Source organism: Antechinus flavipes, chromosome 3 (assembly GCF_016432865.1).
Source record: "Antechinus flavipes isolate AdamAnt ecotype Samford, QLD, Australia chromosome 3, AdamAnt_v2, whole genome shotgun sequence".
Lineage (NCBI taxonomy): Eukaryota > Metazoa > Chordata > Mammalia > Dasyuromorphia > Dasyuridae > Antechinus > Antechinus flavipes.
The window spans coordinates 552,882,586-553,004,481 of NC_067400.1; the positions used below are offsets into that span (position 1 = coordinate 552,882,586).

The window sequence follows — 121,896 nt, forward strand, 5'->3', positions numbered from 1 at the left end:
GGCCTATCCAAGAGCACTTAATATTTTTCCAATTATTTAAGTCTGACTTTATTTGTGTGAAAACTTTTTTGTAATTTTGCTCATATAATTCCTGACTTTCCTTTGGTAGGTAGATTCCCAAATATTTTATGCTATCAACAGTTATTTTGAATGGAATTTCTCTTTGTATCTCTTGCTCTTGGATTTTGTTGGTGGTGTATAAGAATGCTGAGGATTTATGGGGATTTATTTTGTATCCGAGCAGAAAGATTTTCAAAAAAAAAGTGGTTATCAGGAAATTGGAACAAAAGTAAATGGAAATGTGTTCAGAGAGCAACCCATTAATCTCAAAGAGTTCAAGTCACTAAGCCTTGGGCAAATTTCATCCAAAAGAAGAGGCAGATGTGATTGCAGATGTGATTCACTGTGAACTTTGAAAAAGACACTAGACTGGAGATTGGTCAAAGAATTGCTTTTTAAAGAATAAAAAAAAAGGAAAAAGAATAGATTCTTCAGACTATAGAGTAATCATTTTAACCTCCATTCTTGGCAAAATTTCTTCTTTCTTTTTTAAATAATTGTTATGGGCCGGAACTTGAAACAAGTTAAGTCAGTGGAATTGATAGAGACAATGGCTATTTAACATGGTGCTTAGCAGTTCTCTAGTTCAGTACATGTACTTAGTTCTTACTATAGTTCTACAGGATACACACCTTTGATAATAGACCATATAAGCTCAGACAAACTCAGCCAGAATGAAAACTAGGGAAGACAGAGAAATGGGGGGAGGCTGTTCTCCTTCGCTTCTCCACTGAAACCAAGATCCAGAAGGCCTTCAGAAAAACTAGCTGAGCCCCAAGTGAAGGAGACAATAAAAGATTTGGACTATAACCCCTGGCTACTGGTATGGTGATTACTTAACTGAAACAAAGGCTGCCTCCAGAAACCCCAAGAAAATCTCAAAAGAGAATATTACATTTTAGAGAGAATATTACATTTTGACATCTGAACATGGGACAGACACAATTCTGATTTTAGTGGAAAAGTCTCTGATCCAAATTTAGAAAACAGCCTTTTTTTCCAAATCAAGGAAAATGTGTAGAGAGCATTGTCAGACTTATGAAAAGCCAAGGTCTGATTAACAGATCACTGAACTTTTAGAAACAGTATAGTATACATCTCCTTGGTTCTCTAAGGAAAAAGAATTGGATCTAGTGAAGTGGAAATTAGTAGGAGAGCAACTATGTCAATTCTACAATGGAAATAGACCTGACCCAATTTCCAAAGATACACTTTATACATATAATTTAATACAAGTGGCTTTAGGAAATTATATAAGTTATAGAATAAGGAAAAAGAAGAAAGAGCAGGAGAGGGAGGATCCAAATAAACTAAGTGAAAAGGATGAAGAATCAGATCAGAATGGAGGTAAGTACAATTCTGAGTGTGGTCCTTCACAGCAGAAGCCATTAGGGCATTTGCTATTCCCCGACCTACTTCCCTCAATTAACTCTTCATGGATGGAGGGAGAAGGAAGAGAGGGAGAGGCAGTAACACAATCAGCACCACCAATGAAGCAGCCTATGACAAGAATACAAAAAGCACTGATTAAGGCAAAAAAATGAAGGACAGGATTTATCTGATTTAATAAATACATACCCTGTGATTGAAGAGCTTGACTCTTCAGATCAACAAAGGAGAAGATACATTCTTTTTGATCTGGAAAAAAAATAAGGATTTGAAAAAGGATTGAACTCTTTATGGGGCTACATTGTCTTAGGTTAAAACGTTACTAGAGAGTTTGGCTTATGAAATCCTAACCCCTAGTGATTGGAGATCATAGCAAGGACAAGACAACAAAACTTGTTGTGGCTTTTGGAGTATCATGAATTATGTAGGATTCAAGCCCAATACAATAAGCAAATTGGAGTTAATGTGAACCAACTAGCAGGTGAAGGTCAGTATGCAGAGAATTCAGCACAGATTAATTACCCCATATGAGCATATGAACAAATTACTACTGCTGCTATAAAAGCTTGGGGTACCCTCCCAGAAAAAGATGGAGGGGAAGCCTTCACAAAAATAGAGCAAGGACCCAATGAACTCGTTGTGAATTTTGTGGGATGTTTGCAAACAGCTGTCACAAGAACCACTGGAGAAAATTCAGCTACAAGAATTATGATCAGACAACTGGCTAAGGAAAATGCCAATGAGGTTTACAAAAGAATTATAGGGAGACTACACACAAAGATGCTCCTTTAAAGGAGATCATAAGACACTGTGCCACAGTGGGCACAAATGCTTATTATACCCAGATTATGATGAACATGGGAAGACAGGGTCCCTCTTGGCAAGGGACTTCTAGAGAGAGTTGCTGATGTTTTCAATATGGAAAAATAGGACATCTTAGAACTCAGTGTAGGTATAGAGATAGAGTAAAAAAACAGAATGAGAGAAGATCCCAAACTCTATGTCCAAAATGCAACCAAGGTTTCCACTGGGCCTCAGAATGTAGATTGACCCAGGGAAATGTGAGGCAGGGCCCACCTTCAGACCCCAACTGGGGCATGATGGCAGCTGAGGTTACACCCAGAGAGTCTTTAGAAATTCAATATTAAGACATGATCAATGAGCCAAAAAGCAATCAGAGGGGAAAAAGGGATTGCAAATAGGGAAAATAGAGTTGTACACAGTAGGGACTACTGAGATATACCCTGGAGAGGTGAAATCTATTCCTCTCCAGCCTATGGATCCCTTGCCTCCAGGCACAGTAGGCTTGACCATTTCACCTCCTGAAAGTACTTACAAAACAGTGTTCATCCATACACTGATGTGGGAAACTGGGGACTGTGTAGATAATATCCCAGTCACTAACACAGGTAGACAATGTGTGACTTATCACCCAGGAGAAGTAGTAGCATTAGGTTTACTGATACAGACTCCTAATAAGCAGTCTGGTGATAGTTGCCCAGATTCTGATTCCAAGCCACAAAATCCAGGAATATACTGGACAGCAACTGTGATAGATGACCAACCTATGCTCACTATCCATATAAATGGCATATCATTAGAAGGATTGGTAGACATTGTGCATATCGTACAGTCATTAGAGGTGCCAACTGGCCCAGTCACTGGCCAAAGATTAAAACAGACACCTATATGTGTGGCGTAGGAGGATCAATAGCAGCTGAAGTTAGTGCTACCCCTTTGAGATGGACATTTGAAGGTGAAACAGGAGTTTTTACTCCTTTTATAGTTGAAAAAATCCCCATCAATCTGTGGGGAAGAGACATTTTACAACAGTTAGGATTACAAATGAGTACTTTGGTTTTTTTGGCAGGGCTGCTGTTGAAGGTCTGTCTGTACTCTCATCTGTTCCTTTTCAATGGAAAACTGATACACCAGTGTGGCTAGAGCAGTGGCCCTTAGCTAGTGATAAAATTCAGGCCTTATTAGAAATAATACTGGAGCAACTTGACCAAAGAACTTGTATCCTTCTCTGAGTCGTTGGAATTCCCCAGTATTTGTTATAAGAAAGAAATCTGGAAAATGGAGGATGCTCACTGATTTAAGAAAAGTAAATGAACAGATGGAAACTATGGGAAGTCTTCAGCCTGGGCTTCCATCTCCTACTTAATTGCCTAGAGAATGGCCTCTTTGGGTTATAGACATTAAGGATTGTTTCTATTCTATCCTTCTAGATAAGGAGGATATGAAAAGATTTGCCTTTTCAGTGCCCAGCGTTAACTTATCTGAGCCTTATAAAAGATATGAATGGACAGTTTTGCCACAGGGAATGAAAAACAGCCCTACTATGTGTCAAATGTATGTTGCTGCTACTCTTGCTCCAGTAAGAAAAGGATTTCCAAAAGTTATGTTATTACATTACATAGATGATATATTAGGATGTGCACCTGAGGAACAAATGTTAGAAGCATGTCTACAAAAGACCATAGAAACACTAAGGAACTACACATTGTACATAGCTCCAAAAAAAATTCAAAGAAATGCTCCTTTTCAATTATTTAGGATATGAAGTATATCCTAAGGTGCTTACAGTACAAAAACTTCTCTTTAAGAACAGAGAAGTTGAATATCTTAAATGACTTCCCAAAATTAGTAGGAGATATCCAATGGATGCATCCAGTGTTAGGCTTAACTACTAGTCAATTGCAACCTTTATATGACATTTTAAGGGGAGACAATGCTTTAAAGTCACCATGCCAGCTTACAAAAGAAGTGCAAGAGGCTTTGAGAGAAGTTGAACTGGCTTTATCCAATGTGGTTGAGAAAGTCACTCAAACCCTTGGAAATATCAGTTTTTGCTACAAAAGTGGCACCCATAGCAGTCCTTCATCAAGGCGACAGTGTGATAGAGTGGGTGAACCTCCCAGCACAACCAGAACAAAGCCTTACTCCTTACCCAGTGCTTATAGCTAGAATTTTATTAAAGGCCATTAAGCAAGCAATACAGTTATCTGGGATAAGATCTGACAAGATATACACTTTTTATATTAATGCACAAATTAATGTATGCTGTGAAACCATCCTAGAGTGGCAAATTTTATTGGCCACGGCTCCAAATTTTACACATGGGTCTCCATTAAAGATAACCATACTAGTATATAGTTGGTGATGGATTTTTGAAGAAAAGTTTTCTAAGCTTCCTCTTTTTTTTTTTTAAATTTAATTTTATTTAATAATAACTTTGTATTGACAGAATCCATGCCAGGATAATTTTTACACAGCATTATCCCTTGCAATCACTTATGTTTCGTTTTTTCCCCTCCCTCCCTCCTCCCCCCGCCCAAGATGGCAAGCAGTCCTATATATGTTAAATATGTTGCAGTATATCCTAGATACAATACATATTTGCAGAACCGAACAGTTCTCCCACTGCACAGGGAGAATTGGATTCAGAAGGTAAAAATAACTCAGGAAGAAAATCAAAAATCAAATAGTTCACATTCATTTCCCAGTATTCCTTCTTTGGGTGTAGCTGTTTCTGTCCATCATTTATCCAATGAAACTCAGTTAAGTCTCTTTGTCAGAGAAATCCACTTCCATCAGAATACATCCTCATACAATATCGTTGTCGAAGTGTATAATGATCTCCTGGTTCTGCTCATCTCACTGAGCATCAGTCCATGTAGGTCTCTCCAAGCCTCTCTGTATTCATCCTGCTGGTCATTCCTTACAGAGCAATAATATTCCATAACATTCATATACCACAATTTACCCAGCCATTCTCCAATTGATGGGCATCCATTCATTTTCCAGTTTCTAGCCACTACAAACAGGGCTGCTACAAACATTTTGGCACATACAGGTCCCTTTCCCTTTTTTAGTATCTCTTTGGGGTATAAGCCCAATAGAAACACTGCTGGATCATAGGGTATGCACAGTTTGATAACTTTTTGGGCATAATTCCAGATTGCTCTCCAGAATGGCTGGATTCGTTCACAACTCCACCAACAATGCATCAGTGTCCCCGTTTTCCCGCATCCCCTCCAACATTCATCGTTATTTTTTCCTGTCATCTTAGCCAATCTGACAGGTGTGTAGTGATATCTCAGAGTTGTCTTAATTTGCATTTCTCTGATCAATAGTGATTTGGAACACTCTTTCATGTGAGTGGTAATAGTTTCAATTTCTTCATCTGAAAATTGTCTGTTCATATCCTTTGACCATTTATCAATTGGAGAATGGCTTGATTTTTTATAAATTTGAGTCAGTTCTCTATATATTTTGGAAATGAGGCCTTTATCAGAACCTTTAATTGTAAAGATGTTTTCCCAGTTTGTTGCTTCCCTACTAATCTTGTTTGCATTCGTTCTGTTTGTACAAAGGCTTTTTAATTTGATATAATCAAAATTTTCTATTTTGTGATCGGTAATGGTCTCTAGTTCATCTTTGGTTACAAATTTCTTTCTCCTCCACAAGTCTGAGAGATAAACTATCCTATGTTCCTCTAATTTATTTATAATCTCGTTCTTTATGCCTAGGTCATGGACCCATTTTGATCTTATCTTGGTATGTGGTGTTAAGTGTGGGTCCTTGCCTAATTTCTGCCATACTAATTTCCAGTTATCCCAGCAGTTTTTATCGAATAATGAAATCTTATCCCAAAATTTAGAATCTTTGGGTTTGTCAAACACTAGATTGCTATAGTTGACTATTCTGTCTTGTGAACCTAACCTTTTCCACTGATCAACTAATCTATTTCTAAGCCAATACCAAATGGTTTTGGTGACTGCTGCTTTATAATATAATTTTAGATCAGGTACAGCTAGGCCACCTTCATTTGATTTTTTTTTCATTAATTCCCTTGAGATTCTCGACTTTTTATTGTTCCATATGAATTTTGTTGTTATTTTTTCTAAATCATTAAAATATTTTCTTGGAAGTCTGATTGGTATAGCACTAAATAAATAGATTAGTGTAGGGAGTATTGTCATCTTTATTATATTCGCTCGGCCTATCCAAGAGCACTTAATATTTTTCCAATTATTTAAGTCTGACTTTATTTGTGTGAAAACTTTTTTGTAATTTTGCTCATATAATTCCTGACTTTCCTTTGGTAGGTAGATTCCCAAATATTTTATGCTATCAACAGTTATTTTGAATGGAATTTCTCTTTGTATCTCTTGCTCTTGGATTTTGTTGGTGGTGTATAAGAATTCTAAGCTTCCTCTTAAAGGACCACCTATCTTTATAGATGCATCCAAACATAATATTTGCGCTGTATACTCTTGTGACTTAACTATAAAGAGAGTAGTCAGAACTCCTTTTCAGTCCACTCAGCAGAATGAATTGTATGCGATCATGCTAGCTCTCACTTATTACCCAGGAGACATAAATATAATATCTGATTCAGCCTATTCAGTGAGTATGGTACAAAGAATTACCACAGCCCAAATAAAATTTGCAGCTTCCAATATAGATCAGCTCTTTAAGGAACTACAAAAGCAAGTGAGAAAGCATCCAGCTAGGATTTATATCTTGCATGTCCACTCACATAGTGGAATTTCAGGTCCTATTTTTCATGGTAATGCAAAGGCAGATAGCCTTCTAAGCATGTTGGCCAATACTCCTTTATTTCAGGCAACCCAAGAATTTCATTCTAAATATCATCAAGCTGCTTGAACTTTACATTTTCAATTTGGAATAACAAGATAGGAAGCTAAAAGTACAGTAAAAAGCCATACAGTTTGCCTTCCTTTCCACATTCCTACACTTCCTCCAGGGAAGAACACTCGTGATTTGAGACCCAGTGAAATTTGGCAAATGGATGTGACCCATTATAAATCTTTTGGTCATCTGTCTTTTATCCACGTTGTGGTAGACACCTTTTAAGGATTCACTTTTGCCATACCCCAGCAAAAGAGACAGCCTGAGTGGTCACTGAATTCCTCACACAAGCATTTGCAATTATAGATGTGCCACAAGCAATAAAAACAAATAATGGACCTGCATATACTTCCAAACATTTTGCACACTTTTGTGCACAGTATAAGATTTACACACCACTGGCATACCTTTTAATCCTCAAGGACAGGCAATAGTAGAGAGGAGAAACAGAGACATTAAGATGCTCCTCCTGAAACAAAACTTCTAAATTTAGCTCTTTATACCATTAATTTTTAAATTTTTGATAAAGATGCACTGGCTCCAGCAGACAAGTTTTATAACCCAACAGAAGGGCAGTGTCCAGTGCAAGCAGCTCCCCTATCTTTAGATAATCGCCAGGTGATATGGAGAGATCCAGAAAGTGGTGATTGGAAGGACCAGATAGGTTAACTGCTTGGGGCAGAGGTTATGGTTGTATCTCTACAGATGGAGAAGGAATCAGATGAGTGCCAATGAGCCGTATTCACCTTGTCCATCAGAGAAAGACAGAAAAAAGAGAAAAACCTCGAAACAAAGGAGAAGACCTAAGAATAAAATCTGCAGGAATCACTGGATTCTCTGACACATGATGAGACTATTGCAGAACTTCAAAACTTGTAGGAATTATTGGATTCCTGGCACAGGAACTAATGGACAATAGATTTCTTTTGGACTATTTCTAGGACTTATGGACATGTATAAATCTTCATGTTGATTCATATTATTTGTTACATCACTACTAGGCTGTGTTACTATGTGCTTACATAATTTATGTAATTATGTGTGATACCTCCCATATTGATGGATTTATGCACACCTATGTTAAGTGAGCCCCTTCAGAAACCTGCTAATCTGATTTTATTTCCCATTTCCTTTGGTGTTTTCATCTCCCTTCCTGAGAAATCAGGGAGGGTGTGATCACCTCCTTTTATGGTATTTTCACCCCTTTTTTGAGCAGTAAGGGAAGACATGATCACCTTCTTTTTGGGTTCTCACCTCCTTGAATAGTCAGGGAGGTCATGATCACCTATGTCCTAAAAACAAAAGTAATGGGGAGATGTTATGGACCAGAACTTGAAACAACTTGCTAAGTCAGTGGAATTGATAGAGACAATAGTTATCTAATTTAGCATGGTGCTTAGTAACAGTTTTCTAGTTCAGTACATGTACTTAATACTTACTATAGTTCTACAAAATTCATACCTTTGATAGGACAGCATATAAGCTTAGAAGACAGAGAAGTAGAAGCAGGCTGTCCTCCTTGATTCTCCACTGAAACAAGATCCGCAAGGCCTCCAGAAAAACTAGCTGAGCCCCAAGTGAAGGAGACAAGACTTTGAAGGAGACAATAAAGGATTTGGACTTTAACCCCTGGCTGTTCATGTGGTGATTACTAAACTGAAATGAAGACTGCCTCCAGAGACCCCAAGAAACCCTCAACAGAGAATATTACATTTTAGAGAGAATATTGCAAATAATATTTTTTTATTTTCAAAATACTTGCAAAGATAATTTTCAACATTCACCCCTGCAAAACCCTGTGTTCCCAATTTTTCTCCATTTTTCCTCTCCACCCCCTCCCTAAGACAGCAAGTATACATATTTCCATATTTACCATGCTGCATAAGAAAAATCAGATCAAAAAAGAAAAAAAATTTGAAAAACGCAAGAAAACAACAATAAAAATGGTGAGAGTATTATGTTGTGATCCATACTCAGTCCTCATAGGACTCTCTCTGGGTGCAGATGGCTCTCTCCATCCCAAGACTATTGGAACTGACCTAAATCACCTTATTGTTGAAAAAAGCCACATCCATCAGAATGGATCGCTTCTGTATAATTTTGTTGTTGCTGTATACAATGCTCTCTTAGTTCTACTCACTTCACTGAGCATCAGTTCATGTCTCTCCAGACTTCTCTAAAATCCTCCTGATGATCATTTCTTACAGAGCAATAATATTCCATAACATTCATATACCATCTCTCATTCAGCCATTCCCCAACTGATGGGCGTCCACTCAGTTTCTAGTTCCTTATGTTTGAGGCAATTGCACCTTCCCAAACGGACTACTTAGGAGTCACTCCAAATGATGTACAGAAAGAATTTATTAGAATCTCGAGAAGCGGACTGTCCTGGCTTGTGGGTCTGAAAGGACAGCAAGGATACCCACAGGAGGAGAGTCATTCACTTGAAGATGCTTACAACTTTTATACATTTCAAACAAAGAACCCCCAAAATCCCACCCTTTATAGGTTGTGGTTGGTTACATAAACCTTTATCTCCCTATTTGGTTAGTGGAATGCAGTGAAAAATGTGATATACAGCTTGGGCCACTTAATTCCTTCTTTGGACAATGGAATGCAGTCCAGGTCTCATCTAAAATCACGTGACTGGGGCCTATAAGCCTGACCTACTTTAATTAACAGTCTCTGATCAATATGTGCTTAATCTGTAAGTTCTTCACCTTTCTACACACTTGCCATTACAAAAAGATCTGCCACAAACATTATTGCACACATGTGTCCCTTTCCCTCCTTTAAGATTTCTTTGGAATACATACCCCCCAGTAATACACATCTGGGTCCAAGGGTGTGCACAGTTGGATAGCCCTTTGGTCACAGTTCCATCATTGCTCTCAGAATGGTCGGATCAGTTCACAACTCTATCAACAATATGTTTGCCTTCCGGTTTTCCCATATTTCCCCCAACATTCATCATTACCTTTTCCTGTCATTTTAGTCTTGGCAAAATTTTTGAAGAGATTACTGAAGGAATTATTTGTGAATATTTAAGGAGGGAGTGAATTACAAATTAGAAAATCATCTCAATGCAATAGACCAGACATGGAAAAATCAGAAATAACAACTTGGTGACCTAATGTTCAATAAACCCAGAAATTGAAATTATTGAGGAAAGAATTCCTTGTCTAACAAGAATGTTTAGGGGAAAATGGAGAGCATTCTGGCAGAAATTAGGCTTAGGCCAGGGGTACTTAATCTTTTTTTGTTTCACGGATCCCTTTGGCAGTTTGGCGAAGCCTGGTTCTGTTCCTGACTGCTCTAACTTGCCCCTGTGACCATTCACATAACTCGTGACTGGATTTGAATTCAGGTCCTTCAGAATCCAGGGCCAGCACTCTATCCATTGCACCATCTAGCTGCCTTTCCTTTTAAATGATGTCTTCCCCCATTGGGATGTAAGCTCCAAGGATCAGGACTGTCTTTCTTTTTGCTTAATGTTGCCATTACTCTCTACAATGTTCTCACTTCACTTAGCATCAGTTCATTTACTTAAGAATTTCTAAGTTTTTCAATCTGTTTTCAAATCTGCCTGCTCATCCTTTCTTATAGCACAAAAGCATTCCTCTACATTCATATATTGAATTGCTTATACTTGCATTGGTATTATATTTACATATTTGCACTTAGCCAATCAACAAATATTTTTTAAGCACCTACTATGTCCTGGGGATTATATTAAACACATTTCCTGGCATATAATAAGCACTTAATAAGTTATCTATTGTCTCCTCCCCTCACTCTTTTTTTCCTCCTCCCCTATACTATTGTGATATGCAAGGAAATGAATGCTAAATTTTAACTAGAGGTTAATGAAAAACCTCTAATGAAAAGAAAAATGCATTTTTTTCCTATTCCACTTCACAGACCACCTGAAATCTATACACGTGAACTCCTGATCAGGAACTCCTGGTTTCGACCAATACCTCATGCTATATACCATGTATATACATGGTATATGTATAAATTCAAATATTGGTACATGGCCTAAATATTAAAGGTAATAATATAAAAAAATTAGAAGAGAACTGGGATCAGGTACTTTCACAGCTATGATTGGAGGAAGAAGGGATGAATTCTTAATTAATTAAGGGATAGTGTTACAAAAGATTAAATTCAATCACATAAAATTGAAAAGGCTTTTGCATGAATAAAATTAATCTAGTCAAGATAAGAAGGGAAGTATTTGCCTGGGAAATAAAAAATAATTCTATCAAACATCCTTAATAACAGTCATATCCAAGACAGATAATTATCAAAAGTATTTCAGATTAAAAACAACTGTTCTCCAATACAGAAATTCCCAAGGGACATCAATAAGCAGTTTTCAAAGGAGTACCAAACTATTAACAATCCTGTGAAAGAATGTTTCAAATGACTCTCCCCCAGCACCCCACTTAATAGTGTTTTCTTTTTTTTTTTTTTTCTAATTACTTGTAAAGGTAGTTTTCAGCATAAGTTTTTTTCTCCCTCCTTCCTCTTCCCTCTACTCAAGCTAGCAAGCAATCTGATATAGATTGTACTTGTACAATCATATTATACTTATTTCCACAATAGTCTTGTTGTGAAAGAAGCAGAACAAAAGGGAAAAACCATGAGAGAGAAAAAAGTGAAAATAGTATGCTCTAAGCTGCTTTCAGACTCTGGATATGGACAGCATTTTCTATCATGAGTCTTTTGGAATTGTCTTGGATCATTGTATTGCTGAGAAGAGCTAAGTTTATCAAAGTTAAATGTTGTTACTGTGTACAATATTCTCTTGTTTTTTCTAGGTTTTTCAATCTATTTTCAAATCTGCGTGTTCATCCTTTCTATAGCAAATAGTATTCTACTACATTCATATACTACAACTTATTCAGCCATTTTCCAACTGATGGACATCCTCTCAATTTCCAATTCTTTGCCACCACAAAAAAGTTTTTGCACAAAGCCAATGCAACCAAGATTAAAAGTAATGCAGAAAGATGGGAAACAATTTTTACAGCCAGTGTTTCTGAGAAAGGCCTCATTTCTCAATATATAGAGAACTGATTCAAATTTATAAGAATACAAGCCACTCCCCAATTGATAAATGATTGAAGGATATAAAAAGGTAATTTTCTGAATCACTGTTTATTAAAGAAATGTAAATTAAAACTGCTTTGAGGTACTACATCCCACCTATCAGATTGGCTAATATGACAGAAAAGAAAAATGATAATGTTGGAGATGTGGGAAAATTGGGACACTAAGGCATTGTTGGTGAAGTTGGGAACTGATCTAAACTTTCTGGAGAGCACTTTGGAACTATGTCCTAAGAGCCATGAAACTCTGTGTTCCTTTTGATTCAGCAACATCACTACTGAAGAGATCATAAAAAAGGAAAAAAGACTCACATGTACAAAAATATTTAGAGTGACTCTTTTGTAATTCCAAATCACTCCTTTTTTTTTTTTATTAAAGTCTTTTTTATTTAAAACTCATGCATGAGTAATTTTTCAACATTGACCCTTGCAAAACTTTCTGTTCCCAATTTTTCCCTCCTTCCCCCCATCCCCTCCTCTGGATGGCAGATAGTCCAATATATGTTAAATATGTTAAAGTATATGTTAAATACAATATATGTATACATATTTATACAGTTATCTTGCTGCACAAGAAAAATTGGATCAAGAAGGAAGAAAAAATGAGAAAGAAAACAATATGCAACCAAACAACAACAGAAAGAGTGAGAATGCTATATTGGGGTCCACACTCAGTTCCCATGGTTCTCTCTCTGGGTGTAGCTGATTCTCTTCATCACTGAACAACTGGAACTGATCTGAATCAGCTCATTGTTGAAGAGAGCCATGTTCATCAGAGTTGATCATTGTATAGTCTTCTTGTTGCCGTGTATAATGATCTCCTGATTCTGTCCATTTCACTCAGCATCAATTCATGTAAGTCTCTCCAGGCCTCTTTGAAATCATCCTGTTCATCATTTCTTACAGAACAATAATATTCCATAATATTCACATACCATAACTTACCCAGCCATTCTCCAATTGATGGACACCTGTAGAGGGCTGAAACTTGAGTCATTGCACTGAGGTCGGTTCAAGCACTTAGAGCAAATTACTGATGGGACAATACTCTACGGACATGTGCTTGGAAAATGGTCCTTCCCACTATTCTGTGCTGGCTCAATGACTGGTATATACAGAGGATTGTAGGTGGGCCTAGGGGGTGGGGTAAGACTAGCCAGAGTGACTCTTGTGGTAGACGAGGAAGAAGGCGGTTGCAAAGATCCATACTGTTCACTCCTGCATCTAAAGACCAAGAATAAAGACTAAGGACTTTTGTTTATCCTGACTGGCTGATTCTGAGGTGTCTTGGGTGCTAGCATGGCCACCACAGGCATCCACTCAATTTCCAGTTTCTAGCCACTATGAAAGGATTGCCACAAACATTCTTGCACATATAGGTCCCTTTCCCTTCTTTAGTATTTCTTTGGGATATAAGCCCAGTAGAAACACTGCTGGATCAAAGGATATTCGTAGTTTGATAACTTTTTGAGCTTAGTTCCCAATCGCTCTCCAGAATAGTTGGATCCATTCACAACTCCATCAACAATGCATCAGTGTCCCAGTTTTCCCACATCCCCTCCAACATTTGCCATTATCTTTTCCTGTCATCCTAGCCAATCTGAGAGGTGTGTAATTTGTATTTCTCTTATCAATAATGATTTGGAGCACCTTTTCATGTGACTACAAAAAAGTTTTAATTTCTTCATCTGAAAATTGTCTGTTCATGTCCTTTGATCATTTATTAATTGGAGAATGGCTTGATTTCCTATAAATTTGAGTTAATTCTCTATATATTTTAGAAATGAAGCTTTTATCAGAATCTTTAACTGAAAAAATGTTTTCCTAGTTTGTTCTCTTCTAATCTTGTCTGTATTAGTCTTGTTTGTACAAAAACTTTTTAACTTAATATGATCAAAACTTTCTATTTTGTGATCAATAATGATCTCTATTCCTTCTTTGGTCACAAATTCCTTCCTCCTCCATAGGTCTGGGAGGTGAACTCTCCGATGTTCTTCTAATTTATTTATAATCTTATTCTTTATGTCTAGATCATGAACTCATTTCGATCTTATCTTGGTGTACTGTGTCAATGTCTAGTTTCTGCCATACTAATTTCCAGTTTTCCTAGCAGTTTTTGTCAGATAATGAATTTTTATCCCAAAAGTTGTGGTCTTTGCAGTTGTCAAACACTAGATTATTATAGTCATTGACTATTTTGTTCTGTGAACCACTGATCAACTAGTCTATTGTTGATCAAATAAAATGAAGTTTTGATGGTTTTGATGCCCTCTGCTTCATAATATAGTTTTAGATCTGGTACAACTAGACTGCTTTCATTTGCTTTTTTTTTTCCCCCATTAATTACCTTGAAATTCTTAACCTTTTGTTCTTCCAGATGAATTGTTATTTTTTAAAAAAGTTTCTTGGGAAAACTCCCAAATGATTGTTATAGCACTAAGTAAATAGATTAGTTTAGGTTGTATTGTCTTCATTATATCCCCTTGACCTATTCAAGAGCACTCGATATTTTTCCAATTGCTTAGATCTGACTTTGTGTGCAAAGTGTTTTGTAGTTTTGCTCATATAGTTCCTAACTTTCCCTTAGCAGATAGATTCCCAAATATTTTATATTATCCATGGTTATTTTAAATGGAATTTCTCTTTGTATCTCTTGCTGTTGGATTTTGTTAATGATGTATAAAAATGCTGATGATTTTTGTGTGTCAAATCATTCTTAAGAAAATACAAATCAAAATACTTCTGAGGTTTCACCTCCCTCCCAGTAAATTGGCAAAGATGAAACACAGAAGTAATCACTTTTAGAGGCATTGTAGAAAGATAGGCACAGTAAAAGTATTGTTGGTAGAGTAGTAAAATTGGTCAAATTATACTGAAGAGAAATTTTAAATTATGTGAAGGTAACTAGATACCCATATTCTTTGGCCAAGAGATTTCATAGTCAAGTATCTATTCTGAGGATGTAAAACAAAAATAAATGCTACATCTATCAAAATATTTTAGCAGCATTTTTTTGTAGCACTTAGTACAATGCCTGGCACATAGAAGGCACTTTAAAGTTTATTGATTCTTCAGTTACTGATTTTCTAGCAAAAAACTGGAAATAAAGGAGATGTTCATCCTTTGGGGAGTGGCGAAACATGTTATGGTATATTAATGTTACATTAATATATAATGGAAAATTATTGTAAGAAATGATTATGCAGAGAAACATGATAAAAATTTATATTGCTGCGTGAAGTAGAGCAAAGTGAAATACAAGATTTAGGAAAATAATGTATGATGATTACTATGACGACTGCGCTAGTACCCAGGATACATCAGAATCCGCCGGAGTCAGGATAAGCAAAAGTCCTTAGTCTTTAATCTTCGTCCTTTAGACGCAGGATTGAACAGGATGGAAAAAGAATCTCCCCAACCGCCTTCTCCCTCATGTACTGCCCACATGTGTGTCCCTCGCTAGTATTACTCCACCTCCTAGTCCCTCCTACAATCCTCTATACCACAATCATTGAGCCAGTACAGATAGTGGAAAGGACCATTTTCCAAGCATATGCCCATATAGTACTGTCCAATCAGTAGTTAACCTCAAGCGCTCAGCAGTCCCAACCTCAGTGCATCAACCCAATAATTTCAGCCCTCTATAAATTATAACAATGTAAAAGGGAAAAAAAAAACTAAATAATTAGAACTGAATGCTGGAAAACTATGACAAAACTTGACCCAAAAGAAGCAAAATGAGAATACATCTCTCCCAGATTCTTTGAAGAAGTGGGAGACTAAGGTTGTGGAACACTGTATATAACTGCACATTTTTGAGATGTTGGTTAGTTTCACTGAGTTGTTTTTTTTTTCCTCTTAAAATGTTTTATTATAAGGAATATTATAAGGGAGAGGAATCTGCACTAAGAAATCAAAGTGATATAAAAATAGAAGATACCAGTTTATTTTCTAAAAATTTTTTAATAGCTTTTTATTTTCAAAATACATGCAAAGATAGTTTTCAACATTCACCCTTTAGAACCTTGTGTTCCAAATTTTTCTCCCTCCCTTCTTCCCAACCCCTCCTTTAGACAACAATCTAATATATGCTAATCTTGTGCAATTCTTCTAATACATATTTCCACATTCGTCATGCTGCACGAGAAAAATCAGATCAAAAAGGAGAAAAAAATGCAAGCAAATAACAAAAAAGGTGAAAATGTTATGTTGTTTACACTCAATTCCACAAACCTCTTTCCGGATGCAAATAGAGCTCTTTATCACAAGTCTATTGGAATTGGCCTGAATCATTTCATTGTTGAGAAGAGCCACGTCCATCAGAATTAATCATTGTGTGATCTTCTTGTTGCCATTTACAATGATCTCCTGGTTCTGCTCATTTCACTCAGCATCAGTTCATGTAATATCTCCAGGCCTCTCTGAAATCATCCTGCTGGTTGTTTCTTAAAAAACAATACTATTCCATAGCATTTATATACCACAATTTATTCATCCATTCTCCAATTGATGGGCATCCACTTAGTTTCCAGTTTCTTGCCCCTACAAAAAGGGCTGCCACAGTTTTATACATGTGAGTCTCTTTCCCTTCTTTAAATTCTCTTTGGGGTATAAGCATAGTAGAAACACTGCTGGATCAAAGAGTATGTACAGTTTGACAGCCCTTTGGGCAGTTCCAAGATGATGCCAGTTTTTCTAAAAAGGGAAAGTTATCATTCAGAATCATTATAGGTTCATTAACATCATTCCAAACCAATCTTATTTCCTTTTTTGACAGGGTCACTAGGTTATGAGGTGAATGTCAGAGGCATAATATATTTCAATTTCAGCAAAATATTTGACAAAGTCTGTCATGCTGTGTAGACAGAACTGCGATAGACTGATGTCAACTTTTATGGCTATTAATAGATAATAGTGTTCCCATGCTTTGCCTTCTGACCTCCATATTCAACATTTTTATTAGAGATTGAGATGAAGGCACAGATGATATATACTTACCAAAATTTGCAAGTAACACTGAACTAATATGGATAATTAATACAATGGAGAACAATTAGCCTTAAAAGAGAGGATGAAATTACTAACAGGGAGTTAAATACAACATATATTTCTATACTTTGGATAAAACAAACAAACAAACAAAAAAACAATTGCAACCCCACAGGATTAGGGAATATAACCTAAACAAGAATTAATTGTAACAGCTCCGGGAAGAGCTAATGTGATTTTAGACTGCTATTTAAAATAAACATGCTTTAAAATGATGGAGGGGTGATAAGTCTTACTGTCCTCTGCCCTAGTCAAATCCCGTAGCAAAGTTGTTCAGTTCTGGGATGATAGTTTAGGGAAAACACTAACAAAATTCAGCATGTCTAGAAAAAAGAATTAGTGGGACTGATGATATTACCCAGAGGGAGAGAAATTTTAGAACTGAACTTTCTTGAAAGACTGCCCCAAGGAAGGAGAATTATAGTTGTCATTACCTCTCAATGGCAGTCATTAACTATGGGTGGGATTTGCGTAAATACAGAACTCAGTTTAATAGAAAGTAGATTACTCATCTAAAAGTGGGACAGGCTGCCTTAGTAAACAATTTTTTTTTATTTTTTAAACTCTGGAGCACTTTAAGCAAAGGTTAAATAATTGTGCTTATTCAGGAGTATATTTGCCTATATGACTTTCAATTCAGTTTACACATGAGTAATATCATTAATGGTCTCTATAGATTTCTAAGCTTACTTTTCTCTTAAAACTATACACCCATTCCCCCTCCCCACCACCACTCCGCCCCCCCCCCCCCCCCTTTTTAATGGGAAAACTGAAGTTGGGTGAAGTTGTCACTTGACAAAAACATACTTGGATTTGAATTGACACCAACTACGAGATTGCATGCAGATCTTAACATCCAGGCCTTTGAGGGAGTGTACTTTTGGAGAGTACTCCCGAGGATTCAGAGATGGTCTGGGTAGAACTTCCTGTCCTTTCCTAAGAAAACCTGAATTGAGGATCCCACGAAAAACTGTTTGGGTTGTGATTTCTTTTTCTAGGGATTGGTAGCAGTGCTCCCAGAAGGTTTGAAGGCCTTAAGGTAACTGGCAGAGAAGGGACAGCAGTCACATTCTGGCCGCAGTGACTGAAATCCCTAGAACAGTTGCAAGGATGGAGAGAAGTGATACTGGTAGCTGATTAAAGCCTTGGATGGGAGAAAGCTAGTTTTCCACTTGTCATTTCTTTGGAGTCCCCTTTGATTTGCTACTTAAGATTCATCAGGAAAGCCTGGTATTTCCTACTTTATCATGATTTCCTCCCTGGCTGGACCATTCTTGCTTCTAAAACCTTTGGTTCCAATGAGCAGACTAATGGACAACAATAGCAGATTCCACGAAATGTGCAGCAAACAAGAAATGATTAAGAATCATTTGCTGGTAGAGATGCCTCTTCACATAGAAAACTAAAATTTACTTCAGGAGTGTAATTCTTTTGCTGAAGTTGCCAGGATCAGACAGGTCTATAAACCTTTCCTTTATGTACATAATTGTGACTTTTTTTTTTACTACTTCCTGGACCAGACTTACATGAAATCATTTCAAAATTCATTGGTATGGCCAAGTTAAATCTCAAACAAAAAATGATGCATTTGACTCAGAATGATGCATCTTGAGCAAGTCTCTAATGTTACACATTCTATAGTATTACATAAGCACATTTTTGCTTTCTCTAACTTCTGATTAGCTCCTTATTTTTTAATATTTTATTTTTTCTCTATTATGTGTAAAATCAATTTTTAACACTTAAAAAAAAATTGAGTTCCAAATTCTTTCTCCTCCCCAAGTAAACAATTTGATACAGGATATACATGTGCAATCAGTTAAAGCGTTTTCCATATTAATCATATTGTAAAAGACACAACTCCCTGCCCCCCAAGAAAAAAAGAAATGGAAAAATAGTATGCTTTGATCTGCATTCTAACTCCACCAGTTCTTAGAAGACCAATAGCATTTTTTTCATGAGTTCTTTGGTGTTCTCTTGAATCATAGTATTTATTCATCATTCATTATTGCTGTTATGTACTGTTTTCCTGGTTCTGCTCACTTCACTGTGAGTCAGTTCATGTCTTTCCATGTAAATCTTTCTTGCACATTTTTTTCTCTGAAATCATCTTGCACATTTCTTTCTTCCCCCTGCTTTATTTGTACTTTATTTGGGGGGAGGAATTGTGGTAATAATAGAGCTGATAAAAGATTGAGTCAGGCAAATGACCTTATTTTTTAAAGACAGAAAATTAAAAATCCATTACATTAATTTGATTTCAGAAAAAATAAAATTCTACGTAATTTTTATAGTGGCAAGAGAATATTATACTTTTCCTCCATTACATGTCAAGAAAATTTTTACAACTCATTTTTATAAGATTTTGAATTCCAAAGTTTTCTTTTTTCCCTCCCTCCCATAGGCAGTTTGATATAGGCAGTTGTGAAAGAAAAAAATATAGCAGAAGGAAAAAAACCCACAAAAATAAAGTAAAAGAAAATATGCTTCGATCTGCATTCAGAGTCGAATGGTTATCTGAATGTAGATAGCATTCTCCTTTGTGAGTCCTTGGTACTTGTCCTGAATTGTTGTGTTGCTGAAAACTTGTTACTCATAGTGAATCATCACACAATATTTCTAATATTTTGGACAATGTTTTCCTGGTTCTGCTCATTTCACTTTCCAAATTTGTACAAGTCTTTCTGGGTTTTTCTGCCTATTCATCATTTTTTAATACGCAATAGTATTTATTTTATTACATTCAAATAACACTTAATTCAGACATTCCCCAATTTATGGGCATTCCAATATTATTCCCAAATTATGGGCATTTCCAACATTTTACCAAAACAAAAAGCATTGCTATAAATATTTTTGCATATGTAGGTTCTTTTCCTTTTTATGATCTGTTTGGGATACATGCCTAGTAGTGGTATTCTCCCCCCCCCCCCCCCCAATAATACTTTATTTTTCCAAATACATGTAAAGATAATTTTTCAGTATTCATTTTTGTAATACTTTTGTTTTCCATTTTTTCCTCCCTTCCTCCCTTACCTTCACCCTCCCCAAGAGTAATCTGATGTTACACATGTGCAATCCTTTTAAACGTATTTCCATATTTGTCATGTTGTGCAAGGAAAATTCTACTAAAAGGGGAAAAACCAAGAGAAAAACAAACAAAACAAAAAAAGATGAAAGTACAATACTATGTATGCTTTGATACACAGTCAATTCTCTCTCTAGATTTCATTCCAAGTCCTCGTAGTGGTATTGCTGATTCAAAGGATTTCATCATTTCTTAGGCCAAACTTCCTATTACTTCATATACCACAAAGTGTTCAGCCATTCCCCAACTGATGGTCATCCTTTCAATTTCCCATTCTTTTTGTTTCCTTGAGAATTTAAGATGAGAGGCTCCACATATGTTCTCACTTGTGAAGTGCCTTTGAATGTATCCTCATCATCCATCCTTAAACATTTATCTAACATGTTATATGCTATGTGCTGGTTGTACAAAAACAAGCAGAATACAGTCCATGTCCTCAAGGATTTTACAATCTAATGATAACTATAAAATATTCGTAACATATGACAATAATTGCCTGTGAAAGAGACTCCTTTAGACTAATTTTTATTGCCATTATTCAAGATTAACTGGAGTTTTTAGTGAACTCTTTTAAAATACTATCTCAATTCATTCTATATCTTTAGAATGTGAATAGTAATTTAAGAGATACAGTCCATTTTGTGATAGGAAATTAAGGATTAAATTCCCTACCAAAAGAATAGTGGTGGTCTGGGAGTAAGTTACCTAATCTGCTTCTAAAAAGTTGGTTCCTTGGATAGAAACCAATTTTTGCCACTTCTGATGAGAAGATTGGTTAGCATTAAGTTATTTGTTCCTATTGAGTATCAAGAATATCCACAGATTCACTGAAAGGGGTTCTATGACTTAGTTAGTGGTCTGGATATTTTTCTATTCTCCCTCACCATCCACTCCCTACAAAATTCTCCACATAGCTATTTATAAAAATCCAGTAATTTCTTCTAAATTGAAATCAGATATATCATTGTCAGTCATGCTCATTTCCTCACATTTAAAACAGGATAACTGATATTTAGAAAATTATTGAGCAGGCTGCCTTATAGTACAGTGTCAAAACAAAGGTCTGCTATTATAAGTGATTAATTAAATCTGTTCTGAGAGAAGGGGGAAAAGAGAGACTTATGAGTAGATGAACCCATTAAATGAAAACTCTGCAAACATAGTTATGGCCAGGAACATTATGACCCTTAACTCTAAGGTCTACCAGTAAAGGACCAGATGTGTACATTTAAATATCAAACTTCACTTTGGTAGATAACAGATCTTAAGAGTAAATCAAATTTTTCAGTTAAGACTGGTCAAATTCAGTCTCACTCACTGGAGCGTGTGACCATGGGTAACTCACTTAACACCCTGTTTGCCTCAGTTTCCTCATCTATAAAATGAGCTGAGGAGGAAATGGCAAACCACTAGTAGCTTTGCCAAGAAAATTCCAAATGGGGACTCAAAAAGTCATATTTAATTGAAACAATTATAACAAAGTTTTCTCTTCTTTAGAAGAAATCTTAAAACCACTCTTCTAGTCTGGTTTAAATTCACTCAAAAATGCAAAGGCAAAACTAGCTCCAGGAATGTGATAAACATTTTATTTATTTTTTTTAAGAAAGTAGCTTCAGAAAAACAGACAGGAAAATAATCTAGATCATTTATTTATATATATATATGTTTTAATAAAAACCTTTACATAATCCTCATGCATAAAGACCCTGGGTAAAGCTGCTATTCACAGCAGTACCTGACACCAGATACCCCAGTCTGTTATTTGGGATTTCCCATGGGCCAGCAGCTGTCTGACAGGGGCCTCCTCTCCTCCCCTAAGGGTACGGCACATACAGTCTTCATTTGACTTCAGATGCTACTAGATGGAGGGACCAGTCTACATGTACATGGGAGAGGCAGTCAGTCACAAGTTGGTCGGACGTGTGTGTGAGTGTGTGTGGGTGCATGTGGGGAGGATAGTGGGAAAGTCTCTGGTTTCCAGGCTCCCCCACCTTCTAATGACTCCCTGCTTTGGCAAGAGGTCCAGCAGACATATTACACGTTGATACATTCAGCAAGTGGGGAGGATGAATAGGGGTGAAGGCCACCTGACAAGCTTCTAAAGTGTATGAGAAAACAAGAGTGGCTGACTGGTTTATAAGGACCTGCTAGGGATAGAGACAGTTAGGGGTGAATGAGAGAGAATTACCCCAGAACTGTCAAGGATTATGACTGGCAATCTGAACCTCTAGGCAACAGGGGTGGGACTCCATTCCCAGACTGGTGACAAAATAGCCCACGCCCAAGGATCCACTACAGGACTTAGCCCCTGCACTATGCTGAGGTCAGAGAGGATTCATGTTAAATTCCTTCACTCAACCTGTTCTAGCCCACAAGCGCGAAAATCTCAGTGTTTAAAAAGAAACAACCTCAAGATGGTTCCCAAGCTACAGGAGGTCAGCAATGCATGGGATGTGGTGGAATGAGAGACAGGGCAAATGATTCCTTGGAGAGCAAGGTTTCCCCATCCCTAAAGGACATAGGACCCATAGCGAATGGAAATGAAAGCTTGGAGTTGGAGGGGCCCCCTGCTTGTTGAGGGGAGTCTGCTCAAGGTGCTTTATTGACCATTTAAAAACCCAACACAACAAAACAACAGCAACTGTGACTTCACTGGAGATTTGAACTCCCACCTGGGGCTCTAAAAACCCCACTGCTGCTCCCTATCCCCAGAAAATGGCCCTGGCGGGCCCTGGAGGACATTGTGTACAGTAGGGGGATGAGAAGTGGGGGCAGTATCACCTCTCCCTTTCCCAGACCAGGAGAATGGCAAATGAATGAATTATCCAAATAGAACACGCACCAGCGTTTGCACAAGAAGCGGATGGGGTGGGGTGGGGCGGAGGCCCGGGGGCTCACTGGCTCCCCACAGTCAGTTCTCGGAGGTAGGACTGTGTGAGGCTACGCAGCTCCTCTAAGGCATAGTCCTCAGGCATGGGGAGCCGGCCAATGTGGGGAGCCAGCAACCGCAGCGGGACACGCTGCAGGTCTGCAGGTGAATCCAGGGCTCCTTCTGGGGCCTGCTGAAGGCTCAAAACAACCCGAAGGATATTGGCCACACGTTTGGCCATATCTGGAAGATAGAAATAAAACTGTTAAGAGTGCCCTTCTGCCCCTAACACAAAAATCAGAGACAAGAGCTTAATATAGAACCTGGCTGGCTGGATGGACACACAAAAGAAAATTTACCTGACTGGGCCAATCGGTCCTTGGCGTTGGAGCAATGAATCTGTTCTATCCGGTTACAAAGTGAGGTCACTTTGGTATGCAATTTCTCTAATTCATAGCCTGGACAATCGAGCTGACAAGAGGAAAGGGTCAATATCTCAGGAGGCTCATGCCCACAGACACCCTCCTCCCCAAGATAGACAACTCCCAGAATCAGAAGACCTGGATTCTAATCCAGGCTCTAACCTCAACACGCTGCATTATCCTGACTAAGTCATGTCATCTTTCTGAGCTTCTGTGCCCTCTGCTAAGAGCAATCAAATGATTCTTATAAAAAAAGTTCATCCTTTATGAAAAGGACTCTTATGTGGCCAAAGTTCAGCCAGAGAGTCAAGGATGAGAGTTTGGGAGCCTGGACATGGTGAGAACAAAAGATCAGAAGCAAAAGCCTTATGTCCTCCCTACAAAATTGCTTCTTGCTATGCTTAGTTATTTCCTCCTTATGGACTACTCTGCCCTGAGATTACTTCCTCATATCTAAAACATATTTAATGTGGTCACTCTCACCCTAAAACAACATCTGAGCAGAACATCTACCTTGAACACCAAAGCAACACTGGGGGGAAGGGAGGAGAGGCCGCAGGAAGGGAGAGAAGGGAAGAGAGATCTCAAGATCTTGCTAGTCTTGTTCATTATGTGAACTCAGATATGCTGACTCACTGCCTTCCAATTTGTGTATTCTGCAGGCCCTCTCATTTCATACCAATATAATTGCTATTGCTCTCATCATTCAAGCTACACCTCTTCAAGGAAGTTTCTTGATTATATGTGGATGAGGTACAGATGGAAATATGAACCTGACACCCCTCCACCACTTTTCCTGCTTTCATTTCTTTAGTTAATTATCATAATTTCTTGTTAAGACTTAAAAAACTTGACAAGTACTTCCACTAATATGTTTACTGATTCATTCTGTCTCATCACAACTAGACTATAATCATCTAGAATGGGAAAAAGTTCTTTGCTATACACAAGAGTGGCCACAGAAAGGCTTTTGTGAACTGAGCTTTTGTGAACCTTTTGGCATCAGCTAGCTTACTTGCTGAATTTGGCTGAGCATTTCAATGACCCGAATGTAATCCAGATAAACTAGTCCAGCTGTTTCCCAGTCCTGAATAAGGCTGCTGCGCTCTGGGGGGGATAAGTCTTCCAGGAATCCTTTTAGGTAGCTATAGTTTTCATTAATAATGGCATCTGAGGAAAACAAGAATAAAACATGCCAGTCACACATTCAAGATGAAGAAAAAAATTAAAGGGGAACATCCAAAGAAGGAATAAAGAAGTTAGTCACAATTTCATTTCTTGAAATTCTACAAATGACACATAAGGAACAGTGGTTTCATGTAGATAAGACAAAGTCTTAGGTGTAATTATGTTACTACCAAGAAGAAACATTGCTGGAAAACTAAGTCAGCCTTACCACTTCGTATTTCTTACTCTTATCCCAAAATTTTCTTCCATCCACACAGAGCCAAGCTTACTTTCAAAATGGGGTGACCTGAGAAAAAATCCCATCTGCTGGTCTCTATCAGAGCTCTTCTAGCTTGGTACCAATTGAGGCCAAAAAACTCCAACTCACCAGAGGCCAAATGCCTGATCACAAGTTTGTGGCAGTGGTTCCAGTGTCCAGCCTTAAATAGGTAGAGGGCCTCCAGGTGCTGGTCACATTCCATGTGCGCACGCACAGCCTTGGCCTCATGGATCCACTCAGCAGGCACACATAGCTTTTGGGTTAAGAAGGACTCCTTGGCCCAGGATTCAGGGGTTTCTGACAGCCTGCAGTGCCGAGTGAGTAGCTCCCTTACTGCCTTCTCACGCATACTGGAAATGGAGAATAGAGAGATAAGGATGAGATGCTTTCCCCAAGACAGCATGATCCTATCCTGTCCCAAACTGAATTTTTAGCATTGCTTCCTTAGGATTAATTTTCCATAATTATCACATAGAAGATAAAAAGATTAGACGGAGGGTTGGGGGAGCCTTTTCTAAGATGAAACTCTAGACATTCAAAATACGCTCTTTTTCAGATAAAGGAGTCTTTTCTAAGTCTGAAAGCAGAGCATGGTCAACAAAATGAACAAGAAAGAAATTCAGAACCCTGGGCTCCCCATGTTTCCAGCCTAGACAATAGTAAACTGTAGCAGTTTATATTTCTATGATGCTTTTCTACTTTCAAATTATTTTTTTCACATCCACCCTGTGAGTTAGGTAATTTAAGTTTCATCCCTATTTTACAGATGAGGGAACAGATTTAGAGAATAACTCAGTCACCTTAGGCCACATAGCCAATATATTTTTAAATAATATAGCTCAAATATATTCTTAGTACACCTAATAATAAATCTATTGTTTTTCCCAATAAATACTTCAAGGAACTATGATTTTGTTGATAGGCTCTTTCTGCTGGTGCAGACCCCAATTCTTTCACTCCTTCAGAGACTATCTACGTACATGCTAATGTGGCTAAGGAAATTCACTGCCTTAAGACCAATCTAGTGATGAGTTTCTCAAAGGCTATTTACTCCTTTTTTTTTTAGCATTTAAAAAGAATTTATAATAACTTTTTATTGACAGAACCCATGCCAGGGTAATTTTTTTACAACATTATCCCTTGCACTTGCTTCTGTTCTGATTTTTCCCCTCCCTCTTTCCACCTCCTCCCCTAGATAATGCTATTTACTCCATGAGATATTCCTTGAGGGCAATTTGTTTATAGACCTTTCATTTATTTTCCACATTGATATTTTTGTGTCTCATCCTCATGAGATTATCAAGTCCATGAAAACAAAAATTGAGTCTTTGTAACTTCTGCTATAACTAATGGTGGTTCTTTTATGTATTTAGGGGCTGTTCTTCCTCCTCGTTTTCTTTACTCAGTATGTCTCAGTCCCTTTCCAGTGTTATTCTGGGCTTTCTTTTCTATCCCTAGGCAATCTTATGAGTAAAACTATAATCTATACACTATTTATGTAATCCACACAATCTCTTAAATTTATATATCCAGCCATTACCTTACTCTTGAATTCCAGCCCTCTATTACTAGCTGTTTATTGGACATTCCTACTTGATTCCCATAGGTACCTCAAAACATCCAAAATAGGATTCATTAACTGCCTTTCTCCCTTCCTCAAGTACAACATTTCCAGTCACCCAGGTCTAAAATCTCAGTCATTTTCCACTTCTCATTCTCTAACATCCACTCAATTATTAAGTCCTGTCAACTTCTTCTTCACAGTATCTACTACATCCATCAGAGTCTCTCTACTCAGTTGTAAAATGATCCAAACATTCTGGAGAACAATTTAGAACTATGCCTAAAAGGTTATCCAAATGTGCACACCTTTGATCCACTAATGCCAGTACTGGGTCTGTATCCCAAAGAAACCATAAAAGAAGGAAAAAGACACACACATGCAAAAATATTTCTAATAACTCTTTTTATGGGGGAAAAGAATTGGAAAATGAGTAGATACCCATCAACTGGGGAGTAGCTGAATAAGTTATGGTACATGAAAGTAATAGATTATTGTTCTATTAAAAAAAAAAAATAAGGAGGGCAGCTAGGTGGTGCATTGGATAGATCATTGGATAGATCACCAGCCCTGAAACTAGGAGGACCTGAGTTTAAATTTGGCCTCAGACACTTCCTAGCTGTGTGACAAGTCACTTAACCCCAATTGACTCAGGGAGAAAAATGATGAACAGCCCCCTCAGGGGGAAAAAAATGAACAAACTGATTTTAGAAAGGCCTAAAAAGATTTGCATGAACTGATGCTGAGCAAAAAAACCAAAACTAAACAAAACCAGAACCAGGAAAACACTGTACATAGCTGTAGCAAAATTGTGCAATGATCAACTATGACAAACTCGGTTCTTCTTAGCAGTTCAGTGATTCCAGGCAATTCCTATAAACTTTGGAGGGAAAATGCCGTCCATATTCAAAAAGAGAACTATTCAGATTGAATCCAAATCAATACATGCTATGTTGTTCACTTTTCCCCCCTTTTTTCTTGTTTTTTTTCTCTCTCATGATTTTTCTCTTTTGTCCCAATTTTTTGATTCCTGAGGAAATATGTTTTAAAAAACAAACAAACAAAATTGTTTTTATGAGTAACTGATTTTTCTCTGCCAACATTTTCCATAAGGAAATATATTTTTAAAAATATATATGTATAACTTTTAAAAATGGATTTTTTAGAAGTGGGAAAAATTAAAAAAAAAAAAAGATTCTCTCTCAAAAAATTCTCATCATCTAATGATGCATTATGCATTATGGCAAAAGCCTAAATGGTTTCTCTATCATAAGTCTATCCCTTCTCCTTCATGCCTTGAATGCCTTTCTGTTTCAAAAACTTCCACCTTAGAGAATGAGATTCCTTAAAGTCAGTTTCTTCCTGGAATCCTATTCTGATTCTCCCAGTTGCTAACATGCTCCTCCCTGCCATCCCTCACCCTGAAATTATCAGCCCAGATCCACCAATAAAATAAAAATTCTGTTAAGAGTAGAGATAGTTTTATTTTTGTCTTTGATTTTCCAGTTTCTAGCTCAAGACCTAGTACTTAATAATTGCCTTTTTAATATTTCAAAAATGTCATTTAATTTCATTAGAGTGATCCTCATTTACAAGCTCACAATCCCTATCATTGGGCTTGAAGGTAGAACCTTCTAAATCTTGTATTCCATTGATATTATATTCAAGGATCCAAGATTTAATAAGACATCTGAGAAAGGTTTTAATGGAAGCACTGTACAACATTCTGCTGCAGATAAGAGTGAATTCTATCAACTACAATCAATCTACTGCACTATAAAATCCCTGACAGCAGCAATTTCCAAGAATGCCTACAAAGGGCCTGATTGTTTACAAAGTGTTTAAGATACATTTTCTGAATTAAAACTGAAGGTAATGAAAATTATCTTATTTCCTGAATATTACTTTTTGACATCTGAAGCAGACCATAGGGGTTGCCTTTCACTCACTTTGTATTGGTGATATGCAGTAGGACAAAGATAGCCCATTCCCACAGTCCTTCACTCTCAAGCTGAGCAGCATAGCTGGCATGCAGTACACCTTCACACTGCTCTGACAGGTGGGTATAATTCAGGGATTGCAGAACTTCCCAGAGGTGCCAGCTCAAGCGATAGTCCAAAGGATCAGAGGTTATACTCCGGGGATCCAACAGTTGATTCAGATCATAATGTCTACAAGAGAAAGTAAAGAGAAAGAGTAGGTGAAGAATGGGTGTATGGGGGGAGGGGGGGAGAAATGTGGGGAGGAGATAAGAAATAAGATATGAACCATTAAGTATTCCACGAATTTCTTACTTTGTGCTGCCTTAGAAGCCATGCAAAAAGATAATCTAAACACAGAAAGCAAATTAAAGTTTCATAGGCTTAGACAAATAACTATTTCTCCCCAAAGTTCTATGTCACATAAAAAGATATTTTCCCAGTCACAGATATTCATGATCAACACTATAATTATACTAAGTAAGTTGTTTAAGTTGTCTATTACATAATAAGAGTTTAGCGGTTTTGGTTACGTCTTTATATCCACATTAAAAAAACAACAACAAAAAGTTTTTTTGTTCTATGGATCTGCAACCAGAATTCTTCTGACATCTGATTTTAAGTTTTATAGTGTTCTTAAAAAAACAGACAAAAAAAATTGTTGATTACATGCCTAAGCACAAACCTACTTCTGTCTTTAAAAAGATTATAAAATTATCTAAAATGGCAAAATGTAATGTATTAGGTACAAATACAGCTAGCTCAACATCATTTGTGGTCCTATGATAAAGATAAACAATAAAAACACATGTTACAAAGTGTTTCCCATCAATTATTCTCTTGATCTTTATAATAATTATGCTGTACATTATATAAGTAATAGGCTGATATCTGGAGTTTTTACATCTATCTCCCTTGGAAATTAAAAACAAAAATAATCCTCTACAAATGTCTAAGACATAATAGCATTGGGACCTGGCTCTCTTTTAAAAGAGAACATTCCATATCAATCAATAAATAAAAATTTATTAAGTGCCTACTACAGTCAGACAATGTGTAAAATGCTGAAAATAAAAAGAAAGGAAAAGGTAATCCTTGCTCTCAAGGAGTTCACAATCTAATAAGGGAGATGTGAACAACTATATACAAGTGTGATATGTACAAGTTAATTTAGAGATAATAGTGGGATGATACATATACACAATACAAGAGGATTCCACATGAAACTGTATTATCTTCATTTCATATTGCTTGCTTAAAAAAAAAAAGCTATTGAATGAGGCATCTACCTTCCAAGGTAGTTGTGAGGATTCAATGAAATATTTGTTAGGTGCTGCATTAGATATTTAATAAATGGTTGTTTCCTGATTTTGACAATACATGGGACAGTTCAAACTACTCAAGATTCCCTGTTACTGTCTTTTTTCTTATGATGAAATAACATTCTATTAATTCAAATATATACATTCAGTCACTTTTCTATCATCCCTGTGGCTGCTTGCTTCCCTTTTCAGTCTGATGTCATTCCATACCATATTCTGTGTGCATGTATACAATATTCAATCATCCTATGTTTGTTTCCAGTAAGGGGTAGGTTCTCCTGATGTCTACTCATCCCATTCCTTCTTCTCCATGCTTTCTCCTCTTTTCATATACCACAACTGTGAGAAATAGTAAGGTCTACCTCCTAAATCTTCTTTTCTATGTTAATAGAATCTTTTTTTTTTTTTTAAACACCTTTCCTTCTTTTCTGTTTCCAACCCCCTGAAGCAAGCCAACAGATCCTCAGTTCTTCTGTTGCTTTTATTTAGCTTTCTCAATACCATTTCAAGATATTAAAGTTTCTGATGCTCAGTAAGACTCAGGAGAACATTGTACACAGCAGTAGCAAGATTATACGATGATTAATTCTGATGGATGTGGTTCTTTTAAACTGCAAGGTGATTCAGGCCAGTTTCAATGGTCTTGTGATGAAGAAAGACATCTGCACCCAGAAAAAGGACTGACTGTAGGGACTGAGTGTGAAATAAACAATATATTATTTTCACTTTTTTTGTTTGTTTTTTGTTTTCTTTCTCATTTTTTTCCCTTTTTGACCTTGATTTTTTTTGTGAAGCATGATAATTGCACATTTAACATATATTGGATTGCTTGCTGTGTAGGGAAGGGGTAGGGGGAAGAAAAGGAAAATTTTGGAACACAAGTTTTGTAAGGATGAATGTTGAAAATTAAGCATATTTTTAAAAAAATTTTTAATTGAAGCCTTTTATTTTTCAAAACATATGTGTAGACAATTCTTCAACATTAGCCCTTCCAAACCTTGTCTTCCAATTTTCCCCTCTTTCCCCTACGCCCTCCTCTAGGTGGCAAGTAATCCAATATATGTTAAACATGGTAGAAATATATGTTAAATATTAACATATGCATATTTATACAATTATTGTGCTACACAAGAAAAATCAAATCAAATCACAAAAAAAAGAGAGAGAAGCTAACAAAATGCAAGAAAACAACAACAAAAAAAGTGAAAATGCTATGTTGTGAACCACACTCAGTTCCCACAGGCCTCTCTCTCTGGGTGTAGATGGCTCTCATCATCACTGAACAACTGGAACTGGTTTGAATTATCTCATTCTTGAAAAGAGAAATGTCTATCAGAATTTATCATCATATAGTCTTGTTGCCGTGTATAATGATTTCTTGGTTCTGCTCATTTAACTTAGCATCAGTTCATGTAGGTCTCTCCAGGCTTTTCTGAAATCATCCTCCTAATCATTTTTTACAGAACATTAATATTCCATAGCATTCATTTGCCATATTTTATTCTGCCATTCTCCAATTGATGGGCATTCATCAATTTCCAGTTTCTTTCCACTACAAAAAGGGCTGCCACAAACATTTTACACATGTGAGTCCCTCTCCTCCTTCCTTTAAGATCTCTTTGGGATATAAGCCCAGTAGAAATCAAAGGATCAAAGGATATGCACATTTTAATAGACCTCTGGGCATAGTTCTAAATTATTCTCCAGAATGGTTGGAGTTGTTCACAATTCCACTAACAATTTATCAGTGTCCCAGTTTTCCCACATCCCCTCCAACATTTGTCATTATCTTTTCCTGTTATCTCAGCCAATCTGACAGGTATGTAATGGTGTCTCAGAGTTGTCTTAATTTGCATTTCTCTGATCAATAGTGATTTGGAGCATCTTTTCATATGAATAGAAATAGTTTCAATTTCTTCAATTGAAAATTGTCTGTTCATATCCTTTGACCATTTATCAATTGGAGAATGGCTTGAATTTTTATACATTTGAGTCAATTCTCTATATATTTTTAGAAATGAGACCTTTATCAGATCCTTTGAATGTAAAAATTTTTTTCGAATTTATTGCTTCCCTTCTAATCTTGCCTGCATTAGTTTGTACAAAAACTTGGAAATAATAATTTAATATAATCAGAATTATCTATATCAATATTATCTATATCAAAATTATTTATTTTGTGATTAATAATGATTTCCAGTTCTTCACAAATTCCTTCCTTCTCCATAGACCTAAGAGGTAAACAATCCTATGTTTTTCTAATTTTTTTTTATAATATCATTCTTTACGTCTAGATCATGAACCTATTTCGACCTTATCTTGGTATATGGTGTAAGGTGTAGGTCAATGCCTAGTTTGTGCCATGCTAGTTTCCAATTTTCCCAACAGTTTTTGTCAAACAAAAAATTCTTATCCTAAAATCTGGGGTCTTTGGGTTTGTCAAACACTAAATTACTATAGTCATTGATAATTTTGTCCTGTGAATTTAACCTATTCCATTGATCAACTTCTCTATTTCTTAGCCAATACCAAATGGTTTGGTTGACCATTGCTTTATAATATAGTGTTAGACCACTGGCACAGCTAGACCACCTTCATTTCAATTTTTTTTCATTGTTTCCCTTTAAATTCTTGACTTTTTGTTCTTCCAGATGAATTTTGTTATTTTTTTCTAGGTCAGTAAAATAGTTTCTTGGGAGTTTAATTGGTATAGCACTAAATAAATAGATTAGTTTAGGTAGTATTATGATCTTTATTATATTCGCTTGACCTATCCAAGAGCACTTGATATTTTTCCAATTGTTTAGATCTGACTTTGTGTGTAAAAGTGTTTTAGTTTTTCTCATATAGTTCCTGACTTTCTCTTGGCAGATTCCCAAATATTTTATACTATCGACAGTTATTTTAAATGGAATTTCTCTTTGTATCTCTTGCTGTTGGATTATGTTAGTGCTGTATAAAAATTACATGTTTTGAAAATAAAAATCTTTAATTTAAAAAATTAAATGATATTAAAGTTCTGAAGGGACATTTATTTCTCTTCCTATTAGAATATCAACACTACATTACCACAAATTACCTTTTAACTGCTCCAAAAAATTTACCATAACTTCTGTTAAGTATTTCAAAATTTCTACTCTTAAGTCTGGTCTTTTCATCAGGAATGCATGAAACTCCTCTATTCCATTAAACATCTATTCCTCCCTCTCCCCTCTTTGCAGGATTATACTCAGTTCTGCAGGACAAGTTATCCTTCATGGTAAGCTTATATTTTTGATTTTTGGAATACTGTATTATAAGATCTCCTCTTGCTTATATTAGAAGAAACTGCTGCCAGGTCTTATATAATCTTTGGTACTTCAATTTCTTCAGGGATGCTATAACTTTTTTTGGTTGAGCTTTGGAATTCGGCTATAACATTTCTGGAGACTTTACTTTTGGAATTCCTTTAAGGAAATATGAAAATATTTAAAAATTCAAACTCCGTTTTTTCAATTAAAAAATATCAATTCTCTCGTCACTACTTTCCTTCACTGAAAAATCAACAAAAAGCCCCCAAATTCTTGTAACAAATATGAATGGCCAAATAAAACAAATTCCCACTTTGGCCTTATCCAAAAAATATACATTTCATTCAAAGCACCTTGAATCCACTGCCTCTCAGTTATTGTTCAGTCCTTAGAATTATGGTTGATTATTTCACTAATCAGAATCCTAAGTCTTTCAATGTCTAATCAGTTTCTCCAATTCATGTTTCAAAAAAGCAAATTTTTTCAATGGAACTGACCTCTGAGGTAACATTTTAAGCATACCTTGCATTTTCACCTTGATTCTGTGCAGTTTCTCATGAGAAGTCACTTGCAGAAAGCTGCACCACCTCACAGAAATTCCTGGCCCTTCTAGGGCCAATTCCCAGAAGCCTCTACCACATCTTTGTCAGAGTAGGAGTCATATACCGAGAAAGGCTAGTCCATACCACCCTATCTCCTTTTCCCACGGCTCAGAATTATAAGTGTAAACAATTATAATTTTTATCCCATTCCTTAACACTTTAAACAAGTATATAACCATGCCCCCACTTTTATCAAGTTTTAATGTCATAGATGAAAATTTTAAGCACATACCTAATCTCATTTTTCTATAACCTTGTGGCTTTTATTGAGTGATTTTGCAGCACAGATGGAGCAATAGTATCTCTGAGTCAAGGGGTTATTTAATGGATTCCACTTTTCCATAAGGTTCTAAAATATCTGGGTAGTTTTCCTTTATGATTTATTGAAATATGGTGTTCAAACATTTCATAATTTTTCAGGGAGTGTTATGGTTCTTAAATTATCTCTTTGACCTGTTTTATTACTTTGTTTCTGATTATCAGATGCTTTACATTTTCTTCTACTTTTTTCAATCTTTGGATTTTATTCTATTATTTCTTGCTGCTTCATGAAATCATTAATATCTGTCTGATCTAAGCCCATGTTTTTAGAGTCTGTTACACCTCAAAAAGATTTATCAGTTTCTCTTCTAAGACTGGTTCTTCCAGTTCTTTATTCCAAAGCTTTTCTTTTATCTTCATTTTTGTCTAGATATCCATGTAGTCCTTGTAGAAAATTCACGTTTTCTTCAAGTTTCTATTTGTACTTATTACAGATTTTTACTTATTACAGAATTAACCCCTTCTTTTTGGGAGAACTTCTAGATTTAAAATAATTTTTTAATTTAAGTTAATCACTGTCTATCTAACTCTATTCTTGAATTCTAGCCTGGTTGCCTAGAACAATAGCTTTGATGGTAGATATGTTTCCTATTGTCAATGGGCTGCTAGCTGGCTTAGGGTGCAATTCAGGATTTATTGATCATTATTTGACTGGGTATGAAATTTAGGCTTTATAAAAGTAGGATTGGTCTTGCTTTTTGTCCATGAAGTTAGAAATCTCCCTAGCTTTTTATCTTTTTCAAAAAATAAATTTTTATTGATCTTTTGTTTTCTTTACTTCACTGGAATTTCTTCCTGTATCTCTAACCCTGTACGCTTCCCAAAAAAATATTGGTGTTTATGAAGACTTTTACCTTATCATTAACTTCCTTGGGATCTTGCTAAGTAGTAGAATTTCTGGGTCAAAGGATATGAACACTTTAGTCACTTTATTTGCATAATTCTAAACTGTATTCCAAAATACTTGTACTGTTCCACAGCTACACCAACAACATAGTAATATGCCCGTCTTCCTTATATATATATTTGTCAGTGTACTAGATGTGAGGTGAATTCTTAGGATTGTTTTGATTTACATTTTTCTTATTATTGATAATTTGGCAAAAACTGAACAAATCTAATAGCTCCTAATACACCAGTTTTTCATACTTGATGAAAAGTATCAATCCATAGTGAAGACAGCTGAAAAAATCTTACAGATATTTAATAAGTCAACTCATTTTCACAGCAACTCCTTTTACAGCCCAAGAAGAGATCTTGCCCAAAATCACTCAAAGAAGAATACTTGATTTGAACTCATGTTCTCTTAGTCTAGTAGAATATAATTATTTTATCTTCTTGATGCCCAAACATTTGGGTATCAAATCACCTAATGTATGTGAAATTACCATATAAATGTCAACTGTTATTATTTAATCATAGCTTTCTTTAGCTTTCAACTGTTAAGTAGAATTCACAAGAGCAAAGTAGCAGCAGCAAGGCTAGGAGGAGATCTTCCAGGGCAAAATAAATTATACTCACCTATCACTGTAGAGCTTGAGCAGGTGAAAGCACACATCTCTGAGAGGTCTCCTAGTATCATCATCTTCCAAGACACAGCCAGAGTCTTCAAGGTATGAAGGCAGGGGACTACAAGCATATTTTTCACTTTCAGAGGTATTCTGCAGAGAAAGAATATCAAGATTATGGACACCTGCTTTCATCCATTCTCCAGGTAGAAACTAGTCCCATTTTGATTTTTAAGGTAAAGGCAGGATAGGAACATAAAGGACTATAAAATATTCTTAAGATTTCAGAAAGTTATGTTAGAGTCATGCTCTTTAAAAATGGGCATCCTATGAATACAGAGAGGCTTGGAGAGACCTACATGGACTGATGCTAAGTGAGATGAGCAGAACCAGGAGATCATTATACACTTCGACAACGATATTGTATGAGGATGTATTCTGATGGAAGTGGATTTCTCTGACAAAGAGACTTAACTGAGTTTCATTGGAGAAATGATGGACAGAAACAGCTACACCCAAAGAAGGAATACTGGGAAATGAATGTGAACTATTTGCATTTTTGATTTTCTTCCCGAGTTATTTTTACCTTCTGAATCCAATTCTCCCTGTGCAGCGGGAGAACTGTTCGGTTCTGCAAATATGTATTGTATCTAGGATATACTGCAACATATTTAACATATATAGGACTGCTTGCCATCTTGGGGGGAGGGGGGGAGGAGGAAGGGAGGGGAAAAAACGAAACATAAGTGATTGCAAGGGATAATGTCGTGTAAAAATTATCCTGGCATGGATTCTGTCAATACAAAGTTATTATTAAATAAAATAAAATTAAAAAAAAAAAAAGGGCATCCTAGCTTTAATGGAATAGATATAGAAGACTCAGATCTTTCAAACAACTTCCCTGACCTGTCATTTTTGTTATTTTCCTGGCTCCATGGCTCTACTGTCCCTGACAATTAAATATTTTTTAATAACAAAGGGACTATGGCTCACACCAAGAATAGAGTTGTGACAAGGTTACAATCAAGAAATGTCAACATTCACATTAGCAAAAATAATATCCTAACTTGAATAAGGATTAAGATAAAAATAAGTGGAACATTTATGAATGTCTGGATCCCCCTTCCATAACAGGGTCCCAGATCTGGATATCACTAAGGAACATTCCTAAATAAAGCCAGATTTGAGAAATTCTAGTCAGATAATAGCAATATAAGGACAATATGGAGATTTATTTTATGTTTCTGGAAGGGTTTCAGCCCAACTTGTCCAGAGGCAAAGGACTGGATTATAGAAACAAGATCATCCCTCACACTTGCCCATTCTGACTCTTTAATCTTTTTTTCTGCTTGAGTCTATTTGATACTCCTTACCTGGAATGCTTCCTCATACATGCTAAGAGCCTGGGAAATGGAAGCAGTAGGAGGAAGGAGATACCAAAAATGGATTGCAATTGAGCGCTTCCAATCCAGCTGGGAACATACGTTGATACTCTTCTGTTCTGAGAGTCGCCACACCTGTCGGGGCAACAAATATGAATGGCAGAGCTTGTACATGACCTTATATTAATCTTTAGTTTTTCACTTTTTCTCCATCAAGATTTATTTCAGCTGAAAGGATTTACAAAGAGATTTGCGATGTATAATCAGTTAATCAGCAAGGATGTTAAGCTCTGACTTTGTTTCAGACATTGTGTTTTAAATATGGATGATTCAAAGGCAAAAATAAAAGTCCTTGCTTTCAAAGAGCTTATACTAATCAGCACACATAAGTATATAAGTAAAAATACACATGGTACTTTTTTTTTTTTTTTTTTTTGCAGGGGTAGGGGTAAACAATGGAGATGAGGAGTAAGAAGACTTGACATGAAATAGAACCTGACTCGAATTTTAAAAGAAAATGAGTATTCTAAATGATGAAGATAAAAGAGAACATTCCAAACACAAAACATAATATGTGAAAAGACACAAAAACAGGAGATGGACACTGTATGTAAGACACAACTAGAATGTCAGTTTAGTTGGACCAAAGAAAATATGTAGGAGAATAACCTATTAAGTATGCTGAAGCCAGATTATGAAGGAATTTAAATGCTCAATGTGATTTAAACAGGGTGAGAAATCTTGTTTTGCATTATTTTAGGATAAGGAGGCAGATAAAATAAGGATTTAAGACATATTACTAATCATGCTAGATATGACAAAGATGATATAATATATCTGAATTGGAATGGTCAGAAAAAGTACTATGTCAATAGGACTCGCAACTTGGCATGTCATCCCTCATCAATGCGCCTTTTCCTTATTGCTGATGACCTCCCATTCCCAGATCTCCTATAACTATGTCTTGTTCTCCCTCTCAAGAGGTTATCAGTTAACTACTGCAAATTATTTCTGTATATGAGTAGAAGATGCTGAATTTCATTAAACTAAAAAAGCCATTTAAAAATGCCGAGTCTTTAAAGATCCAGAAGATTGAAGACATGATGAGGACCTTTTGGGATGATCAGCTCCAAGTACCTTAGTATACATAGATATGATCTCTGAAAGGTCACCAATCTGTTTCAGAAGACTACTCAAATTGTTTTCTGACTGACAAATATTTATATAACACCTATGTACAAGATGTTCAACATTAGAAAGTCATTTTAGAGATAAACATTCTTATTGTCAAAACTTCTGGTTAACATTTAATTCAAGCATGGGAAGTTTTAACTATCTGAAAAATTGGGAGGAAAGAACATACTGGTTTTCCAGCTAAAAGAGTAAAAATGCGTAGTCGATCCTCTTGGATGAAGCAATCTGCCTGGAGCCGGTGCCAATCTACAAGCTGCATGGTGAGCAGCTCCCGTACTGGCTGGCTGCCCCCAAGCTGGGACAGAAGAAGGGCAAGTCGGTGATCACCTAAAAGAAAAAGGCAATTATTATTAGTTCCACAAGTCCATCTCAGGTAATCAGTAAGATTTGGGGCTACATGAAACCTAACATTCTTCGAGCTCTTAAAAGTTTACAAGTCATTTTTACTGCAACAACCCTGTTAGGTAGGCAGTGCTATACTTATTATCCCTGTTTTAGACAGAAGGAAACTAGTTAGTATCTTTTATACCACACTAAGCTGTCTATTCTCTTTGAAGTACTCTCATCCTTTTCTTTAACCTTTAAGAGAAATTTCCTATGTAAACACTCAGGTCTCCTTACTCTTCTATGTTGCATCAGGGACATATGTAGGTTTCACAATAAAAAGTGTGTTGGGATTTGAATATAGAAGACTTGGGCTCAAATACCATAATCTTGAACAAATTACTTAATCTGCCTAATTTTCCTGCAACATCAAGGGATTGGACTAAAATGAGTTCCTTCCAGTTCTAAATCTGAACTCTTATGGTTTAATCCCAACCCTAAATAAATAAATAAATAAATGAAGTCAAGATTCATGAAAATAAATACAGGTAGACAGCTGGTACAGTGTAGGGAATGGTGGACCCAGAGTCAAGAAGATCAGTGTCAGACACTCAATAACTGTGACTCTGGGCAAGTTACTTAATCTCCATTTTCAATTCTATAACATGAGAATACCAATTAACAGCATACCTCCCAAAAATTGCTGTAAGGACAAAAAGAAATATCTATAAAGTACTCTGCAAACTTTAAAGTGCTAGCTGCATAACTATTAAAGAATGTATATTCTTCATTATCTACCATCATACCCAAGCAAAATCTTACATAGTCCTGTAAATTCCAAGACAAATAGATCACCAACTAGCCTGACAATAGAACCTCTATTTCGAAATGTCAGGTATTCTTCAGAAGATAGTTTGTACCAAAGGAAACAGTTATAATTTTTCAATATAGAAGTCACATACATTACAATTCTGGTTAATGGATATTGGTTAAAAGAACTTTTAGGAAAAGGTTCTCATTTCCTACTGCCATTCTCAAAAAGTCTGCAATACTTTCCTGTTTTGTGATTATAATTTGACTATTGATATTTCACTCTGATGACAGTTTTTGAGTTTTTCTTCTTTCAAGCAGAAGACACAGATGGTGCTGGAGATCAGGCTGAACAAGTACTGGTCCTAATATATATGCTTTATTATAAGCTATATGGCTTTATTATAAGCTATGACTTTTAAAATTTTTAAATTATTATTATTAACTTGCTATCCATAATTATTATACAAAGAACAGAAAAAAGGGTTAAATATGAGACTGTGAATCATTATACATAGCTTGTTTTTTTAGAGTGGATTATTAATTTTATTATGACAATTCTAATACTATCCAGTATCCCTAATACTATGACAGTAATACTATCTATCTCTTTTAGAAATCACTTCTGTTCTCTTCTCTGAACATCTTTTTATAATGTTTCATTGGCACTCCTTCCTTTTCTTTTTAAAAAATAATTATTACTACTTAATATTCTCTTTAAAAAATAAAGTTAAACAAAACAAATCAATTGGCTATTTCCTTCTTTGATCTCTTTGCCTAACAGTGGTAATGAAAGGATGACAAAAACAACTTGAATGACTTTTGGGGTACAATTCCAAATTGCTTTCTAGAATGTTTAGATCAATTCGTAGTCCTATTAGCAATTCATTTATAAGCCTGTCCTCCTAAAGTCATTCTAACAATTGTTTTGGTCATCTTTGCTAATTTGATCATATAAAACAAAACTGTAGTTGTTTTAATTTGCCTCTCATTAATACTGTTTGGAGATATTTTTCATATTATTGTTGCTAGCTTGAATTTCTTCCCTTTTGAAAACGACCTATTCATGTTCTCTGAATATTTTATCTATTAAGAAATGATACTTGTTTCTATAAATGTGAAAATATTATATATATATATATCTTTGAAATCCATCAGACTGATGGATTTATGTAAAACCTTTTTAGCTGTATGTAATCAAAACTTTTCTGTACCTATTAATATAATCATGTGATTTTCTTTTGGATTTACTACATAGAAACAAAATTGAAACAACCTTGGATTCCCCATAAAAATCCAATTTGGCCATAACATATAACCTTTTAAATACGTTGTTATAGCATCTTTGATAGTCAAAGATATTGATCTATGCCTTTCCTTGGTCCATGTTTATCTTATTGAAGTAGTTTACTAGGATTTCTCCTTTTCTTATTTTTGAAAAAAAAAATTCAATGTAAATTAATGATTGCATGTTTGATAGAAATTATATGTAATCTATCTGTTTCTGGCTATTCCCCTCCCTTTGAGAGTTCCTTTATGGAAAATTTCTTTTTATAACTAGAAAATTATTGAACTAGACATTTTATATTTTTTATAAATATCTGTTCACCAGACAATTTTCAGATGATGAAATTGAAACTATTACCACTCACATGAAAGAGTGTTCCAAATCACTATTGATCAGAGAAATGCAAATTAAGACAACTCTGAGATATCACTACACACCTGTCAGATTGCCTAAGATGACAGGAAAAAATAATGATGAATGTTGGAGGGGATGCGGGAAAACGGGGACACTGATGCATTGTTGGTGGAGTTGTGAACGAATCCAACCATTCTGGAGAGCAATCTGGAATTATGCCCAAAAAATTATCAAAATGTGCATATCCTTTGATCCAGCAGTGTTTCTATTGGGCTTATATCCCAAAGAAATACTAAAGAAGGGAAAGGGACCTGTATGTGCCAAAATGTTTGTAGCAGCCCTGTTTGTAGTGGCTAGAAACTGGAAAATGAATGGATGCCCATCAATTGGAGAATGGCTGGGTAAATTGTGGTATATGAATGTTATGGAATATTATTGCTCTGTAAGGAATGACCAGCAGGATGAATACAGAGAGGCTTGGAGAGACCTATATGGACTGATGCTAAGTGAGATGAGCAGAACCAGGAGATTATTATACACTTCGACAACAATATTGTATGAGGATGTATTCTGATGGAAGTGGATTTCTATGACAAAGAGACCTAACTGAGTTTCAATGGATAAATGATGGACAGAAACAGCTACACCCAAAGAAAGAACACTGGGAAACGAATGTGAACTATTTGCATTTTTGATTTTCTTCCCGAGTTATTTTTACCTTCTAAATCCAATTCTCCCCGTGCAACAGGAGAACTGTTCGGTTCTGCAAATATGTATTGTATCTAGGATATACTGCAACATATTTAACATATATAGGACTGCTTGCCATCTTGGGGGGGGGGGGGTGGAGGGAGGGAGGGGAAAAAAAACATAAGCGAGTGCAAGGGATAATGTTGTAAAAAATTACCCTGGCATGGATTCTGTCAATACAAAGTTATTATTAAATAAAATAAAATTTAAATTAAAAATAAATAAATAAATAAATACCTGTTCACTTGACTTAACATTGCAACTGAAAACAAATATTTTGAAAATATAAGGAATAAGCTTGGCCCCAAAGAGATATGAAAAGACACCTCTTCCCCCCAAAACCCAGCTCTTTAGCAGAGAAGTGGTAAGACTGAGTAGATGGATATGGAACACTGTATAATAATGTAAGCTTTTTTTTTTTTGGTGATGCATTCATTAATTTTGCTAATTCTTCCCAACACTTCCCAAGAAAATACTTATAAAGGAAGGCTTTCTAGCAGAAATAGGGGAAATATAGGTGATATCAAATAAACAGATATCATTAAAAAACTATTATTTTAAAAGTTTTCAGTTTTGTTGGCAAATGGTTTTTAACTATTTCTTCTAAAGTCTGGGTTAGTTCCCTGGAGGGGTCAGGAACAGCCAGAGTCAGGATAAGTAAAAGTCCGTGGTCTTTAGAGGAAGAAGTGAAGGAGATGGACAAACCACCAAAAGGCTCCCCACCAACTTCTCTTCTCCTAGTTCTGCCAAAGTGAAGCACCAAACAGTGAGATGAGCCATTTTTCCAAACACATGCTAATAGAGTCACTGTCGAATAGGGAATTAGCCTTAAGTACTCAGGTGTCTGATTCATACTGACAATTTGGTTTTCTTTTTTTCTTTTGATCAGTTTATCAATAGCTTACCTATTTTATTAAGGGGAGGGGAAAGGAAGCATTTTCAATTTTTGTCATTTCAATATTTCAACTTTTATCTTCTTTGATTTTCAAATTTTCTATTTTTCATTAGTTGCCTTTAAAAATATTTTTCTTAAATTATGCTTTTAATTTCTTGAACTGTCCTCTCTTTTGCTGATGAAAGTGTAGAGCTTAAATTTTGCCTAAGTATGGCTTTTGTTGTATTACAAAAGATCTGTTTGGTGCTTCAATTTCTTTTGAGATTATCTATTAATTTTATGACTGGTTCTTTGACCCACGAATTCTTTAAGACTAAGTAATTAGCTGTGATTTAAATTTTAATCTTTTAAAAATTCTTTTATTTAACTATTTCTAATTTTCATTACTATGTTCAATAAAGTCATATTTAATAATCTTGCTTTTCTCTATTTGTTTATGAATTTTTAAAAAATACCCTAGCCTATGTTCAATTTTTGTAAAGGTGACAGAATAGCTGAGAAAATGCCTATTCTTTCATATTTTTATTTAGCAATTGCCAAAAATTTTTAAATTTTTTCCTTTAATTTTTTTTCAAGTAATGAAAATCTATGTTCTTTCTCTTACCTTTCCCTATCCTTTTAAAAAGAAAAACAAAACCATCGTATGGATGAGTTTTCACCTCTCTATCAAGAGGTAGCATGCTTCATTTTGAATCTTTTGGAACCATGGTTTATCATTGCATTGATCTGACTTCCTAAGTTCTTCCAAGCTATTTATCTTTATAATATTGTTGTTATTGTATAAAGTGTTCTCCTGGTTCTGCTCACTTCACTCTGTCAATTCATATAAGTCTTCCCAGGTTTCTCTGAAATTATTCACTTCATTATTTCTTACAATAGTATTCCATCACACTTAGTTAGAATCTGTTTTGTTTAAGACTAAATCATCTTTTAATAAGCCCTGCCCCTTACTCCTCCTTACCAACTTGGGGTCAGAGCCATGGAGCTGTAATTCGCTTCTAGATTTGGCTTCTCACTTAATATACAACCTAAGGATCATGAATGATCCTCATCCTGAACTGTTACTTCTAGGAATGGATTGACTCCTCAGCCCATCATTGAGGTATGAGCCAGTCATAGCAATAGAGTTATTAATTGGCACCTATTCCTACTCCTTTATACAAGGAACAGGTTATTCTGCGTGGGTCTGAGATCTCTTTTGCCTTGGTTCAGTGCTTCTTTTGTTTCCCTGACGAATGAGAGGTACTTCTGCAATTAATTGTGAGTATTCTTACCCTCCTGTGAGCAAACTGAGATAAAGATATTAAAGGACACCCAATCCTCTTTATCTGTAGTTTTCTATTATGTATCCCCCAAATACATGATAATCTCCCCTCTTCCAGTGTATTCCTTTCCTTTTTTCCCCTTTTTTAAGATCAACAAAACCACTCCCAGACCTCTATGAACCACTGGACAATGATAACGTCCGATGAAGACACATATATCATCTCATATTAGAATATAAACAGTTCACAATGTTGGCTGTTCTATTTTTTAATCCTGATTGGCTTCTTGGGACTTAAATTCATTTTTCCAGGCTGCTTGTGGTTTTTGTTTGTTGTTGTTGTTGCTGCTGTTTTTTGATGTGGAGGCTTTGGATTTTAGGTAGAAGGTTGCTGAGAATTTTGAAATAGCAGTTTCTTTCAGGAGGTAACTGGTGCTTTCTAGTTTTACTTTGCTATGTGGTTCTAAGAAATTTGAAAATTTTTCTTTTATGATTTCTTGAAATTTGGTGTCCATGGTCTTTTTTATGGTCATGACTATTAAGTAGTCCAGTGATTTTTAAATTATCTCTCCTTGATCTGTTTTAGAAGGTCAATTACTTTTTAATGAGATAATCTATTTTCCCCCTGTCTTTTGATTTTATTTTAATATATCTTCTTGTCTTATGGAAATCATTAATTTCCATATGGTGCATTCTCTCTCTCTTTTTTTATTTACAACTTTTTATTTTCAAAATATATACATGGATAATTTTCAACATTCACCTCTACAAAACCCTATGTTCTAATTTTTTCCCCTCCCTTCTCCCTATCCCCTCCAGTTGGCAAGTGATCCAATTTATGTTAAATATGTGCAATTCCTCTATACATATTTCCACAAATATTATGCTGCAAAAGAAAAATCAGATTAAAAAGGAAAAAAAATGAGAAAGAAAACAAAACGCAAGCAAACAACAAAAGGAGTGAAAAATATTATGTTGTGATCCACATTCATTTTCCACTATACTCTCTCTGGATGCAGATGGTTCTCTTCATCACAAGACCATTGGAACTGATCTAAATCACCTAATTGTTAACGAGAGCCATGTTCAACATGAATTGATGATCATACATTCTTGCTATTGCCATATCTAATGATCTCCTGGTTCTGCTCATTTCACTTAGCATCAGTTCATATAAGTCTCTCCAGGCTTCTTTAGAAATCATCTTGCTGTGAATACAGAAAGGCTTGGAGAGACTTACATGAACTGACGCTAAGTGAAATGAGCAGAACCAGGAGATCATTATACACTTCAACAACGATACTGTATGAGGATGTATTCTGATGAAAGTGGATTTCTTTGACAAAGAGACCTAACTCCATTTTAATTGATAAATGATGGACAGAAGCAGCTATACCCAAAGAAAGAACACTTAGAAATGAATGTAAACTATTTGCATTTTTGTTTTTCTTCCCAGGTTATTTTTATCTTCTGAATCCAATTCTCCCTGTGCAATAAGAGAACTATTCGGTTTTGCAAACATATATTATATCTAGGATATACTGCAACACATTTAACATATATAGGACTGCTTGCCATCTGGGGGAGGGGAAAAATCGGAACAGAAGCGAGTGCAAGGGATAATGTTGTAAAAAAAATTACCCTGGCATGGGTTCTGTCAATAAAAAGTTATTATTAAAAAAAAATCATCCTGCTGATCATTATTTATAGAACAATAATATTCCATAACATTCATATACAATAACTTGTTCAGCTATTCTCCAATTGATGGGCATCCACTCAGTTTCCAGTTTCTTGCCACTATGAAAAGGGCTGCCACAAACACTTTTGTACATTTGAGTCCTTTTACCTCCTTTATGATCTATTTAGGATACAAGCTCAGTAGAAACACTGCTAGATCAAAGGGTATTATGCACAGTCTGATAACCCTTTGGGCATAATTCCAAAATGATCTCCAGAATGTTTGGATCAGTTCACAACTACATGTATCACTGTCCCAGTTTCCCCACATTCCCTCCAACATTTGTCATCATCTTTTCTGTCATTTTAGCCAATCTGACAGGTATGTAGTGGTACGTCAGAGTCGTGTTAATGTGCATTTTTCTGATTAATAATGATTTAGAACACCTTTTCATATGACCCACTAGGAATGGTTTTAATTTCTTTATTTGAAAATTGCCTATTCATATCCTTTAACATATGGTCCATTTTAAAAGAGTAAGGTTTCACTCTTGTGTTGGTTATTAATTCCTTTTCTGATTCTTCCTAATCTTCTCATTTCTTTTTCCAATTCCTTTTAGTACCCCAGTTACATCTTTTAATGTTATTCCTTTCTTCCCTATTATGTTCCTTTTTCTTTCCTTCCTTAAAACAAACAAAACAAACTCAATCCCTATGTGTTATTTAACTTCCTCTGTGTCCCTGCCTACTAGAATATAAGCTTTTTGTTACGGTTTAGCTTCTTCCAACTGATTAAATGTATTCATCTTGACTCCTGTGTTTGCATTTTTTAAAACTTCTACTCCGTTCTACTCTTTTCACCAGGACTGTTAAGAAGTTCTCTTTTCTAATAAAGTTATATTCAGTATGGGCAGGCGAAGTTTGCTTTTTGGAATATATGCCAGGATTTTCCCTTTATATTTTCAGAATGATTTTACGTCAAACTAAATGTTTATCTCCACTACTTGAAGCTACTTGCAATTTTTTTTGTTTTGTTTTTTTGGATTTTCTTTTTGGATATCTGAGATTTGAGATATGACATTCTTGTATGTTTCAGTTTGTGATTTCTTTTCAGAGGTGAACAGTACTTTCTAACCATACCTTACTATTCCATTCTAAGATCATCATGAAACTGATATAAAGCCCAGATTTATGTATGTAAAACCTCAGAGACTATCCTTCTTTTTATTATCATATAATTATTATGGACAGAACATAACTCTTTGGGAAATTTTTCTGAGACATCTGCCTAACTAAACATTATGCTCATATCCAAGACACTATGAGGTGACAAATACTGCCTTCTGGAAACTTAAAGACTCAGTAGGAAGATTAGAGAAAACAATCAGAGAACCCAGAGATCACAAGAAATATACAAGAAAAGACACTCTGTAATTATAATAAAATTATTGATACAGTCCCTAATTGCTGAAGTGGACTCTGGGTCTCTTACCTGTCTGCTGAGCCAAGCGACAAGCCTCACTGATTCTCCTGCCGGTGAGGTAGCTGAAGACTGCCTCAATGGGACTGTCTTGTCGGGACAGGGCTACTTCCTCTTCAATGCGATCAGCCGCCGTCTGTGACAGCCAGCGGGAGAAAGCCCTTCGGCGTTCCAGGCTCTGCACATACTCGCTGGGTTCATCCAGCTGATCCTCTAGTTCTTTCAGGTGACCCCAGATGGCTTCACACAGTGTCCATGCCAGGCTCCAGTGCTTTACTACAGCTAATGGAAAGGCACCAAAATCTTAAGTACAGAAACGTATCCTAGGATTGGCTTGCCTAAAATAAGCCAAGGCAGCTCATCCTCCTTCTACCTAAACACATAAAAGTCCTACTTCCTCACTGAGGAAATTATTCATAACTTCTGATCATTTTGTTTTCAAATCAGAATCCAATGCTACAATCACTGCATGTCCCAACAATATTCCTATTGGGTCTATACTTTATACTTTTTTTACATGCTCTAATTGTCTTCACTGTACATTTCATTAAGTTGTACTGATCACTACAAGTTCTCTCAATTCAGGAAATCTGATAAGATAATGTGTGTGGTGGTGATATCTACATTTGCATATTCCCATTTAATTTAAAAATCTTCCCTGCCTCTGTCCAGCTGGAAGATTACATTTTTTAGTCCAATCCTTGCTTTGCTTAATGTCACATGTGCCTTCTCAATGAAGGACTCAAAAACTGAAAAATTGTTTTACATGTTAACTGGAAAAATATAAAAAAAAATTATAGAAAGGTCAAGGCGGTATTGATAGAGTCGGGCACTTTCAATGTTCATTTTTTCACTTATGTCAAATCTCCTCATGACAGACACTAAGCTTAATGAAGGCAGGGAGATTATTTATCCTCAGGTTTTCCCCATTGCTGAACAAAAGGACCCAGACAAAACAGATACTTAAATTTAGTTCTTTTAGAAGATAAATTCTCTGAGGACAGAAACCATAAAAATTCTTCTAAGTCAACAAAAAATAACTGAAGATGTTTTGAAAAGGACTATACAAATCATTACTCATAGCACTTGTACAAATTGTGGAGAAATGATCACATAATTCCTAGAACTGTGATAAAAACTATTAAGGCAATACAAGAAGAGATAATATAATCAAATGTCTAAAGTGTAACATAAAGAAAATAGATACTATGGTAATCTAGGAAGGGAAGAGATCTAGCACTGTCAGAAAAACAGTAAACTGTATAGAAAAAGCTATATTTGAGTTCAGCCTTTGAGAATAGAAATACTATCAAAAAAGGCAAAGGAAAGAATTAAAAGTCAAAAACTTTACGACTTAGTGAACTTCCTATCACTAACAGCCTTCTTAAATTAGATGACCACTTGTCAATGACACTGTATAAAGGATATGGCGCAGGAAATTCATAATTTTTCAGGTCCTTCCTAATTTAAATATTTCATGACTGGGTCCTTCACCAGAAAGCTGCTATTTTTGGTGAGTGGCAGGAAACATTTATAAAAATGTAATACTGCTTTTTTAGAAAGCGCTAGATTTTGAGGTTGTAAGATATAGGTTTTTGATAGAATTCCAGATTATCATTATAAGAGTTCAAATTTCCATGGAAACACCTATTACTCATTTGACTGTTCTTTCACCCAGCTTTTTTTTAAATTAAGTAATGATTCATACCACAACAATTGTGGGTGTTTTCCAACACTCTCTCCTGGCCCCATTTTCTGTATATTCTCATTTAGTGAGTTTATCAATTCTCCCTCCCCAACTATGATTCCTAAATAGACAAATATCACTCACTGCAGACATCCCATCAGTTGCCAAATCTTACCACTTCCTACTTCTGTTAAGATCTCTTGAATATAACCTCTTTCTCTCTATTCACATGGAATCATCTTAGTTCATGCCCTCATTATCTCTTTTTTGTTCTATTCCAATGATTTAAATGCTTTCTTCTCAACAAATGCCATATGGCTCCTATTTTCACTAGGGCAGTGAAAAACTACTTAGAGTAAAACTCCTATTTGACTTATAAAGTTCTTCACAATTCAGACCCAAACAATCTTTCTACTTTTATTATACAATGCTCCTCACCCTGTATGTCATGGCCCAGTGAAACAAAAATTCTTCTCTGTTGCTCACATATATTCCATCTCTGTGCCTCTGTGTGGACTAGAATATGTTTCCTTGGGGGCAGCTAGGTAGCACAGTGGATAGAATACCAGCCCTGAAGTCAGGAGGACCTGAGTTCAAATCTGGCCTCAATACTTAACACTTCCTAGATGTGTGACCTGGGCAAGTCACTTAACCTCAAATGCCTCAGCAAAAACAAATCTATCTATCTATATTTCCTTATCCTTGTCCTCCTTTATTATGTTGTTCAAGAGACTAGAATGCATTACATATGTATCTGCATACATGTTTTCTCCAGCAAAAGAATAAAAGTCTCTCTGAGACTGCTTCATTCTTGGTATTCTTTTTATCCCCAACGTCCACCAAAGTGTCTGGTATGTAAAAGATGCTAAACACTGGAAGGACCTGAATTTACTAATACCTCCAAAGAACCAGCTATGTCAATTGAAGCAGTGCATGTATAGCATCACAAAGCAAAGAAAATAAAAAAGATGACCATTTTAAATTCAAAGTAAAAATTTCATGAACTAATTAGATGTAACCTTGGATAAGTCCTGCTCTTTGGATCTTATTTTAGACTAGACACTAAGGTCTTTCTTATAATGATATCTGCATCTACTCATTTCATCAAAAATTATTAGAGTAAGAAAACATTTCCTTTCAGACCTTTACATTCTATTTCCCATGTTCTAACATCAAGTGGGTTGATGAATACTCACTTTCTGATTCTGCTAAGTCTCCTGATATCTCTTTCACCCAGTCTGCATAGTCGTGAATGACGGCTACTCCAGGATTGGGGACCACAAGAGGACACAGCTCATCTACGTGAACAGTGCTATGCTTAAGCTTGATCTCCAAGGGAGTCTGGTATAATTGTAAATCTCTATCCATCCTCCTTTGCCTCAAGCTCAGTTTTTCCACGTGGACTTTGAATGGGGACTCTGTTAAGCTAAAAAGTAAGAAATTAGGTCAGTATAAGAATATGGAACATGTATTAAATCATGAAGGCACTGCTGCATTTTAAGATTAAGGGATATTATTTCACACAACCTATAGTATAAAGAAATTTAGAACACTATGGTCAAATAGTAAAGAACTCAGTTACAAGATAGTAGGAAAAAAAACCCATTACACCCATTTTCTTAGAATTAAATCATGGTTATGCTTGGGCTGCTCTCAGAAGTAAAACGGCTTATAGTTCAGTCATAAACACTGGTTCAATGAGATTTCAAACTGATTGTCTCATTCCAAAGCAGAGAAGGTTCAATTAAGATATTATGGGACAAGGAATAGCAAGATGGTGCAGTTGATAGAGCCCACCCTGAAGTCAGGAGGAACCTGAGTTCAAATTCAGCCTCAGACACTTAACATTTACTAGCTGAGGGACCCTAGACTAGTCACTTAATACCAACTGCCTCAGCCCCACCACACCTATTCCCCAAAAAAGTAATCAAGATATTATGGGACATCAAATAGGACTACTAGCCAGGTTTCAAAGCCTAGAAAGCTGATCTGGGTAGAATAAGAAAGCTCAAATGTCAACTAGCTAGCCCCAATCCTCAACCATGACTCTCCTCTATAGCACCCTGACAAGTGGTGATACAGCATTCTTGGACAACTACAATTATAAGGAACTCTAATAAGGAACCAGTCTGTTCATTTTGAAATACTCCTAATTACACTGAATTTCTTATGTTGAAGCAAAATATACCCTTTGTAACTTTGTCTCATATATCCTGTAGCTCTTCCCTCTGGGCCCAAAAAGAACAAGTCTATTTCTTTTGCCTAATAATAGTATTTGAAGACTGATCTTTTCATTGTAATCCCCAGTCCAGGTCTTTTATTTTTCCCCCCTTACCCAGTTCTTCTAATCATTTTTCTTCTGTAACATTGTTTTCAAAACTCTTGATCACAGAAATGTTGCTTGATTATACATATTTGTAGTCAAAGGCTATGTTCTTCAACCCTTCCCCCACTCTCCCATCCTACAACTTAAAACCCCTCACAATCTTGACCATCCTGATTGCTCTCCCTTGTATATTCTCTGATTTGTTGTTCTGTCATAAAGTATGGTATCAGGAATTGATAAACTTGGAAGATTTTGACTACTTCAGAGCACACTACTTTCCCTGTGGGACATTATTTCTATCAATACTAACACACAACACTTTTGGTACTATGAAATTTCAATAATGACAAACAATTATGTATTTTATATTAAAAAGATCAACAGCTAATTAACATACATGAACATGAACTCAGTATAATCATGATTCAATTTAGAAGTTATATGAGTTATTAGAGCTGGAAGAGGTTTCACGGGTTACCTAGTCTAACCACTAACCAAGATCTAAAGAAGTAAAAATGACTAAAGACTTCCCAAATTCCATCTCTTCAATAAATATATCACACTGCTTCATGCAACTTATTAAATAAGCAGCATTAGACACTTATGTGGTGCTCAAGTTAAATCCTATACAATAGTAATGATTCAAGAGTAGGAGAAATCTGATCTCATGAATTATTCATACACATCTTCTGTCTAAAAGTTCTTGAGAATGCAATCAGGCCAAAGCCAAACAACTAGGTAAACAAAATAATAATAATGTGACCTCCTGATCTTGTCCATAGCCTTTTCAACTGCCTCTCAATCTAACCCTTTTCTCCCCAAAAAAGCATGTTGAATGAGTTGAGAAACATTGCTCACGATTTGACAGTTATTGGATTAGGCAGGAATCCATATTCCATAGATTCTGTGTTGTGATGATCTCCAGCTTCTTGACATCCACTTAGTTGATCACCGCTATTCACAAAGGTCCAGTTGGGGCCCCAGCCAACTCTGAATGAACGTCCCATGAAGAGTGCCATATCCATCAAGAGTTTTCCTTTGCCACAGGTGACAGATTTTTCCAGGGGAACAAGACCTGGTTGTCTTCGAACACCCACAGTTTTTAACTGAACCTCAGGCGCTGGGGTGGGCACTGCAAACACAGGGGCCAGTGGTGGAGGGACTGACCAAGGAGATGTAGAAGGAGCACTTGTTAAAGCTGAAGCTCTGAGATTTCGACATTCTGGCACAGAGGCACTTGGAGAGAGAAAAGCTCCACTTGTAAACTTAGACTGTAGTAAACCACCAACTGAGGGAAGGGAAAAAATATTAAGAAAAAGCACAATTGGTCTATTAATCCGTTAAAAAAAAGTAGCTCACACTGGCATTAGATTCACTAGATTAATCACAAATTATTTCTTGGGTGCTGGGATGGGATAAAATTTAATTTTAACTAAGTACAGTACAGAATTATAGTACTCAGAAGCAGACTTGATATTCAGAAATGTTAACATGACTGAAATTCTAATTATTAGTATGAATGAATACCAATCATATCCTTTCCATCTCATACATTTTAGTCAACCAACATTATTATAGGATTTTGTCAAAGAGCACAGGAATCTGGTTACATTATTAATGTTACTGAAGAAAAAACACCAGTGGGAGCAGTTTTACATATATACACCTAATGACCTACTTCATACTATTAGCTGCCCCCCCCAAAGGAGGCAAATAACATAAATACCTTTATGCTTACACAAAGACATCTTATATTTTGTATGTGCTTCTCTCACAAGAATTGGTATAGCATAATGCATTTTAAAATCAAGTATTTGCTAATGAAGTCAACCAGAAACTAGACATTCAGAAAGGGTCACTTTCTAATTCTGGAATCTAAAATCACATTATTTTAAAAAATATTTCTCTATACCTAATGTTCAGTGCATAGTGCTAAAAAATACAAAGATGAAGTGAAACAATTCCTGCCTACAAGGTCCTTAAAATCTAGTAGAGGAAATAATACCTGTTAACAAAGAATACAAATTAGAATATGATTACAACATGTGACGTATCAGGTAGAAGAATTCATTTCCCATTCTGTTATTAGAGGTGAGAGTAAGAATGGGATGCTTAAGAATTCTGAGACAAAATAAAATTCTTAAGAAAGCACAAAAAAATTGGAAATAGGAAAAACAAAAAGATGGATCTTATTTGAGGTAGCTTGTGTGATGCCCAAAGAAAGTGCTATATGAAAGCAAATCATTATGTTCTCAGGTTTTTATGAAATTATCTTCCTACTTATTTCATTATTTTTACCATACCTAATGTTCGGGATTTTGGTGGGTGTGCTGATGAAATGGGAAGTCTAGGAGAACAGATTTCTTGAGAAGAGTCAACTTTGGAAGGAAGCTTGCCAAAGCGCTGATCAAGGACCCAATCTGAATCTTCTTCCTCAGCAAGCAAAGATGCTTTCATGATCTAAAAGAGCAATGCCAAGGAATAAGTTTGTTCCTCTAGAGTCTCTGAGGTTGTTAAGACAATAATTTATTAGATACAGCATGAATAACACTGTCCTAGGTTTCTCTCCAGATCTACCCTTCCCCATAAATATCTCATGACCTAGTTGATACAATCAACAGGAAATCAATTATATATAATGATGTCCTTGGTCTTCACTGGAAATGAAGTAATGTGCAGAGTAAGGAAGGATTGAGAACCTTGGACTGATCAGTGAATTGAAGGGAGGAAGAGAATGCTAGCTCTACCACTAATCTGCTACAGCACCGTGAATCAATCCCTTTCATCTTTGAGATCGTAATTTGTAAAAGGGCTTGAACTAAATGATCTTTTAAATCCCTTCCACCTGTGTCTACATTTTAACAAGTTCATAGAAGAAGGGCAATTCTTTGACTCCTCATCAAATCCTTTCAGAGGTGAAAAAGTTTAACCTTAAGACACGGACTATATTCTGTCTCACCTATAAAACTGTACATACTGGTGGCATTCTAACAGGTCAAAATAAGGATGTGGCCTATGTTTGATTAAAGGGGAAGTCATGCTGATCTTCCACCCCACTTTTAAAGTGGGCATAAGAAATTCACCTGTAAGACATGTGGATTAATACCCAGTGAAGATGCAATGTGTGTTGAAGCAGATACAGGCTCTTGTTCTTCAGGGATGATTTCTTCTACTATGGAATCCAAAACTGGCTCCTGGGTGATATCTATCATATCGCTGTCCAGCTCCACAACCCTCCCTAGCTGTTCCACCTCTGGGCTTTGGCTCTGTAGACATCAGAAAGATGGAGAAATGATATTTAATGATGCTGCATAAGTTCAAAGTTTCAAGATTTCAAAGCCTATTTATTCAGTCCACCACAGGACAAGGTTCAGTAAGGCCCTCCAAACCATACTGACAATATCTTCCCAAGGACTCTTGGAATCAAAGCCCAAGAACAACTAGGGGTAGCTCTTATATGGGAACTTGGAACATAAACTTATGCCCCTCCCTGCCCATGGCAACAACTCCACCGCTCTTAAATAACAACAGACTAGTTATGAAAGCACTTTGAAAATCTAGGGTATGTAATTATTGCTACACTCTTCATATGGTCCCCTCTACATTCTCACAGTCCAAAGTCACGTTAATACAGCTAATTTGGAAGAAGCAGCAGAAACTTGTCAACCCAGAGTTTTACACATACCATATATTGTGTTAAAGAAGGAAGTTCTTGGTGCAAAATGGTTACATATCTAAAATTTCCTGTCAGTTGACCAAAAACATCCATGGCTCATGTACCATGAGCATAGTGAGACACGAATTAAGTCTACTACTTCTTCAAAAGAGAAATGAGAAAGAAATACTACTAACTGTGGAAACTGTCCTGTTGCATTTAAAAACATCAAGACAATAGAAAAATTTTTGTACTTTTATTAAGAAGTTTTAGTGATAAACATGAACAACAGTTTACAGTGTAGAACGATAAAACATTCACAAAATTAAATGTACATTTATCACTGACTTGGCACACATTCCTCAAATCCATCCCATAAACTGGGACCTGACTTTATATTATGCTAATAAAATCAATCAACCCATTAACAGACATTTCCACAACAATAAACTGCTAATTTTTTTTCATTTCACTATAGCAAGTTTTCTGAATTTTACTTTCACAAAGTTTTTGATTGTTCTTTTGTAAGTAGCCATCATTCATGTTAAGCCCCAAATGAGTGACATTACACATAAATGAATAGCAAAATTTTTTTTTCATGATTTCCATAAAATGTGATCTTGATCTCTTGGACCCTGTAACTTTAAAGATAGGCCTAAATGGGCATATTAAATATTATCACCCTGAACTTTCTTTGCTACTTCACTAAAAGGATGTGTGATCTCATATTTCAGGTACCAAAAAGGAGAGATGTGCAACAGTTACTAAGTAATGTACACAGGTCAAAATAAAAATTCCAGAGAAAGGAAAGAGAAGGCAGACTAATGAACTCCAAAAGTATGCTAGATTTTCTACTTTGTACTGCTATTTACCATCTCCTATCACAAAAAAGTCCCATTTGTGATCTTGGATCTCTCTAAAAACAAAGAGGGTTGGAGTAGATAACAGTTCATCTCTACATCTGTAATCCTAACATCTAAATATTACACTATAACTAAGGTGTAGAAGCAATGAATGAAAAATATGACGACTTCTAATTATTTGAATGCTTTGAAGCTTGCCAGAAAACCTTGGAATTTATATTCCTATTTTTCTCAGCTATAAGCATCATAAATTGAGCGACAAGATTATCCATTTCATCTTACTTATTTAACAAACAATATTAGAGGAACAATATGCAAAATAAATATAATACTGTAGTTTCTGACAGGTCAATTCTTTTCAAACTAAACATCTGCCCTAAACTTAGAAAAAGCTTTTTGTCTCTGAATTCTCTAAACAGCCACAAATTAACCAAGAATACAAACTGGGAGAATTTAATCTTTATCTTTAGTTGGAGAAGCCAGGAAGAACAACAGAAGGATCAGTTTCTAAACAACCCATTTAAGAATTTCTTTTTTAAGGATGCAATATTCTCAAAAGAGAAACTTCAAATGACAACTGCTCAGACAATTACTACTTAAATGAAATAAAGCTGTACCTGCTTTATTACAACAACAAAAGAGAGATAAACAATTGAATGAGCTACCCAAAAGTAAATAGTGGTTTAAATTAAGTAACAAGAGTTTAAGAAATTACATTTTTTCCCCAAGAGATGGTCAGTTAAGTGACAATGGTGCTGGTAAAAATGACAAAATTTCACATGATTCCAGATCTGAAAATATTGATTTTATTTTAAAGCTGGGCCCATAATTTTCCTACAGTATTAGTATTATTATAAAGACTTTCCCAAAAAGATACATGATTCCAGCATAAAGTTTCAAGTATTCTACTGTGAACAGAAAAAGTATTTCACTTAAGAGTCAGGATATAAGGACCAAATCTTAGCTATGTTGTCCAGCAGCCTATATGTGATGCTGGAAGAAAAAATCTTTTCTCTTAGTGCTTTAATTTTTTTATCTGTAAAATGAACAATTAAGACTAGATCAGTGGTTTTTAACCTTTTGTATGTGTCTATGGATTGTTTCTTGGAAAGTTTTGCTGCCCTACATTTGTAACAGAAAAAAATGATAAATTACAGTAAAAAGTTAGTGTAAATGAAGATGTAGGTATTTTTCCCATTAAAGGTCACAGATCCTGAGAAATCTAGTTAGTCTCCCAGATTGAGATCCCTAAGCAGTAGATGATCTCTAATGTCTCTTCCTATTATGAAATCTATGATCTTATATTTTCCTTATCTATATTCAAAGTTGGTAAGACATGAAATATACTTTAAATTCCATCAAGAACCTTACAAAACTACTACTATGCACAAAACAAGGAAGAAAGCAATGAGCAGAATATTATATCTGTGATTTTACTTCTAAAAAACTTCAAAAAATGAAGGCAGTTGGACAGTTGCTGTTTCAATTTAAGTCAAAAAAAAGACCAAAAAGGGAAAAAAAAATCCCAGTCATTTTGCTCCCCCAGTTTTCAACTTAAAATAAAAAACAAAAGTTTTCTGAGAAAAATTTATTAGTGTCTGAACACTTTCTATTTTGAAGAAATAAAACTGATCACATAAGTTCCAATTATGTGTCTGTCTAATGTATGATTGGGGTCAAAAGCCATATTATTCTGTATCTATCAGAATCAAGAGATCTAAAAACTTTCTACAAATTCCTTAGTTTCATTGTGTGATTACTAAGATATACCTTCAGAGGAATTCTAACTAGTGGAGGAAGAAGGCTATCTTGTAACTGCTCAGATTCTCTCGAGGCTTTACATGTCCAGAGAGTTTGGAATTATAGATCCTTTCAGAGGTATTGGAGAGGAGGGAGAAAAGTCAGGGAAGGTGTACTAATACATGAGAATACTAATACATGAGATAAGCTTCACATTTGCCCAAGTGACTGTAATATTTAAAAATCTTGCACCGAAGAGTAACCTATGTTCACAGCCCTCCTCTCCCCTCTAGTCACTAAGGGGAAAGAAGGTGGTTATCCCAATAAATCAAATTTGGAGTCCTTCCTGATTGGTAACTACAAATAATCTACAATGACAAGTACTTTCTGCCTTTTGTCTTCATCTCTGCACTACATCTGAACATAAAGCCACATCCTGCAATACTGATCAGTCAGGTCTGAATCCATCTTTAATACCCCAAAACATAAAAAGCAGCAGTTACAAAGTGCATGAACAAAAAGTAGAGAAGTTCAGAAAGCCATTTTACCTATTCTTTTCTTCCTAGAATACTCCTTCTTATAAGCTCATGTTCCTAATGTTTCTATAGCAATGATAGTCAACGAATACTGTTTGTTTCATGATTTCACCCTTTTAAAAACTGGGTGGAAGAGGGCAGAGCCAAGATAGTGGAAAAAAGGCAGCAACTTACCTGAGCTCTCCCCAAAATCTCTGTTTAAACAACTGGTCTCAGGCCATAGAAGAGCTCAAAAGGATTTTGGGGAAAAAAAACATAGAGAAAAAATTCGGAAGAAAAATTAGAGTGATGCAAGAAAATCAGAAAAACAAATCAACAGCTTGATAAAGAAGACACAAGAATAAACTGAAGAATATAACACCTTAAAAAACAGAGTAGGCCAAACAAAAAATGAAAAAAACCATTGGGAAAGAGAATGCCTTAAAAAGCAAAACTGGCCAAATGACAAGAAAGGTACAAAAATTCACTGAAAAAAAAGCTTCTTAAAAAGTAGAACTGGATAAATGAAAAAAAAACACATGAAAGCACACTGAAGGAAATGCTTCGATAAAAATTAGAATTGAACAAATGGAAGCTAATTAAGAAATCCACAAATAAAACAAAATCAAAAGAATAACAACAAAAAAGATGTCACTGGAAAACAGATCCAGGAGAGAAAAATTTAAAATTATTGGACTATCTGAAAACCATGATCTGAAAGAATTTATCAAAAAAGACATCACTTTTCAAGAAATTGTCTGGGAAAATTGCATGAATACTATAGAACCAGGGGATGAAATAGAAAATGAAAAAATCCACTGATCACCTCCTTGAAAAAGAGATCCTAAAATGAAAACTCTAAGGAATATTATACCCAGATTTCAGAGCTCCAAGGTCAAGAAGAAAATATTACAGGCAGCCAGAAAGAAACAATTCAAGTATCATGGAGTCACTGTCAAGATAAAACAAGATTTAGCAGCTTCTACATTCAAGGATCTGGAGGGCTTGGAATATGATTTTCCAAAGGTCAAAGGAGCTAGGATTACAACCAAGAATCACCTACCCAGCAAAACTGAGTTTAATCCTTAAGCAGAGCAAAATGGGTATTCAAAGCAATAGAGGATTTTCCAGCAGTCTTGATAAAAAGATCATAGCTGACCAGAAAATCTGATTTTCAAATATAAGATTCTAGAGAAGCATGAAAAAGGAATTAGGAAAAGGACTTAGTAAGGTTAAATTGTTTACATTCCTACATGGGAAGATGATACTTGTAACTCATTAGAATGTTCTCATAATTAGTGCCCAGGGGTGGGGGGAGAGAGAGAGAGAGAGAGAGAGAGAGAGTCACAGATATAAGTTGAATATGAAGGGATGATATCTTCAAAAAATAAAGTTAAGGGCTAAGAGAGTAATGCACTGGGAGAGAAGGAAAGAGGTAGAATGGTGCAAATTATTTGACATAAAAGAGGCAAGAAACAGCTTTTAAAATGGAGGGGAAAGTAAAGGGAGCAGGGTAGTGAGTAAATCTTACTCTCATAAAAATTGGCTCAAAGAGGTATAACATTCATACTAAATTGGGTAGAAATTACCTTTCTTATCCTATATAGAAGAAGAAGAGAATAAGAAAAGGGAGTGGAGTAATAGAAAGGAAAGCAGACTGAGGTAGGTGTTAGAAGAAACACTCGAATAGGGACAGAGTAAAAGGAAAGAAAAGATAAAGTAAAAAAGGAGAGAGAATCGGATGGAGGAAAATACAGTTAGCAATAGTAACAAAACAAGTTTCTCTGATAAAGAAAGGCCTCATTTTTTACATAGGCAGAGAACTGAGTCAACTTTATAAAATGAGTCATTTCCCAATTGATAAATTATCAAAAGATATGAACCTGTTTTGATATAAAGTAAAACTATCTATAGCCATATGAAAAAATGCTCTGAATCACTATGGACTGAAGAAATGCAAATTAAAACAATTCTGAGGTACTGGCTCAAACCTATTAGATAGACTAATAGGACAGAAAAGGAAAATGACAAATGCTTAAAGGGATGTTGGAAAAATGAGACATTAATGCACTATTGGTGAAGTTGTGAACTGATTTAAGCATTCCAAGGAGCAATTTGAAACAATGCCCAAAGAGGCATAAAAACATGCAGACCTCTTTGACTAGCAATATCCCTTAGGTCTGTATTCAAAAAATGATTAAAAAACACAAAGGAAAAATATATGTACAAAAATATTTATAGCAGCTCTTTTCTAGTGGCAAGGAATTTGAAATTGAGGGGATCCCCTTTAATTAGGGAATGGCTAAACAAATTTAGTATGTGATTATAATGGAATTCTGTTGTACTATAAGAAATGACAAGCAGGATGTGCTCAGAAAAACTTTGAAAGACTTACATGAGCCAATACAAAGTGAAATATACCTTGTACAGAGTAATAGCAATATTTTAAAATGATCAGGTGTGAATGATTCTCAGCAATCCAATGACCCAAGACAATTTTTAGGGACTTATGATGAAAAATGCTATTCATCCTCAGAGAAAGAACTGATAATATCTGAATAGACTGAAGCATACATTTTTTACTTTATTTCTTATTTACTTTTTTTTTGGGGGGGTGCAGTTCCTATGTTTTCTTTCACAGCATGACTAATATGGAAATATTTTGGACATGACTACACATGTATAACATTTCAAACTGCTTGCTTTCTCAAGGGGCAATTGGGAAGGAAGGAAAGGAGAGAATTTGGACATTTTTTAAAAAAAGTTTTAAAAAAGAATGTTAAAAACTGATTTTACAAGTAAGTAGGGGAAAATAAAATACTAAATTAAAAAGAGCTGGGAGACAACCAAGAGAATGTAATGGCACAATGTTTACTAGTTAGCTCCTGCTATTTGTCCATAGAAAAAGTGCTTCTTTTCCATAGGGATTGGAATATTCTCTATTACCAGTAATGATTTAACATCCCCCTATTCCCCTATCTTGCCCCATAAGAAATATGTTCCAGAAGATAAAAAACACTATGGACAACAGATAGGGGAAACAGATACTTATGACAAAATGGACAAGGACAAGCACACAAACACTCATTCTCAAGCAGTCAAAGTGGATCGGTGCCATCCCACTCTCCAAACCTTTATTACTCCACTTTGCTTGTAGCAATTACCAAAGTCTTTGAGAGGAAGGATATTGCAAAGAGGACACATGTCGTTGAATTACAACATGCCTTTATTTCATCTACACCCACTCACCCACCCACACACACACACACACCTACACATACATCCCCTCCTCCCCAATTATTTGGCATGTAAAATAGCCACAGAAACACATTTCATTATCTGAGCAGTACGAACACTTAAAAAGAGAAAGCTTATATTAAAACTTCCCACTCACTCCCCCCTCCACCAAAGAATAACATTTTTTTTTATTTTGTTCAAACATCACCCAGACAAAGCTAAACTCTTGTTATACCAAGATATTATAGCAGTTTAAAATACAAAAATTTTACCTTTTGTTCTACACAAAGAAGGCCTATCTATCCTGGTAAAGACCATTGTGATACAAAACAAATGCAACAACTCTAGGTAACTCAAATAACACAACATGTCTCCCTCCCTCCCCCAACTCTCTGCCCCTCCCAACTTCCAAACCAAATAATTTCTCTGCATCAAAGTAAACTGTCAAAAATTACATTTTGTATTTTTCCATAAAAATAGAATGCACCTTCTTCAAATACAAATATACATGTTTGCTTGAGGAATAGGCAAACAACTGGGAAAAAAAAAAAAAAAAACTATTTAAAGACCTTTACCCAGGGCAAATTACATTTTTCAAATAGAGCAGTGAAGAGCAAGGAGTATGTTGCACATATTCAGAAATGTTGACCAAGATAGGATCTGTTTTGCATTAGCCAAGGCAAACAATATCTATGTCTTATGTATAAGGACAAACATAGAATTCAGTAAAATTCTCTATTCAGGAGGGGGAATTAACTCTCTGCAGGGACACAGAGGAAAATTTCAATTTACCAAAAAATCCTCCAAATCCCTCAAGGGAACAGATACCCACCCTACCACCCTCCCTGTCCCCCGTCCATTTGTCTCAACTTGATTCCCAACACTTCTGGACTCTTCGGTCTCCAAGTGGTCACATAACAGGTTTGCATTAGCCGACTGGCTTTTGCTCAACTTCCATTTCACCGGTTCTGTTCAAATTCACTGTCCAGTTTCTACCTGGGATGGAAGAGCAGGTTTGCCACTGAGAGCCATTTGTACTGGTACTGGTTGGCCTACAGGAGGCATGGGAGCTGTTTTCAACTTCTTGGCTTCTGCTTTACATTGATGCTCCTCCTCATCCTCATCAGAATCCTGTAGGCCATACTTTGAAAAGTGAGAAACCTAGAAAACAGAAGAACTCAAATGTAACCAAGGGTTATAAAATTGTATCCAGACATCTCATAGTATACTAGCCCGACCATATTGTCAAGATGTTGTCCTACTGAACCAACAACTGCTTCCCTTTAACTTGGGCTGACTGGTCTTAGTTACAACTTATATACACAGTGCTTTAAAAAACACTTTCTTTAAAACACACACCAAACGTCTATAGGCTCTTGTCTATAAGAAAAGATACAAATTTTGTTCTTTCATATTTAAAGCCCTTCAAAATCTAGCTTCAAACTGTTTTCTAAATGATTTCACATTATTTCTTTGCATTCTTTCTTCTGAATGTTCTAGTCAAGCAACTTTCATGTTATGGCATAGACCTACCTTCTTGCCTGTAATACTGCCCCCTCTTCATTAACTGTGCTTTTTGGAATCCTTAATTCATTTCAAGGCTACCTTAAGTGCAACCCCCTATGCATTATTCCTGATTACCTAATTTGTAAATATTTCCTACTCCCCGAATCCACCCACCAATTAGTGGGAACTTACTTTGAATACATATTTACTTATTTTGAAACCAGTTTGTCTCCCCACAGTAAAATGTAAAATTCATGAAACTAAAAGTCTGTGGTTATTTATTTGTGTTTCTGTAATCCCAAGGTTTAGCTCATATCAGGGTACATATAAATTCTTTTTTCATCATTCTTCTTTTAACTCATTTCATCTTCTTATTTTATTCCTTTAAGTTCTGTCCTAGCATGCCAGTTAGAATAAATCTACTCCTTCTCCTATAGGTAAACCTTTAAGGAGCTGAAGGCATGAATTTTGTTCCCCCCCAAAAGACTTGTCTCAAGCCTTGTTTTAACTGAGAGATCCTTCAACGGATCCTTTTCTAACACTGTCCTTCAGTGTAATCAAATCAGATCTTAGTTACACAGTTGTGTAACTTTTGACAAGGTAAATCATTCAATTTTTTTTTTTTAAATTCTTGGTCAGATGAGGTAAGACAATTTTCCCATGCAATGGAAGCCCTATAGTTCTGTAAAACATGGCTAGGAAGGTTTTGCTTTTGGTCAAGATCCAGTTAATAAAGCCAAAAAAAACAAGATACTAGGTACCTTAAACACCCAAGAACCAGTCTCTGGTCGATATTCCTTGAATTGGGCACCTTGTTTTCGTGAAACGGCTTCTAACCTGCCCTCATAGTTGATATCAGCTAATCGTTCAGGACTCTTTATTAAGCAACGAGAAGTTTTGTCAGTTGGCCAAACTCCATCCAAAGTAACTTCGGCCCGCCTGTTAAATACAAAGTCAAGTTTAAGTGTTTCATAGTTTAGCTCTCAAAGCTAAACAAAAGTTACAAACAAACCAAAGATCAATTAGTCACACACTGCTTTCAAAATTTCCCCTTTCCCAGATGTTTCTCCTGACTATACCAAAAACTATTATTAAGGACAGGTACTAAATATTCTGCCCACCCCATAGCATCTCATATAATGTGTATTTAGTAGTGATTAATAAATGTTTCATAAAAAGTGAGTAAATGCCTAAACGATGAGTTCTAGGACTGGATGGGAAAGATCAAAAACTCAAGTATTCTAGAATTATTGTCAGTAGCATTAATTTGAAAAAAGCCTAGAAAACATTTTTTTAAGATATGTAGATAACTGCAAATGTAAAGATGTACTATCTTCTAATAGAGTGAGGAGAGATGACTTACAAAGAACTAGGGAAATCTAGTAATCAAAGACATTAAATGATCAAAGTTTTTTTCCCCATATGTCTTTCCCACCTGACTAGAACCCACCAAGAAGGAAAAACTACTTTTCAGAAGAAAAGTATGACTAACATTAGGGTGTAATAAAAAAATTAAAGAGATGTCCAAAACATAAATAAGAAGAAAGAAGCATATTTTTTAGAAGTGTTTTTTAAAAATTGCAGTTTAGAGATGAAGTGAAAAGAGGAGTTAAAGAATCACAGGATTTCACAAAATGTCAATATTTTTGAAAATGAATTTTATGAGATGGGGGTGAGGAGAAATGCTCAGAACCATTAACTACATAGAATACTCATTTAAACAAGCACTTCACTGGCAACACATTTCAGATATGAGTAATGTATGAATATGGCTTTGAGATATCCTTTCAGAGACACCTCCAACTAACCTAACTAAAACAGAATTCATTATTTTTTAGCTGAACTCACTCTTCTACATAATTTCTGTGTAAAGGATGAGAATTTTTATTCTGCAAGTTTGCAACATTATCTGATTCCTTAATTTTTCATCTCATATAGACACATCTCTTATATTCCCTATTCACCATTCTTACAGTCACTAATTTAGTTTATTTGCCCATATCTAGACTTCAATGGCTCAAACTAGTTTTCCTGATAGAGTCTGTGTCTTCTCCAATACATCCTTCACATATCCACCAAATGTTTTTTCCCTAAAGCCCAGATTTAATCAAATTACCCCTTCATAAATGTTATATTTCTCTATTGCCACTATGATAAAATATAAAATTCTCTGGTTTTTAAAGCCTTTTACAACCTTTTCAACTCTATTATACATTATTTCTGATCCTATACTTTTTAGTCCAAAATAGCTTTCTTTTGGTGTCTCCCTCACAACACACTCTCATCCATTCTCTGTGTGTGTTTTTGTGCTAGTCAATTCCCTTATCAGAAATGCCTTCTCATCTGTCTCATAGAATCCCCATTCTTCTAAGATGCAACTGAAGCACTATCTTTTACACAAAGCTTTTCCTAATGTACCAACTACTGTTGTCCCATTGAATTCTCAACAAGAGAATTCGGATTTGGCATGTAACAGACACTTAGTCAATGCTTGCTGATTCACTGACTATACTTATTTACTTACCAGGGAGGTTTTTATTTTATAGAGAGTGTTAGGGTAGAGGGGATTGGGTAGGCAATAATAATGATGCAAAAGAGAAAAGTCAAAATGCAATTTTTTTAAAACACATGATAGCAGAAGGATGTTCAGAACAAAACAGTTATAGACAGTCCTTGTATTACATATTAAATTTACTATATACACTAATAAAAGAGATTAACAGCTTAGTGTAAAATATTTTTTCCCTAACCTTGTATATATAAATATTCATTATGTTTACTAAATTCATTATAAAAAAGATAATTTTAAATTTAATATAATTTTAAAATGACAACGCAAACATTTCACCAAAAGTAGATTGCTTTCTTTATTTCAATCTCAATTCTGCCCATGTCATGTCAAAACCACCTATTCCTTCCTTTTTGCTAAGGTATAATTCAAATGCCATCTTTCCAATAAAGATTCTCTAACTTTAATCCTTACCCTATATGAAGAAATTGACCTTTCTTCAAGCACTAGTCCTTGATCTTTACATTTCACTCTTTACTCTTTCTGACATAAGTTATTTGCACACATGGCTTTACCCAATAGAATACAAGTTCCTGAAGAGGTTTGTGTTCTAAAGGATCTAACATGGGGCACAGGAAATACTAAAAGCAAACAGTGGATGTGTGAATTGAAACATTTCCTATTACCCTCTCATTAAGCTGGGGGTGAAAAAAAAGCTTTCATTACCTATTTAGGCCTTCTCCCACAGGAGGTTTCAGCTCATCATCCAGATAGACAATGACTTCTTTTCTACGAATATGTACAATTTCATCCAAGTTGAGGTTAGTTAAATTCACCACTCCTTCAAAATATATCGAGCCATAACCTAAAGTCAAAGCCAACAGTTAAAATCCATCATCTGCACCACAATCACAGAAATTTCACATCATTAACTATTAGCTCTGATGGTTCACCAACGAATCACCCTCTCAACAATACCAAGTTGGTGCTCTCCTTTTTTTCTTATATATAGTGTTTTTCAAATTATGGTTGTTAGTTGGATAAAAACAAATGACAATTACTAAAAGCATTTTCAACAAATAAAGTTAAAATACAATAACAAATGCAAAAATAAAACTAAATGGTTAAAATGAAACCATGCAAATAATGTTCAAATGATGTTATACACTATTACTTATGTTTTCAATTATAGACAAGGGAAAAGGAAATATCAGGGAAAAAAAGCATGTTTGCTTTTTAAAAATCATTAGTATTTTAGGTCCTTCATAATATAAATTACATACTATCTCCTTTGCTATGAAGTGTTATAACGAGTTCAGTTTCTGGGGTCAGTTATTTAGTAATCTGAGTTCTTCAGTTTCTGAAACTTATTAATTCCTCTTAACCTATTTTAGCAAACCTCTAAGTTTGAAAGAATCATTTCCAATTCATCAATAGAAAGATCCAGAATCTGAGTCATCCCCATTTATTGACATAGTGGTATAAAACACGGATATTTTCTATTATGTTCCACAATCTTGTTTCTCAGGTCTTTCTATCTTTTTGTTTTTACCTTTCTTTGAATAACTAAAACTATTTGTTGTAGAACTTGAGATCTTTTTCATAATTCTCAACTAATATGGTTCAAATGAATCAATTCCATAGCAATAAACATTTTTAAAAGATTCTTGTAATTAGGAAAATCTTCTAGAATTTTTTTACTGCTTATTTAATGACCCAACTCTAATTTAATCAAAGTGAGACAAAATAACAAAGAATCCCATCTTCAGCACTTGCTGCCACTTTTCACTTTCAGCCTGGATACAAAAAGTATCACATAAGAGCTGTCAAGTTTTCAGATGGACAAATAAAAACTCCTCATGATGAACCAATTAAATCACCTGTTTACAGTATTTAAACTTTAATTTTTCTGTACTTTCTTATTAAAATTTAATGGTAATTATTTGTGGACGATTTGGATATAAATGTTTCTTCAAAGATAGATAAAGCCTCGTTTACTGCAAAATAAATTCCACTTCCTTTTCTGCTAACCATGCTACATGCTAACCACCATGCTACAATCCTATTTTAATTGAAAAAACAAACAAAAAAACCCTAAAACACAACTATTTTTGAAGCCTTGGTAGTGATCTCTAAAACATTCATTTTTTAGCAGATCTTTTTCTTAAAAAAAAAAAAAAAGTTATATATGTACATTTATTTTTTACATATTCCATCTAAGTCATGTTGGGAGAGAAAATCAGAACAAAGGAGAATAACTATGAAAAGAAAAAAAGAGTATGTTTCAATCCGCATTCAGTCTCCATAGTTCTCTCTCTGGACGCAGATGGCATTTTCCATCCACTGTTTATTGGAATTGCTGAGAAGAGCTAATTAATAACTGATTATCACATAACTGATTACCATATTATGTTGCATTGCTGTAAACAATGTTTTCCTAATTCAGCTTGTTTCACTCAGCATCAGCTTATGTAAGTCTTTCCAGGATTTTCTGAAATCACCCTGTTCATCACTTATAAAATATTCCATTACTTTCATATATAATAACTTATTCAGCCATTCCCCAACTGATAGGCAGCCACTCATTTTCTAATTCTTTGCCATGACAAAAAGAGGTGCTACAAAAATTTTTTCACATATGGGTTCTTTTCCATCTGATGCTCTCTTTGGGATATAGATCCAGTAGTGACACTGCTGGATCAATATAGAGTTTTATAGCTCTTTGCCTCTCTAGAATGGTTGAATTAGTTCATAATTCCACTAATAAATCAGCAGCCTTTTTTCAAATGCTATCCTAAAACCTCTTTAAAAAGTTTTCAAGGAGATATCTCTAATTTTTTCTTGCTAATTTTTAGATTTCCCCTCTCATTTGAGGTTTCCTACTCTTCCCATTTTTCCATACGTTGGAAGAAAAATAAGCCTCATACACAGAATTATTACTTTTGATATTAGTCCCAAAGAGAACACAAAGACCCACAAAATGGCCAAATAGGCAAGGATAACTTTGGCTTTCCCATTCACAATCAGAAAGCTCCAGCTATATCCAGTTTTCTAGTAACACCACTAGTGATCACCATCAATGATCCTAAGACCTGAATATACTTTCTGGCAGCACAGAGTCACTCCATGCACCCTAGTGATAGACCAATGTTTAATGATCCGGCTCATTAAAAACAAAAACAAAAAAACCAAAGCCTGCCAGTTTATTAGTTGTTCACATGAGAGAGAAAAGACCCTGTATCTCGTCTTTAGAAGCCATACATTAATACAAAGTAAACTCACCTTTTCGACCTATGGTGAAATCTGTTACAATACACTCTCCCTTTTCATTGGTAATTTTGGCTAGGTCATCCATAGAAGGTATTGTATAATAGCCAACTCTGGTGAGAACAATGCCTATGACAGAAATGGGAAACAAGATAAAAAAAATCTGACTGGGGCTAAGCAGTAGATATCACTTCATTCATTTAATTAAGGGGTCAAAAAACTGGGCTTGTATCCATTAAGCTAAGAATGTAATTTTTTAAATAAAATTTTTATTGTATTTAAAGATATAAACACAATTTTTAACTCCAGTTCTGCTCTCCAGAGCAGTCTCACCACCCAATTTAATTTTTGAACAACAGAACATTAAAGTCTGAAAGTCATCTCATTTCAGTACCTCTCATTTCAATGAAAAAATTTGACGAGGAAAAACAGAAAGAGGGAAAATAAGTTGCCTAAAGCTGCACAACCAGTCTGTAACTGTAAGCCCAGATAACACAATGCTTCCGACAAATCTCTTATTTTTAAAATCCCATTTTTCTATGGCAAGCTTCAAGATAGTAGTACTCTATGACAGCTAAACTTAATTGTTTCTTAAATTTGCACTAAGACTTCCAGGATACTGTATATTAGTCTTTTCCTCAAACAAGTTAAATCTTATCATGTTTTATGGCCTTTGGTTGTATCTACGTTGGTCAGGATAACACAAGAAATAAGCTTCAAAAAGTAAAGTAGAAATACAGGAAGAAAGCAAAATTTGGATGATTTTATAATGATGACTTCTCCAAGCTCCACTCACAACTAAGAGCCAGGAGAACCAGTAGTTATCCTTAGAGAAAGAAATAAAAGACCACTACTCCTATCATATCACTGACAATGCCTACCTGCAGATCTCTCCAAACAGGAGCACCAGAATCAGAGATTTAAAATGGAAGAACCTTTAAAAGGCATCTAGTACAACCCCTTCATTTTATAAATGAGGAAAGTAAGGCTCAGAAAGATAAAGTGACTTCTCCAAAAAAAATTACAGAGGTAATAAGAAGAAGAGCTACTATATGTATTAAGATCCTCTGCCTCTAAATCAACTTCTCTTTCCACTGAACCACAATATCTAGACTGAGATGAGAAATTTCCTTTACTACACTAAAGCCCTTCTCTGGTCCAACATCACTGCATAAAGTGACCTCAGTTTCCATTAATAGGAGAACAAAAATTTAGTACTACGAAATTGAAAAGGATGTTTTCTGAGGATTAGCCTAACTATGTCTAAAAAGTCTTCACCAAGAGAGTGGCTTCTGGATGATGAGGGATTAAGATCTACATTAACAGAACGATTACTGAAACTGACTCACAAATCCTTGAGGTTCTGAAATGAAAAGAAATTTAGAAGATTACATGTAATTTTATCATAGTAAAAGGAAAGCTGGAGAGTACAATTGCTAAAAGGCTCAAAAAGGGTATGCTAGCTATATAATAAGCAGATTTTATATATTATATTGCAGCTGTCCTTAATTTATCTTATTTATTTAAAGAAAGTAGCAATTAGGGTAACATAAAATGATGGAGGGCACATCTTATGGTAATAAGACAACTGAATATATAACCAGAATCATTATAGTTAAATTCAGGATATGCTGACATTAGCCAGTCAGGCATTATCTACAACAGGAAGGACCATGCAAAAGGTCTTCTGGTCAAGATAAATAAATCTTTTACATCTTTCAGTATGGACCAGTGATTTAATATATAGCTGAAAGTTAAGATATTAGGGACTTAGTGCTTCCGAAGTACAGACATTCACCATCAAGACAATGATTTTTCAAGAGATATTCCTTCCTTTCACAAGTACTAAGCCCCTAAATAGGAAACAAAGTAACAAGTTTATTAGGATTCATCTTACACCTTAAATGTAAACTATAGATGTGCAGTTTAGCATGTGCAATAGAAGAGTGGATAGGATCCTGTGAAGTACATCAAATGGAAGCAATAATAGAAAAAGTTCAGGTTCTAACAACATGTTTTATTACATGGACTATAGGTCTATGATGGTCAAGTAGGCTTCAACTAACTATACAGCAAGAACAGCACTTTGTTTTAATTTGACTGACCTGCTGGATGGATCTGATAAGCACTTTCCTCTTCTTCTTCTCGATCATCCTGCAAAGACTCATCATGGAAAGAGGCCTCTTCACTACTTCCTTCCAGGCCATTTCGTAAGGCACCACGCATGTTTAACACGACAATGGAGTCATCCACACTGCTATGGTGTTTATTTACTGCATTCTCAGGGGTTTGTGGGATGGGTTTGGCAATGGGGTTAGTGTAGAAACGTGACACAAGAGAGTCATCATCTCCATCCTGCTGATGGTTTTCATCAACAGCTTTGCTGAGAAAACTAAATCTATAGAAAAAAAATGAAATCAAGTAACATGTTTGGTTTAAAATAAATTTCTGTTGTGACCAAGTCTTATAAACAATTTATCTGAACAATATAGTTGGAACAAGACAGTTTGTAAGCCAACTATATGCCAATTAACTTTCACGATAAATGGCAAGTCAATTGATTTCAATGGCTATATTGCCCTTCTAGTCAAGACTGTCAGGACACAAGGTTAGATGTGGCCAAATAATATTCAAAATGACATGAGGATATGATTTCTTTTGAAATATAAATATTATGTGCTCAAAAGTCATGAATAAGAAAATTAATCTTTTGGAGTGTTTTTAAACACATGGTCAGCAATATTCCCAGCTATGTCTCAGAGTACTTTCCCTCTGAAGATTTTAAATCAAAGAGTTGAATAAATAAATCTGAGCTTAAAATACTTAGAAGAAAATCTCTTAAAAACAGAAGGGGAATAAAAAATATCTGTCAACTCCTTTATTCTGTAAACAGAAAAATTATGTTAGTTCAATTCTCAAAAAGCATGAACTCCTGTCCCCCAGAATATCCCTGACAGATGGCTAGTTATCCTGTACTTAACAATTAGAATGAGAACTATGACTTCCTTGATGTAGGATCTCCTGGATAAAGAAACTCCACCTACCAAATCAAGACAGCATTTTACTGAGATGTTAAGTAAGCTTACTAATAAGGGTCACATTGCCACTATATTTCATATAAAAGCCTTGAACCCAAATTTTCTTGGTTTCAAGAGCTAATCTCTACTATGATGGGTACTTTCCCAAACATGCCATTCATTCTTAGTATGACTTTAATGATCTTTTCTTAAAACCATCTCCTTCCAATTTCTATCCATTAATCTTTCTCCCCCTGACTCCCAGAGGTCAAAGACTAAAGCTTAAGTGTCATTCCATATTACAACTCCTCAACAAGAGGTCTGACTGTATCACCTCTCTGATAATAGCTCCTAGGAGCTATTACCTCCTGGATCAATATAAAATCCTCCATTTCTTATTTAAAGTCCATTATAATCTGGTCCATCCCTACCTTTCCAGTTTGCACAGAATACATACAATGTACAATGTTTTTTGAGACAATACTATTACACTCTTAACAGACCACAGTATTGTGTAAATATAACTCTTACAATCACTGAGAAACCAAAAAATTCACATGATTCCCTTTATTGAGATATTTGCTTTTCTAAGGTGATCAGATCTTTGAGGTGTGATTATTGGACAAATAGCCATTACCCAATTAGGGTAATGAGTGAACTAAGACATGAAGATATGGTAAATGTAATGAATGATCACTATACGTTTGGGCCAAGTCCTAAGGGGACTCTTCCTGACACAGGAAGATTTATCAAAAAATAGGCAAAGCCTCTGCTCTCTCACCTCTACATGGGAGATGGCAAGCCTCTGAGCTGAAAACCTGAGGGAGGATACATTTAACCCAAGTTTTAAAGTACTCATGATATAGTCTTTTCATTACTTAACAATTCAATACAACTCAACATACCTCTCCCCATTCTCTGGATAATCTGATGGTGAGGCAAGATCTTCAGCTTCCCGACTAACAGGAGAAAAGAGGTTGCTATTGTTGAGATTCTTTAAAACCAACTTCTTGATACTCTTCCTGCAAAAGAAATGAAGATGACAATTTTCAGAGAGAAAAAAAAGACAGAAACCCGAGAACCTGAAGTTGTCATTCTATCTACTTTAATTGTTTAAACAACATGAAATAGCAGGCTGTATATATAAAATATTCCTTTGACTAAATATAAAAACTGTTTTAAGCTGCTAGAAAAACTGTTAAATATATATTGCTCTCAGTCTCAATCAGATGATCATAGGTCAAGAGGTGGAAGGGGCTGAAAAGGCCATCTAGTTTAACCCCATTAGTGTATATGTGAGAAAACAAGTACAGGAAGGCAAAGGCTACACCTGAGAGGAAGGAAAGCAGTCAATACAAATGCTAAAAAGACACACAAAATGAGACAAAAAAGATCAAAGAGACTGTGCCTGAAAATCTCTATCCATCTATTTTTCTAATAATGAGTGTGTATTTTATTGAGCAAACTTACACTAAATAAATATATATTGTATATATTATATATTCAAACATATCCTACTATATACACATACACATGTACATATATTTATCAAATCATATTATAGATATAAATATTTATACCTATCAACTACTATGTTATGTATGTATATATGTGTGTGTGTGTATACATGTATATATATATATACACACATAGAGAGAGAGAGAGAGAGAGAAAGAGAGAGACAGTCAGGTATATGAATGCATAAACATCTTACTTTATATAAAAGTTTACCTAATAAAATTAACTTACATTAAGACTTACACATTAAAGAATTACACATTTGAAAGTTTACAAAATGCTTCCACTGCAAATACACTGAGATCTTAGATGTGTATCATCATTCCACTTTTACAAGTGAAGAACGTAAGACTTTTAAAAAATAAAATGATTTGCTTAATATCTCATAACTAGGAAGTATCAAAATTGGTACTTAAACCCAGGTCCTTCCTGATTTCAATTCCATTGCTTTTAATACATTTGGTATTTCTCCACCCAACATGTAAAGACAGTTTTGTACAGTTTTTTAAATGTATCAAGGAAATTTTAAAAATTATATAAATCACCATTGTATTGCTTAAAACTATAAAAACAAAACTATGGGTATAAACAACACAGAGATGTTAATATACTTAAAAGGAAAAAATCAGAGCAGAATGAGAAAAAATTATGTCCCACTTCATAGTTTCATTTTAAGGAAAGAAAAAGTAGGCCTTGAGGGAAATCTAAGAATATAAATCCTGTTTTGTTCTTGGCAGTCTCTAGCTATAACCTAATAAAGCTACATGCCTACTGGTTTAACCTAATTCAATTCCACAGATTTTCAAGAACTATGCAATATTTTTTCCAGAATGGTTGTACTTACTCATTCCCTCAAGTGGAGGTAAAATTTATTTTTATAAGCAACTTGGGAGGAGTGTCCACAATCAATTGGGAAAATGACTCAACAATTTTTGTTATAATGTAAAAGAATACTATTGTTCCATAACAAATGATGAAAAGGACATTTTCAGTGCAACTAAGATTTTTATGAAGCAATGAAGAGTGAAGTGCGCAGAACCAATAGTGAAATTAACACAAAAACAACCAATTTTTAAAGACTTAGGAATTCTTATTGACAGAATGACTGACCACAATTTCAGAGGACCAAATGATGAAGCAAGTTACCCACCTTCTACAGAGAGATGATAGTCTGAGTGTACAAAGAATGAAACATTATTTTGGAAATGACCAATGCAGTAATTATTTTTATTTGAATATACATCCTTATTAGATGAATTTTGTCCTTTTTTTATTGAGATTGTAGAGAAAATTGATTTTTTTAATTAAAAAAATTGTAGTTTAATAAAATACAAAGTCTGGAATTGCTCATTTTGTAAGGCCTGGAATTTCTTTATATAATCAGCCCTTAATTTATCTTTCTGTATTCTGTATGTTAGGTAATAGTTTGGATTAAATCAGAGCATTCCTGTATCACAAAGTTCTTAAAATCAGGGCCTTTGTGACGAACAGACACTTACCATAGCATCAGTTGCTTTATGGCTAGTCATTAATTGAATTATTGATCCCTAATAAACTAAAATCTTCTTTAACTTGCAGGATTCACTACTACTACATTTTATTTTTTATTTTTAGAACGAATGTTTTCTAAATATTCTTAAATCCAATACTTCATATGCTGAATATATGAAGTTTCAAGAGAAAGGGATGAGTAGTACTTCCTTACTATCAAGACACAATCTAACAAGGCTTTGTTTTTTTTAAATTGTGCAACTTTTAAAGGAAAATAAATGTTTTTAAAATGACTGCCTTAAAAAAAATTAAGGGAAAAAAAGAAAAATATAAACATCAAAATAAACATGTGCTCAAAGGCTAAGGTGTTGGATATTTGAATAATCCTTAATAAAAAGGACATACAAATTCACATGATAACCAACCAATTATTCAAAACACCAAAGTAGTTTTGGCTTTTTGGGAATGGGGGGATGGGAAGATGGAGAGGAGAGAGAAACAATCCACTTAAGATTTCCATGACACCAAATTTATATTATGAAGACAGATACAAAGAAACCCATTAAGGAAGCACACATGCAGAATTCAGAACACACAAAGAATACCTAAACAAAAAATGAAATAAGGAAACAGAAAGGCTTCCAAAGAAATAAAGATTATAACAGTGACAATTCTGCTCTTTCAAAATTCATAATATGTTAAAAGTGTTCAAACTAACTTGGGCATGAAAGCTCCATTGGCTAGAGATGGCTCATCATCATCTAGTCCATCAAAGAGATGGGACTTGGCTGTCCCTGTTGTCTGAAGAGCCTTGGGTCGGACTCTCGTGGCAGGGCGAGGAGTCAGTTTATAGTGTGTAGGGGTGGTCAGAGCCTTCTGTGCAGCTGGGTTTGTGGGTTTCAAGCGCTGCAAAAGTAAACCAAGAAGCATTAAGTATAATTCTTGTTATCTTATTTTTGTTTCTATTGACCAAAAGGAACTCATTCACAAAATTACAATGTAATGTAAAAGATGATAATATAACATTTATATATCCATACAAAGTTGAGCCCAAAGTGTAAGTGACAAGCATAGAATAAAAGAAAATTTGTAAACTCTCTGCTTCAAAAAGTGAGGATTCAGTTTCAAAATCTATCAAAGACTAATTTCAGCTTCAACATGGTTTATTAAAGAGATAAGCAACCAGTGCAAGCACCCCATCTTCATTTCCATATGATACAAGGACATCTAAAGAACCTTTTACTGCAGTATGTAATCTAACTTAATTATGAGAAATATGTAGGATAACAAAATTTGGTGATTCTCAGATAACTCAAGAGAGCAAAGAAAATGTTAGAGTGAGGGGAAAACCTAAGACAAAGTTCACTGGTAGTGAACCATAGGGCTTTGTTTCTTTGGCCAGCCCACAACCTCCATCAGCACCTGGATAAAAAAATATAGACTTATCCTTATTAAAAGGACACAAATTTGAATTAAAAATTAAATCAGACAGGCTAGAAAAATGGACTGAAAACAAGTTAAATCTTTTGGGGATACATGAAAAGCCACATATTAAGGCTTTAAAAACAATGATATAATTAAAGGATGGGGAAGAAAGTGAGTTTTAAATGAGGCAACAGCACAATGGTGTTATTAAAAAGCTTTTAATAATGCCCAACCCTTTTTGTAGGGTCAAGAAACTGAAAACTAAGTGGGATGCCCATCAACTGGGGAATGGTTGAATATATTATGGTATATGAATGAAATGGATTATTATTGTTCTGTAAGAAATGATAAGCAGGCTGATTTCAGAAAAGCCTGAAAAATTTACATGAATTGATGCTAAGTAAAGTGAGTAGTACCAAGAGATCATTGTACACAGTAACAAGATTATGTGATGATCAATTGTGATGGACTTGGATCTTTTCAACAATGAATGAAGTGATTCAAGGCCAACTCCAATTGTTTTTCTCCCTTTTGATCTGATTTTTTTGATTTGCACAGCACAATGAATATGGAAATATATTTAGAAGAATGGCACATGTTTAACCTATATCAGATTGTTTGCTGTCTTAAGGAGGAGAGAAGGTAAAAAAATTTAGAACACAAGGTTCTGCAAAGATGAATGTTGAAAACCATCTTTGCAGATCTTACAATACTATTAAAATTTTTTAAAAAGAGCTATTGCCACCTTTGATACATTAATAGTAGTAGCCAGATCAAGAACAGTGATAGTCCCACTATCCTAGACTATTACTCCAAATAGTATGACAAGTGATAAACATTTACAAAATATCCCTTCCTCGACAAGGAATTTCCCATACAAATCCCTAAATGTTTCTAACTTACTTCTTCTTTCTTCTTGGGGTCTGACATGGGATTCCGGAAGAGAGGAGAGTCTCCAAATGGTGAGTATGTCAGACTATTGATATGCTGTTGGAGAACAGCTTGCTGGGCAGCCGAAGCATTCGGATCTGTCAAAGCTTCATAAAGTCAAAGAAAAAGCAAAGTAAGTTTCCTGTGCAATGTGGCACATATAATTCCATCAAAGCTAATGACCTGTTCCATGTTAGAGCACTGCTTTCAGGGGAGCTCATCCTCTAACCATTTACCTAACTAGAAAATTTTCCTTATAAAGGCTGTCCTAATGGATATAGATGTAGTTAAACCTAGGAAAATAGCAATAGTATTTAGGAAAGAGAAACAAAGCATACCAAGATCTATTTTCAAGTTCCATATAGCAATAATTTCTGACTTTTTTCTTTTTCTTTTTTAAAGTATAAACATCAAATAAAATTAGAATTTTTATATAAAATATAGACTAGGAAAAAACTATACAGGAAAATGATTATCTCTAAAATTTTAGACTAGATAAAGAGAAATAAGTTATGCTGACTGACTTTAAGTTCAGTAGGGTGACATGATGCAAAAGTACTTGAGGAAACCTTTCAAAAAAGCATAGTACTTACCTACAGGAGCCTGAGGAGCACCAAAACCCAAAGTGGCTGTGGAAGCACTAAATCCAGGGGTTCCAAAAGCTCCTGTGCCCAAGGTCCCAGCTCCTATCTTGGGCTGGTTGGTTCCGAATAAAGATGCCTGCCCAGCCCCAAGAGCTGTGGGAAGAGGGAAGGGAAAAGATGTGTCAGTTAAAAATAGACTCTTTTGAGGGCTATAATGGACTCAAGTGACTTAGATTACAATAATTTTGTTCATATTCTTTAAAATCATGACTCATTTCAAGGCAAAGAAAAATTTCTCTATATAAAACAAGTATTTCCAAAGCTAACCAATCCATAAATAAGTTTTGCATTTCTGAATATGTAAACTGTACTGCCACAAAATCCAACTAATTTGTTCTTTTAAATGATGTAGAATTTTTGCTAGCACCTGCTGATTACTGGGCTTTTTTATCCACATATAAATTAAAACAGAGATAATTAGATGACAAAAAAGCTAAAAAAAAAATTGTAATAGGATCATCTGCCAGCATGTGTACTAAGGCCCACACTCTTCTGGATGCTATAGCACCCTATCACAAATGTTCAGCATGTCTTACAAATTATCAAAAGCTAGTAAGAAAGGAAGCTTAAGGGCCTCTTGTACAAATAAGATGATGAACTCAAAAGTATGTAGTTAAAAAACAAACAAAATACTTTTAGCATCTCTTCTGTGAAAATGGAAATCTGATTCTCTTACCTCTAGTGTCCGAACACAAAAAGGAATGAAAACATGAAAGCCAAATTGAAGGCAGAGACACAGTCCTCCCTTTAGGAACTTTTCCCATGGTGCTAGTATTAGTTACCTGTCCCAAAGCCTGTTCCAAGTCCTGTTCCAAGAGTACCAGGTGCAGGTTTACTTCCAAAAATACTACTCCCACTATTGCTTCCACCAAAACCTGAAAGGATAAAGGAAATTGATGACTGTGCTCTTAAGGTAACCAATTTGCCCTATGAGATAATCTAACATACACAAAAAATATGGCCAAAGCCTGAAATTCTTTCACTCAATAACCGATTTCAGTTTTCGAATTTGGGAGTCAATTATCCTAATGAATTCTCTATGTGACATAGAAAAAGGGCTTCTGAATGATTTCCTTAAATCTTCAAAAGATCTGTAAAGACATTTTGTCACTAAGGAGGGAAATACTCAATTACTCAATAGAAAAATATGGTTACTTCACTTTAAGGACATCCTTTTTTGGAGGCTTATGACTCTGCCAACATGTGACCTTCCCAATCTATAGCCAAAATATACAGTTCACAATCAGTTGTCAAATATGTAGCTTTAATTTCTCTAATTAAAATTGCTGCTCCATTAATATACAAGAGGGTTGTACAGTTCAGAAGCAGATAGACATGAGCATCAAGCCTATGTCTGAGTATGTATGAAAGAATCAACTGACATAAACATGCTTGGAACATAGTAGGCAAAGATGCCTCCTCAGTTCTCAATTAACAAAAATGACTGAAAATTCAGCAATGTCCCTTTCTTCACTGGTAAATCATTTAATGAAAGAAACCTTTGTTAGATTTTCCTTTAAAATCCTTAACCTACATTACTCTGCCTTCTTTACATAATTCACCTTCCCAAGATTCTTGCTGTTTCATGTTATTTAGCAATACAAAATCAATTTAGTCAAAGTCAATGAAATGCCCTCATAGAAAGGGAACAAGGTTAATTTTGGATTAGAAACAGGCTAACAGGAAAAGGCCTTCTGAGCATATCAAAGGGAAAGGAAAAGAACAATGAGTGTATCTGTGACATATGAGATCAATTAAGGACACAATATGGAAGCTAGGTCATGTACCAGATAGAGCGTTGGGCCTGGAGTCAAGACTTGAATTCAAATCCTAAATAAGAAACACCTTTACTAGGTAGGTGACCTTATCACTTAACCTCTATTTTGCTGCATTTACCTCAACTGTAAAATGGGAATGATAGCACCTATTCCTGAGGTGGTTGTGAGGACTGCTATATTTACAAAATGCATGGCCCATATAGGAGCTATATAAATGCTATTGTTTTGTTTACAATATGGCTTGTGAAACATAATGCTAGGATTTCTCTTTTTACTGTTTAAAAGTCAAGAAACAGTATTTTCAAGAAAGTTAAATAATTTTTTAAAAGATGGCTAACCCTTTAATGTCATTTGAAATCCAAAGTATGTAAGTGACGTTATAGCTCATAAAACAAGGAATAGACTATTGACAAATTATAGTAAACAAAAAGGGGATGAAGAGGGCAAGAAGCAGGACTCCAAGTACAATAGATTAGAAGTCCAGTGAAAAATGAACTGAGCATAATTCTAATTCAGCTAATTATCAAGGCTTATTAAGTTTCGGATTCTACTCTAAAAATGGGCTTCCTGCTCTTCATTTGGCAGAATAACAAAATATAAACTGACTTAAAAGGGAAAAAAATTACATTACCCTATTTATATATTATCCATTTTTAATACTGATAAAGAATTTGCTAACTTCTTAAGAGGTGCTTATATATATATTATGTAAGTGGTAAATCAAAGATTATAGATTGTGAATTCAATGTTCTTCAAATCAATATTCAGAAAGCTAGATCCAATACAAGAAGTGTACTAGTTAACTTACTTCTAACAAATGTATCTTTTACAAGATTTTCCTGAGAGAGAATAAGTAATATTCTATTCAAATCTATTAAGTGGAAATTACAGTTGTGGTACTGCTGTAGATATCTCACAGCTCCATCTCAGGTCACATATGTAGGAGATGCTTCATGACTTATTAGGGGCAGTAGTGGCTAGCCTCTGGTACACTGCTAGTAGAAGGGCCATTATTTTTTTTCATTTGTCAGAAAGGACAGTTGGCCCCTCTCCCAATATGACCCTGTTTTTGCAGCATACCACATATCATACCATCCCTTATTTACTTTCCCCCCTCATCTGTCTCAAAATCTCTCTGGGTACATTATTTTCCACTCTTTCAGATGCCATTTGCACCCAGGAGTTGCTACTCCCCTATGCCCAAATAGAGGGTGAATTTTTCAAGTACTAAATCTCCTAGTGTAAGGAATCAGCTTTTGCCCAATATAAGGTCATCATAATAGCTATATAGGGTAATAGACATAGCCCTCAGCCTGCAGTGAATTATGAAGTCCTCTCTGACTATAATGACAACCAATAGAAGGATGCTATTGATATCCAGGACAATTCTAAGTTCCAGCATAAGAAACCTGAAGTGATTGATAAATGATGGCAATAGCCATGATGACAACACCAAAAAAGCTATTGATGGTAAGGGTCAAGATGATAAAGGCCGTAACATATTTAGTGACATCACTTATGATGATGGCAGCAAGGGTATTGACAGCCATGATGATGATGAAAAAAAAGTTCCAATGATTATGGTAGAAATATTGATAACAAAACTGTGTTACCAGCAACAATGTTGGGGCCAGAACTGGTGACAAAATGGGAATAGTGACAGCTTTTTTGATAAAAGTAAAAGTAATGATGATAGGATTAGCAATGAAGAGAAAGACAATAACTCCAGTAATGGTGATACCCATAATGATGATGCTATAAAAAGTTGGGGTATACTGATCACCATTCTAGTGCTGACACTCTTGATAGTAATGATAACTGTGTCAATATAATACCAATGTCAGTGATAGTGATAACATTGATAATTGACACAGCGATGACGTCCATGATTGGGACAATAACACAGGAATGAAACAGACACAGAACTGAAGTGATGAGAAACAATAAGATGCTATTTATGTGTCACTCTTTGGCTAGCCTTGTAATGGCAATCACTTTTTTCCCCACTTTTGGTACCACTTGAAAAAAAGGCTGATAGAGATTTTTTTTTATCATACTCCTATCTTCAACTTCTTTGGGAGCATTGCCTAATTAAGGGAATTGATCCAACTTTATTTAGCAAGAAGAGACAAATAAGAACCATAAAACCATCAAAGTGACTACTGCAAAATGAGACAGAATAAGGATGCGTTGAAAAGGAAAGATGAGAAGATATCCCAACCCCACTCCTTTGCAAAGTGTGACATCCACGGATGAGCCTCTGGAAAGGTATACTTGAATTAAGGGCAGCCGAGTGCTACTAATTAAGCACCTACTCAGTGTGATTGATGGGATAATGGTTCTCTAGTTGAACATATGTAATCACTCTAGTTGGGATATACTTAGTGTGATATGGTGACAGTTGGCACATGCTCAGTGGCTGTAGTGATGTTATTGTACTGAGGTATTTAAGGGCTGAGAGGATTGGGAACTGGTAGGCTCAGCACAGACATAGAGAAGACTCCAGACTCCATCTTTAACCAGCCTCATGGTGGCTCTCCTGCCTTCATCAATTCTCCACCTAAGACCAACGCCCATTCAGAGATCCTCCAGTTGTGTGCAGCCGGGACTACTGAGATATACCCTGGAGAGGTGAAATCTGTTCCTGTCCAGCCTATGGATCCCTTGCCTCCAGGCACAGTAGGCTTGACCATTTCACCTCCTGGGAATGCTTACTAAACAGTGTTCATCCATACATTGATGTAGGAAACTGGGGAATGTGTAGCTAACACTAATATGGGAAACTGGGGAATGTGTAGCTAACACTGATGTGGGAAACTGGGGAACGTATAGTTAATATCCTAGTCACTAACACAGGTAGACAATGTGTGACTTATCAACCAGGAGAAGTAGTAGCATCAGGTTTACTGATACAGACTCCTAATAGGCAATCTGGTAATAGTTGCCCAGATTCTGACTCCAAGCAACAGAATCCAGGAATATTCTGGACAGCAGCTGTGACAGCTGACCTATGCTCCCTATATATGTAAGTGGCATACCATTGAAAGGGTTGTTAGACACAGGTGCAGATTGTACAGTCATTAGGGGTGCCAACTGGCCCAGTCACTGGCCAAAGATTTAAGGCAGATACCTACATGTCTGGTGTAGGTCAATAGCAGCTGAAGTTAGTGCTACCCCTTTGAGATGGACATTTGAAAGTGAAACAGGAGTTTTTACTCCTTTTGTGGTTGAAAAAAATCCCCATTAATGTGTGGGGAAGAGACATTTTACAGCAGATAAGATTACAAATGAGTACTTCAGTGTTTTAGGCAGGGCTGCTGTTGAAGGCCTGCCAACACTCATCTATTCCTTTTCAATGGAAAACTGATACACCAGTGTGGGTAGTGATAAAATTCAGGCCTTATGAGATATAGTACAGGAGCAACTTGAACAAGGACATTTACAACCTTGGGACTAAGTCCTTGGAATTCCCCTGTATTTGTTGTGAAAAAGAACATGGAAAATGGGGGATGTTGACTGATCTGAGAAAAGTAAACGAACAGATGGAAACTATGGGAATTCTTCGGCCTGGACTTCCATCTCCTACTCAGTTGTCTAGAGAATGGCCTCTTTGGGTTATAGACATTAAGGATTGCTTCTATTCTATCCCTCTACATAAGGAGGATATGAGAAGATTTGCCTTTTCAGTGCCCAGCGTTAATTTAGCTGAGCCTTATAAAAGATATGAATGGACAGTTTGGGCACAGGGAATGAAAAATAGCCCTACTATGTGTCAAATGTATGTTGCTGCTGTTCTTACTCCACTAAGGAAAGCATTTCTAAAAATATTATTATTATATTACATGGATGATATCTTGGGGTGTGCACTTGAGGAGCAAATATTAGAAGCATGTCTACAAAAGACCATAGAAACACTAAGGAACTACAATATTTGGGATATGAAGTATATCCTATGGTGCTTACAGTATAAAAACTTTCTTTAAGAACAGAGAAGTTGAACATCTTAAATGAGTTTCAGAAGTTGTTAGGAGATATTAAATGGATGTTGTCCAGTGTTAGGCTTAACTACCTATCAATTAGAACTATTATATGGAATTTTAAGAGGAGACACTGCTTTAGGCTCACCACGCCGCTTACAAAAGAAAGAAGCTCAAGAGGCTTTGAGAGAAGTTGAACTGGCTTTATCCAATATATTGAATCACTCAAAAACCCTTGGAAATATTAGTTTTTGCTACACAAGAGGCACCCACAGCAGTCCTTCATCAAGGAAACAGTCTGATAGAGTGGGTGACCCTCCCAGCACGACCAGAACAAAGCCTTACTTCTTATCCAGTGCTTGTGGCTACAATTTTATTAAAGGCCATTAAGCGAGAAGTACAATTATCTGGACCTGACAAAATATACACCTTTTATACCAATGCACAAATTAATGTATGCTGTGAAACCATCCCAGAGTGGCAAATTTTATTGGCCACGATTCCAAATTTTACACACAGGTCTCCATTAAAGATAACCATACTATTACATAATTGGTGATGGATTCTTGAAGATTTCTAAGGTTCCTCTTAAAGGACCAATTATCTTTACAGATACATCCAAATATAACATTTATGCTGTATACTTTCATGACTTAACTATAAAAATATTCAGAACTCCTTTTCAGTCCACTCAGCAGAATAAATTGTAATCAATTATGTTAGTTTTTACTTATTGTCCAAAAGATATAAATATAATATCTGATTCAGGCTATTCAGTAGGTGTGGTACAAAAAATTACCACAGCCCAAATAACATTCGTAGCTTCCAATATATATCAGCTCTTTAAGGAGCTTCAAGAGCAAGTGAGCATCCCCCCTAAGATTTTTATATTGTACGTCCACTCTCATAGTGGACTTCCATGCCCTATTTTTGATGTAAATTCAAAGTCAGATTGCATTCTAACAATGTTAGCCAATAGTCTTTTATTTCAGACAGCCCAATAAGTTCATTCTAAATATAATCAGGCTGTTCGAACTTTACACTTGCAATTTGGGATAACAAGAGAGGAAGCTAGGAGCATAGTAAAAGCCTGTTCAGCTGGCCTTCCTTTGCACGCTCATACGTTCCCTCCAAGGAAGAACCCTTGTGATTTGAAACCCAATTAAATTTGGTAAATGGATATGATCCATTATAAATCTTTTGACTGTCTGTTTTTCATACATGTTGTAGTACACACCTTTTCAGGATTTACTTTTTGCAATAACAGCAGCAAAAGAGACAGCTCGAGTGGTCACTGAATTCCTTATACAAGCATTTTCAATTATGGATGTGCCACAAGCAATAAAAACAGATAATGGTCCTGCATATACTTCTAAACATTTTGCACACTTTTGTGCACAGTATAAGATTTTACACAGCACTGGCATACCTTTTAATCCTCAAGAACAAGCAATAGTAGAAAAGAGAAACAGAGACATCAAGATGCTCCTCCAAAAACAAAAGAAAGGGGGAGCCACAGATAACACTAGATAACTTTCACTTTAGCTCTTTACACTATTTTTTGATTTTTAATAAAGTCACTGCCTCCGGCAGACAGGTTTTATAACCTGCTGGAAAGGCAATGTCCAGTGCAAACAGCTCCACTATTTTTAGATAATCGCCAGGTGATGTGGAGAAATCCAGAAAGTGGTGAATAGAAGGGACCAGATAGGTTAACTGCTTGGGGAAGAGGGTTTGCTTGTATCTCTACAGATGGAGAAGGAAATCAGATGGTTGCCAACGAGTTGTATTCGCCTTGTCCTTTGGAGAGAGAGAGACGGCGATGACCCTTGAAACGAAGACCCAAGAAACATCGGGTGGTTCCATCGCTGACTGTGCCCTCCCCTGAAAGAGCATGGCAGTTATGGCAATTGACTCATTAATATCAGATATTGTTGATGAGACTGTTGCAGGACTTCAAAACCTGCAGGAATCATCGGATTCCCTGCGACATGATAAGACTTGCAGGACCTTCAACTTTTAGAAATCACTGGATTCCTTGACACATGAAATAATGGACTATCTCTCAGCTGCTGAAGGAGGTGTATGTGTGATTATTATTTATATACCCTCCTAGAACTTATATATGTATAATTATATTATACATGTATAATTCCTCTTGTTGATTCATAGTTTGTTACATCACTACTAGTCTGTGTTATATTACTATATGATTGTGTAATACCTCCCATGCTGATCAATTTATGTATATCTGTTTCAATTACCCTCAACCCAGAGGAAATCTGCTAACAATATCTGATTTGACTCATTTCCCTTTGGTGTTCTCACCTCCCTTCCTGACAAGTCAGGGAGGGCGTGATCACCTGGGTTCTAAAACAAAAGAAAGAGGGACATGTAGAGGGCAGGAATTCTGGAAAGGTATACATGAATCAAGGACCGCAAGGTGCTTATAGTTAGCACCTACTCAGTGTGATTGATGGGATAATTGTTCTCTAGTTAAACATATAAGGTGATGTAATGATATAATCACTCAAGTTGGCATATATTTGGTGTGATATGGTTCTACAGTTGGTACATGCTCAGTTGTTGTAGTGATGTAATTGTACTGAGGTATTTAGGGGTTGGGAGGACTGGGATCTGAGAGTCTCAGCCACAATCTCAAAGACTCCAGATTCCTGACGTCATCTTTGACCAATCTTGTGGTAGCTCTCCTGCCTTCACACCACTTCTCCATCTAAAGACCAAGGCCCGTCCAGAGAACCTCCAGAAAGCTAGCATGGACATTACAAACTATGACCAATTTTTTTAAAGCACAAAAACAGAAATAGTCAATGGAAGTGAATGATATTATGTCCTTTGACACCAAATTCACAAATTCAAGATTAAAATATTACCCATCACAGTCTAGCTGCTGTCACACGGCTATTACTTAACATAATGATAATAAAGCTCAAGCTTCCCATAAAATGAACTTTACACCTCAATATCTTAGCAGACTTGTCTTTTTCAACAATACAACAATTTAAAAAAACTCACTGCTGGTAAGGGAATAACATTTGCTGTGATATTTAACTTGTGATTGTTAACCTGTAATAATCTAGTCCCTTAGTTCATCATCTCCCAAAGAGGAATTTATTTCCTTAAACAAAAATTTGGCTCCAGCAAAGATCTAAATGGGTCTGTCAAGAATTATCACCAGACCTTTAAGACAAGATAATGCTCCCAAATAATGAAATTTAAAAGTTCAAGAAGTACATATAATAATTTGGTATATTAAATTTAAGGATGTATGCCAGATTCAGTTCTTGAATTCTTATATTTAAAAAACTGCATTGATTATTCAGGTACCATAATTTATTCCAAAAAACATCTCTTAGAAAAGAATAACAAGGGCCATGAGGCTAGCATATGCCAGATAGAACATTCTGACTAGATTATTTACACAAAAAGCAACTTCTCATAATGAGGCATGCCACATAATCATTTTAAATCAATAAACCATTATACAAAGGTATATTGTGTCACATAGTCAATAAACCTCCAAGTTGGAGGAAGGAGACTGGGAAAGGATGAATAGGATTCAATTCTATAAGAATGAGGGTTTTTTTTTTTTTTTTTTAAGTTAAAGGGCAGTTTTATTCACCTCTGTTCTTAACATAATTTCTTTTTCATAACCTTCATGGCTTACCTGAACATTTTAAATTATTCAAAATCATTTAGTATTAGGAGATTGGTGACCTGGAGTGTAGTATAGTCAGTGTAACTTAAGAGAGTTAACCCTGCTTTTTATATGTACCAAAATTGGAAGTGTTTGTATTGGTTCCTAAAGTCAGGGTTGGTTTGTTACCAAAGAGCCCGCTACTGGTTGTACCAAACGAAGGAGCACTGGTTGTAGTAGTTCCAAATGCAGCAGGCTTGTTACTGCCAAACAGGGTCTAAAAGGGAAGAGAACATAATTCATATTAAAATATTATGAGGTGTTTCCTTTAATACAAGAGGTAATGAGTAGAGTCAAGCACATCAACACTTCCAACTAATGGCAGTATGCTCTTTTGGAGCATAATATGAAAATCTAGAAAACTATAAAAACATTAAGATAAGCAACGAAGAAAAGGAAGAAACCTATGCTGGCACTTAAAACACTTGGCTTCTATAATGGATTTTATACAATTATCATTCCACTAAAACGAAGTGACAGTTAATTACATACAAAGACACTGTAAAAATCTTGAAAAAAGTCTTAGTTTTCTCAATTTCTCAAACTGACTTATCTGGCTAGTATTATCAAAAAATAAACTCCAGAGTAACAGAACTGATACTTTCCCATCCCAATTCCCTCTTCATTTTAAGTGAAACAATAACAAACTCAAATTTATGTGGTGCTTTATAGTTTACAAAGCATTCTATTTTCACAACTTTTCTGAGGTATAGAATGCAAATAAAATTATACTTGACAGACAAGGAAACTGTGCCTCAAGGTTAAAAGTTATGCTCAGCATCAAAGAAGAAACTGGAAAACCAGATCTACTTTAGCATTCTTTCTACATTCCCATGTCACAACCATGTATCATACAAGAGATATTCATATCATGTCACATTGTAGCTTATATGTCAACTCTATTATTACAACTAGCAAAATATCATTTATTCTCATTACCGAAATGATGCTTTGCAAACCTAAAAGCACTATGTAATTATCAGTTGTTATTATGACCACATATATATTTCAATGACCATTTTAGAATTTAAACTACTTCAATTGAAATGTTACGTGGGCAGGAAGCAAAGAATTTAGTTGCCATCATGAAAGCCATCAGACACTGGGTGATCACCAAAAAGACTCCTCTACAAACACCATAATGAGTGCTGCTAGGCAAAGGAACATGGTCTGCTTTGAAACTAACAGAATGCTTTGTCATTTCTATTCAGACTCAATAATAATGTTGCATAATTAATTATATATTCTGAATAGAACAAGACTACCACGAGTACATTAAAAGCATTAGCAATAAAAGTCAAACCAAAATCCCAAGATTTTGGTAAAGGAGTCTTGTACTTGCATCTAATAACTAATGAGCAATATTAAATAAGTTCTGTGCATACTAAGCACAAAGTCACATATGTGAAATTAATAAACTCTTATTATTGAACCACATAATGCACTCTCTAGAAACTAATACAAACAGGCAAAGTTAGCCTTTCCTCATAAATACTTGTCATGGTATCCATTTTTAAAGGGCAGGTTACATCCATGTACCCTCAAATCATAGTCAACACTGAAAACATACCGAACCAACAGCACCAAATCCTGTGTTGGTTGGCCCAAAGAGGCCTGTTCCTGTTCCAAATCCGGTAGCAGCACTCGTATTTGTAGCTGTCCCAAAAAGACTTCCAGATGAGGCTTGGGTTCCCCCAAATAAACCCTGCAAACAGTAATCTAGGTTGAAAGCAAGCATGCCAATCCCAGTTTGTCTTATAAATTGCCCCACAGTATACCCATATAGTCAACTAAAGGTAAGAAGCATCTTCAAGCATGTTAATCAACAGATTTTTATGGCTGTATCAAACAGTGCTTTTAGGACCCAAAGAAGAAAATACTCTGAAAGATGGTAAATTTATTGATAGTGCAGTGCTAATTTGGGTCAGGTATTTCCTTTAGCAAGAGAAAGTTTAAAAGATCTAATTATTACCACTAAACTTAAAAAAACTAGACTTTTTGAGATGATTATGCAACTAGTTATATAATTTTCAATGAAAGTGAGACCACTGAAACCAAGACAATTTAAAACTTCATTTAAATCCCCCAAATGTGTCATTGAAAAAAAAAAGGACTTTGATAAAAATTAGATTTGGACTGCCCAATACTTCTAATAATGTGCCTTAGTTAATTTGGGGAAAACACACAGAAACAGGATAATAAATTTAAGTGGTAAGTAAAATGGGAATCAATCTTTTCAATGCATCCCTGAATTGACCCTTACAAGAAAATGTTCCATTGTTTTTCAGCCATTTTAGCCATGACCAACTCTTTGTGACCCCTTCTGGGGCTTTCTTAGTACGGATACTGGATGGTTTTTCTTCTCCAACTCACTTTACAGATGAGAAAACTGAAGCAAACACAGTTAAATTACTTGTCCAGCATCGCACAGCTAGTAAGCAAATGAGGTCACATTTGAACTCAAGTCTTCCAGGACTCCAGGTCTGTAGCACTAGCCACTGTGACACTTAGCTGCCTCAAACAAAAGAATTAATGACCATTTATAAAGAATCCAATCTCCTTTTCTACAGGAACCACAACCAACATAATCATGATTTTTAAGAATTAGGTTGTTATATTTACAGACACTGGAAAAATACTCATTCAACCTATAAACATATGCAATAATGCCTACTATGTGCAAAACATTCCACTAAGCAAAGATAAGTAAGACAAGGTTTCTATGTTCTAAAGTACTCGTACAATTTAGTAGAGAAGAAAAGGCATAGATGTGAATATAGAATACAAGAGGGGTACAAAGAAAGGTGACTTTAGATAAAGGAGAGATTACTTCCACAGGAGGAAATCTTGAAGGGCAGCACAATGGTTAAGCATTATCAAAAGAGGGAAATTTGTTCAAGATCCACAAGCAGAGGCAGCTTCCCGGCAACCTAATGGACTGAGATGACTGGCTCTTGACAACTGTAGCAGCAGTACTAGGCCCCTTCCTATTAGTCTGTGCTCTTGTGCTAGGTATGTTTCCTTACCATCGTGTTGGTATTTGGCTGTCCAAGAGTGTTGGTATTCCCAAATGAAAAGCCAGCATTCTGGGTAGTTGCAGCTGGACCAAAAGGCTTACTGAAGAGGCTGGTGGTTGGCTGAGTTGGCTGACCAAAGAGACTACCTGTATTTGTCCCGAATCCAGTAGTACCTTTCAGGCAAAAGAAAATAAATTCAGGGAAAATATCAGTAGCCCATGTGTAATTGAAATCTTATACAACACATTCCATACTTGATTTTTTTCCTCCAAACAGAGAATATCACATATATAGCAAGAAGGACACTCCTGCAAGCATTTAATGAATAAGAGCTTACAAATATAGTCCCCTCACAGCTAATTCCTTTTCACATAGTTCTTCTCATAATTTTGCCTCAGGTGGGTAGTATAATGATTTTCTACATTTTCCAAGGAAGAAACTGAAGTATATAGAATTTAAGGGCTTTGGCCAAAATCGTGGTGGTGCCATCACTTAAGATCAATTGCCTTGAGTTCCATTCTACTGGTTGTGTTCTACCTCAGCAGAATGCCTCATTTTACATCATCTTCTAAAATGTGCTATATGTTTTTCTTAAGTCAAACCATGAAAAATCCTGGAATTCAAATCATAGGATCAATGCAGAGAAGGAACAAGATGGTTCAAAGGATAGAGAACTTGCTTAGAGTGATAAAGAACAAGAGTTCAAATCTACCCTCTTATACCTTCTAATATATGACTATACTATCTACCTACCTACCTACCTACTTATCTTTCTATATATATAGCAAGTAAAACTACTGTATGCCTCAGTTTCCTCAACTGTAAAATGGAGATGTAAAATGGCATCTATCTCGCAGTGTTAGTGTGAGGATCAAATGAGAGTATCTGTAAAGTGTTTAGGACAGAGCCAGGTACATAGTAGGAACTTAATAAATGCTATTCCTTTTCTCCTTCCCATTCAACAATTTAGAACTGAGGTCATCTTGCCCAATCCTCTCATTTTTGAGATAAGGAAACTAAGGCCCCAAAGATTAAATAACTTCCCAAAAGTAAAAAGTTACTAAGTGGCAAAGTGAGGAATAAAACCCAGATTCTCTGATTCAGCTTTCTTTCTACTGTTGGAATCCAATTCTTGAAAGCAAAGAGACCCTAACCCATAATGGATATTTTTTTCAAAAGAATAAACAAATTACTAGTAATCACTTGAGAAATGCTTAACCTCACTAATAATCAGAAATGCAAATTAAAATAACTCTGAAGTACTTCAAATTCTTAATTTTTTTTGCCTATCAAATTGGCAAAGATAATTAAAAGCAAGGAAACAATGCTAGTATATCATGAAGGAACAGATACATTCTATAAGCAGTATTGTCAATCTTTTTGAACCTGACAATACATGGTACAAGTAAATTACAAGTAAATAAAATAAAACAAAATAAAAAATCATATTCATTGACCTAATTTTTCAAGATTTTCATTGAATTATATGTAATTATAAAAATGAAAAATTTTTTCCAGCATCAAAAAACCTTACCTGGAAATCACCTAAATATCAAACAGCAAGAGAATAGTTAAATCATGGCCCATTAGTGAAAAGTAATATACTGCATTTAAGATAGTCAAAGCATGAAGAACCAAAAAAACAAAACCTGTGTGTGTGTGTGTGTGTGTGTGTATGTATGTAAAGCCCTTTAGATACTACTGCAAAGTGAAAAAATTAAAATCAGAAGAATGGTATACACATCAATCTTAACCATAAATACAAGTGAATGAGACGAAAAGAACAAAGAAACTAATTAGGAAGAAATGAGAGGGAATGAGTGGCACATTCTTAGTTCATGTGGTAAAATTAATTGAAATGTAAGTAATTACTAGAACAAGCTTAGTCTATGGTACTACTGTTCTTCAATGTTGAATTTTTAGTAAAGCAATTACAAAAAGAAACCAAGCAGTTCATTTAACACAATATTATTGTCCCGAGCACATAACATGGAGCCAATTTCCAATATAATATAGCCCAATTAAGATTCTTACTTGTCCCAAAGCCAGTTTTATTCGGGCCATATGCAAAACCTGCATTAGTAGTGGAGTTTCCAAAGAGGCCCGTGGTGCTGGAGGTGGCTGTAGAGGAGCCAAACAGCCCTGTGGTGGCACCTGCTCCCACCTGGTTCTGAGGACCTTTCCTGTTAGCTTGATAATCTTCCAAACGAAGTTCCTAAGAACAAAAACACATTAACATTCTCAGTCATTTCATAGGTAAATATTTGATAAGTGCCTTTACATAAAAGTACAGGAATGAATAGTTTTCCCTATTACTAAAAGCAAATGACACAGCAGCAGCATACTTTTACATAGCACTTATTATGTGGCAGGCATGTACTAATGCTTTAGAGTTAGCTTATTTAATTTTTACAATAATACTGGGAGGTAGATGTATTATCACCCCATTTTATAAATGAGGAAACTAAAACAAAGGAAAAACTTGTCCAGGGTCACACAGCTAGTTAAGTATGTCTTGAGGCTTGGTTTTGAACCCAAGTGGTCCTGACACCACGCCTGGCATTCTACTCATTACACAACACAGCTGTTAGACATTGACATTATATTCATTCCAAAATAATACTGCAGAACAAAGGGATCTCCTAAAAGAATTCAACAATAACAAAAAATGTATGGAAAACATTATTGATATTGAAATACAAAGTATAGATAAGACACTAAGTTCTGACCTTGTGGGAAGATTTCAAAACAGATAACATGCAGTCTTTTTTTTTTTTTTTAATTACAGATAAATGCATTAGAAAAGTAATAAAACCAAGTCAGAAGTGAGGTCTGAGGAGGTATGTTGATAACACAAGGGAAATGACAGCTTCAGGGAACATGTGTGGAATATAAAAGGGCATTAAAATTGGAACTTCAAAGAATGTCTAAGAATTTAACAGGCAAAAAAAGGAAGGGAGGTCATTCTAGGCATAAATAATGGTATGTAAGGCTAATAATGGTATGCAAGTCTCAATGACAAAGAGCTCTGCAAACTAGCCAAAGCAAAGAATGTAGAAAGGAAAACTAATGAGAAAAACTGGAAAGGCAGGGTGGGAGTGGGTTATATAAAGTTTTGAATGCAAACTAGAAGATAATAAACTTCATTTACACATCAACAAGAAACCATTTAATATTTCCAAATAGAGGAATGATACAACTACATCCATAAAGATTATTCTGCTGTGCTAGAAATGATGAAGGTAATGATTTCAGAGAAGTCTAAGAAGACTTGTACACAGGGAGAAGGATCAAGAAAACAATTTATAATAAAACAATAACATTTTAAAACAAACAACTTTGAAAACTAATCAATGCAATGAACAACCATGATTTCAGAGGATTGCATCCAGGGATGAAGCATGGTCTTCACTTCAATACGGGAAGGTAATGGAATAAAAATGCAGAATAAGACATCATGACAGTTTTGATTGTTATCCAATAAATTTGTTTTACACATACAAAAGCAAGCTCCATCAGAGACCCATAATTTCATGTATAATCCTTTTCTGTTCATGGAAACAGTCCTTTTATTTGGCTAATTTCAGAATTCAAAAACAATTTTTTAAAAGAGTTTTCTTTAAAAAGAGCTACTTATTTAATTCATTTTAAGTTTAAGTTCAAGTTTAATCTGCTAGCTTAACTCCAGAAATAAAAAAAAATCTTACACAAAGCTGCTAATAGCTCACTGGTAAAATGCTTTATATAAATCATCTCATTTGATTACCAAAACAATCTCATATGTGGTGCATTATTATTATTATTCTTTTACAGAAAAAAAAAATAGTCACAGAATCAGATGGTTGATTAACAAAAGGGAAGTGGATACCTAAACCTACCTTTTCTAATTTCAGATCCATTGCTCCTTCTGCTACATCACAATAGCTTGTTTTGGGATAAAGATACAGAGCCAAGTTTATCAATAATATATTGTAACATACTCACCTCCAGTGATTTGCTTTCATATTCTTTCATAGCAGTAATACATTGGTGTTTGGTACTAATGTTAGTGCTAACTCCAGCTTTGACCATAGTATCTGTGCCAGTTGGAGGCTATAAATGGAAGAAGAAAAACCATAAAATTCTAACAAACTGTATTTCTTCTCTTGTGCTTTCATTGCTTCTCATTGTGCTCTCAATTCCCAATTTCTGTAGCAATTCTGTCCCAAGAGCCAGGTTGTAAATAATAGGAGCACTATTTTAACAAGTGACATGTATAACAATTGACAACAATCCTATGAGGCAATTACTAAATCATTTCTCCATTTTACAGATAAGGAAATTAAGCACAAATGACTTTTGAAGTATCTTTTCAAATATGCAAGCATTTTTCCATGATAGATATGTAAAAAAAAAAAAAAAAAAAAAGAATAGCACTCTTGCAGACATCACATGGATATTCAAATCTATGTTTAGTTAATCAATACTAAATTATGATGTATGGAATAATTAGTTCCATAATATTATATACACAAACTGTATTTGAGATCTGGTCAAAAACTTATATTTAAAAACCTATATTGTGACTTTTATACTTCTGACCCCAAATTATTTTATTACTGTTGTGATTCTTTTAAAACATAACATACGCAAATTTGATTCTGACATTATTGAAGAAAAACATTCCTACTTTCATTGTTTTTCCAGTTTCTATGGTTTTTCTTGGGAACTGATTGAATGAAATACTACATTGTCAATTATATTCCACTTTACTTTCAATTCAGGATTCCAAATCCAGAAATTTCAATTCAATGTGATGCCTGAATTATTTTCTGGAGTTATTCCTTTATTATGTGCCCAAAATAATACTTCTTTCAGAGACTAATTTTAAGATAATCTTCTAAACCTATCCTGGACATCATTTGCTTCTTATAAAATCTCCTGGCATTATATATATATATATATATATATATATATATATATATATATATATGTGCAGAAACAAATGTGGTCTCCTCTCTTCCAAAGAAATCCTCTACTCAACATATCTGAAAAAAAAACCACATTATTACCTCATGTCATTTCAATGATTTAGACACGTTTAAATTGTCAAAGAAACTGAGGAACAATACCAAATCCTTCTTAAAGGAGCTTCACACAAAAGTGCCCAAAGTGAGTTTTTCTCTATTTTCTTTTCCTCTCTTCTTTTATCCTTAAATGTAGTAAGTCAATGACTAGCCATTCAGAACCTACATGTTTTTGAGACTAATGGAATTAAGTTACTTGCCCAGGGTCACCCTGCCATTATCTAAGGCCACAGTTGAATTCAGATTCTTTTGACTCGAAGGCTGGTGCTCTATAGAATCCCGATCTAACTATCCTTCCCTGCCCCACACCTCCTCGCAAATTACTTATATGCCCCACAATCCCATAAACACAGAATGATAACCATTACTATTAAAAAACCCCAAAAAACCAGTGCCATGACTTCAATTTAGAGGTAGCAATTAATTAATAAAATGAGACGGTAGTACAGAGCTAAAATACTAGGGCCTCTCAAACATAAATATACACCTTTTTAAGGTACCAAGTACTATGCTCTGATTGCAAAGGTAGGAATAGTCTCAGTGAAACAAAATTATTTATTTCCACTCAATTTTGCAATCTGTAGAGTTCTAACTGCAATGCTAGCCAACATATATGGCTAGAAGAGAAAAGGAATCAGCAGACACCTCACTACTTCATGGACAACACTTATTTGAAGAAGGCAAAAATATGCAAGTTATGTATCACAAAAAAAAGAAGAAAAAGTAAGGCTTAATCAAAGTAAAACTTTCAAATAATCAAAAACTAGCCAAATAAGGGACTATGTTGGCTTGTAAGACACAGGCACTGGATCATATCTGGATTATTCTAGAACAGATTCTTCCAAAAGACAAAGAATTAGACAAGATGATTTTCACAATATTAATAAATAAGTCTTATAACAGAAACTTAGTACTTAAGATTATATAGAGCATATTCACTTGGTGAATTTCTATGTCAACATTTATATTTGAAAGATTGGCAGAGTAGGTAATGCACTTCAGAGACATGAAATACTTTTAAATGGCAATTCTAAAAAGTAATCCCAGGACACAAAAGTTCTAATGCTTTCTTTCAAAGGGAAAGAGGGGAAAAGAAAACTTACATTAAACTTTATGGTAGTTCCAGTAGGAGCTGCTGTAAAACTACTCGGTCCAAAAAGGGAAGTAGATGTGCCACCAAAAGGGTTGGAAGTTGTATTTGTGGTTCCAAATAGACCTCCACTGCTAGTGCTTGTTCCAAAATCTACAAAAAAGAAAAAGGAAATGCTAAAGGGAAAGATGGTTGAGTCTCTTGAAATAAAAGATTCAGAATTTTCTATGGTCCTAAATAGAGCTCTATTCACAATAAATGTTTAATAAAAATTTACTGAATCAAAATTAATTGAAACTCACTTATAAAAGTAATAATCTATGATGGCAATAATTATGTGCATATTTAAGGCTTTTTTTTGAAAGAGACATTAACAAAACCACTTCAAATTTATTTTTTAAATCAATTTATATTTTTATTCTCCTCTGATCACATATCTCTAAGTTATTTAAAACACAAGTTAAAACTTATAAGCTTTAATTACCAGGTCACTGATTTAAAAAAAAAAAAATCTCCCCAAACTCCACTCCATCTATTACTTATCTGTTATATTGTGCTATACTTACTTCCAAAACCAGTAGGTTTATTTTGTGCGAAGGCATTGTTCTGGGATGAGAAGAGACTTGCTCCGGTACTAGCAGCTCCAAACAAGCTATTTGATGTCCCTGTTGATGTTCCAAATCCAAAGCCAGTGCTTGTGGAGGAGGTGGCTGGTTGGCTAAATGAATTTGATCCAAACAAGCCACCTGAAAACACAAGCCAAAAGAAATGATTCTAAGGCAATTATTTTTTCCATTAGACAAATTCAAATGCCATTTACAACCATAATCCCCATAGAGATATCTGGATCAATGTCATTTTCTAATGAAAACAATATTATCTTATGACCAAATTCCATTACATAGTCACGAAATCCCATATTAATATTCTCATGCCTATGATTCTTATTAAATTTACATGAAACAGCCTTATTGTTTTTTTATTTTTATTTTTAAAGAGCATGCCTATACTGACCAATCAACAGAGTTAATTATATACCATCCTACCTGGTTTAGTCTGTGTGTTTCCAAAGAGGCCTCCAGTATTGTTGTTGGAACCAAATGCAGATGTTCCAAATGCCCCTCCACTTGTGGTACCAAAACCAGTGTCTGCAAAAGCAAAATCTAGTTGAAACAGTTCAGTCTGATTTACAAGTTATGAGACTAGAAGTAAAAAAATTTAGATGCTAAATTTATAGATATTCATTGATTGTTTTGTCCATGGACAAACTCTATCCCCCTTTAAGGATTCCATGGTTTCCAGGAATCTAGTAAAGAGAAAACAAAGAACAAATGTCCCAAGTTAACTACTTAGAGAGATGCATATAGTAATAGCAGAATTCTCAGACATGAAAATTTCAAGATGTCATCTTTCCAACTTGGTTGGTTATTCAAGATAGAAACATCCAACTTCAAAGACTGTTAAAACTATGTCAATGCTTAGTGCATTGTATTTTTTTTCCCAAAAAAAAAAAAAAATCTTTTGTAGCTAGAATTGAACAATTATTCAACAATTATTTGCTGAAAGACACCTATCAATGAGAATTTAGCTGTGGTATAAACAGTGGAGAGAATGCTGGACTGCAGAGTCTAGAACCCTGCCCTTCTTTAGGCATTAGTTTCTTCCTCTTTAAAATGAGGGGTTTAATGGGAAAACTTATACAAACTAATGTGTAACAAAGTAAGCCAAAGGGAGGAAAACAAAAACCAATACATCCAATGACTATACTATGTAAAGAATTAAAAAAAAAAAAAAAAAAAAAGAACGAAACTAAACATTGTATAAAACACTGTATAATTATCAATGACAAAGCTTATCCCAGGAGAAGAAATTTAAAAAATGTTACCTCCTTACATTTTTTAGAAAGGTGAAAAGATTGATATGGAATACTGTTCATTAGTTGACTAATTTTAGTGTTTGCTCCCTATTTTCCTCCTTTTTCTTTATTACAAGAGATGACTCACTGAGCAGAGAGGGCAGTCATATGTATTTATATACATATATGGAAATGATACTTGTGTAAAGAAGACAGCAAAATAATTAAATAATTAAAAAAGTAAAATAAAATGAGAGATCTGGGCCAGATAATCACTAAGATCCAATTCAGATCTTGAGCTCAATAAATCTAGCTATCATTTGGCCAACACAAAAGTTATCTTCCCATAATGAACATAAAGAATTTTGGAGAAACCTGGAAGACTTGCATAAACTGACACAAAGTGCTATTACCAAGAAACCACTGTCAAAATATAATCATTGTTGGTTGGTTTTCCTTAAACGTTTTTCTTTGTTACAAGGAAAGTGACAGTGAAAAAGAAGTTTATATCTGAAAATTATTGTATTATAAAAATAAAAGGCATCAATACAACTTTAGCTTAAAAAAAGTTAACCAATTATTACACTACTATTGAAATAAATTCATTTCAAAATACAATTCATATAATTTCTAGCATAAATATCCAAAGTACAGATTATTTTTAAAACAAAGCTAGCATATATTTTTATTCTTCAAAATACCCTAAAGAGTATTTTAAGTAAATTTAATATTTTTTAAAATCCTGACTTACTCTGTCCAAATGTTGAAGTTGTGCCAAAGCCACCAGTGCCACCCCCAAAGGGAGTTCCAAATGATTTATTAAACATCTTTGAAATGATTCAGCACTTCACGAAGCTAGGAAAAAGAAAAATAAATATTGATTTCTTTTTATAAGTAATAAGCACAATACAAACTACCTTCTATAAAAGTACACTGTTTAGTTCATTGATCATTCCTCAGTCATTTCATATACTAGACAAACCTGGCTGGGCTGGTTCACCACAGGGGAAAGACATTTATTCACTATTACATTGAGGGATACAAATATTTTAAATTCTTTCTAGAACTCTAATCAATGCAACAACCATATGACTTCAAAAGATTAATTATGAAATTTTTTATCTCTTGACAAAGAAACAATGGGCCTTGCAAGAGCACTTGCTGTGCTTGCTAAAATTCACAGCTTCAGACTGCAATGTGTTAAATTTTTTTTTTTGTTTGACTAAGCTTACTTGTTAGAAGAAAGAGCATCTGTGGAGGGAAAGGAGTTGCTGAATGATTGTGATACAAAACAGGAGCATCAATGAAACCTCAAAATTACAGAGAAGTGACTATAAATTGTCTCAGAAGGTAACATACAAGAAAGGCATTTTTGTTACTATCATGTCAAATTTAAGATACTTTTTTAATATAAGTTTTCAGTTTCATAGGGAATCTTTTTACTGTTCTTTAAATACTTTTCACAAGTATTTACGCGTGAAACTTTGGACAAATTTATCTCTGCCTCAGTTTCTTCATCTGTAACATGGGGATATTAATGGTGCATCTACTTCCCAGGGGTGTGTGTGTGTGTGTGTGAAGAGAGAAAGGAGAGAGAGGTGGGGAGGGAGAGGTTGCACTGAGTTCCAAGCTGTTTCCTTCCTTCCTTTCTTCCCTCCAGCACCACACTAGAGAAGGCCACAAATTGACACAGATATAAATATGAAACTATAAAATGTAGTTTCATATATCATTTCTTTTTTTGAATACCTTCCTTCAAAGGTCCTTTGTAGTTGACTTGAGCATTCACATAATTCAGAATAGCCTTGTCGTTCAATTCAAACAACAATGCTGTTACTATATACAATGTTTTTATGGTTCTGCTCATTTCACTACATTATTTCATGCAAATCTTTCCATTTTTCTAAAACAAACCAGTTCCTCATTTTTTAATGGCATAGTAGTAATCGATTGAAGATTATGCAACACTTATTTGGTCATTTCCCAATTGATAGGCATCTTTAATTTTCACTTCTTTGCCACCACTAAGAGAGCTGCTTTAAATATTTCAGAACACAGATTTTTTTTTCTTTTCCCCTAATTACAGTGGGAAACAGACCTAATAGTAGCATTCCTGGATCAAAAGAGCAGTATATGAAGTTTAAAAATTTCCAAATTATTTTCCAAAATGATTGGATCAATTTACAGTTCCAACAGTTTTTCTATATTCCCTCAAACATTTGTCATTCTCTATTATTTTAACCAATCTGATAGATTAAAATGACATCTCAAAAGTTGTTTTAATTTCTCTTTCTCTAATGAATAATGATTTAGAGCATTTTTTCATATGTCTATATATGGCTTTGATTTCTTCCTCCAAAATCTACCTATTCACATACTTTATCAATTGGGGAATGATTCGTATTTTATTGACAAAGTTCTTGAGAAATGAGGCTTTATCTGATAAACTCTAAAAAAATTTCCCAGTTTTATGCTTTCCTTGTTATTTTGGCTATCTGGTTTTATTTTACAAGTCCTTTTTAATTTAATATAATTAAATTATCCATTTTTGTTCTTCATCTCTTGTTTATTCACAAATTTTTCTTCTATATATAGATTTGATAGATATTCTGTTTAATAACCTTTTTTTTTTTGGCTGAGGTACTGGAGTTAGATGACTTGCTGAAGGTCACACAGCTAGCACAATCCTTCTAATTTACTTACCATATCTCACTTTGTTTACGTCATGTATCCATCTTGATCTTATCTAGGTAAATGGTGTAACATACTGGTCCACATTTAGTATATATTTACCAAACAGTGAATTCTTATTCCAAAAACTTAAATCTTTATATCTGTCAAACATAAGGTTACTATAATCATTTACCACTGTGTACTGTGTATCTCACTAATTCACTATTCTATTTTTTAATCAGTACTAGATAGTTTTGATAATTACCAACATAAAATGTGCACAGATCCAGCCATTCTGTAGAGCAATTTGGAACTATGCTCAAAAAATTATCAAACTGCATACTCTTTGATCTAGCAGTGTTTCTACTGGGTCTATATCCCAAAGAGATCTTAAAGGAGGGAAAGGGACCTTGTGCACATGTACAAAAATGTGGCAGTTCTTTTCACAGTGGCAAGAAACTGGAAACTGAGTGGATGCCCATCAATTGGAGAATGGCTGAATAAGTTATATCATATATCATATGAATGTTATGGAATATTATTGTTCTATAAGAAATGATCAGCAGGATGATTTTAGAGATGCCTGCCTGGAGAGACTTTACCAGGAGATCATTGTACACATTGTTCAATAACAATATTGAACGACGATCAATTCTGATGGACGTGACTCTTTCCAACAATGAGATGATTGAAGAAGGTTTCAATGATCTTGTAATGAAAAGAGCCATCTGTACTCAGAGAGAATAGTATGGGAACGGAGTGTGGGTCATAATATTCTCACTCTTTTAGTTTTCTCATTCATTTTTTCTTTTTGATCTGATTTTTCCTGTGCAGCAAGATAATTGTACAAATATGTTTACATAGATTTGATTTAATATATATTTTAACATGTACAACATATATTGGATTACTTGCCCATTTAGGGGAGGTGATAGGGGAAAAGAAGAGAATCTTTGTTGAATCAATGTTGAAAAATTACTTGTGCATGTTTTGAAAATAAAAAGCTTTAATTGAAAATTAACAAAGATAATTACCACTAAATAATACAGTTTAACATATGACACTGCTAGACCTCCTGCCTTTACTTTTTTTGTGTGTTTGAGATTCCTGAACTTTTGTTCTTCCAAATAAATTTTATTATTTTTTCTAGCTTAATAAATTGTTTTTGGTAATTCAACTGGAGTGGCACTGAATAAGTAGGTTAATTCAGGTAGAATTGTCATTTTTATCATATTTGCTCAACTCATCCACAAACAATATTTCTCTTTAAAATTATTTAAATTTTATAAAATTTATAAAATTTACAAATATTTGTAAAAAGTGTTTTTTTATAATTATTTTCATATAATTCCTAGGGTTCTTTATGATATATTCCCAATTTTATAGAGCCCATGGTTATTTTGAATGAACTATTTCTTACTATCTCTTCTAGCATGTTTTTTGTTATTGATATACAGAAATGCTGATCATTTATGTGGGTTTATTTTATATCTCGTTATTCTCCTACAAGTATAGCTTTTTATCAGAATCTTGAGGATTTTCCAAGAACATGTCTTCATGTCTACAAAAAGAGAGAAGTTTTCCAACTCCAGCTTCTGAGATAAGAACTCACTATTTGACAAAAACTGCTGGGAAAACTGGAAAATTGTACAGTAGAAACCAGACATAGACCAACATCTCATAACCTATAGCAAGGTCAAAATGATTTTATGTTTTAAACACAAAGGGTGATATCACAAGTTAGAGGAGAGAAAGGAATAGTTTATCTGTCAGATCTGAGGAAGGGAGGAATTATGACCAAAGAACTAGAGAACATTATGAAATGCAAAATGGATCATTTGGATTACATAAATTCAAAAGATTTTACACAAACAAAACCAATGTAGCCAAGATGATGGGGTAAACAAAGCTGGGAAACAATTTTTACAGCTAGTTTTTCTAATAAAGGTCTTATTTCTAAAATAGAGAATGGAGTCAAAAATTTAGTAATATAAGTTATTACTCAATTGATAAATGATAAAAGGATATGAACAATTTTCTGATAAAGAAAGTAAAGCCATCTGTAGTCACATAAATAAAATGCTTTACATCATTACTGGTTAGAGAAATACAAATTAAACAACTCTTGAGGTACCACCTCACACCTATCAGATTGCCTAAGATAACAAGAAAAAATGATAAATATTGGAGATGTGGGAAAACTGGGACAGTAATGACCTACTGGTGAATTTGTGAAGTGAGTCATTCTGCAGAATAATTTGGAACTATGACTAAATGGCTATCAAATTGCGCCCATACTTTGATCCAGCAGTGTCTCTACTGTGTCTGTATCCCAAAGAGAACATAAAAAAAAAAGGAAAAGGACCTGCATGTACAAAAATGTTTGCAGCAATCCTTTTTGTAGTGGCAAGAAATTAGAAATTAAGTAAATGCCAATCAATTGGGAAATACCTGAATAGTTATTGTATATGAAAGTAATGGAATGCTACTGTTTTATTAGAAATGATGAACAGGCTAAATTTAGAAATGTCTGGCAAGACTTACATGAACTGATGTTGATTGAAGAAAGCAGAAACGGAATAACAAGATTGTGTGATGATTTTCTAGGAGTTAAGTATTGAGAAAAGGACAACAGAAAATAAATTAGAATAGAATGGAAGAAGTTAAAGGAAGGTTTGTGGATGGGGAAGACCTGAAATAATTGGCATGCAGTAGAGAAAAAAAATTTGATAAGGAGAGATTTATAAGACATTCTAGAAAGCAATAAACTATACCCTTTGACCCAGTGAAACTTGTAAGACCTATATTTCAATGATATCAAAAAAAAGAAAAAAAAAAAAGGAAGATGGCAGCCCTAAGTATAAAAAATTTTATAGTGATAGCTTTTAGTGATAGCTAAGAAATGAAAATTAAGGTGTACCCAACAACTCAACATTTGGGGAATGGCTGAACAAATTACAGTATGATTAGGATGTAATGGATTATCAGTAGTATGAGAAATGATGAAAGTGATGGTTTGGGAGAAAAATAATAAGACTTTTATTAGCTGATGTAGGATGATAAACCAAGGAAAAGATTTATAAAACTTTAAAATGAGAGTATATTATCCTTCTTTCTCATATATATATATTTAAAGATTTATGAGTTTGGGATACTGCATATGTTAGACATGTTTGATGTGTTGGTTAGCTTCCATAATCCGTTTTCTCCTGCCTCTATTTTTTATTATAAGGAACTTCTCTGGAAGGACAAGAGAGAAGGGTGAACAATATAAGTATATCTTATGTAAAACAAACTATCAATAAGCATTTTTGAGTGTAAAAACTAAAATGCAAGAAGAGAACAGAATATCAGAAAGAATCACTATTAGACAGCTTTAAAAGTTATATTGTTGAAATCGTTATATACTTAAAGGTTGTAATATAAGAAATCTGCAGTTTTGTGAAAATCCTCTTATATGCAAAAATGTTCAATTTTTTGTGTTTAAGTTCAGAAATTTTTTTAATAAAGTAAAAAGAAAAAAACTGAGTCAAAACAAGAAATGGAATGATTGAGGATTAAGTTCCTGAAGGAGATAAAAATTAGATTAAAGATGTTACACAGAAAAGGGTTATTTCTGGTGCAGTTAGGTGGCGCAATGAATACAGCACCAGTTCTTTAGTCAGGAGAAGCTGAGTTCAAATCTGACCTCAGGCACCTAATATTTTTAGCTATGTGATCCTAGGCAAGTCACTTAACCCCCTTTACCTCAGGAGGAAAAAAAGGGTTACTTCTTTCTCAGAGATTGGACCAAAGAAAGAAATAAAGAAAACAATATGAGTTTTGAAAAATAGAGGAAGAAATAGAAAATTCTGTGTTTGATCTTGGCTTTTTCAGGAATAGGGAAAAAAAATTATTTTGTTGAGAAAAATTGGTGATAAAGTAGTATAAGAACTCAGGAAAAAGAAAGAAGATTAGAAACAACTACAAGAAGGAGGGACAGAGTATGGTCCAGAATCAATTAGAAAATAAAAAAAGGGTTGGAGTCAAATTGAGATTAGATAACAAATGTGAAGCTTCTTTCAGGGGTATTTACCAACAAAGAAGTAGGATCTAAGGAAACTGGGAAATGGGTCAACAATGTACAGTACATGTATGTAATATAATATTACTGTTATAAGAAATAAATATGAATAAACTTGAGAAGAGCAGGAGGGACAAGTATTTAGTAAATGCAATATTACATATCAAATTCAATCATTTGTAGATTGGTTACAATGATCTTGTTATACTCAAAAGAAGTGAAGAAATATTAATTTAGATGACATAAAAGATTTCAAAATAAAGTAGATAAGAGATGTACCTAAAAATATATTATCTTTAACATAAAAACTTTTGCTATTCAATTTCCTTAACAAACACTTATTCCTCTGCCTCTATTGTCATATAAATTAGACTTGCTCTTCACTCCCTTGTCATACTTCAATTATCACAATACATTTCATTCACTTTTTTTTTCCAATATGTAAGCTCTGATCTCACAGTCTGCCATTTGCATGTTTCATTTACAATAAATGACCCAATCTCCTACTTTTCTGTTATGATTTCAACCTCCTCTGTACTTATGTTCCTCAAATCCTACTTTGCTGAGAAGAATAAAACTGTACAGTACGAACTACCTCAGCACTTTTGCCCTATTCCTGAAACTTTCTTGGCATCAGTACTCTCTCTCCAGGTCTTCTACATAACAAAAATATTTATCAAAGCTAATCCCTCAACCTTCATTCCGAGAAGCCATTCTTTCCCACCCTTCTCTAAGACTGTATTCCAGAAATTATTCCCATCTCTCATTCATTTCATTGTCACTGTCCTATCTGTCCAATAGTATGTTCAAGTATTTCCAATCCTAAAAATTGCTTGAGTCTTTTATTTTAGATAACTAATCATCTGCACTACCACCATTTTACCAAAAGTTTATGTCTGATGACTATCATGCTCCTATCAAACATCTAATTGTCAAATGACATTTTCATCCTTCTATAGTTGTGACTACACCCCCTCTTAGTACTCTCCTCCCTAGACATCAGAAAAGTCACTCTTCTTCTCCTCTTTATATTGTCTTCTTTACTGATCATTTTCTTCTCAGGTAAATGTATTTCCCAAAGGCGTCTTTTATCAAAATATATTATTCAAATCCATAGCAAATTCACTTTCTCAGCTTCTAATAGCATCTTTATGGCTATGATTTCCAAAGTCTCTCTTCAAAACGCCAGGACTTTTATTTCCAATTGCTATATGAACATATGTTATCAGGCTACCTCTACTTGACCCTATCATTTCAAGCTCAAGAGTGTACAAAAATGATTTTTTAAAAAATATTTTCCCTTACCAATACTTTTGATTTCACTATTTCTATTTGTGACATTCCTCTTCAGAGCATCTCATCTTTGACTTCACTTTGATTTCCCAAATGTAATTAGTATAGAAAGTAAATTCTATTTATGCTACAAAAACCTATCTCCTCTTTCCTATCTCTACTGACAATACCCCTAGAATTGACCCTCATTACCAACCTTTAGGAGTAGTGGATTAGTCTCACCTTCCCTCCTTCACACCCTGGCTAGAAAAGGTAGCTCAAACGCTTGTTTACTTCTTAGCTAAAATGAGGCAAGAGAGAACACAAGTGCTACACTGTTACTTTTGAAACAGGAAAAGGACCAGAAGTCCTTTACTTCTTAAAAGACATGCTTATGTCTTTTAGGTGAGAAGGTATAAATGGGTAAATATCTGTACCAGTGGAAGGAATTTCTTTGATCTTATCTATTAAGGATAACCTATTTGAAAACAGGGTCTACACTTTATTTACTCCTCACAACCAGCCTTGGGCTTTGCTCCCAGTACGAAGCAAACATTTACTGAATTAGACCCCTTAATAACTCATCCAAATGAATGCCCACTTCTTCAAATTTGCACAGGAAAATGGAAGTGTTTAAAAGAATAAAAACATATTATTAGATTATGACCTCCAGTATCCCAAGGATTAATGATCTATTTTTACTTACCCCTAACAAAAGCAGACACTATTTCTGGAAAACACCTAATCTTCAGCTTCTAACTCCACTTACCTTTCAATACTGAATATTAGAGCTGTATTTGCTCTAAATTTCAATGTCTTTACATTTTATAAAGTGTCAACCAAATTTATATATCCTTCACTATACCAATTAGTCTCTCAGTCCCCTTTCTCAGAGATTCTTAAATATGTGTAGAAAATATCTTTTTGCCACCCTTCAATAGACCTAGTAAATTCTGTCTGACTGAGTTATTTCTGAATTTATGGCCATATAGGAATAACTAAAGCTGATAGCTGTGATAGGCATTAGCGTTTTTATGTGTTTAAATCCATTCTATGATCTTGCCAGGTTTGTTAATAAGTACATCATAGTCACTCCACTTTTCATACCTAAAATATTACTTAATTTTACAAATATCCAATTACTGTTTGAGCCTCACAGAGATATATTCTGAGGTACATTTTCAATAAACTATAAATATCCCCTAAGCTATCCATTCTCACCCAACTCCTTGTAAACCTTAAAATGTCATATAAATGTTAATAACGACAATAGTATCTGTGTGCTACAATTACAAGTCAGTGGACCTTGAAAGGGACCAGAGTCCTATAAGGAAACTCATGAGCATCAAGCTCTACCAGGTGAGCTGGTGGGTCATCATCTGTTTTCCTATGTGACCTTGAACTTTAATTCCAGCATGACTTTTCTCCATCTATAAAATGGATTTACACCTTCCCCATTTACTCCCTCAAAAACTTTTTGCTAATATAATTCCTGTAAAGCACTTTGCAAACAGTTAAGCACTATGTAAATATGAAATGTAATAAAAAGAAGAAAAATTATGGGTCACCTGAAATTAAGTGACTTCTCCACAATCACTCCAGGAGCACTTTAGGAAGGCAGGAAAAGACGTCAAAAGTTAAATGGTAAATTCTATCTGAAATATCAACTTTACAGGGTAATTGAAAAAAGGGCTCTTGGTAAACTTAAAACACAATTTTGCTATATATAGTATGATTATTTTAACACATCTAGTTCTCAATCCTGCACCCACGTCTTCTTAGTCCTCTATTTGTTTGAACCCCAAAGCTCTATGTACCAATTAAAAATCTACATGCAAGCAAGGAAAGAAAGCTTAGTACCTATTTCCAATTTCTGAATTATCTGTAGAATGTGTTAAGTTGCTACCCAACTTCTTGCTAACCTCAAATGCAACCTATACACCAAGAATCTTTTTTAAAAAAATTCTTTTGGAAAGAAGAAATGCAGGGTTAAATTATGTTAAAAAAAAAAAAAAGATAATTAAAAGTATATATGTGTGTGTGTATTCACTTCGTATGATTTATCCTTTTCCGCCTGAATCTCTCCTTTCATATAATTTACTTAAATATATCTATCACATAGTTTGTCTATCCATTTCTATGCTTAGTCACATACAACTTTAGCAGGCTTAATAATTAATCACCTACACAAAGTACATAATTGTGCATGTGGATACCCACTCTTCCTTAAAGGAATATCACAGCAAAGAAGATCCATTGCTTAAATGATAGACATGTGAGTAGATAAAACAGCCAGTCAGCCAAGTGGTTATGGAATGAATGACCACTCATGTTTGGGAGGGGAGCTTTAGGTCACTTATCAGTAGTGGTCATAGAGAATTACTTCTACAATTGGAAGCTACATAACAAAGTCCTTAAAATGTTGAATTTTGAAAGAGGTCACCTTTTTACATTTGTCTTTGTAATTTTAGCCCAACCTAATTAGCACATAGTTATTTTAACTCCCTGTCTTATGTCAGCCACTTGACTGCCATTAGAAGTAAATGTCCAGTTGTAGACACCATGCTTTTAAAAATCACAATGAAAATCATCAGTGATTGGGAGATTGGCACATTGCTCACCTCTTTTTGAAACTTCTAAGTCTTTTCAAGGCACAGCTCAAGTGCCATCTTCTTTGTGAAGCCTTTCCTAATTCCTTCAATGACTTTGTTTTGTGGTTTTTGTGGTTTGTTTGTTTTTGTGAAAGACTGGCATAACCTGCTTTTCAATGCTATGAGTCTGTAACTAAAAAGAGTTGGTTTCGGTAGACAGTAGTAAAATTTCTTCCACTTCTAAATTCCAGGATCCATGCTTATACATCCAGAGAACTTGCAACTTAATTAAGAAATAAGACACAGATGAAAAATCAAAAATTAAGGAAAGACTGTATCACAGTGTACAACCACATAGGTCAACTCGGGGAGAGCAAAACAAACAAGGAAATCTGAGAGATGCTTAACAAAGGATTTAGAGCCTAAACTAGCCCTGGATTAATATATATTCCTTCTAGAGGAATGGGAAAAAAGGAAAATTGAAAAAGAACAGAAATGGAGGAGGAAATGAGCATGACACTGAATTCCAAATATTAAGCAAAGTATGTAGAACATAATATACACCAAATAATACTGATTCATTAGGAGAAAAATGTCATTAACATGTTGGGGGAGAGGAGGAACAAGCATGGTTTGGTCTAAATCTCAATTATCTAACACTAAGCATACAGTTTAAAGATTTTTTTTCCCTGCTATTAAGCCACTATATGTCATTACTTCTCTTTGGAACACCTATTCCTTTCCCTCTTCTGAGGGACCATTTTTTTTTGCCCATATTAAACCCAGCTCAGGGTTTCCTTCCTTCATTTCTTCTTATTCCAGTTACCAAGGTAACCCTTTCCACAGCCCCATTATTAAGGATACTTAAATCCCTATTACTGTATTTGATTATGTAATATCATTAAGTCCATCATGTGAGTAATGGAGATGCTGTGAGTTCTTCACAAGCATTTTGCATTTTTAAAAATACTTTAAGGTGCTCAAGGGCAGTTTTTCCTTTTCAACTCCATGTTACCCACAGCAAACTTCTTTCCAAGTTAATGAAATGGGGAACTACTAAAGTGATTTGTTAAATCTGGCCCCAGTTATTCTGAATTCCATACTCTAGAATATTTGTAAATATGCATTCCACAGTGGAAAAAAAACAAAACATGGAACATTAAAAACCTACACCACAAAAGATTTTAAATAAAATGGTTCATCAAATGTTTATGTGAAAGGGTCCAATGAAGAGAATTACAGAAATGAAGGCAGTTTCTGGTTACATATATGCCATAAAAAAGGAAAAAAAAATTTAAGCCATAAAAAAGGATTTTCCTCCATAGGCATCAAGTTTCAATCAATAATAGGACCTTTAATCAGGTTTTCAAAACACTTTTTAAAAATCTGATTTCTTCTCAGTCTGCAATATGTACATTGAAAGGTTTTTATAATGTATCTTTCTATTATAATTATTATATTATCATAATCTTCCCTTTTATTTATCTAGACTTTTGAGAATGACCTTAATCTGTCTGGCCAAACAGGAGCCTCCATCTGTTGACCACTTTTTATTGTGTACTTGCCTCTTCCCTTATCAATCCTTCTCTTCCAACTATACAATGAAATTTCCCCTTTACACTGTTTTTGTGAGGACTATATCTACACATGCTAACATCTACATTTTACCAAGGAGGTGTTTCATTATTAGAACATATAAAACATGCAGAACTGAGATCAGAATGCATGTGTACCTGTCTTTGGCTATGTGTACATGACTACTATCCTAGTTGTTTTCTTTTATTTGGCCTTTTGGTTTTTCAACATATAAAAATATATCTCCCCCTGTATTTGGGGCCCTGTGCCAAAGCCAAGTCCCAATTTGCTGAGCAATTGGCAAGTACTGCTTAATAAATCAAAGTACTTGGGAGTTCAAATCTTTGTTTCCTCAGTCATTTCATTTTCCATTCTCTCCAGTTGCCAGGAACTGTGCAAAGCATTGAGTATAGAAAAGAAAAAAAAAAAAAAAAAAAAAAAGAAAAAAAAGAAAAGATATGATCAGCTCTATGCTTCATCACTGACAATTATGGAGAAGACAGATTGAAGAGGCAAAGCAATCTAGAGGTTCAGGAAGGAGATAATGATGAGCCTGAACTAAAGTAAAGGCTATGTAAGTGGAGACAATGACACATAAAAGCAGGATAACATGGGGAGGTGGGAATAAGATGTGACACGTTGCATAAGTGATAGAGAAAAATCTGGGTTGTAGGCATCTCAAACACAAACAAAATTCACAGTGAGGTTACAAATTTGGGTTACTGAAGGATAGTGGTATCCTCAATAGTTTTGGAAGAAGAGTGAGTTTGGCCAAAAACAACAATTGTGTTTGAGATGTCTACAAGATATCAGATTAAATATGTCCACTAGGCAGTTAATAATGTGAAACAAGTGCTTGAAATGGATAAAAAATATAACATAAGTAAAGTGCTTTGAAAACTTTAAAATATTATTTAGTATTTAATATAACTGCACATGTATAGTCTTTACCTGATTATTTACAGTCTCAGGGAATGGGAAGAGGGGAAAGGATAAAATTTGGAATTCAAAACTTTAAATAAAAAATTTTTAAAGTACTATTTAAATGTTTGCTGTCACTATCATTACAAGGCTGGAGTTAGGCATCATCTATTTAAAACTGATAAATGAACCAATGGAAACTGATGAAATCAAGTGAAAAAATACACAAAAATAAGAGCCCATGACAGAACCTTGTAGTTATCTGCAATGTGAAGGGAGGGGATGATATGGGCAAAAATGCAGCAATGGAGACTGAGAAGGATGAGACAAGGAGAGAACTATTTCAGCAGTTATAATATTCTCTCTAAAATATAATGTTCTCTGCTGAAGTTTTCTTGGGGTCTCTGGAGGCAGCCTTCATTTCAGCTCAGTAATCACCACAAGTGCAGTCAGATATTTAAGTCCAGATCCTTTATTGTCTCCTTCAAAGTCTCATCTCCTTTCTTGGGGCCCGGTTAGCTTTCTTAGAGGCCTATCTTTCTCCTTGGTTCTGAGAGCTTTAGCTCCTGCTTCCTTCTCTGCCTTCTGAATCTCTCTGAATCCAAAGGTTTGTGCGTCAGCCTCCAGCCACCAGAAAGATGGACAATGGAATGAATCTGTCTCAGACTTCTAGTTTCACTAGGAGACCATTATTTGTTGTAGGATTAAATCAATGCTAAACTAGATTTAACCATTGTCTCCTCAACTCTACTTAGTACCTTATTTCAAGTTCTGGCCTATAACATCTCCTTGTAGGATTAAATCAATCATACTGAACCATTGCTTAATTAGATAACTATTGTCTCTATCAATTCTGACTTAGTACCTTTTAAGAATCCTTTGTTCAGAGTTCTGGCCCATAACAAGCAGTGTCACCAAAAACCTATTGATCTAAAGAATCAAATATAGAAAACTAGTCAAGAAGGAAGAGTTCAAAAGAAAGGTCATAGGAAAAGATAATAAGGAATGTTGCAGAGGATGTGGGAAAAGTGGGACACTAATACATTGTTGATAGAACTGTGAACGGATCCAGGCTCCAACCATTCTGGAGAGCAATTTGGAACTATGCTCAAAAAGTTATCAAACTATGCACTCTTTGATTCAGCAGTGTTACTACTAGCTTATATCCCAAAGAGATCTTAAAGAAGGAAATGCATATGTGACAGAGAAAAATCTGGGTTGTAGGCATCTCAAATGGGAAATGAGTGTGGACCACAACATAGCATTTCCACTCTTTCTGTTATTGTTTGCTTGCATTTTTGTTTTCCTTCTCAGGTTTTTTTACCTTCGTTCTAGATCCGATCTTTCTTGCACAGCAAGATAACTATATATATGTGTATACATACATACATACATACATACATACATACATACATATATATATAGTATTTAACATGTACTGGATTACCTGCCATTTAGAGGAATGGAGGGAAGGAAAGGAAAAGTTGGAACAGGTTTTGCAAGGATCAATGTTAAAAATTACCCATGCACATGTTTTGTAAATAAAAAGCTATTTAAAAAAAATTGTTGCACAAGAAAAAGAGAAGCAAAATAAAGTGCAAGCAAACAACAACAAAAAGAGTGAAAATGCTATGTTGTGAACCACAGCCAGTTCCCACAGTCCCCTCTCTGAGTATAGATGGCTTTCCATCACTGAATAGTTGGAAGTGGTTTGAATCTTCTCATTGTTGAAGAGAGTCACACCCATCAGAATTGATCACTGTATAATCTTGTTGCCAGGTATAATGATCTCTTGGTTCTGTTAAGTTCACCAGCAAGTCTCTCCAGGCCTCTCTAAAATCGTCCTGGTGGTCTTTTCTTACAGAATAATATTCCATAACATTCATATAGCATTATTTATTCAGCCATTCTCCAATTGATAGGCATCCATTCACTTTCCAGTTTCTTGCTACTACAAAAAAGGGCTGCCACAAACATTTTTGCACATGTGGGTCCATTTTCTTTCTTTGAGACCTCTTTGGGATATAAGTTTTCCCACATCCTCTCCAACATTCCTCATTATCTTTTCCTATGACCTTTCTTTTGAACTCTTCCTTCCTGACTAGTTTACTACATTTGACTTTTTTTAGTTATCAATTTTTAATTATATATATATGAAAAGTGACACAGAATCTACAAATCAACTTCCCATGTGGCCATGGGCTTTTTTTTTTTTAATCCACTATGTATAATCATATTTATACAACTTTCTTGCTGCACAAGAGAAATCAGATAAAAAAAAAAAAGTAAATGAGTAAGAAAACAAAATTCAAGTGAACAACAACTAAAAGTGAGAATGTTATCTTGTGATCCACACTCAATACCCACAGTCCTCTCTCTGGTTGTAGATGGCTCTCTTCATCATAAGATTATTGGAACTGGAATCAATCATCTCATTGTTGGAAAGAGCCACGTTCATTAGAATTAATCGTTGTATAATATTGATGTTGCCATGTACAATGATCTCCTGGTTCTGCTCATTTCACTCAGCATCAGTTCATTTAAGCCTCTCCAGGCCTCACAGAACAGTAATATTCCATAACATTCATATACCACAATTTATTCAACCATTCTCCAATTGATGGGCATCCATTCAATTTCCAGGTTCTTAGCCCCTACAAAAAGGGCTGACACAAACATTTTTGAACATACAAGTCCCTTTCCCTTCTTTAAGATTTCTTTGGGATATAAGCCCAGTAGTAACACTGCTGGATCAAAGGTATGCACAGTTTGATAACTTTTTGAGCATAGTTCCAAATTGCTCTCCAGAATGGCTGGATCCATTCACAATTCCACCCACAATGTATCAGTGTCCCAGTTTTCCCACATCCCCTACAACATTCATCATTATCTTTCCCTATCATCTTAGCCAATCTGAGAAGTGTGTAGTGGTTATCTCAGCAGCACACGTATAAACATGTATGCATATATTGATTTTAACACATATTTCTACTTATATTGGGACTACTTGCCATCTAGGGGAGGTCATGGGGAAAGGGAGAAAATTTTTGCAAGGGCTAATGTTGAAGAATTGTCCACACATGTGTTTTGAAAAATAAGAGGGGAAAAACTGAAACACAAGGTTTTGCAAGGACTAATGTTGAAAATTGTCCACACATGTGTTTTGAAAAATAAAAAGCTTTAATTAAAAAAAAAAAAAAAGAAAAAACAAAAGGTCATTAGATCTGTCAATTAGGAGACCTCTGGTAACTGAAGAGAATATTTTAAGTTTGGTGATGAGAAGCCAGAGAAGAGAGGAAACAGAGATACTGAGTATAGGTAGTTTTCTCAAGTTTATCAGAGAAGAGAAAGAGATATAGGACTAACTAGAGAAGCAGCCTGATCTAGTGAGGATTTCTTAAACAGAGGAGACCTGGGAATGTAGGGGGCAAAGAAGCAATCAGCACAAACCAACATTAGTTGAAAAGGAGAGGTTCAGATACCAGAAGAAAAAAATCTCAGTTCTAGCTTCTAGCCCAATCTGAAGCCTGCAAAGAAATAACTAGGTCAAATAACTATGGCCTGCAGTTCTGTCAATCTGAACCAGCAGAGATATTCCCAGAGGACTAAATCCAGCAATAGTTTATTGTTATTTGGATTAAAACTGGGGTCATGAATTTGCAGAACTCAGACTAGAGAAGTGGTATTAAGACTTTGCTCTGGATCTAACCACTCTGGAAGCATTAAAAGCTCATAGGTCCCCAGCTTGAGCCTTCCCTGAGAACCTAGAGCAACCCAATATTCAAGAAAGTAAAAAAATATAACCAGTCTAGATATTCCCATTAAAAGTGCCTGGAGCCTGGTCTTAAAACAAGTGTGAAGTTAGAAATTACTCTGGAAGAATGAGAAAATAAAACAAGAATCCCATTATAAAAAGTAGGTACTATACTCAAGACATAAATCCAGGAGAAGAAAAGAGGACTCTACATCTACAAAAAAGCAGTCCCAACTATCAACTAGAATTCCTGGAAGAGAAGTGTTTTGTTTTGTTTTGGTTGGGGGAAAAAAGTTCTCATAAATGAATAAGTGTCTGAAAAAAAAAAAAAACTCAAGAAATGAGAGCTATAGAAAGATTGGAAAGGGAATTGGTACAAGTACAAAACCTTGTCCAAGCAACAAACTCCCTGAAAATGAGAACTGAGCAAATAAAAGTCAATACCTCCATGAGACAAGAAGCTCTATTAAAACAAAGTCAAAAGACTACACATAAGAAAATATTTACAGAAAAAACAACTGACCTGGAAAATGGATGAGGAGAAAAAAATCCAATACTTTAAAGTCATGGGGGTTGGGAGGGGAGAGGGAAAAGAGCCTAGACAACATAATTTCAAAAAAATTCTAAAATAAAAACAAATAAAACTGCCCAGATCTCTTAGAAGCAAAGGGCAAAAGAGAAATAGAAAATATCTGCTAATCACCTCTCCCAAAAGAAAGTCCTAAATGAAAATTGAGAATATTATAGCTAAAATACAAAGCTTTCAGGTCAAAGAAAGAATTCAAGTACTGAGTAGCCACAAGTCAGGCTCACAGACCAATTAGAATCTACATGTAAAGGAGTAAGATCATGGAATATGATATTCCAGAAGGGAAAGAATATGTGGAAACAGCCAACAATACCCAGAAAATTGAGCTTAATTCTTGGGGATAGGTGTGGGGAGTGGAAGGACTCGCAAAGCAATGGACCTTTAAATGAAACAAGTACTTCCAAGCATTCTTGATGAAAAAACATTTCATAGAAACTAGGGTTTTTTGAGGGGTGCAGAGAATGGGGGGGAAGGTAGCCATGCAAAGGTGGTTCATCCTGGAATCTCTCTCTTTTCTGGTCAAAGGAAGGAATAAGAGAAGAAATTTATTAAGTGACTGCTATTTGCCAGAAGAATACTGTATTTCTTCAAAACAACCCTGAAAAGTAGCTGCAATTATTATCCCATTTTACAGCTGCAGAAATTGAAGCAATCATACAGTATTTTATGAACTGCATCACTTAGCTGCCCCAGGAACAAAAAGACACATATCTGAGGGCAAAATTACTATATTCAGTACATAAATACTGAAAAGGAAGAAAGAGATGGAAGATCAGTGAATTCTGAGGGCAGGTATAAGAGAAAAATAAATTTCTTTTTGAAGTGAGAAAAAATGGGAATCTAAGAAGATGTCCATACATTGGCAAATGGCTGAATAAATTATGTGATGGAATAAATACATATGTGTTGAAATAAATGATGAAATCTGGAAAGATTTATATGAACTGATGCAGAGTGAAGCAAACAGAAGAAAACAATTACTACAATGACAATATGCTAAAGATCAATTTTGAAAGAATTAGGCAAAAAAATCCACATAATGGTCAACCAAAGTTCTTGAAGACTAATGTGAAATTGGCATGGCCAATGGAGAAATGTGTTTTGCATATGTGTAACAAAAATTTTTATTTTCTTTTATTCTCAATTGGGAGGAAGGGAATTGGAATAGGAGGAGGGAATTTTTATTGATTAAATATACACATATAATTTTTAAATTATCAATATTCAGTGGGATAGAGAATCAATTAGGAAGAATGTAGAGGGTGTATTTGCTGCAATAAAGGCTCAGTTGAGATTAGATAAAAGATTGTTAGTAGACCCAGTTACCATAGTTTTGTGACATTGTCCAGTTCCACTCAGTAGCACATGATTAGAAGTCAAGAAGATACTTAATTCCAACAATCCAGGAGGACTGGGGTTTGGTTAGCATGATTGTTGATAATCAACAAACACTATTAAATGATTACTATGTGCTAAGCACTATGCTATTCTAAAGCAAGGAGAAGCAAAAACACAAGCTCTGGCTTCAGGGAAATCACAATTTAAAAGGGGAAACATGCAAACATGCAAACAACTCTGCACATACATACAGCTGTATACTAACATGATCTGGCAGCACAGTGAATAGACTGCTGGAAATGGAAACAGGTTTAAATTTGACTTCAGATCCTTCTTAGCTGTGTGACCTGAGCAAGTCACAACCTGTGTTTGCCCATTTCTTAAACATAAAATGGGGATAATGACAGTACCTACCTCCCAGAATTGTTGTGAAGATCAAATGAACAACCAGCACAGTGCCTGGGACACAGTCAGTGCTATACAAATATTAACTCCCCTTCCTACAAGGATAGAAAGTCATCTCAGAAGGAAGGCATTAGCAGAGAGATCAGAAAAGGCATCATAGGCAAGCATCAGCAAAAAGACCAAAGTTGACAGATCATGAGGTATATGGAGCATCTGCTAATACATACATATATTTTTTTTACTTAGTATATAAAATACTATTTATTATCCTCTCATTCCTTTAGATTTAAACTTTAAATTTTAAAGAAAGTGAAATAGACCCTTTTTGCATTCAATTCTTCCATCAAGATGTCGAGAGGTGGCTCTTCATAAAGTCCCACTTAAGTACCCTAGGAGCAGGATATTCTAATAGTGTGCCAGACTCTTTATAAATCAACACTTGGTACAATGCCATTCCTGTAGAAGCACATATTAACAATTAAGAACTATTTTACTCTGTGTGAGTATGTGTGTGCATTTTCCACAATCATTTTGGCAGTAAGTAGTATTAGCATTAACTCAGCCATATACAAAGGTACAGTTAATTGACATTCCACAGCACAGATAGAATGTCCACTTTTTAACTGACTTTTAGCTTTTACCAGTTCTCTTCTACTCCCCGAGTACCATTTCCATTTGTTTTGTCATCTAAACATAAGTTGACAAAATGACTTATTCAAGGCTAGAATAAATGTAAATTCAATTTTATAGACTCTCAAATGAAAACTCCAAAGGAATAATTTTATCCAACTGTTTAAATTAAAATTTAAAAAATTAAATTGATTAACAGTATACTGTTCTCTTAGGGTTTGTGCTTTGAAAAACCTAGTATCTTAATTCAATAAACAAATTCTTACACAACCACAAAGACACATCAATAAATATGTAAACAAATGTAAACAACCAGACAGCATTACCAGTAGGGACAGAGTTATTCAGTCCTCTCTTAAAATTCCCTTGAAAATTCCTGTGAGATTCAAAGACAGACAACCCACAACATAGCAAGTCTATTGCTCCCCCTAATGGTAGCTTCTTCCAGCAAAGAAAATTCAAATTCGTAGTCAGGAAACAGCGTAGAATTATGCATTGGTTTTGTGTAAATACTTTTTAGTTTTAATATAATAATTAAAATTACCCATTTTACATGCATAATATGCTTTTTTATCTTGTTTGGCCCTAAGTTCTTCCCTTATGATCTAAAAGGTAAACTATTCCTTGATCTCCTAATTTGCTTATGGTATCACCCTTTATGTCTGCAAAGAGCCAATATTTGATTAATAACAAAAATTATATTTTCATTTTAAATTTCAGTTATTTTCTGTTTTCTAGTCCCAGTTTTGTATTTGATCACTCAGCAATTATTTCTGAAAAAAACCTGCTTCTATTTTACCTTATTAACCATAGTGGTTTTATATATCAAACCTGGAATAAATGTCAAAACTGGAAAAGGAGCTTAAAGATAACAAAATAAAACTTCCTTATTTTAAAAATGAGATGGAAAGAAAGAAAGCAAATTATTCAAAAGTCATACAAAGGTTAAGCCAATACCAGATCCCCAAAATACCAATTTAGAACTTTTCTCATTACACGAAAATTAAGGTGATTACATGCTATTTTACTGATCTTTCCCCCACTCCTATGCATCTCAAGAATTCTTCATTAAATGGTCAGCTATCTAAAATGCAGTTCTAAGACCTGGTTTTTAAAGGAGATGTGGATAATACAAGACCTGAGAACACTACCACACTAGACATATAGTGTAAGGCTTGGCATGGAATTAGCACTTAACACTTATTCATGCATTCATGCCAAATTAAAATATTCCCATGGGGTCTTCAAAAGCTGAAGAATGCTTATCTCTGTCTACTATAAGCGTCCATATTCTGCTCTAATACAAGAAGCAAAATATCAATAAAGATACACTGAGAGAGCCCTATCCGGATAAATGCAGTGTAGCAGTAAGGTATCCTAGACTGGGAAGCAGATCATCTCAGTTCTAATCTTGGTTCTGCCGCTGACTCACCTTGTGAAGGCTACAAATTTGGACCCTTAGCTTCCCAAGTGGTAAAATAAAAACTGAACTTGATAATCTCACTTCTTCTACCTTTAACAATCTTATGAATTTAAGGTTTCGCAGCCAGCACTGAACTGTGTTTTTTTAGTGACGGGCCATCTTGCCTTTAAATCAAAGGCAGAATCAAATCTTTCCTTTAAATCAAAGGCAGAATCAAAGGCAGAGCCAGAGTAACGGGAAAGGTGCCTAATAAGCACTCTGGCGCCATTAACACAAAAAGGATCAGCCCAATCAACTAATTCTCTTCATTTCCCTTTCTTCCCCCCATTATAATTTTACATTTGATTTAAATCTTGCCACTGGATCCAAATGGCTCTGGAGGTAAAAAGTGAGGCAAGTGACACTGCACATCCCTCCCTAATTCAAATTCAATTCTCTTGCATGTTATGCCATCACCTCCTTCATTTTGGAATTAACATTTTCGTTCTACTTAATGTCTATTTTCTCTGACTTGTGGCTAGAAAAAAATACTGAGTTAAATGATGCAGCTTATTATTTCTAAACATTCTTAAATCCTGGTTCTTGTAATGTTCAAAAATAATAATAAAAAAAATCTGTGAAGTCACCGTACCTCTTACCAAAAAAAAAGAAAAAAAAAAAAAAAAGTAAACTGTTCCCGTAAAGCAGCATCTCAACCTCCTTTTCCCCAGAAACGAAAAAAAAAGCACCACCATTAGATTGTCCACTCCACGATGTTAATGTCCTAGGTCTTAAATCTTTAAATCCCTTTTCAGTACTAAACACAGCAAATACCCAAGCAATTATTTGTAAAATAAAGGATTAAAAATCCAGAAGAAACCTCACTTCAATCTATTTCCCTTTACTGCGCTCTATTCCCGGAGAACGTGGGTCCCTAATCCTCAACCCCAACCTAAAATCTTTATCCAAAAAACCTCTAGTCTCGAAGACTATCCCCCAACCCAAGAGATCTGTAGCATAAAAGATCCCCGATCTCATCCCGAACAAACCAAAAAGGACTCTTTCTCGCTGGACCTTCCACACCTTAGACCCTGGACTCCTGTACCGCAGGAAACCCTACGTCCAGATCTCGAAAGCAGGATACTGACGGGAGCCGAGCTATACACACAAATACCCAAACCCTTTCCCGCGAGGCTACCCCAGCTCCTCCCCCATGCCGAGAAGCTAGATCGCGAGGTCAGAGGGTCGTGAGCTCCGCCCCCGTTGTACGGACCGAGGGAGCGCGCGGCCTCCTCCCTCTAGGAAGGGACGGCCAGAGCTCAGGTCCGCCTCACTCCTGTTCTCGTCTCGGAGCCGCGCACCTGGGCAGCTTCCTTCGCCGCTCTCTTACCGAATGGCTGCGTCCCTCCCACGAAGGGACTAAAAATCGTCTTCCTCCCGCCGCCCGCTCGGAATGCGCGCGGCCGCCACGAAACCGCCGCCGCCGCCCCCGCCGCCGCCGCCGCCCGGGCCGCTTTGCGCGCGGGGTCCGACTGCGTCACACGCCGGTTGTCGTCATAAGCGCGCCGCGAGCGCTTCTATCTTGCCGCGCTCGCATTGGCTGTTGTGGCCGCCACTCGGCAGTGGCCCCAATGTTCATTGGCCAAGGTGTCGTTTGAAACCGAACGTGATAGAATTTTGAGGTGGGGGCGGGGTAAAAGCGAGAGAAATGAGGGCTAAAGGAGATGGGGAAGAGATGGGGGGAGGGAATGGGCTGGGGAAGGGGAAAGATGGGGTGGAATAGCAAATGAAGGAGCGAGGAAAGGAGGGAGTAGTCCCGCCCTCTTCTGTCACCACGTTGCGATTGGCTGGGAATGCACCGTTGCGTCACAGAAGGGAATCTAGAACCGGAGCTGGGAGGGGGCGGGAAAATTATGTCGCCTCCTTCAGGCCACGCCTCGTTGCATTCTTAGGTTGTGTTGGCGGAGGGAGCCAGTGCAGTCGCTCTTTTGACCAATTATAAGGAATAATACATCGGATGGCATGGCAACTCAGCCTTTGCTGCGGGGACTTCTGGGAAAGTTCTTCCTACCTACTAAATCCCCCACGTTTCCACTCCCCAAGACTTCCTTCGCTATTACCACGTGTGTTGCCTAGGACCATCTCCTAACTCCGCCTCACTGGATGCGGTGTTGGGGAGCCGCTCCCTGCTTTTTTTCCATTTCTCTTCTAGTCTCATCTATCCCTGCCAGTACAGATCCTGCTTCTATAATGTCCAGAATGAGGAACCTCCTTTTCTGACATAAACTAAAGGGTTCTCCGTTGGAAAGCCCTCATTTCCACTCCTTCTAGAGTCACAAAGTAACGAAGAAAGGCAATAAGAACATCCCAAGGAGTCCCACTTCCGTTCAATACATGCCTCCCCACGACTCCAACTCAAGTGCTGCTTCTAACTGAAAAGAGTCCCCCCTCATTTCCCCAGACGCTTAAGTCAGACTCAGAGGACAAATGTGACAAATAACCTATCTTGACAAATATTAAGTGCTTAGAAGCATACACCCTCTTGAATAACTGATCAGGCAGCAGAAATGTATGAGGTCATCTACTTGAAAGTCAGAAGGCTTTGGGAATCCAGCATATCTTCCCCAAACTATCCTAAACCAGTTGTGTTTTCTCCACTCCACCCTTATTAACTAGAGTGCAACTGACGTTCTTTCAATAATAATAGCTCACGGTACCCAATTGCAAAGTCCTTCTGCAAAAT

At 35.3% G+C, this 121,896-nt stretch overlaps 1 protein-coding gene across 7 annotated transcripts; it reads right to left on the minus strand.

The window, feature by feature from the left end:
• Window positions 1-21,931: 21,931 nt before the first annotated feature.
• Window positions 21,932-120,656, minus strand: NUP98 (nucleoporin 98 and 96 precursor). 7 transcript variants are annotated; one of them, XM_051987473.1, is made up of 34 exons: window positions 120,544-120,644; window positions 117,131-117,216; window positions 98,692-98,795; window positions 97,132-97,233; window positions 96,652-96,831; window positions 96,099-96,238; window positions 93,914-94,021; window positions 91,964-92,144; window positions 89,939-90,102; window positions 88,483-88,617; window positions 87,042-87,129; window positions 78,222-78,314; window positions 77,389-77,532; window positions 76,769-76,902; window positions 75,159-75,346; window positions 72,337-72,453; window positions 70,520-70,812; window positions 68,430-68,543; window positions 65,874-66,012; window positions 63,400-63,577; window positions 62,129-62,293; window positions 54,206-54,388; window positions 53,426-53,582; window positions 51,981-52,410; window positions 49,993-50,222; window positions 47,122-47,391; window positions 38,434-38,591; window positions 37,062-37,205; window positions 35,702-35,841; window positions 28,616-28,837; window positions 25,214-25,455; window positions 24,674-24,828; window positions 23,596-23,707; window positions 21,932-23,479 (listed from the first exon to the last, which is right to left on the minus strand). In XM_051987473.1, exons 3-34 carry the CDS (start codon window positions 98,765-98,767, stop codon window positions 23,262-23,264), a joined length of 5,400 nt encoding a protein of 1,799 aa, XP_051843433.1. In that variant the 5' UTR covers window positions 98,768-98,795; window positions 117,131-117,216; window positions 120,544-120,644; the 3' UTR covers window positions 21,932-23,261. The 7 variants fall into 7 exon arrangements, with proteins under 7 accessions (XP_051843433.1, XP_051843431.1, XP_051843434.1 ...); XM_051987471.1 differs by lacking the exon at window positions 120,544-120,644 and adding an exon at window positions 120,427-120,531; XM_051987474.1 differs by lacking the exon at window positions 120,544-120,644 and adding an exon at window positions 120,237-120,323.
• Window positions 120,657-121,896: the final 1,240 nt, after the last annotated feature.

What these genes read in the sequence shown, in the direction of transcription:
- NUP98 (XM_051987472.1), bottom strand. Translation starts at nt 98,767, where the DNA reads ATGTTTAATAAATCATTTGGAACTCCCTTTGGGGGTGGCACTGGTGGC. An exon ending in TTATCAGATCCATCCAGCAG is followed by an intron (nt 68,544 to 70,519) that starts GTCAGTCAAATT and finishes TTTCTGTCATAG; the next exon opens with GCATTGTTCTCACCAGAGTT. An exon ending in TTTCACCATAGGTCGAAAAG is followed by an intron (nt 66,013 to 68,429) that starts GTGAGTTTACTT and finishes CTTTGACTTTAG; the next exon opens with GTTATGGCTCGATATATTTT.